Genomic DNA, 144179 nt, shown 5'->3' with positions numbered 1-144179 from the left:
ATAACATAGATTGAATTGTAGACCCAATTTACGGCTGGGACCATGCCAAGTTATACTGTGGCTCCTTCAGCCATTATTATTTGTGCATCGTGGTGTATGGCTTCCCATGTTACATGAGATCTATGGCTAGGCCACTTTATAATCTAGTCAACTGTGCACCACAGGGTTTGGTCAAGGAATCTATTCAGCCAATTTTGCATTCTGGCTGGATAATTTGACAACCTGTGTTTGTCTGCTTCTCACTTGGTTTTGACATTAGAAATGATAGCAGGCACTTGAGAAAGCTCAAGGATTCCCAAAATGTTATCCATGTTTTTCAAGGAAACTGTTCCAACAGTGCCTCGGTCACATATTGTGCTGTTCTTCTGCTCTTTCTCTACAGTAGGTCAGACAAAAAGACAGATAGACAGTGAGAAAATATGGGAAGGTTACAACTGGATAACAACATCTGGAATTGCCATAAAATTTTCCAAATCGGGCATGCTTGACAGCTCAGGGAGCAATTTTTCTCTTTCCCTTTCCAATAATTCCCTATTTTTCCTATAATTTGATTCCAGTAACACATTAAAAATCGATTATATAAATATATAGTTAAAAAGTGAGGCTTCTAATAGCAATCTGCATGCAGATACTTAACCATGTGATCTAGTTTCCTTTCCCCCAGTTGGAAACCAGTCTGTCTTCTTTAGACAGAAAGAAGCAATCTTCTGCAAGGAACCATTGGCCATTCTTGAAGAGCTGTTAGAAATATCATAGCTTCACCACTGTCTGGATATATACTGTTCTGTCACGGGAACAGATCTGACTCGAGACCAGTGTGAATTCAGCTCTTTATTTGCTCTCAGTAACTTCAACAAAACCAGAGCCACGGCAGCCTCTTTTATAGCAGCTGCTCGCGGCTCGCAGCCAATGACGGTTCCTTAAACTTCCTGCCGTCAGGCGGACTAATTACAAACAGTATTCAAGTATTCAGGATGGACCAATCAATAGGCAGCATTGGCGGACCAATCATAATGCAGTATTACAAGTGTGCAAATATATAACTATACCACCTCAGTTTCCTTTAGGCCTCTTATTCAGTGGATTTATAGAAGAAATCTGTTTAGTTTCCTACAACACATTGCTTTGATATACTTGGTGAAGAACTACTGTGTTAACTAAAGGTTATTTTCCCCCAAATTTAATTGCTACACTAAACCATAACAGGGCATCTAAAAAAAATACAAGAAAAGATTTGTGGACCAAAATATAATGATTAAGCATTCTGTCAGCCTTCAAGATTTTGTCCCTTTGCTTTGCATCTTTCAGCTGTCATAAGTAATGGGGGAAGGAGAGGGGATATGGTTATGGAAAGTGAGCTGGAGGTGTTACAAAACAGAACTGTATAAGTTGTGGGGGGGAAGGTTCTTGCTTAGGCTTCTAGCCTATGCTATGCGCAGCTGCAACTCTGTATCAAAATATGTCAAGGTCAACGGACAGAGGCCTCATCACCACCTGGATGATATACACAACTTTTAATGATGATATACACAACTTTTAATTGGATGAGCCAATTGAACTATTGGGGGCGGGAACATTGCCATCTCTTTGTATATGTGATTTACACGCCCATTTTCTCAGATTCAGAATTCTTTTGTTGCTACCACTTGATTTCCAGTAAAAGATATTTTTTTCTCTAACTAATGGAGTCTAAGTATTTCTATCTTGGATTTTGAATGGAGCACCAGCTGACACATTCTGTCTTTTCTGCAGAAATGAAAGCCTGCCATCCTTTGGTTGTTCTAGCCCATAAAGTTTATTTTAGAGAGTTTCTGAAAAACAAACACACACAGAAAAGATCCTGCCCAAAAACAATGCATTAGTTCTATTTCTGTTGGGATTGCTCACATTATGCCAAGGACAACTCCAGTACAGTTGTCTTTCTTTAAGTGATGCTTTGGCAGACTGTATCTTTTCTATCCTGGGAGAAATAGAAATGTGGATCCATCAAAAAAAAGCCTCATCGTCTCCACTTATAGTAATGGAGTGTTGATTGCCAAAAAAATCACATCATACCTTACGAACATTGAGCTTTGGTCAACCCCTCTTGCATTTACAGCTATGAAATTAAGTGAAATGAATGGACCAAGTCTCAGAATGGTTTTGGGTTATGATACCTCAGCACAGCAACATTGTGTTATGTAAAGTGGTTTGTTATCAGCAGTGTTTGCTTTTCTGTTTACATATGATAATATTGTAAGCTGCTCTGCCAGACAATGGTTAGAATGATATGTAAGTTTAGTTTATAGTAAAAATACAGGGTATGTGTGTTTCTTTTAATGTGAAAAGAATAGTGTGAGACAAAAACTTTTGCCTAGTGCTGATTGACTGGCATCTATGACAGGTGAAACTGGATGCTCTACTATTTTTTAAATAGATTTGCATCTTTAGAAAAAGAAGGGGGAGGAAATTTCAAGTGTGAATGATGAGGAACAAGTTATGAGGAGGAACTTAAAACACTTTTTTAGACAATGTACCAGAATCATGGTGGAAAGAAAGTGAAGCCACTATTTATAGTCCAAAAGCTGACAGTCCCATACATTGAACAAGCACAGCATGGAGACAGACATTATCCTGTAGAAGCAAAAACAATTTCAGCCAGAGTTCATTTTAAATTTGTAAACATGTAGGAGAAATGCTAAGCCAGGAAGCTTCAAGAATGGTTGTAAGGATCAATGTGATCCTGCTACTGGGTTTAGAATAATAAGAGTATTATATTTGCACAAGGATGAAATGGCCTACATTAATCCCAGGAATTAATTTTTTCCAAAGACAAGAAAATCTTTCTAATCTGTCGTCTCTCCTCTTCACCACTGCCAAACAAATCCATAAAATTTCTCCATCAGCTTTCTTGCTGCTTAAGAAGAGTCTGGCAAGGGAAATCACACAGAGTCATGTGGCAGGAAATGGTCCCTTAGTCCCTTAGTCCAGATATTTACTGCATATGCATTTATTGATCTTCTTAATGTTGAAATGGTTGACTATATCGATTCTCCAAATACAAGCACTGAAAGAAGTGTATGCACTTGGAGATTAGAACCCTGTTGGCCTTTCACAACTTGGCAGTGTACCCAGGCCTGGGGCTTCAAATTCACTAAGGGGCCTGTTTCTTGGTTTTCCTATTAATTGCTTAATTGGTTTATTATCTCAGTTGCTGTATGCATTTATTTTTGAATGCTTTTATTGTTTTAATCATTTTAACTGTTTTATAGTTTTAGAACTGTAAGCTTCCCAGAGTCACTTGACCAAGATGGGCAGCTATATAAATTGAATAAAAAAATATACTCCACATTATTAGGGAGGGGATATTATTCAAATTGTTGCCCATAGTGTTACAAGATTATGGGCAACTGTAATCTAGATAGGGATTATCTTTCTCAGGAGCCATGGAGAATTCTGCCTCTTCTTCCAGAAATTAGACATGTGGTTTGAAATAGACCACATTCTTTGAGATTGGAACTATGTCTGGTGTTGGACATAGTCGGTCTTATGACTCCTATATCAAATTGTACTGTTAACTACTTCTGGAAGCCATGCTGGGGGTTGGAAAAAGGAATGAAGGGGAAAATATAAAGAATCAGGCTCTCTTTTCCCCCCACCTCTTTAAACATTTAGAGTTTGTTGAACGTTTAAATATGGAAAAAGAGCATAGAAAAGGGCAATGAGATGCGGCATTTCAACTCCATCTCTTCAGCATTTCTGCTCCATCTATATTTGCTCTGCTCTTTTGGTCTGCAGCGAGGAGAGGTTTAGGGACTTAAAGAGCTCCTTTAAGAACTGCAAAACAAAACAAAAACAAAAACAAAATTCATGGGATAGTCTTATCAGTTTTCTGCACTCTTCCTGGCAATGATACATTATGAAACCTGTGCACAAAATGCATTGTTTTAAAATGTAGGATTGGTAAAAATGTCTCATTTGAAAGTTCCTTGTAATTAATGTCAATCCATTCAGAAGCCAGGATACATTTTCTGATTATGGTATGCCAGATACTTCATAATTGACTTAACCTGTATCTCCATATTTCACTAAGTAGTGGGGTTTTTCTTAGCTTTTTTATCCTAGTTCTCCAAAAACATTCCCATCATTTGCTAAGAACTATAATCAGTGAGTGTTTTTGTATGACAGCCACCTCACTGACCTTGGCTGATCTTGTAAAAATTAAGGAGACTCTGCTTTTGTTAACACTTGGATGGAAAAACCACCAGAAATCCCATAGCGGTAGGCTAGACTGAAACATTAAATAAATAATGGGAAGCACATCAAGCAACTGGTTGTTACAATTTTTAATGACTGTGTTTATTTGTTGGATACATAATTTTCCCTTTCCTTCTGTAGTTTGTAATGGAATGTATGTGGATGAGCCTGGGAAAAGAGATGCTTCCCCAAAAAATGATCAGACAGGAGTGGCAGGAATTCCCAAATGGTTTAACAGTCAAAGAAAGAAACTTAGGAAGGACCCACCCTAATGGATCAAGGATTTAAAAGTGGCAGTGGGAGATTTAAACTTTTAGTCTTGCAAGAGTCTGTTAATGTAACTGGACAATAAAGTATACTTCATTAATCTAGTAGTCCTATTAATGGTGCGAGATGGGTTCTAGGCAGTATCCATAGCTCCCCTTTCTCTTCTTTTTCTTCACTACAACACAACCCTGCTGTCAGCGTTCCAGCAAAACCAGATCCCAAACAGCAACTCCACGGCAGGCATTTTCTCAAAGTTTCTTTTTATTGGAAAAGTCATACTGGCACATCTGGGAAAATGCCAATCTGAGAATTCCAGGTTTTCTCTCAGTAAATCAAAATCCAAAATCCAACCCCTGCATCCATCAGTCCGTCACATGGCCCAATCGCCATCTGCCCCAACAAGAGACATCCCTTCAACCACTCCTCCTCCAGGTGCAGCAGGAATAACATTCATTACCTTGACTGAATAGAACAATGCTATTATGTCTAATTAGTAACACTCTAAAAATCCCCCCTCCCAATTTCCCAAGCACAGGAATATGGTATCTTGGAAGTTTTTGGTATTAATATGGTAGGTTAGATAGAGAGGATGTCTGGTCCAAAATCACCCAATGAGTTTCCATGTTTGAAGGTGGACTCGCACTTACATCTTTTGTTCCAGTTTAGCACCTGAAACAATAATAGTGAAGTACATGTAATGATGGAGCCCAAAATTTAGGTTGCTAATTGAAAAAATTGTTAAGTGAGTTTTGCCCCATTTTATGACTTTCCTTGCCACATTTGTTAAATGAATCACTGCATTTGTCAAGTTAGTAAACTGGTTGTTAAGTGGATCTGGCTTCCCTGTTGACTTTGCTTGTCAGAAGGTCGCAAAAGGGGATTGCGTGACTCTGGGACACTGCAACCGTCATAAATGTGAGTCAGTTGTCAAACATCTGAATGTAAATCATGTGACCATGGAGATGCTGCATCAGTCATAAGTGTGATAAACAGTCATGTCAGTGTTTTTCCAGTGCCATTGCAACTTTGAACAGTCACGAACTGTTGTAACTTGAGGACTATCTCTATGTCCATTAAAAAAAACAAGTAAAGCCTGAAGTAGCCACCTGACAAATTAATCACATGGAAGAGATTTCAGTGGTGCAGTGGTTAGAGTGCAGTACTGCAAACTACTTCTGCTGATAGCCATTGCAATTTGGCAGATCGAATCCCACCAGGCTCAAGGTTGACTCAGCCTTCCATCCTTCTGAGATGGGTAAAATGAGGACCCAAACTGTTGGGGGCAATATGCTCTAAAACTGCTTAGAGAGGGCTCTAAAGCACTATAAAGTGGTATATAAGTCTAAATGCTATTGCTATTGCTATCTCTTTGCAGCACTGAAGATGCCATTGTTGGATACCTCCTGACAAGAGGAAGCATCTTTGAAAGAAGCCAGTGCAGTGATTAGAATATTAAAACTTAAGACAAAAGATTTGGGTTCAACCCATCCTTAGCAATGAAGGTGGGGTAACCCAACCTCAAAGGACTTTTGTGAGGATAAAATTGGAGTGAGACTATGGAGTGCATCACCTTACCTTCTGGAAGATATAAATGCAACAAACATAGTTTCAGGTTCAGAAGTCAGGCAACAATCTTGTAGTAAAAAGACATTCAATCTGAATCTTTGCCTGGACAACCTATTTGGGCTATTCAGCCTTCTTTCTTTTTTTTTCAATTCTGATCAGGGAAATACAAAATAAGCTGAACATGGAGCATTTCTGCACAGGAAACAGACTAGCAGCTGCTGGACTTGGAGGAAATAGAAAAGTATGATGGAACTAAGAAACTATGTGGAAGATCCCCTTCAGAGTAAATAGGTTGTAAGTACAGACAATTCCCATTCCTTAGTCCGTACTCTCCAAGGAACCTGTGAGTTTCATATTTCAGCAATGAAAGTGATAGGGTAAGCAAGCAAATTTAGTTAAGATTGAAAAAGTTAGGGGTCCGGGGATGTCATTTTTGTATACCCTCTAAAGTCCTGTACACCCACATTGGACTGTTCCTATTCTGAGTACAATTAGTCTCACAACTTTACACTTTTGTTCAAAATGAGCAAGAGTCATATTGGTAGGATTAGTGTATAATTTGGTTAAATTACAGGTCAGGAAGTCTCAGTACAGACAGATCATTGTAAAACAGCCTGGCTCCAGGTTGGCAAAGGGATACAAGAAGGTTGGGCACTCTTCCCTTATTTATTCACCCAATATGCTGAATTTATATTGAGAGAAGTTAGACAGGAAGAATATGAGCATAGTTTTGAAACTGCAGGAAGAAACATCAGTAACCTGTACTAAGCTGGTGACATTATTTTTACAGCAAGAAATGCAAAGGATCAGCAAGTTCAAGTAATAAAAATTAAACAAATGAAATGGGACTAAAATTAAATATAAATACAACTAAACTAATGACTACAGGGAGAACAACCAACCTTAGAATTGCAGTTTGAGGTGCCCCAGAATTCCACTAGTAACACCACCGCCATGCAAGCTGCATTGCCAGTTGGCTTCCAAGTGCGATTCCAAGTCGGGTATCCCCTTTAAAGCCTTCATGATGAGGGACCAGCTGAACCTGAGGAACCATCTTGGCCTAACTATTTCAACCTATCTTACCTAGGCAGTCAGGAAACATTGCAGATCCCATCAGTTAAAGTAATTTGACTGATGGGATCTTGGAAAAGAGCCTTATCCCTGTACTTTGGAACATCTTAACCCTAGAGAGGAGGTGGCCCTTTTGGACTTCTGGAAGATGTCAAGACTTGGCTCTGCCAATTGATAGTTGATATTCAACTCTAAGGATGCTTGGTAGCTTTGGGGAATTTCTTCCACCTCTTAACTTTCTAACATTTTAATTTCAAACTTTGTTCTTAATTCTTCTTTTAGCTCTGTTTTTAATTATGTTTCTTAAACCCCTATACATTTGTTCTTGTAAAGCACTCAGTCACTGAGATGAGATGGGTGGTATGGAAATTTGATAAATAAATAATGAAGATATCAAAATGGGGGATAGTTTCTGCTTTTTAGGATCAACTATTGACAGTAAAGGAACTAGTAGTCAACAAATACACTGCAGACTAGCACTTGGAAGAGTATGCATGAAGGCCTTGAAAAAGATATTCAAATGCTATGATATGTCTGCAACTACAAAGACCAGAATAGTACCAGCTATGATAGTCCCTTGACACTCTATGGAAGGGAAAGGTGGATTTTATAAAAAAGAGAAAAGGAAATCCTTTGAATTTTGATGTTGGCGAAAACTCCTGAGAATACTGTGGGCACTCAAAGAAAACAAAACAATCCAATGAATTATAAAATAAACCAAACCCAAGTTCTCACTCAATGTACAACTGACCAGACTCAACTGCTCTTAGTTCAGATCCATTATGTGAAGATTCAGCTCTCCAGAAAAGGCTCTAATGCTGGGAAAGGTGGAAGGAAAGAGGAGTGCAACTAGCAGCAAAGTGAGTGGATTCAGTGGCAATAAATGCACCACTTGATCTGAAAGAGCAGATTAAGATTAGATAAATCTAAGAATCTCCATGTGTCCGGAGATTTTAATTGTTGGTTTTAATTTATTTATGTTTTAATGTATATGTATGGATACATTTTTACAGCTGCAAGCTTTCCAGAGTTACCCTATGGTAAGATGGGTGGCTAATAAATTTTATATATAAATAAATAAATAGTAGGTAGGTAGGTAGATGGAGGGAGGGAAGGAGAGAGAGAGAGAGAAAGAAAGACAGAGACTGAGTCAGACAGATGGTTTGTCATGAAGAAAACCTGTCTAAGGGGTTATTGGTGGAAACAACTTGATGGCATATAATCAATCAATTAATCAAATGCATATTCATTACATGTAGATAAAGTAAAATAAAATCAAATTTAGTTTTATTCCTAGACCATTTCAAGGCTTTTTTAGAAGTATATTTCTTAGCAAGTGTTCTAAGAGGGAAAGTTATTCCTCAATTTGAAAAAGGTGGTATACTTTTCTTCTAGCTCCTACAAAGTATACTTGATGGGCAGAATATATAAGCCGCCATGTTGTTCTTTATAAGTGATAGATAGATCTCTGATTTTAATCCAAGACCAGGAATGTGAAAAGAAAGCAGCAAAATACATCAAAGCAAGCCAGAGAATAATTCACCTTCACTAGGTCATGGGATCATTTGTAAGCTTTCAGGAAAACTGAAAAACAAATCTTTTTCACTCTATTAGCTTACCAGTTTGATCATGATTAATATTCTACACTGCATTTAACAAAGATAATGTTGAATACACGTCAACACTTCAGTTGGCTGTCAGTTAAAACTTGCGGTGAGGTTTTCATGAAATCAGATTGATGGAGAAAATGTCTATAGTCCCTCCTAGGGCTGACTAACATTCAGTTTCTTTTTTAGAACTTCCTTTCTGATAAATTCCTCATTAAGCAGTGCTAGTTAAAAACAGCTGCCTACTTTTGACATGCGGTTATTTCTTTCCTGCCCTGTGGAGCTTTAGTATTTAGTATTTAAGAATTGGACTGGCAGTCTGAAAGAAATCTTCCACCATAAATTGATCTGAAATCTGCAGGTGACATAAAACCTATTTCCCCAACTCCTGTTCCTTGACTTTTTGTAGCCAATAGAATGAGAAGAAAAATTGTAAAAAAAAAAGTGATTCTTGTTTTTCCTATCACATGTGAGATTAGAAATCCCCTAAGAAAAATACTAAATGACATGTGATTCCATTCAGGAAAATGAGTTAAAGGAAGTATCGCATCAGCAGAAAGAAAGAAAGAAAAAAATCAAGAAAATGTTTGTATTGATGCATTCTTAGAAATAAATTAATGCAATGTATAGTATATAATTTTAATTTGTAGTGAATCCCACTCAGCAAAGTTGGTTAGCTTACAAGGACTAAGTACAAGAATGAAACATTAAACCATTAGTAAAGTACAATAAAAAAAATAAGTTCAGTAAGTTCATAAATACCAGGAGATGGGGGGAAAAAAAATCTCTTGACCAGTTGCATAGCATAGTACACACCACAATGGATACACACCAATCCTATTCTTAATGCCTAAAATAAAAGGCAGGCTTTTCTTCAAGGCTGTTTTGAAGGACAGCAGGATCCTTCCATGCATTCAGTAATACGACAATGATAATATCCTTCTGGTTTTCACAAGATAGCATTGCTAATAGATGGGACCCAAAGCCTATCTATCAAATCTCATAGGATGAGCAGAGACAGTTGGAGAATAGACAGGTCCTTAAATAATTAAGTTCCATGAAAGAACCAGCACCTTACACTGCACCCAGAAGCCTATTGGCCAGCAGTGTTTCTTGGGTAATAGTGGTATTTATTTATTTTTTAAATTTATCTATCATCAATATCCTCAATAGGCAACTCTGGGCATTGCCCAGGCATACCAAGGTATTCCCATTACTAAAAGCCCTGGTTGGTGGTTAGAATGCAGTATTGCAGGCAAACTCTGCCCAGAGTCTGGGGTTCGATCCTCACAGGGCTTGAGATTGACTCAGCATTCCACCCTTCGGAGATTGGTAAAATGAGATTGTTGGGGATAATATGCTGACATTGTAAAGAGTGCTATAAAATCTATGGAGCAGTATCTAAGTGCTATTGCTATTGCTACTATATGTGTGCCACTGTATTCTGAGCAGTTACAGCTTCCAAGTGTTTTCAAGGGCAGCTTCATGTACAGTGCCTGAAGTGGCATAAAAGCACTTGCTCTACACACACACACACACACACACACACACACACACACACACACCATAGTAGCAATAGCACCATTACATTTCCTGCTGTAATGTATTTGATATTTGAATAATGGCTGAATAATATTAACTTGCACAAGCAAATTAATTCTTTTGATAGGTAAAGTAGAGAACTAATGCTAAATTTTCTATTTTGTGGAGTCCTCCATAACATCAAGATATATATCCATTTTATGTTTCCCAATTATTTCAATGACTCGTCACTCACCAGAAAGAAGTATAGATAGAATTTCAACAATAGGTAGCTTGGGTAGGAGGTGGGTAACTGGATATACCAGAAAAAGAATTAAGTTACTTCCAGCTACTTTTTTTAATTATTCAAGGTGTGTCATCTGATGTTTTGTGAAAGGAAGAAAGTCCTTCCTTTTGATCTTTTCTCTTTATGCCCAAAATGTTCTTCGAAGGCAAACACACACAGCTTCTGAACTATAATATAGAAAAAAGAATGCGTTTGATTCCAATTCCTCTCTCATATTTTATCCAGTCAAGGTTTGTGATCCTCCATTTCTATTATCGGCCAGGCATATTGTATAATGACTTCTTCCATCAGTGCAGACTTCATTTATGGCTTTGCGCATTGGTTTTGAGGAACTTTTGTCAAAAAGACTGTTTCTCCTAATCATAATATTATGGTTTTGCTTTGCTGATGGCACTTCATACAAAGAGCATACAAGGGTCCCAAATGGATGCTGAACCAGAAATGTAATCCCTGGACACACCTATATGTTCATTACGCTTCAGCAGAATGGAACTTAATATTCTGCATTCAGCAGTAGCTGCTGCACGGAGAGGGGCTTATTTTGTTGAGTCAGTGCAAGATTGTACAAGTTTTGGTGAAAGACAAACCTCAACATAAATGGAGGTGTGTTGTTCCACAAGTGCTTACTTAGATACTTTATGTCTAACTCAAGGTTGATCAGTCAATCAAATCTTTATTGGGTCATAGACCAGCATGACAAATTCAAGATGTTTTTAAAAAAACACCAGGAAGATTGTAATTTCTTGAGAAATATTTGTTTTAATTTCATGGTCTGCCAGTACAAATTCTATTAGAGAACAAACAACAATATCACAAAGAGTCCACCAGCTTTCCTAGCATCCTTCAAAATTTTCATTTAGAGTAGCCTCTATGGATGTTAAAGGAGCCACTAAGGAAGTAAGTGGCATATTAATACTTTCTAAACAAACAAGCAAACATATTAGGACAAATGATATTTACAAAATCTAAATAAATTAGAGAAAATAACCAGAACAAGTTCAAGTTGGGAAATAGTGACCCAAGTTGTTTACATTAAGAACAGCAGAATTTCTTGTAAGAAACATTGCTTTATTTTAGCAATTGGTAAAGCAGAATAACTAGGATGTTGTTCACCATAATAATTTGAAATACTTTATTCAATCAAAACAAAACCTTAAGCTATGTTGTTTCAGTGTTTGGAGATGTGGGGCAGGGGTACTGCCTTGAAGCTTGCCTTGGAGGGCTGCTTTTACATTTTGTTGCCTAGATCCAGCCATGTTCCTACTTCTCTCAGCTTAGGCTACCAAGGATGATTGGGAGTTTGTGTGGAGCAACAAGCTTCCCACCAGCCCATAGTATAATGAAGAGTGAATCTGCATCTCAGACTCTTCTGTGGAGCAAAAAAACTAAGGCAGGACCTGTGTCTAAATCATTACAGGAGGATAAAGAATGGCTTCAATCAGTGTTTCTCAACCTTAACAACTTTAAGATGTGAAGACTTCAACTCCCCAGAATTCCCCCCTGCATGCACATCTTAAAACTGCCAATGTTAAGAAACATTAACCTCACTATATGACTACTGCTGGGAAGAATTTGGTTTGTGGTTGCTTGTCTTTGTGATGTAGCTCCCACCCCACATTAGTGATAGTATGTTAGGTCTTCATTTTAATTTAAGTTTTGTAACAGTCTAGTGGATGAGAAAAGCGAAAAGTGATAGAGGAATTGCCTCTGTTTTTTCCTTCAGATGCCCCCCCTCCTTTAAAATAAATGTCCCTGCTTATTTCGGACAACTAAGTCCTCCAGTTTGTAGAGTTTGTGTTCTAAGAATGAAAGCATAGCTAGGCTGCTGCTGGGCTATGTACATATTCAAGAAAACATTACCCATTCATTTAAAAAGAGCTTCATGTCTACCCCATATTTAAAAAGCACATTTTCTAACCAAGTCTCAAATGGCCAAGTCAAAAAGAAAACTGGAATAGTTTTCAACTAGTCAAAGGAACGTGGCTTGAGGATGGCTTCAAAGTAGGGGTGGGATTCTGGTGGTCCTGGTGGTCCTGGTCATAGAAAGGACACTAATTCACATTCAGGCCCTCAAATGGGTACTTCATGTTCAGAACCATCGACACTAGAATTCCAGGTGCATCATGAAGATGGCTTCATGTATACCTGCTCATCTTGGGACAGCTTTGGCAAGGAGAAGTCATCTTCATATTATTCTGCTTTAATATCTAACTTGTACTCCTACTGTGAACCAACGAGAAGAGGGAGGTAGCAGAAGGTTTGTGGGAAAGCTAAGATTTGCAGAAATACAAGAATGATAATGAAAAAAATATTAAAAGGGAAGGAAGCCAATACACTCCAATAATGATGGAGGATATTCAGTAGCTGTAATGTTCTATAGAGAATATGGAGGATGACTGTGACAGAAATATGCAGGAATTATTACCTAGGCAAAAGGGGCTGAATTTTTTTTTTAAGTCTGGATCAATCAGATAACATTTGGAAATGCCTCAGGTAACTGCTCCCCTAATTCCCTGTAGTATAAGAAGGAGGAGGAGGTACAGGACAATCAAATTTGCAAGATTCTGTTATTTCAGCCAGTCTCAATAACAATAGTGTTAGCCTTCCTGCTGAATTAATTTCCTGCTCTTGTCTACCCTAGTGGAACTGACAGATGCTGACCAATTTTGGAGGGAGGCTGAAAAACTGGGTGAGACAAGATGGAATCAGAGTTTCTTGGAAAGAACATGGCTGGCTGGCATTCTAAATATTAGAAGGACACTATTTCTACTTTGTTAATAACATAATTGGTGGGTTATGCCCAATTAATAAACAGTGATATAAGTTCAGCAGTGCAATGACCTGAAATAAATACTTTGCCTTTCATGCAAGAGAGACAGTCAGCAGGGTCCTGGGTAGACCGCTAGCAAATATCTGCCTACCCCCATGTCAGCAGCTGTCTGCTTGCATGGCACTAACCCAGATGCTATGTTATGCCTGCTGGCAACACTGAACACTGTATTCTAGCCATTTGAGTAAACACCACACTCCTGGGTAGGCAAGACACAGGCCAAATCATCTTTCTTAACATTTTGATTCATTTGTCTTTTTAAAGAACAGCAACAATTTTGCACTGCTAAAAACATATACATATGCATTAATTTAGCAATGCTTGCATATGGACAACTTGTACAGCACTAGATTAAATGGGATTTATTTCATTCAGAAGCAGATCGGTGTTAGGGTGGGAGAGTTTTGCACTTTTCTTTGAAGCAGAGGAGAAGCTGAGGGCAGCATTAACATCACAATATTGCGGTGACATCACTGGACAGGCCCACAAACAAAAGAAATTGGAAAGAAGCTAGGTTTGGGCTAACTCTAAACAAACCAGGAGTCTGTGGGACTGCGCACACCAAGCCTTGTTCCCTTTTCCCATTTCATGCATGTGTGACATGTGGGGAAAAAAAGACAGGACTATAATCACGCAATAATACCCATCATCTTGACCTTTTGACACTCTACCATGCTTTTGCCTTCAGTCATGATTTCCTCGTTTCAAACAAAAATCAAGATTTTTTTTAAAATACTTTTTTTTTTTAGTCATTCTTCAACCTTCCGGAGAGTCTTCCTTCCTGCTTTTGAGACATCTGTTTTCTACATCAAACTGCTCACTCTATAGTATGCACTTTAGACAGATACTTTTTTTTTTCCACTCATCATTCGCTCATCATTTTTCATGTGTATGTGTGTGTACAGTATCTATACATAACCCTCATGCAGACACCCACATTTCAAAAAACGGAACTACTATATCATCTAAATCAAGACAAAATTTTAAATTACTCTGAAATAAGGAGTGAAAGGTTCCCAATAGAACCAGCATTAGAACAATGATTCTTTCCCATGATGACTGGATTTTATGAGGTCCGGAAAAAAAAACCCAGAAGAAACATGGAGCATCAAACAGAAGGACACTAATATGATGATAGATCCATAAATGATAAAAACACAGGGTTGGAAGATCTTCTAGTCTACCCTTCTGCTCAGTACAGATCCCCCACCATCTATCAGCATCTCTGGTAGATGACCATTGAGCCTCTGTTCAAAATCTCTAGCAGAGGTAGTGGCTGAATAAACAAAGATAGGAAATCCACAGAAAATACCAAAGATGGAATAGTTGTGGGTGGCAACCACTAAGGCACTCCTTCAGCCTCTGAGTTGGCTGAACTAAACACAGAAATTAAACAATAATCCAGACTGCCAATCTGACAGTTCTCTAAAGATTGCATGCAAGTATACAAGTGAGCTGCAAGGATTGATTGTTTTTATTTCCATTAGAAGTTAAATTTTGAATCCAAGTCTGCCCTTAAACATATCTGTGGATTCAGTTTGTAATAACAAGGAAGGTTTAAAAAGACTTAAGCAAAGTCTCTGATTTCCTCCACTTCTTTAGGATTACAAAGACTAGGAGAATGTTGGGTGGTTCTCCTTTAATTGTTCTTTGGAGGATAACAATAGTCAAGATTTCAGCTAAGCACCTCCTTTTTTCTCCAGGTCTGCAAAGAACATTTCCCATAATCAGATGTTTCCGCCTAATGTAGCTTCCCTTTTCACCACCTGGTCACTGATGCATTCATGTGCATGTTGAAAAGTATGCAACAAGAGATCTAAGAAAGAGGTAGACCACAGATAATATGGCAAAAACTCCCTAGCCTGTTAGCCCTCCTTCCGCCATTTTTTAAACTATCACTTTTTTAGAGTATTATTTCTCCGTAGAACATATTTTCCTTTTGTTATTTATTTATTCAGTTTCTACAGCTGTCCATTTGTATTCTGTCCCTGTCTGGAATAGAAAGGTATATCTTAGGAAAGAAAAGTTAATTGAGAGTAGTTAAATCCCTATGGATAAAGAGATGGATGGATTGATGTATAATTTTCCTAGCAGGGTTCTTGTGTGTTAAAAGCTACATGACATGCAAAAATGCTGCAGAAGAAGTTGTTCTGGAGGGCAGGGCATGGAACTTTCCTGCTCAAAGGCAGCAGTGGTGAGACAGGTATATTGGGAATGGACTCCATAAAGTGTACAATAACTTCCCAAGACTTTGTCAACACACTAACACAGACATTGATGGACATATCTTGTTCATCTGTTGTATAGAGTTCTGCAGGTGGTCTTCACATGTTATGAAAGCATTTCAATAAAATATATAAATGCACTACATAAAATATAATAATTCAACATTTAATCTATTAACACAGTCCACTTTATATTGATCTACATAATAGCTACATAAAAAAATAATAAAACCCTCTCCTAATAGCAAGAGAAGTTTGCAGCATCACAGTCTAACAATAGGCAATCCTTGACTTATGACTACAATTGAGTCCAAAATTTCTATTGCTAAGTGAAATGGTTGTTAAGTGAATTTTGCCCCATTTATAACTTTCTTGCCATGGTCATTAAGCAAATCACTGCAATTATTAGTAGCCATGTTACCAACTTAAGAATTGCAGTGATTCGCTTAACCTGAAGTGAATCTGGCTTCTCCATTGACTTTGCTTGTCAGAAGGCTGCAAAAGGGGATCATGTGACCCAGGGGTGGGATTCAATTTTTTAACAACCGATTCTGTGGGCACGGCTTAGTTGATGGGCATGGCTTGGTGGTCATGTTATTGGCTGGATATGGCCAACTCAATATCACTCACATTGAGGCACACATTTTCTCGCCTGGCCTCTCATGATTGTGGGGATGCTGCAACAATGTAAGTGTGAAAAAGGGTCATAAGTCACTTTTTTCAGTGCCATTGTAACTTTGAATGGTCACTCCACACAAGCAAAGTACCAGCAAAGGAGGGGGAAAAAACTCCAGAGAAGTTCCAGAGACAGGAAGTCTAGTCCTGCCAAGAACATAATAAGGGTTATCGGAAAGGCAGTTTCTGTAAGCAACACCAGAATGTTTCCTTCCTGCTTTCCTTACAGGATTAGGCCAGTAATTTCTTCTAACAACCGGTTCTCCAAACTGCTTAGAATGTTAACAACCGGTTCTAGCGAATAGGTGCGAACCTGTAGAATCCCACCCCTGATGTGACCCCAGGACATTGCAACCATCATAAATATGAGTCAATTGTCAAGCATTTGAAATTTGATCATGTGACCATGGGGATACTTCAATGGTCAAAAGTGTGAAAAATGGTCATAAATCACTTTTTTCAGTGCCACTGTAAGTTGAAAAGAAATGAACTGTTGTAAATCGAGGATTTCCTGTTATCCCATGTTGAGTAAAAACTTTATTACCATTTATTAATCATTTATTATTACATTTACACCCACTGCACACTCACTGCCTTCCATCATCAACTATTTCTGGGAGGCAGAGAATTTCGGAGCCAATGGCATTTCCTGTATCAGGCCATTTCCAGAAGGTTAGGGTCACATCATGAGAACACAGCTCCAAAGTCTCCAATAAAATTGGCCAAGATGAACATTTCCTTTGTTTAAAGGGGAACCATTAAAAAATTTAAATGTGCGACCATCCAAAGTTAGATGGAAAACAAAGTAATTCCAGTTATCACCTTATGTCTTTAGCTGTATTACTAGCCAATAGTATTTAGCCAATACTATTTACTCTCCTTTTTATTATTTCCTCCACTTTACTGAAGTGTATAGCTAGCCAGTATTCTAAACTGCCAGTTGTTAAATTTTAGCCAAACCATATTGTTGCTTTACTCTTAGTAGTTGTTACAGAAATCAGATGTTTGCTTTTTCTGCCAAAATATCTGAATATGGATTGAATTAATCTATCCATTCTCCAATTATGAAAAAGGCAGTCAAATACTTTCATATTTCTTTAAGAGGATTGAGAAGGCCAAATGAGTGAGCTGAAAAAAGCAGAAGAATCCTAAAATCATGAAATGTAAGGCATTGTTCAGGAAGACTGAGTGCTTAGCATACATATAATGGTGGCAAATTCTAGTTCTACATCAGGAGTGTCAAACTCCCAGCCTGCAAGCTGGATGTGTCACACACTAGCCACACCCACGGCCAGTTTAACGAAGGGGGCGGGAAGTCACGATACATCACGTGACGACTCCGTGACGCAGCGAGTATGATACTCCTGATCTAAATGGATTAAGCAGCCAATTCTCATTTACATACAGTACTATTGATTTCTGGAGCTGAGGTGTTCTAGTCTTTTTCTTTCCTTGTTTTCTCACTGTCTCTTTTGAATGTGATGTATAAATGTTGTTTACTTCTATGTCCCTTTTGCTCATTTGTCTGAGTACCAAGCTTACAGCAGTTCCCTAATAATTTTGGGATTCAGCTTGGTCAAGGACTGTGATGGCGAACCTATGGCACACATGCCAGAAGTGGCATGCAGAGCCACTTCTGCCAGCACATGAGAGGTCACCTGGAAGAGCCCCACTGCGCATGCATGCATGTACCTCTGCCCAACAGCTGATTGTCGGGTATCTGGCACGCATGCGCAGGGGGTGGGGGTGAGCTGGAGACGTATGCATATGCACAGAGATACACAGCACACAGGGGTCTCGCGCACCTGTGCAAAGATGCACAGCACGTGTGGGGGTCACATTCACAGGGGGCATGAGGACCAGCATGCATTGCCTTCTGGGTGCTGGCACGACAGCACGCGCCCACAAGTGTGCGTGCACACAATTTTTGGCATGAAAGCCAAAAAAGGTTACCCACCACTGGTCTAGGATACTCACAGTTCCCTAGTTGAAACTATAGTTTTAAGTCTGTCCAATTAAGGAGTTTTCATCATATATTCTGACTGGCAATTGATATTCATGGATGCGCTCTGCTAGACTTCTGCCTGTCTGTCCTACGTAGTGGCTGTTACTGTTCTTACACTGTATGTTGTAGATGACTTGTGGTTTTTTTTCTATTCTTGAGCGGGGGACTAGGTTTTTTTGTTTACTTAAGGAAACAAAAAAACCAAAACACCTCTTTGTCTGCTATCAACATCCAGTTAAGCAGTGATTAACACCAGGATTAATGCCAAACCAATAATCAAGCAGTTAATAATCAAAGAACTACCTACTCAGCTAATCTATCAATAGCCCAATCAAGAAACTACTAAATCTAAATCTAATCTAAACAACAGTCCAATCAAGAAACTACTAAAAAGAAAACAACTTTCCCACCAACACTGACAAGACAAGCCACGGTATATAAACAGAGACCAAATCCCACTCCCGCCAGCACTGAAGATGTTACGTAGTTGGGTAATAAAATGTCTACAAGAAAACAACCAAGCTCAGAGAGCACTAAGGATTCCATAGTTCAACCGTAAACTACAAATATTCACCTCTATTGCAAACACTAAATCCCAGAGCCAAGAAATTCTACAAATGCATATTTTGTAACGTATGTGCTTGTGACACTACCAGAGAAATCATATTGGATATTACATTTAGGATGACCAATGCAAGTTATTCTTTGCCCCAGTCCAAGGAAGCTATAGTAAAAAAAAAATGATAATTGAAATAATAACAGCTAATTTATTTTCCAGGAAAAGCCATGAAAAGGGCTCATTCTCTCTCTACTAAGTCTTGGGAAAGTTCATTTCTTTCCATAAAGGGAACTAGTTCTGCATCAAAGAACCTATGAAATGTGAAAGGGCAAAGAGCTTATTTGAGAGAATTCAACACACTAGAGAATTCCCCTTGCTCAACAGATATAGCTTCAGCCTAAGTATGAAGAAGTATTTCAGTGAAACTGTTTATTATCATCCTTACACAAGCATATGCTATATTTGGCGTCAGTAACCACAGCTGTGAATCCTCTTGACCCACTGAAACTTGTAAAGTCTCATCATTGTTATCACCATTGTTACAGCCTCAACCCCTCACAGCTTAACCTCAAACTGTCTACCATGGACTTCACCCCATTTCTAAGAGGTCTTTAAAGGGGGCGTGCATAAACACACCAGCGTGCCTACAACCCCAGTCTTACTGTCCCCATTTGTCTGTATTTATTTCCTTTGTTCATGTTTATGTTCATATCTATACATGTTTCACAAACAAATAAATAAAATAAAGCAACTACCAGATCCTTGGCTGTCAACATCTCACTCTCTCATGCTGTCTTCTCCATAACTCTCACATGATGCAGCTGCTAAATAAAGTACTTCTTTTCTGCTTCTAACATGGCTGTAAAAGACATAAGAAATTGATCAGCAAAACAAGTTAGGACATAATCATTTGTATATCATGTCACAGCATTATCCTAAAAAAGAAAACCAAGTCACAAGTTACTAATTTTTTTAATCAAAATAAAACAAAATTACATAAAACATAATTACTTTCCCTCACCCTGCCCCATTGCTCTAGCAGTTTGCATGAAAACAGTGATGGTTTGTTAAAGATTGTAAAAATCAGAATGTCACCCTTTAATGAAATTGATTTTTTTGTTCTTTCTTGTAGAAAACATGTTTCAAAAGGTGTGAAAGCCCTTAGAACAGTGTAGGAGCTGTAAAGAAGTTGGGAAGATTTTGGGCTACTCCTGTTATGGTGGTCTCAACACTACCTAGAACTACAAGTATTGGGGATTTCTACAATTAGACCCAAACTCATTTGGCTAACTTCTATAGGAAACTGTTGGGCAGATGGATGGGTCATTTTCTAAGCAGTATTTCCATTCTGTCTTGGTCTGTGATCCTCAAGAACAAGCATCAGAACTAGCAGAAGTAGCAAAATGAAAGCAAAGTCTTTAAATTAATGGGGGGCTCATTGTAGAATACCTTATGCTACCAGACTTGAAATTCTAGAACTAGAAAACCTTGAATTATGCCGTCTTCAGTCTGATCTAAGTACAGTAAAATCATACATTGCAATGTCCTACCTATCAATGAATACTTCAGCTTCAACCATAACAACACAAGAGCACACAATAGATACAAACTCAAGGTTAACTGCACCAAACTTGATTGCAGGAAATACGACTTCAGCAACAGAGTGGTCAATGTCTGGAATACTCTACCTGACTCTGTAGTTTCTTCCCCAAACCCCAAAAACTTTAACCTTAGACTGTCTACTATTGACCTCACCCCTTTCCTAAGAGGTCTGTAGGGGGCGTGCATAAGCACACCAACGTGCCTACCGTCCCTGTCCTATTGTTTCTTTTATTTTTCTTATATGTACCCATTTCATGTATTCATAACTATATATATACTTATACTTATTATCTTGTAAACAATTGTTAAACCAAATAAATAAATAAATGCCTCGTTCTCTTTCATATGCCTCCCTCAGTCTTTGTCCAGGCAAATCACTACAAAGCATGCCGTATCAGCTTTCTCCTCCAGACCTCAGTTCTAGACAGCCATGAAATTTCTATTCACCAATTTATCTTTCAGGAATGCCATGTTTAAAGAATGTGTGTGCATATGTGGAGGCATGGTCCAAATCCTTGGAAGGTAGGTAGTCATCCTTCCCACCCTCTTCCTATAAAAGCTAGTTTACTTGTTGCCATTGTTCTTCCACCAGTCAGTCTCTCCCAGGCTGATAGATCAGTGATGGCTAACCTTTTCGGCACTGAGTGCCCAAAGTGCACGCATGCACCCCCCCCCCAAAATGCAATGTGCGTGTGTTTCCTGCGCATGCGCCCCCATGCATGTGCCCCACCCCTGTGCATGTGTAGCAGAGATCTGAAGACCAGCTGGCTGTCGGAAGGTGCACATATGCATGCATGGCAGAGCTAAACTGGGGCAACAGCTTGCACGCCCACAGAGAGGGCTCTGCGTGTCACCTCTGGCATGTGTGCCATAGGTTCACCATCACGGTGAAAGACCCTTCCCCATCAAAGTGATGCACATAGTAGTAAGCATTTTACTTATTCCATAGGTAAATAAGTTTTCCTGAGCTTATTCTTCAGCACGCCTCTGACTGAAATTGTAACTCAGATTTCAGATAAATGAGGGTAAACTCAAAAGTAAAAAAATATATGCTCTCAAATCAACTCCAACAGTTTACCTTCTTTTTTGGATAATAGCCAACCTAATTCACAGAATTTGAATAGACATGGAAAAAAACACAGAGGGAGGTTAACAGATTCTGTCAACCTCTACGATGTTTTATGGGTTCGCCGTCACAAATGCCTGTTATCACCCAAGTGACAGTATCCTTACTAGCATTTTACCTTGGCAGCACATATAGGATTCTACCACTTCTGTTCATGAGATAGCCCATGGACAACTCTTGTCATGTTATACAGACAAACAAATTAATTCATCACACTTTGCGATACTCATGGTTTCCTTCCGTTTCCCTAGTCCCTGAGAAAATAAGCTCTTTCTTGCAAAACTGCTCCCATAAATTATATTGGTGTTATAGCTCAAGCATTGCTGCTGTTGCTGCTGCTGCCAGTCCTAGAAAAGTGCTTGATCTCATTTAACATGGTTCAAATATTTTAAGAAAGATCAAAAAGCTCAGGATCTTCCACTTCCCAGTCATGTGTAAAAAGGCGTCTTACACAATTTACAGATCATGGTTTACAAAATGTTAATCCTTTCTTATTATGAAACATTTTTAAGGTCTCATGATGCACAGTTCTGTTCTTTATTTGTAAATATTAAGAAACAAGCCTACACTTTTATTTTTTTAAAAAAGTATATGACGCAAATCTCTACATTTGGAAATAATTTACGCATCAAGAACAACTATTATTTTAACATATGTATTTACTATACAAGAGTTGTAAATTTCTCCATTCCAAAGGTTTCTAAGCAGTGAAAAATACAGGAATGACGAGGGAAAATACATCAATGCATTAATAGCTTTTTTGTAGATTTACACAAAGGTCATTAATTCCCTTCTGTTATTTCATGTCTGCTTGAAGGCACTGGGTGAGATCATCCAGCAGTTTAGCCTTCAGTATCATCACCCAGCTTTTCACCATTATTCCAGGTCTCACTGGAGATGCTGTCAAAGTCTTGGCTCAGTACCTGGAAGGTCTGGGTGAGTAAGAAGTCAACACTGAACCTTAACAAGATTGACTGCTTATACCTTGGAGTTCCCTTACCTTACTTAAAAGAGTCTATGACTTGGGGATACTCCTGGATTACTGGTTTCTACTGGATCAGTAAATGGAAACTATACCCAAGATGGCTTTTGTCCATTTCTGCCTGGTGTAGTAGTTGCAGTACCTGGATATGAGGAACTTGCCTTTGTTGTTCATGCCACTATCATTTTTCACTTAAATTACTGCCTTGCACTCTACCTGGAGCTACATTTAAAGACCGTCAGGAACCTTCAAGTGATATCAAAGCCCAAATGTGTATTGATAGTCAGAAAGATCCATATTATACCAATGCTACTGGCCAGGGGTGTCAAGCTGGTGGCCCGTAGGCTGGATGCACGACGGCATGCCCACCCCAGCTCCATGAAGAGAAAAAACATTGTGAAACGTCAAGTGATGTCAACTTTGGAAGCCATATTCCACGCTGCCACATAGCCACATAGTCGGAGGGGGTGATTTCAATTGAGTAGTTCTAAGTAGACAAAATAAAATTCTTTTCTTAGTTCAAGGTTATTAAGTGTGGTGCAGCAGAGAAAAAGTATCTTACACTGGGACAGATCATGATTGGTCCATGTTGGTGATGGGGGAAAAGGGGGTGGATTGTAGTTGGGACATTGTGGGAAATCCAGGAAACTTTTAGTTTTGAGATTCCACAGATGTGCCAGGTGCTTTTCTAAAAAGGGTACTTTTGAGATTATGCTTGTCTCGGAGTTACTGATTGGAATGGAGGTTTGCTGGAATGCTGAAACATGATGGCAATGTGACACTGCAAGTTTGACACCTGTGCTATAGGCCTTGCATTGACTCATTCATTCAGAAGTACAACTGAAATTCCTGGATTTACTCTATCCAGCTACTATTTTTCAGCCTCAAGTTACATACAGAGCTGCAAGTCTCCCAACCAACTCCCAAGTGTTCTTGGAGAAACAGAGGTTTATAACCCATTCTCAGAAGGCCATTGTCTTTGCTTCAAGTGTTAGTTTTCAGTTATGTTCCTCATCTGTAGCATTTGTTCTACCCATGATATTTAAACAGAAGTCTATCCTAGAAATTTTAGTCAAGACAAGGAAAGGCAGTCAGTCTACCGTTAGAAGAACAGGGCTGCCAAAACTCTACCAATATCAACCTAAGGAAACAATTGTTAGGATAATGATCTCTTTCATGTACGTTTCTGGATAAGTTGTATATTTTCTGTATTTCTTTTTGCCAGGCTACATTGATATCTAGATACTGTGTGCGCGCATAGATGTGAAAAGCACATGTGAAAATCACAGCAGTTTCTCTACCAGCACATTGGCAAACAAGCTTGCTTGCCAAGTTTCAATAATGCCTTAACTTCAAGCAATCACAGTCCCAAGCCTACACCTGGAAAAGAAGGTGGGTTGTTGTTTTTTAATTTCCAGCATTGGCTAATTGTAAAAAGTGAAAAGAAACATGTTGGGAGACTAATGAGCCTCCATTTAGATTAAATGAGAGCCAAAGGATGTTGATGCCCATAGAAAAGATGCTGCTCTAGCAAAGCAGTAATGTCTGTGGGAGAACAATCAAATGCAGACTCAGGCTAGGAGAAACCTCCAGAACTAATCAGCGAGTGAGCAATGACAGTCAAGCGTGAACTGCCATCATCTGCTAGGGCTCATTTGAATAGCACAGATCAGCAGTGGAGCTCAAGTTCAGAAGACAGCTGCCTGCCATTTGCAATTAGTATTAGCAGCATGGGAGGCAAGCTGGCTGGCTACTGAAGAAGTATTTTCTGGTGACTTGAAATCAAACTTGCTTGCTACTTTCCCTAACTACCGTTTCTTTGTCGTAACCCTTTTGCAAAGAGATGTTCCACACAAAATAAACTTTTTATGCAAAAAGGCAAGGTTTTGTTTCTTGAATTTAAACAAACAGGAAGGAAGCAATCGTTTTTAATTTTACACCTGCGATTGATTTGGGAACAAAATATCTCAAGGAAAAGGTATGCCTATAGACTGATGTTTGCACAATCCACTGTAGGCAGTAGTTAAACTCATCAGGATATATACTAGAGTATCAGTGGTGGGATTCAAAAAATTTTTACAACTGGTTCTGTGGGTGTGGCTTGGTGGGCGTGGTGTGGCTTGATGGGCATGGCAGAGGAAGGTTGCTGCAAAATCCCATTCCCTTCCCACTCCACTAATCTGCTTTCCACCTCCATTGTCTTGTGCAACAATAGAAGACCCTGCCAGCCAGCTGGGACTCAGAAGGCAGAGAATAGAGGGGGGTGGGGCCAGTCAGAGGCGGTATTCCCAAGGCGCAGCACAGATAGATGATAGAGGGTACCTACCCCTTTGGAAAATTACTGCTGTTGGTCTACAGTGCATAGGTGTCAACATAATGGGTGAAAGAAGCAAAGGATGAAAATGCATCAGAACACAACCTCCCTGAATTACATACTTGTGTTTGATGTTGGAAGTAACAAAATAACAAGTAACAAAGTAACAAGTAACAAAGGCTGGTGGTTGCATTGTGACCTCACATCACACCCCACATGGTTCTTTTCATCATCTTAGTTTGCTGTACTAGAGAGGCCAGACCAGTGGTGGGATTCAAAAAACTTTTAGTACCAGTTCTGTGGGCATGGCTTGGTGGGCATGGCAGGGGAAGGATATTGTAAAATATCCAGTCAGAGGTGAAATTTGCCAGTTCTCTGAACTACTCAAAATTTCTGCTACCATTTTTCCAGAACAGGTCAGAACCTGTTGAATACCACCTCTGTAGAGTATGAAGATAGCTTTGAAGAAAGAATGCAAGAACGGCTAAGTAATTGTCAGTTTAGGCCTGGGGATGAGAAAGAATCTCAGGGTAACCCCACTTTGATTCTGCTTGGTATAAGAGAGGGCAAAGAGATACTCTGTCAATGCTTTCAAGGTTCTGTTATTCCACCCGAAGATAACAGCCCATTGGGTATAAAGGCCCTTTAGCTTTATTGGCTTTAATCTTTTGGAGCCTTCTCAGATAAAATTCCATATAGTACATATTAGGGTATTATATACTCAGTTGAAGTGAGAGGGAAATCTGTTCTTCCTCCACCCCACCATCCTCATTCATCCCTTTTGCTACTCACCTTCTTCCTCTAGTCTTCTGGTTACTTCAAGTTTGCCTGCAGATTTTCAGATAGTTGCCATAACTCCACATCCTAAATTACCAATTGCAAATGCAGGTGCAAATCAAAGAGGTTGACTTCAACTATAAATCTCATCACAGAGCAGGAATGCAAGAGCTCAGGAAAAACAAACCAATCACCAAGATTCCATCTGGACAAATCTAGGAATTCGAGCTGAGTGTCAAATTGTCAAAATTCAATCAGGGAATCGGAAGCCACACACATTCAGGAAGTAAAGTATGATTTTGGAAAATAGTTTGCCAACAGAAGTCTGGTTCCCAGGCTCTTCCTTTTATAACACTGGCCAATTAAGTGAGGGTTATGGGTTTTTTTTTTTAGTTTAATTGAACATCTAATCAGAGGAACACCCACAGGAATCACCATTCTTAAGATTCAGAGCAAAGCCTGTAACACAGTGTCTAGATAGCACTCCCACATATACATCCAAAAGTATGGATCCAATATGTAGATGACACCTTTGCCATAATAAAAAAAAAAAAAAAACTAGAGAAGACACATGAAATTGTCAACAACATGTTCAAAGAAATAAAATTTACAAGGGAAGAAAAAAATAATAACACACTAACTTCAGGGGTAGGATTCTACAGGTTTGCACCTATTTACTAGAACTGGTTGTTAACATTCTAAGCAGCTCAGAGAACCAGGTGTTAGAAGAAATTACTGGCCTAATCCTGTAAGGAAAGCAGGAAGGAAACATTCTGGTGTTGCTTACAGAAACTGCCTTTCCGCTAACCCTTATTATGTTCTTGGCAGGAATAGACTTCCTGTCTTAGGAACTTCTCTGGAGTTTTTTTCCCCTCCTTTGCTGGTACTTTGCTTGTGTGGAGTAACCATTCAAAGTTACAATGGCACTGAAAAAAGTGACTTATGACCCTTTTTCACACTTACGACTGTTGCAGCATCCCCATAGTCATGAGAGGCCAGGCGATGAGATGCATGCCTCGATGTGAGTGATGTTGAGTTGGCCACACACAGCCAGTCACATGACCACCAAGCCCTGCCCACCAACTAAGCCATGTCCACAGACCTGGTTGTTAAAAAAAATTGAATCCCACCTCTGACTATCTTCTTGGATATCCTCATCAGCACAGAAAATGACAGCAAATTGGAAACACATAAGCCTATTGAAAAGCTATCCACACTAACCAAATGCTCTACTACCCAAGGAAGAACCGAATCTCCCACAAGAAGAGCTATGCAAGAACATTATTCAGAATAGAACAAATGCACTGCAGCAAGTCAGAACATCAGAAAAAGGAAACAATCTCCAACAAAATGGATACCCATGCAACTTTATCAAAAAGTGCCTGACCACTTAACCCACAACAGCACAACCAGCACAGGCCATGAAAGGGATAACATTGCCATACATTAAAAAAGACCTGATAAAAAACCAACGGACTATTATAACCACCCAACATCATAGCATACATACCAACTAAAACCTTCCAGAATATTTTTTTATTAAACCAAAAGATCCAGTAAACCAAGAAAAAACAAAAACGGGAGTCATCTTCAGCATACAGTTTATGGCCTGTAATAGCCACCATGTAAGGACAGATAGGCAGAAGTCTAGTAGAGGACATTCATGAACACAAATGGCAATCAGAAGGCAGACACTTAACCATGGTTTTAATTAGGACATTGTGAGTATCTTAGACCAAGCTAAATTCAAAACTGCTGGAGATTTCCTGGAAGATTGGCACTCAGATCAATCAGTCATCAATAGGCACATAGAGACAAACAACATTTACACACCACTAGAAAGAGACTTTACAAAAAATGGGGGGGGGGGTCTAGAACACCTTTCTAGTAATCATCACCCAGATAAGCAGGGATTGCTACCAGCTTAACACAAGACAATCGAGCAATAAACAATATCCTAATCAAGGAACTACCAACTCAGGCAAACAATCAAGCAGGAAAGCACTGCTTATTCAAGGAATTATTAAGAAGGAAACAACTCCTCTAACAGCAAGCTACTGTATAAGAATAGAGATCATGCCCCACTTCCTTCTAATGCTGAATATGTTATCTGATAAATCCCAGTGTGCAAGTCTGACAATATCCTTCTATAGCTTGAGCCTATCTTCTGGGGTGTTAGCTATTCCTGCTAGGTTGGCATCATCTGAAAATTTGATGGGTTCCCTTTCTATTCCCTCATCTAAATCATTGATTTAGTGAAAGACAGTCATGATTGACTTAAAAATCCTTTTAATGATCAAGCTGAGGGTGTTTGCTCTTGTATGTACCCTTTTTTCCCCAACAATAGAATTTTCATTAGTCTTCTAGGGCTACTAACATGGCATAAAACTGCCATGAATATCCCAGGGAATAGAAGTGGGAAGATAGTTTATTAACTCTCAATCAAGTTGGACATAACAAAAGATAAAAAAGAAACTACATTCCAGAAATGCCCAAATCCCTCTATAATGAGAAGGTCACAGGACAGCTTTATGCAGTTACTCTGTTACTTCCTGTGATGGGGAACCACCCTCATTACAACATTTTGTAACCCTGCAAAACTTGCTGAATCCACCAAAATTGCTACCCAGAGAAAAAGGAGAGGAAATAGTCAGCACTTTCCAGCAGCTCTTTGAAAACAAAGTTTCAAGGAACAGAAAGACATTACAATCTTTGAGAGAAGATGGCTCTTGTAATTGTGTGACTAGTGAATCTAGTGATTCACTCTTCTTTGGCCTTTACCACACTATTAGATTCATAACCTTGGATATCATTAACTTTAGTAATATTAAGATTTCTTAATTGTTCACTTAATGTTTATATTTTATCTCGCAGCTAATAGGCAAAGAGCAGAAGAAGACTGGTGAAGCTAGGTGTCGGTAAAAGTGCATCATTCAGCAGTAGGCTTATCATTGACCCTGTGATCTAGCTTGTTCCTCTTTTCTGTTACTGCCTGTTTCACTACCGCTTTGAGGGGATCCATGTTGTGACAGGAGAAAAGAGAAGGAAAACTTGCTGTTCCATGTCTTTTCCTATGGCTGACTCCTGTGATTAAGCAGGCACTGGACAGGAAACATACACATGTAGATATTGCAGTTTTTCTCTGATTCTGATGTGACTAACTATGACAGACATATCTCAAAGGTGCATTTTCAAAAGGCAAACAAACAAACCCAGTCCAGTTGCATTTTGAAAAAGCACATTTGAGACAACTATGACCTGGTTGATTGAAAATCTTCAAGATATTTATAAATAGACATAGACAGTCTTCTGACATGTCCCTGCAGTTCTGTGTGTGTTTGTGTGTATGTTTGTCTTTCATATGGCTGCCACAAAAAGTAAAAAGAGCAACAACTGTGTCAGTGGTAATTTCTGAATTAAATTACTGGTTCACTGTGTTTAAAACAAATGATAATCTATTCATATCCATAGGATAAAATAATCACACATAACATGAACAAGCATTGTTTTATATCAATGTTTTTATTTATTTTTGTTTATTCAAATTTATTATAGCTGCCCAATCTCAATGGATTCTGGGCAGCCTAAAAAAAAAACCCCAATCCAATCCCTCCATACAAAATAAAACAAAAGAAACCACAAGACAGACCAGACTAAAATGATCATAAAATCAATATAAATCAAAATAGCCCCTTCCCCAATACATTAATATATTAATCTCTGGAACCAAAGCTTCAGTCATAACTGCTTTAGAAAAACAAGGCAGGGAAAGCATGTAAAACACACTAAGCTTGTAGAAAATTTAGCTTACCGTAGCTCAGTTCTAGATCACATGTCTTGGAAAGAAAAAGAAGTGGGGCCGAGAATGCAGGAATTGGCCACATTAAAAGTCAAAGTCCAATAGGATGCATTATTTTGTGTGTTTGTGTCCTCGGTTTTTCATAATTAAAAGCTTTTTGTCTTTTTCTGTTTTCATGTGTTGTGCTGCTTTTTCCTTTGGTCTTTTTTTTTTTTTTCAAAAATATATTTGTGGAAAAAAAGACACGGGATGTAAGAATTTTAGTATTTATTATCTAAATGAATGTTTTTTTCTTCAAACTTGGTTAACTTTAAGATGTGTGGACTTCATCTCCCACAATTCCTCAGCCAGCATAGTTGAAATCCACACATCTTTAAATAGTCAGGTTTGAAAACCATTGATCTAAATTGACTTAGGCATTGCTTGACTCCAAAATGATTCTGATCAGCTAATACCCAAAGAGAGCAAGACTTGGAGCTTTTGAAGGAGAACCAGCATTCTGAAAGTAGCAGGTCCTATTAACAAGGCATATTGTGTGAAGACTAGGGATTCTCTTCCAGCATTGCAATAAGGCAGATTGAGGACCCACAAAAATAACTGGGTTTGAGCCAAAGTAGAGAATCTGAGGAAATACAAGTTGGGAAGATTATAAGATCACAACCATCTGAGGCTTCTCAGAGGTTGCTGAAAGACAGTCTTAAGAAACTCAGTCCAATAGAAAAGGGATATTTTTTTTCACTCAAAGGTGAAAATTCCCAATTCTAATCCATACACTATCCCTCCAGTTGTCCCAAGAATGCTTTTTCTTTCTTTCTTTCTTTTTAACATAATACCATCTTCCATTTTATATACATACAGTGTGTCAGTTGGTTACATATCTTTTGTGCTATCCTTTCGCAGTCATTTACTCACAATTTATATCAGTCTTGACATTGTTGAACTAACATATGCTTATATATTTATCAGTTATTAATCATCCATGACTAAACTATTTATTCCATCATTTTATGAGACATTCCAAATTTTATCTTAAAATTTGTGTTATACTTTCAACCAGTGGTTATATATATCTATATTATGTTTTATATCAGTCTATTAAATTTCTATCACAAAATTAGTCTATTACATTACCATGTCTTTTTATCTAAACATTGATAAAACAAATCCCATATCAGGTAAAATTGCTTGTCTTCTTGTTCTCTAATTTCAAATGTCAGTTTACTCATTTCAGCACAGTCCATAATTTTTTTGATAACTTCCTCCTGCATAGGTATTTTGTCATTTTTCCAGTTCTTCGCAAATACAATTCTAGCCGCTTTTAAAATATTTACAATCAAATATTTCAGTTTTTTATTGTATATGTCCGGTATGACTCCCAATAAAAAGATATCTGGTTTAAAGTCTATATGTTGTTTTATCATTTTTTCCAACGATGTGTGGATTTTAGTCCAATATTTCTTCGCGTCCGAACATGTCCACCCCATATGGTAATATGAACCAGGTATCTGATGACATTTCCAGCATTTATCCAATTTATTCTTAAACATTCTCGCAAGTCTTGTCGGGGGTAAGTGCCACCTGTAAAACATCTTATACAATTTTTCTTTATATGCAGTTGACACTGTCATTTTATAATTTTGAGACCACAATTTTTGCCATTTTTCTAAATCAATCCCATATCCAAAAATTTTCCCCCAAGCAATCATCGTTTCTTTGACTTGTTCCTCCTCCAATTTAAATTCTAATAGATGTCCATAAAGTTTTTTAATTACTTTTCATCAGTACTCATCAAAATCATAGTGTAATTGGTAACTACAGGGAAAAATTTGCTTAATAAAAAAAGATAATGTGAAATTGTAACAGGACAGACAAAAGTATAAATATAATTATTTGAATTGAGATAATTAAAACAAAGTTTGAGAAAATTAGAAGAGGGGAAAAACTATGTAGAAAATATAAAATGGTAATAAGATATGGAATAGAATATAAAAATGAGCATGAAATTGAGTTTTGTGTCTGTATGAAAAAGTGATAACCTGGGACCATGCTATTTTCAAAAAAGATGTTTTATTTGTATTTTGTTTTTGTGAAAACCCAAATAAAATTTTCAAAAAAAAAAGCTTTATAAGAGGGTTTTATTGCTCCAGTAGATCTCAATTCTCATTGTTCCCTGAGTTTACTACCTACTGCACCTTCTTCTTTTTCTTTTTCAATTACTGCTATACACTCCTCTTGGAAGTCAATTAGTGACTCTTCCTTTCTTTTTTCTTCCTTCTTTTCTCTAAAGTATTCTAAATAGAATAACTCAGCTTTTCCAACTGTGTCAATTCTGTGTCTTTGTTCCTCTCAAGTGAATAAGAGGCCTTCTAGCATCAGCCATCTGTAGTTTACTCCTTTTTAAAGTAACTCTTTAGTCAAGAATAAATATTCTCTTCTCATCTCTCTTCTTGGTATCTGTTTCAGCACCACAATTTCTTTATCTTTATATTTTTGTGTTTTCTCTCTCGCCACCTGGAGTATCTGTGTCTTAATAATCTTCTTAGTAAATCTAATGTGAACTTCTCTTGGTAATCTATTCCTCATTGCATATCTTGTGTAGACATGAAACACTTTGTCCTTCCCATCCATCATCTTTTCTTTGGTTATTTCCAATGCTTCTGCCAATATTTCTGCCATTATTTCACCAAGATTTTCACCTTTTCCTTCTTCTATATTTTGAAATCTTAGGTAAAATTCTGATTTGTCTATTTCCCATCCTAATGGTTCACATCTGCCCTTCTCGATATTGCACAAACTAATATCAGTATCTCCAATTTTCTTATCTCTTTGTATATCTTCATCAATGTTTTTGAATCTGTCTTCATATTTCATCATCATCTGTTGAATATTTTCCACTTTTTCATCTGTCTTTTCAATTTTTTGCTCAATTTTCTGAGTTTCTTGCATAATCATCTGTAATGTCACTTCCTTCTCTTTCTCTTTTTCCTGTTGTAATATTGTATAGATCATTGTCCTCCAGATGGTGAGGGAGTTGGTATTGAAGAAGCTGGGCCTGTTGTCTTTTTACTCATTTTGTAATGCTTATCTGTAAAGAAAGAGAGAGAGAAAAGAGAAGAAGAAAAAGTGGAAAAAAGGAAAAAGAAAATCTTCAGGTACTTGTATACCGTAATCCAATTAGTTGCAATGGTAGATGTAAAAAGTAAAAAAGAAAAAAAGAAAAAGGAAAAAAGAAAAATATTCTATATGTTCCTCTTAATAAACAAAAAGAAAACCAAAATAAAAGGTTTACATTCTAGTTCCTGGTTTAAAAAGTTAAAATCCAATTAAAGAGAAAAAAGGAGCCCCACTAGTGGGGGGAGGGGGTAGAAAGGGAGGCAAAAGGTAAAAAGCAATTCTAATATAAAACAAGCCTCTGCCGCCAAATATCCAAGGCTCTTTGATAAATCAGCTCAGAATTTTTCAAGGTCACTCCAATCTTCTTTCTTTCAACTTCAACTCCAGATTCCAGCTATCTGTATAAATGAGTACCTGAATAAACAAACTGCCATCTCTATCTATTCCAATACAAAGCTCGGAGTCCTTGACTGTAACACAAGCTAGTGAGAGGAAAAACAAAAAAAAAGAAACAATGTCTCCAAGCCTCTGGGCGGCAGTGCTACTTATTTTCCTTCACTTTCACTTCCGCCTCCTCAATCTACAACCAGGAACTAAAAAAAAAGTAGTCTTTTCCCTTTCTTTAAAAAAAGAAGGAGAAAAATAAATCTTAAGTCAAGCAGAAGAATCTTAGTCAAAAAGGGATTTTCAAAAGGGTTGTTTAAAAAAAAGGAAGAGAGAAATACAAACAAAAATAGAAAGATTTAAAAGTACCAGTCCAGCTTAAAGTTAAACAGCTTTGCCAAATTCAAAGTTGCAATAAAAAAGGGAAAAAAGGGAAAAAAAACTTTTACTTTGACAATTAATCACGCCGCTTCAATTCTTTTCTCTTCACTTTTAGTCCACTTTAATTTTTTCAGAGTGTTCTCTCCAAGAAATAATAAATAAAAGTTCATCTCACCAAACTGACACACTTTCTTTCCAATCTCTTCTGTTCCGGAGCTGTCCCAGCTTCAGCAGCTTGGAAAGCTGCCTCTCTGCTGCCAGCAAAAAAGGCTTTTCCTGGATCAACCAGGGACTTTGCGATGTCCCTGGGATCGACAGGATGTGCCCTCCTCAATCACCATCTCTACGGGACGGTTTAGGTCCGGAGAGACCATCCTGCAATGGAGATATCAGTGGTGATCTTGGAGCTTCAAGATCGCATGCTGTACCATTGAGACGCCAGCTCTGCTCCCCACCAAGAATGCTTTTTCAAAAGGCAACTGGACTTTCTTTGTTTTTCTTTCTTCAGAACTGAAGAAGCTTCTTGGATGAGAAGCAAAAAGTCTTCAAGGACTTTGGACAACCATGACCTGATGGCTGACAACCTCCTGCTCATAGACAACAGTAAAAACCACTGCCTATCACTTAACATCTGCACTGTCATTTGCAATGATTAGCAATAGCACTTAGACTTATATAGCACTTCACAGTGCTTTAAAGCGCTCTGTAATCTGTTTACAGAATCAGCATATCACCCCCAGTTATCTGGGTCCTCATTTTATCAACCTCAGAAGGATGGAAGGCTGAGTTAATCTGAACTCTGCCATACTACATTCTAACCACTGTGCCACCAAGGCTCAACTATTCTTATTCTTCTCTTAGTAGTCTTTTGGTTTAAACCTGGATTACACTGAGATATGGTGCTCTTTTGACGAGTTAGTTTTCTCAGCTTCTATGAGCAAATCATTCATTGTAGCAAGTCATGATTTTTACCTTGACAATTGTGATTGTCAAGCACCAATTAAGTTCCTTCATCCTCTCTGCCTACTCCTGAATATCATCAGCTTAAGTTTTAAGGCAAGGAGTATATTTAAAACAAAAACAAAAAAGAAAAGACCTCCCCAGAAAGTAATTCCAAAATAATTTTAGCATTTAAAAAATAGAACATCTGGGAAAATCAACCCAAAATTCAGTGTTGGAAGAATTATCCTTCTGGGTTCAGTTCCAAGTGGGGAAAAAGACACTGGAAACATGGAGGCTGTTTGGAAGGTTTAATGGTGGACAGGACCACATGGCCTGGAGCTCCAGAGTGAAAAGGAAGGAGGATCACATGCTTCAAGGTGAAGGAAGAGATCAAGAAAGAAAAAGACTGAAGTGCTGAGAATGCCTGGGTTTTATAACCTTTGTTGGGATTTGAATTGAAGCTTGTTTCTAATTGGTTGTCAGACTCCCATGGGGCCATGCAGGAGCAACTCTGTAGGCTGTCCTGATTTCCAGACTTGGTTGAGCCTTGCTGGATGATGCACTGAAAGGGCTCTTTGGCAATTGCTGTAGCTTTACCTGGAGATCTTTGTAAAGTATTCTGGCCCAGGCCTTCATGGCCCACCCATTAACAAAGGTAGGGGTGACTTCTGCTTCTGAGGTGAGTTTCTGGTTCTTGAGTGTCCATTCTTTTTAGAGGAAATAGTCTGCCTTTTTAATATTTCCCAGGATATTTCATTTTTCTAGAAGCGGGGTGGGTACTAACTTCCTACACCAAATTGCACATTTGCTTTCATTGCTATACCCATTGCAGCTTTTTTCCCAAAATCATTAAATTTGACTTTCAGGGACTCAATTATTGTCCTTACCTACACCCCACAGAACAGGCAGATCAGTGGTGGGGTTCACATTTTTTTTACTGCCGGTTCTATGGACATGGCTTGGTGGGCATGGCAGGAGAAGGATACTGTAAAATCTCCAGTCAGAAGTGGTATTTGCTGGTTCTCTGAACTATTTGAAATTTCCACTACTGGTTCTCCAGAACTTGTCAGAACTTGCTGAATACCACCTCTGAGGCAGATGATGAAATGCTGTTAACACTGGAAACAGCTTAGATCTTTCCAGCATCTGCAGTTTATGGGACTTGCACACAATATTTCTTTTCTTTCCATTTCAAAAGAAAGAATGACTAAAGTCCCAAATAGTATATTTAGTAGTATCGTTTTCCAACTTTCATTGTGAGGCTTGCCAGTTCTCACATTGCATTTTCCCCTGAAAAGAATGGGGAATCCTGTACAGCATCTGCTCAAAAAGATAAGCCTGAATTTGAGATGAACGTCCCTGCCACAGGAAGGAGAGGAAAGAAAAACTAATCTGCTTCTTTCAGTATACCGTTGCAAAATCTATGAAGACCCCGTCTTATTTTCAAAGTTAATCTTCAGACAAAATGGTCTTCCTTTCTGATAAAATCCAGATTCATTCAGAGAAGTTCTTCAGTTATAGAGTCTGGGGATGACCCCTGCTGGCAAAAAGTGAAAAGTGCAATGGATAAACAGGAAGAGGAGATGAAAAAAAATGAGGGGTGAATGGTGCCAAGTAATGAAGCCCTTGACTTGAAGGCCAACGTTGTTTGCTGTGGTCCTCAGCATTTGTCCTTTTCCTGTTTTGTCTGTTCTCTGGCCTTTAAAACATCTGCTATTTCCTTCCCCAGGATGCATATGGGTTCCTAAAAGAGAATACTAGAGAGGTGTTCCAGGATATAACCTCATTCAAATGCAGCCATTGCCAAAAGCCTAGACATTGGAGGTAGCATTCTTCTTCATACCTTCATATTTCCTATCTGAAGTTGCCCTGATTGGGTTAATGGGAATTATTCGAGAGAGTTGTGAGCATGTTTTTTTAAAAAACCCTTTTTCATCCTGTTGTCTCACACAGGTTACCATTGTGGGAATAGAACAGTTATTGATAGTATTTCGAACCTGCTGATATCACTGGAGGAATTTATATCTTATTATTTTGAACCCACAAGTAGGCCAAGATAACTTTACTTCTTCTGTGAAAATTGATACACATTAAACAGTTAGGAGTTCTGCCAAATATTGTTTTGTTACTGTTTACACTACAGCTATATTATTTTTCTGTATTGTGCTTGATTTATTTGATGTACCAGCTGGAGCCATTGGAAGGAGGTAGTTTATAAATCTTACAAATAGGGAATGAATGCCTTCTAAGACATGCTGGATCAGTAACAAAGAGGTTTAATTTTCTTTCTTGTGTTTCAGTAGCCATGATCAATCATTCAAAGTGATGGATTCTATTCAATCACTTCTTAAATAAATAATACAGTCTTGAGCTGAGCTGATACCCTACTTTTCTTTTATTTCAAATCCAACTTCCAGCAGTTCCAACTGCTGACATCTTTGAGTCTTAATTGCTTAAAGGGCCTGTAGTCAATTAAAATATAATATTTTTTCCTTATTTTTTTCCTACTCAGTCTCTATGAGGGACTTCAGAACATACAAGCACTCTCAGTACTCCCATTTGTAGCATCTGAAAGCAACTGTGCCTTCTTTCCTGAGATCATGTAAGTGTTGTACATGTAAGTACAGGGTCTTCTGCTCAAGCAACGGGTTGGTCTAGATGACCTCCAAGACCCTTCCAACACTATTATTCTATATTTTATGATCCCAGGAAAGGCAGCAACTGCATATGGATGTTAAAGTAAGTTTGTGTACACCAAAGCACATTCTGGAGAGCAAAATAACAAACAACAGGAGAAAGAGGAATTAACTAAGTAAACCAAAACCTTAATCAAAACATTATTTAGCATTGGTCTCTGGACCACTACTTATCTGATCACATAACCATCCTCCATGCACATGGACATGTACACAAAAGTTATTTCCCCTGATCAAGCTCCCAATATTAGCGCTTGGATTGTTGGTGGGGAGGCAGACCCAAGCACCCTACATTTGCAAATGAGGCACTAGTTGGCTTTACCTCACTCCTTCCACCCAACATTAAGCAGCAAAGCAGAACAATCCTACTTTACAGAATTACTGGCCAACAGCAATTTAACTAAGCCCTTTACCAAATCTCAGGCCATGTTTTTTGTTCATAGTTTAGTGTCTCATGTGAACAAAGAAAATTGAGATGAGAAAACTATGATGATAAATTAGGAACATACTGTAATATTGTGTCAACATGCTCTCTTAATTGTATGAGAAGACAACTAGGAAAAGCAACTATGAGGCAAGTAGATCCAATTTGGAAGTTTTAAAGAGAAGACAATGTAATGCCAGATATTTGGCTAAATTACTGTCTTCCTTCTCCCACTGTAAAAATGAAAAAATTATTTCCATTGCTTTCTCAATGCTGTAGTTTTATGGAAATTTTCAATATATTCACCTTGTTTATTGCTGAGTGGGTGAAAGTTAGTAATTTTTTTCTTTCTGTTTCTTCCTGCTCAAGCTCATGTTTAAGGAATTTAAGCTTATAATTAGAGCTGAAGGAGAAATCATTGCAAAGCCCACCAAAAACTAGACTGATAAAATAGAACCTATTCCTCAGCCAATATGAAACAGAAAGAAAGCTCAGTTTCTTACTGCTAACTGTGCAAGACATCAGTTGGATATAATGCAGCCAAAACCTATGTGGTATGTGGTTTTAGTGGCATTTTCATGTAATTAGAGGATTCTTATGAAGGATGAGAAAATGAAACACCCCATTTTGGGGGTGGGTGGGGATAAAGTGACATCCAGTTGTTCCTACAGCTAAATTGAAAAGCTTTTATTCTACATGAAAATGCAAAATCCAGCTCAAAAAGGGATTAGAGATAGCTGGGGTTGTGAAATCAAAATACTTTCTCTTGGGAACCAAGGATGTTCTCACACCTGGACAGAGGAGTGATGTCAACAGATATATGGGCCATGTGACTGATCATTTGGGATTGGGGAGAAAACTTTTCTTTTAATTAGGTGAAAACCAAGGGACTCTTCAGAGTCTGTTTTCACCAGATATATGCCAATATATTTCCAATAAAGCTATTATTTGAAGCTATCTGCCTCTTGAGTTTTTGCTTGCAATGGATCTATTGCTTGCAACCCTGACATGCTACATAGAAGATAAGCATCCTGAGTCCTGAAATATGGCATGCATCTTCTGCCAGATTATACAACAGAAACCATAGGAGACCGGCAGTCATTCAAATAACCTGCCATAAAGGGCTTTATAGGTAATAACCAGCATGTTAAATTGCTCCCCAGAACACATTAACCAATGGATCTTGTGGAAGCGAGACGTCACATAGGCACAGTGAGATAAGCCCATCGTTGCTTCTGTTGCTCTGCATTCTAGACCAGCTGAAGCTTCTTAGTAGTCTTCAAAGGAACCCCACATACAGTTCATGTATTAATTTTCTACATAAGGCAGTGAGTAGACAAGGATGTGAATGGTTGTCTTGAGAATTGACCAAGTCCTATACTATTTGCTTTTGCTTCTATAAATCGTGTCGAGCAGTGTTCACCTTGCCTCACCAACTGAAATCCGAAGCAATTTTTACTTTATATCTATCCTTGACACCCAGACAGCTCCACTCACTCTCACAAAGTTGCATGTTGAATCCAGGCCTTGAGAGTAACCTTAATCCAGTCCTGTCCTCTATGTAGGGTCTATTACTGCAGCAGCTCCAAACAAAGGTAATTAAAATTCTCCTTAAACACCTCAGTTCTTTCAATTTTGGTGATATGTACCTTTATGTATTATTAAACTTTCATAATTTATATGTAAATTTAAATTCTATATTTTTACTTATTCTATATTTTTACTCATTTTTATTTAAGAGATGATTCATTGTGGCACTTAAAACAGAAAGTCTGTAAAAAGTTTTTTTTTAAATGAAGAATTCTAAGTATTCTCCAGACAATACATAAAACTGTCCAAAACATTACATACATACATTTTATTCTACAGCTTTTATTCTCTCTCTCTCTCTCTCTCTCTCTCTCTCTCTTTTCTCTCACCAGCACCCTCTAGTGGACTACAGTTTTAGAAGGTTGGCAAAAAGTAATAAAAGAAAATATTAGCTAAATGTCTATGGAGATTCTGAATCATCCAGGTCATGGCTGTTCCAAAGGTGATTTTATAAGAGGTAACTGGACTTTCTGATTTCTTTGAAGATGTTTCACTTCTTTGGGAAGTCTTCTGAACTTATCTAGACTATCTTCTTATTTAGCATAAGTAGGCTAGGATTAGAGTAGGGAGGTCCTACACGTAAAAGAACATTGGGGAAAAGTCATTGTTTGAAACAAGCTGCTAAATCTTATTGTGGCCAATCCAGTTCTATTGCCCAACTAATGCTGATCAATGCAGGTACTCCTGCTGAGGGGGCAGGAGGTCCCCATTTGCATCATTGGCCTCCTAAACAAAGATAGGTTGACACTACAACAAGAATGAAAGTAGAAACATTTTGGTATTTTTTTAAGCAAATGTTTTATTATTGAAATACCCACCCGTTATTTGTTAAATCTGTACATGCATTTGTTTCATTTGGAAGTGGTTTCTAAAAACAAAAACAAAAAAATCCAAAATGACTCCAGCATTCTTCTGTTCAGAGCTGAATCCAAGAGAACAAGAACCATCACAAAAACACTTTATCAGTGAAGTTTATCAAATGAAGCATGAAGTGATACCTATACAGCCTTTCATTCAAAAATGAAACAGTGACTGATGGATGATGGCAGTAGGACAAGAGTCAACCTGGACCATTATTTCAAATAAAATGACCAATGTTTGCTACACTGTTAATGTGAAATGATTCAAATGATGGGACTCTGAATCATCCAAGTGTCTTACTGCGCAAAATCTAGCAAAATCACTCCTTGTTATAGTTATATAAGAAATTATAATATTTGAAAGGTAGGAAAGCATGGGAATGCAGGTACTCTTAACTAGATTTGGTCTCTAAATTATGTCAAACCCATTTCATTCTCCCTCAGTAGACAAAGATCAAGTTTCCTATTTGCAAAAAGTATCTTCTGTGCTGTGAGATGATGGAACGTAGCATTCATGCTTTCATCTATATATTAATAATTGTTAATGTAAGGGACTTGTAGTTCTGGACATGTTAAGTTTTCCTGGTTGCCTTTTTTGGCACACCTCAAATGGAAGCTCTCCATGCAGAACCAGAGCCATGGTATCAGGAGAGAATGCTAATCATACTGTGACCACAATCTTGACTTTCATTTTCACAGTTTTATGTACTAGCAGCCTTTCCTTAATATGGAAGGAGAGATTTCCCTTGTGAAACTGGGCTGTTTCCTTGCATCACCTTAGAAGAGAGTCCCAAACTTGGCAACTTTAAGACTTGTGGACTTCAACTCCCAGAATTCTGGCAGTTGAAGTCCATAAGTCTTAAAGTTGCCAAGTTTGGAGGCCTCTGCCTTAGAATATAGATGTTCACATGGCTTTTGAATAGAGAAGCATCTCCCAGTAAAAATATCAACAGTAAGTTCTTCACAGTGACTCCTGCAACATGGGTTCTGGTGGCAACTACAGTGACCCCAAGGTCACACGATCCCCAACCAGGGAGGCAAGAAGAGCTATGTACTTTCCTTGGTACATATAAACTAAAGGGCAGAAAAAGTGTTCCCTGCCACTATTGGCATGAACAATAATCAATTCTGTATAAGTTTACCATTGAACAAAGAGAAGACAGAATTACAGAAGATTCATACTAACGTGACTGGAAATATGTATAGAGTCTCCGTCACCACCTCATATAAAGTTGGCAAACCAGGAGTAGATGTCAGAGAGCCAGGACAGACTCATCCTTGGAGAAGCGATCACTAAAATGTCTCCAATGTAATGGATTCCCAAAGGGAGGAGTATGGTAGAAAGGAGAAAAATGATATCACATTTTCCATATCATACATCCCTGTCCAAAAGGTAAACGGTGGTATTTTAAGCTTACAGTCCAATTCTTGATCTGGCTGGTATCAATTCAATAGATCAGAGGAACTGAAGCTAAAAAAAGATACAGGCATCCGATTATTTAGAGGAGAGACGTTCCTCTCTACAGCGTGTATTTCTAAAAGCATGTGATTAAAAAAAATAAACCACAGAAGCTAAAGCCCCCTCCCTCCAAACCTTCCTCAATGAACAGTATAAGGATTATGTACATAGAGCAAACAGCTGCAACAACCGGAATATGGGAATACTCTAAGCTTAGTCACAATCAACAAATGTGGATAAAAGGAAGGGAGGGAGAGGTGCTGGCAATAAAGGTGCAGGGTATCTCACAAGGAGAAGAAGATTTAAATGGCCTGTTTCATAAAAGAAGAGTCAAGAGATAAAAGGAGGCTGCCCAAGTCCCTCAAATAATTCATCAATACCACACAACCTAATCGAACTGCAGCAACACTGCAGAGTTGTCACCAGAGGGATGAAGATAGCCTGGGTTTAAGAAAAGGGCATTCCATGTGTTCTGGGGCAGCTCTCAAGACCAGCAGTCTCTCAGTACTTGGGCACTTTGGTGTAATCTTCAGTGTGAATGTTCTTGCAGAGGCAGATAGACAGCACCATTCCCAGCAACTGCAAGAGAAAAAGGAAGGAAGGATGAAAAGGCTGGTTCTTTGCACTTATAAAGAAATGGAGAATCCCTGGCCAGAATTTAGCTGTTCAGCGATTATTCAGATTTAGACCAAACAGATTCTTATAATGGAACCTAAGACTAAGCCAAAGTGCATTTTCTGGTTTTAGAACTTAGACTTATATACCGCTTCACAGTGCTTTTACAGTCCACTCTAAGCAGTTTACAGAGTCAGCATACTGACCCCAACAATAGGCCCTCATTTTAGCAACCTTGGAAGACTGAGTCAACCTTGAACCAATAAGAATCGAACTGCTGAACTGCAGGCAGCTGGCAATCAGCAGAAGAATCCTGCAATACTGCATTCTAACCACTGCACCACCACATGTTTTATCTCAACTTCCTTCATCTTCTCAGTCTTCTTGGTTCTCCTCCGATTGTCAAAGCTGCAATTATAAGCTCCTCCAGAGAGGGAGCTATATTTTGCTAAAATTACTGTGAAAAGCACTTTCATAGTATGAGTTTTACTACAGTTAGTTCTTACTTACTGATGATCATTGGGAGTAGGGATTCCATTGCTAAGCAATGCAATCATAATGTAGGGCATCACATGACTGCACCAAATTATGATGATAGTTCCAGTAGTCCAGTAGTCCCCATTGCTGTTGTTAAGTGAATCCTATGAGATTGCAGCATTCCACAGTCACATAATTCCCTACTGACTTTGCTTGTTGGAAGCTGGAACAAATTCTGATCACTTGACCACAGGATATTGCAACATTGCAATTGCGTGCAGGCTGCTGAGCACACAAATAATTACCACATAATCATCGGATGCTGCAATGAACACAACTATAAGGACCCCTCCTAAGTACCTCCTTTGTTCAGTATCATTGTAACTTTGAACAGTCGCTGAATGAGTGGACTGCTGCATTTAGTTTCATATGTTTAATAAAATGTTCCAAATAAAAATGTGAGAAGCAGCTAATGAACCATATTCAGCCTGCCATGACCAATATAGTTGATCTGTCATCATATTGAAACATGTCGGGACAAAAAAAGCAGCATCAGCAGATAGGAACTCATACATAATAAAAATGGAAATCAGAAACCTGCTGAGGTGAAATAAATCTCCATTAGCCATGAGAGATAGAATGATCATTCTAATTGAGAAACGACAATGGAAGAGATGTAGATGGAGCAAATAACCAGATCTCCTCGGATATTTGAGTCTTCAGGTTTGGATCTATTTATATCTGGTTCATAGTATCTCCCTCAGACATATTCTCTCTCATTTCCCTTTTTGCTACTTTGTTTTCAATCATAAACAATATTGCTAGTGTGAATAAATTGAAGCTGACAGGAAAACATTTAATCAAAGCTATCTTCTTTAAAAGGCTCCAATCATCAGATGTAGATTTTTTTTTAAATGTACTTTTAGCCAAGACATAATTTAAAAAAAATAAGGAATAGAAAGAACAATTCATACTTTTTGGAAAATTGATTATAGAGAATATATTTAAGTACATTTTTCACTTGGATATCGCTTCTGGATTGTGTGCCTGTGATGAAAAAAAAATGAAGTGCTGACTTTGGTTTCGTCAATCAGAAAGATTTGTTATTCTAGAAATAGCTAGTGATATGCAAATGTGAAAAAGCAAAAAGTTGAGGCTGGAGTGTTTTTATCTTGTACTGTGCTAAAAAAAGTTGGAAGTCAGTGTCTTTTTTCTTCTTTTTTCTCCCTTGTACCTCAGACTTTCTTTTCTCCTCTCTTTTTCCTTTCCCTAATTTCCTATTTATATTTTTCTCTGTGTTTTATATATTAAATAAATACATAAAAGGAAAATTGATTAACTTCCACCAAGTACCAAATATTCATAGGCCAAAGAGCCGATGTACTGTACATACAGATAATATTTTGCTTTGCTTGTAATTACAAGCAAAGCCACTAACAAAAAAGCTTTATTCAAAATGCAGGAAAATGAACACCTACCTCAATGACTGCAACCCCCGTGCACACCCCAAGGATGATGCCAAGGTTGTCTTGTAACCAATTCTGCACACCTTTCATACATCCCTGGAAGATACGTACCACATCTGATTTAGCAAGATTATAAGATTATGGATAATAACTACCAAAAGCAGGACAGTGTTCTTGAGCTAGAGCACAAGTACTTTTGAAATATTTTCTATTTATAATGACTATTCTGGATAAGGCCAAAAGAAATTAGAAAGCTATTATTTTCTCTTTAGTCTAGGATTCTCTTATCTCTGACAAGCAGGGATTTTTTTCCAGGATATCTTATTTCCTTACTGCTGGCTTGTGACCCAATTAGATTCCAAAGGGTTGTTGGACACTGAATTTGAACCATACCCATCAGAAATATTCCTGCACTAGAGCAGGGGTCGCCAACCTTTTGGAACTCAGGGATCACCAAACTCATAATTTTAGATCCCAGGGACTACTAACTGGTTTTGTGGGCGTGGTCTAATTTGTGGGTATGGCTTGGTGGTCATGGGACTGCCTGGGCATGGCTTGTATGTAAATATTATAAATATTTATATAAATATTGATTTTTTTTATAAAAAAGAGCAACTTTTACCCAAAATCAGGCAAAGCAGGCAGGCAGATTGAGTTGCTCACAGAATTACAGATTCATTCAGAAATCTATCTATCTGCCATTGGATAGCTCAGTCTGTCACATAAAATTTGCTTGTGAGCAAACTCACAAAATTAACTCACAACACACCATGCATGTAAATATTGAATCTTTTATTTTTAAAAAAGCAACTTTTACCCCAAAGCAGGCAAAGCAGGCAGGCAGATTGAGTTGCTCACAGAATCACAGATTCATTCAGAAATTTATCTGCCATTGGCTAGCTCAGTCTGTCACATAAAATTTGCTTGCAAGCAAACTCACAAAATTAACTCACAACACACCATGTATGTAAATATTGATTTTTTTTAAATAGAAAAGCAACTTTTATCCAAAATCAGGCAAAGCAGGCAGATTTGAGTTGCTCACAGAATCATTCAGTGATCTATCTATCTGCCATCGGCTAGCTCAGTCTCTCAAATTTGCTTGCTGTGAGTCTGCACTGAATTTGCTTGCAGGAAAACCTTCAATCCTAAGGGAGGTTTGGCTGTGCTTAGCTAGAAAGCAAGAAATCCAACCATTTCCTGCTCCCTAGCTAATCTAAATCTCCTGGAACAGCAGATGATGGTCGGAAAAAGGAAAAATAGCAACTTAGCAGACAAGTTTGCTGGGTAAGGAGTGAGTGGGCGGGGAGGGTTCCAGCGGGCCATGTGGACTGAACAGCTTTGTGTTTCTAGCAGCCCGGATTAATTGCTTTGAGGGGGGGTTGCTCTGGGGCTGAGATTTCTCTGCGGCCCACCAAAATTTTCTCAGGACCTATGGGTGGTCCGCGGCCCACTGGTTGGCGACCGCTGCACTAGAGGAAAAAGCAGCACTTATATATTCCAAGCAAAAAACTAAATTTTGGAGCCAATAAAGTAAACTTAAGAACTGCATAGTATAAAAATCTTTTCCAGGATTTTGTCACTAAAATGCCATTATCGGAATGCGTCTTGGAAACTCATAAAGTATACTGCTACGCCAAACAGCAAACGCCAAAACTTTTGTTTTTGGAGTATATACTATGTCTATGAACATTAGCATTTGTTCTAATGGATGCATTTGTTGAAATCAAAATTGTGTATGAATATGTAGCAGGCTACATAAATGACCGATAAGATAGGAGAGATTGAGGCAAATAAAATGGGCTTCAAAAGTGCCTCTAAGAATTAAAATGAAAGATAAAAAGGCAAAATGGATTCTCAGAATGACAGGGTGAATGGGCAGTCTGTAATCATGTCAAGGAGATGTCCATGGTTACATCCACTTTCAACACTTTCCCTTCAACCAGGAAGATCAACTAAGATCAACTCAAAAGTCATTAAAAAGAATGAAAAGAAATATTTTATATTGTCCTCCCAAAAATCTTTCAGACCAAACGCCAAACAAAATGAGATGAAGGGAGGAAGAGAAAGAAAGCAGGTAAACAAAAGCTGGTAGCATTTTTTTTCTCTGTTCTTTTAAAATCAAGAGATCTCTGGACAGAACTTCCCCAAATGAGACACTCACCTGCTTTTTAACTGGCCAGTCATCCGTTGTTGTAGAGTTGGAAATAATATCCAGGAGGCAGAAACCCACTTCCGCCTGCGAGTTAGAGGAGTCATTGGAGCAAGAGCAAGGATAGAATGTCTGGTTTTTTCCCTGAAGAGCTGTGTTGTTTTTCCAAGTTTCTGGCCCAGTCCAACCACAGCATTGTAGCTATGTTTAAAGGAAAACAGCACCTTGTTACTTCCTGTTCAGTGTCACGGGGCCATTTTGTCAACTATCGAAAGGACTCTAACTGAAGCCATAAAAATTCCTTATTTCCTTTCTCAGTTGCCATGCTAAAGGGGGAGGGAGATTTGTGGAACGTAGAATGTTTCCTTTTAGAGTGCCAGACATAACACTGATAAGGCTCTTGAGAGCTAAAGCTGACCCAGCGTATCCTAGCAACGGCAGGAGGGGAGTACCAAGACCTGTTTGGTTGGTTAACGTGATCTGGGACACAAAGTGGGGTGGCCAGTATCTATATTTTAATTATGCCAAAGTGCGGGAACTATTCAGAGTTGGCTTGACTTTTGAACCTACCGGTATGATATGCCCAATAAGCAGGATCTTTGAAACAGCAACAGCCTCAGAGTTTTGAACTAATTCATTGAGAGCATTACTCAGAACTATGACACGTTTTGCTTGAGAAGATTTTTCTGCTTCTCTTTTCATCACTATTACATTTTTTTAGTGGTACTATCTCGCTCAATAAAATTCTATGTGTAGCATACAATTATTTAAAAAAGAAAACACCAGCAAAAATTGCATGGACTTGTCCATGTACTTGCCAGGAGTCAAAACAGACAAACAAAACAAACCACACCTTCACCATAATATAGCAAAATTCACTTCTCCTTTACAATCTAAGGTAATAAAATCAAGCAGAAAATACGTTAATTGATTCAATAAATAAGATAAATAAGATGAAGTTACCTATTTTGTGAGTTTGGAATGAATTTTAAGGAGGAAAAAAAATAGTAGCAAGTCTCATAAAAGCAGAATCATTCTCTTCACCTTAGTCATATTGAAGGCAAAATATATCAAAGGTTAATACCTGTAGGATCCTTACCTTTACACCACCGTGTAAAATGTACCTCTGTTAATTCTACAGAATTCATTTCAACCTCTACAATTAACAAAATGTCATCAAAACGTCCCTCTTTTAGACATTTAAAATGATTTCTTTTGCCACACTAGAAAAATAAGCAGGAGTGGGTTGATTTTTTTTCCTTTGGATAACTTTGGGAGTAATTTTATGTGGGTTGGGCAGCTGTATAAATTTATTTAACAAATAGATGGGATCAATAAATAAAGATGGGATCCTGTTAGGTGTGAGATAGCATATTTTGTAGCCATTGTTACAATTGTTATTATTAAAAATGAGTAGGTCTTTCATATGAAAGCACATCCCAACATATGAAACTACTTCACCTGTCTGGAAATGTGAGAAGTCCATTGTGATAGGACTGTGTCTGACTAGCTTCAAAAATGGTGCTATTAATAAGAACTACAGGGATACCTCAAGGGCTTCTACAGAAATGGCTTACAAATCAACTGGCAAGGCTGCTGACTGTGAAGCTGCCTCCCTATAAGATCTATTAAGAATTCTATAACCAAAATGGCATTATATACAATGAAACTGGATGCAACTTTTCCAGCACACCATTTGCTTATGAGTTTCCTATCCAGTTTCAAATGGAGGGTAACAATTGTAAAACTCAATGTAGCCATCAAAAAAAAAGAAGATGCTTTCATAATGTTGTATATTCTTCCACTTTGAAGAATATACAACATTGTTAATTCTCACTCAATGGTATTCTGGAACAGCAGGCAATTAGATTTCATTCTGCTTGAAGATCCAATGTAATGCCCTGAATTGCTAGTTCTTTGAAAGTGATTGAAGAAGTATGTTATAGAGGCACTTCCCAGCCTCACTCATAAACACCAGCTTGAGAGTTATTTCCTTAGCATGAAAAAAGCCAATTGTTAAGAATAGCCAGTCACCAAAAGATGGAGCTCTCCTACTATTCTTTCCTCTTAGCTTGTGGTTAAAAAAGGATTTTATAAAAAGTTGGCAAGACTTTTCATTTGTGAAGAAAGACCAAGTAGGCCTTAATTATATAATATACTGTACTGTATGTAAATAAGAGTCAATTCGCTGTTGGGAATAGAATATATATTTAGAAACCTGCTGAAAATGGTAATAGTAATCTATGCAATAGCTACAAAACTGTGAGAAAAAATTGTAACTGAGAGTTTACTTAGCCCTAACTAGCTAAAATGAATTTCATTATTTCATTTCTGGTTTACAAAGACCATAACTCCATGTTCTGTTCTGACTTGGAGACAATCTACAGGTTTTTGTTTTATGGTAAAACACACATTAGTCTGTGAACTAATAGCTCCAATTAAAATATCCCCAATTGATTTAGGAAGAAACCAAACTCAAATTTCTCTCATATTGAATGAATGCAATATAATCTCTAAGACAGAGTGATGAGAGTATGAGTGGATAAAGAACGTATTAAACACCGATGTCCAATTAATCTGACTGTATTGGTATAAAAGTGATTTTAAGCTACAGATTTTAAGCCTGATACATGCTCTCTCTACCCCTACCCCCTGCCATGTCTATTAGAAGAGACAGTTGGCCTAGAAAAGACTACAAATTTGCAGAACATCAAATCATACTCGGCAAAGAATAATACTATCAATTTGGAGGCTGCTTCTGATGTAGGGTAAGCAGCTTCCCTTATCCAAGGAAAACCACTGACTACATTTAACAGAAGTCTTCAGCTATACTTAGGTTTGTTAAGAAGCCCAAACAAGTTCTGCACCACATTTTAATACAGCCTTATTTGACTAAAGAAAAATTATATATGTGCTTTTTAATTCTCAGATGAAGAAATGGAACAGCATTTACCCAGATGTACAAAACAGTTTTCCTATTAGAAGACATTCTGATCAACAGAAGAACTTTGGTTTTGGAGATGACTCCTGAGAATACTATAGCAAAGAAGAAGGGAAAATAACCCCAAAACAAATGCATCATAGAATAAATCAATCCAGAACTCTTTTTCAGAGCTCAAGTGACCTGGGTCAAATTATCATGTTGAGTATTTTATGCAAAATGAAAAACTTAACAGTATAATGCTAGAAAAGGAAGGATAGAAAAAAAGAGAATGGCCAGGAACAAGGTGGATGGACTCAGTTACAACAATAATGGGTGCACCATTGGAAAACCTGAAGGACCAGATTAGGAACAGATCATGTATGATTATTAAAAGACAACACCAACTCGATGACACATAATCCAGCTCTTTATTTGTATCCTACAAATATCTGGACCAAGTCAATATAACTGGTAGCTTCTTAGAGCTAAGTAGTCCCAGTCTTATTTTTGTTGGCTTCTTACCAACCAGATGCTGTGATAATCTGAAACTATATTAGATGGCACTATAGGCTACATACAGAAGAATTGGTGTTTAGGCCCTTGGGTAAGAATGACAGGAGTACAGGGATGGTTGCTGTCAAGAGCCATCAGTAGTAAGCATATTATGGTGGCCACCAGTATAAACCTTAACAATGTATACAAACTGTGTCATTGAATGATTCAGGAGTCCTGGTTTATGTGAAGCCTACAATTAAAAATATGAAATAAACTGTGTCTGATTTTATAAGAAAACTGTCTGTGGACCTTGAATGGCAACAAGTTTTCACATATGGAACTCGCTAGTAAATGCGGTCACAGTGTTGAAAATGTATATATAAATACACTGCCACGATGCAGCTTTGCACCCTGTAGTAATTGAACACGTGGACAATTCAGGCATGCTTCGTTTTTCTGTGGTAACACCCGAAGTAGATCTCATGCACAGGACATGCCAAACTTTACATCTGGCAAATTAGATATTGCATAATTATTCACACATGTCAATGGATCCATATTCTCCACACATGTTCAATTTGAATTGGACTAGGATTTGGGAAATTCAGGTTCAAGTCTCTGCTCAAGTAAGAAACTCAGTGATCTCGTATTTCCATCTAATCTAAGTCACCAAATTAAAAAATAAAATACAAAGAGGAAATTATGTATACTGCCTTGAGCTTCTAAAGCAGCATTTTTCAAACTTGACTGCCTTAAGATGTATAGATTTCAATTTTTAAATTCCCCAAGTTGAAGCCCATTTTCTGGGAGTTAAGGTCCATATATCTTAAAGAGGCCAAGTCTGAAAAACACTGCTCTAGAGAAAAGATAGGTTGAGATTGCAGTGATTGATTGAATAAGTTCCTTGGATATACAGTAGAACTCTGTATCATGAGCATTGTTTGGTGAAAAGAGATTTTAACAAATGAGTACCTCAACAGTATCTCCTGCTTGTACCTCTGTATTGTGCATCTTGAGAACAATACCAGAGGAAAACAAAAAGACCGTATATTGATGATATGACCCACTCTATGAAAGCAACTTGTTTCTCATATTTAGAACTTGTGTTTGATTCATAAGGTTCTCTACCCACTTACTTCTGCCTGAAGCCAATCTTCAAATATCAATATTAGTTTATGATTAAATTAGATGAAAATGAATGTTACTATTCTCATTCAAGAAAAACCTTACCGTATGTATTATTGACAATACCACTAACTATCTCATTAACTCTTGCATGGCAACTTACTTGTAACTGGACATAGTCCCAAGCATTTTCAAGGGTCTTATTATTGTCGTCAGAAGGATTGTAATTCTGGACAAGTTCACTAACGATCCCAGACATTTCTGCTTCAAGCTAGTAAAAATAATACAAAAACATAATTAAGCACTGGTCTTGTGATTATTGATCCCATCTTACATTTGAAGATACATAAATTATTTGAACTTTATTCCATAATAAGGGAATCTTTTCCTTTTTCCCCTAGATGTGTCTTCCAGAATGTCCTGCAAGTAAAAACTGGAGGGAGGGAAAGAGAAGAAACAATAACAACTTTTTTCTCTATCAACAAAAAGAAAGTAAGGGACAAGTCAAAGCATTTCACTCAACACTACAAACCATGTCTAAGATGTGATGAAATAATTGTTAGCTATTCTATTAGTATCTTAAGAACAAGTATGAATATCAGTCAGTTGGTGCTGAGCACTAAACTCACAGGATTCATATTCTGGCAATTAGACTATATGGCAATCACAGAATAAAGAAAGAAACACAAGCAACAAAAACAAGTTCTTGCAAAACAGAGTTGCTGTAAAATATTGCCAACTGCTACAGATTTGGAAAGAAGGCAGCCATCTGTCTTTTTGTTTTTAGGACACATGTCTGAGCAAACGGCAAAAATCTCCTGCGGCGTGAACCCTAGCAAGTGTCAAGTCAGCAAAATGCAAGCTCATCTCTTGAGCTATGAATGGCACAAGTGTCTGGATTACTATCTGCCGGCTGAGAAGATGATGTCAGACAAGAACAGTAAAATGTTTCACAATTTCCTCTTGGTGAAACTGGAAATTACCACAAAGGTCAAAAGTTTCTATTAAGAATTAACTTTCAAGTCAAACTGCAGTCCACGCTTTCAATTTTTACTTAGTCTACTAGTGTCAAAAACTAAGGTATGCCTGATTCCACACAGAAAAATGTAAAAGGAATGAAATTTATAGTTACTTAAGTATCATGCAAGGTTGCTTTTTAAAAATTATATCACACCATGTTAAACATAGAGGGTCTTATTGTAATTGATCAGGGTAAAATTTGACCTTTTTCAATTTGCTATAATATGGACTTGATAAGAAATGTAAATGTTCCTGTCCAGTAAAGACATATTATGATCAGGAAAATTTACATTAGCATGAGCTCAGGACTATTTGCTTTTTGAAAATGCATTAATGTTAGACACTATGGGCACTAAATGGGAGAATTTTTTTTTCTTTTTCATTTACTGCAGTGCTTATATTTTCCTTTCATGATGAAGTATTGGGCAGTTTACAATTCTCATTTTCAGGATGACTGACAAATGTTGGTTTTCTACTGTCATATGACAATGCTAAGGCAACCTATGAAAATCTTACATAAATTAAACCTGAAAAATATTTTCTGAGGAACATGGAGAAACCCAGAAACCTTTTCCTCTAATGCTGGCCTATCAGAGCAGGAGCATAGAGATGAATATGCAGGAAGCACTGCAATATCAGTTTGTGATATTTTCAACCTACATTAAATTAATTTTCCATCAGCTATTTTAACAAACGTAAATAATTTGCACAAATTGAGTACTGGCTAGTGAACTCTATGACTGAATCTAGGTTTGAAGAGCAGCCTAACAATATATATTTCTGAATGGTATAATTACATGAATGGGTCTTTAAGTAACTTGGAGAAAACTTAATTCAAAGATAGTTTAAAGATTAATAGGGATCCACCAATGAATCTTATAATTCATTCAGCTTAATTCATAAATAAGCTCTAAGCAGACTCATGAAGTTTTAAAGCAAGCATTATTGGGGGGCGGGGGGGGGAATGCCTCTATGTTTCTGAATGAAAATGAAGAAACAATATATGGAATTTAGCAAATTCTTCCAGCCTAAATGCTGAAATATGGAATATGAGTCAACCCAGTGTAAGACAGGACAGCTGGCTGCTTTCACACCCAGCTATCACATTATAGTAGAAACTTAGTCAACTTTCATAATCTAGAATACTGGGAAGGAGAACACAGTCTGGTATTCTAAACCTCTCCTGCCAACAGAATCTACATTTAGTTTCCTCAGAGGTTTCCCCACAATAAGCAAAAGAAGAAGAAAAACAAGGCTTCATCAATTCCTGTTATTAAAGGAAGCCTGAAGAAACATATGTAGCCTTCCATCTTTACTACACATATACTAAAACCAAAACCTTGATGGAAGGGGGGAAAAAGGGAGGGGGGAGAAATGAGTGACAGAAGCACTTACAATCTATTGCCAGGAACAAATTTGTGCAAAACCTCCCAGATTCCACAAGTAGAATTTCCCAACTATCGCTCACTTTTTCCAATATTACGCATTATTAAAAGTTCTCCTGACTAGACTACACACATAAATTCACTACTCTGCACTGCCACATTGTTCTCTTCTGTAAGTCAAGATATTGAGGGGAAGGGGATCTAAAAATATACGATTGTCTTTAATTTAAACTAAATTTAAATTTAATTTAAACTAACTTCAGCTTGACTACTCTTAGGTTCTGTTATTATCTCCATAACACAACTTGCAAAAAAGGTTGGAGAAAAATTAGTACATTTTTAAACAAAAATTGATATGTAATTTGGCATCAGAGCAGTTTTTACTCAGATTTTAGTATGCTTTACAGATTAATATTTTAATTTCTTTTTTTATTAGAGGTTGCAGCACAACATTCAAAGAAGTATAACTATTGAAATATACTGTTATTTCCTCTCATGGTTTGCAAAGTGCAAATTAAGTTTACATTAAAATGTAAACTCAACATTCAAGAATCTGATAGTTTTGCAGATGAGTAAATGACTAAAATTGGGTTGCCATTTTAACTGGTTTTTTGTTGTCTCTGGACATTAAAGGCAAAATTGATTTCTTTTCTTGTTTGAACATTGAAATTCTACACAAGCCATATGTAACATCTCAAAATAGCAAATATGGGTACAGAGATTACTAAGATTATAAACCAAAAATTAGAGGTTCTTTCTAAGAAGTGGGATAGTGGAAAGAAGCATATTACAAGAGAGAAAAGTACTCTGAATGCTTTATACACATATTTCAAGCCTTCAGATTCTATTTTTTATTTATTCATTCCTGTAGTGGATTTTGTCCACTTTTACTTCTTCTAGAAACCTACTTTTTTGGGCAAGTTAAACTTTTGTTGTTGCTTCATTTCTTACCCAAAATTCTCAGGATATATTTACTGTAGTGGTTTTCTGAACCAATACTGAACTGTTTTGAATTTTAAATTTGAATTTTGTATAATTTCACAGTCTTGTTCAATTGAACTTGCATTACTTTTAATGGAAAACCATGTAATAAATAGTAAAAGTAGGCCGAGTATTTCTATTCACATTTATCCAGATTTTTTGTCCAGTGCAACTGTATATAACAAGCAAGAAACTAGTTATTCATTGTTTCCCAGTTTATTAATATATCTTTTAAGCAAAGAAGGCTTTGAGCAATTAATCATTGTTAAATTCTAGGTGATTAACAAAAATTAGCTATTGAAAAAACTCTCCTTAAATTCTATAAAATATTTACAGTTAGTTGGTGTCTACACTGCTTTTTCTTTCTTTTTTCTTTCTATTATTTGCTGCTTAATTTTTGGTCTTAGTTCCTGGTTTTAAGAATGACAGTAAGCTGTTTTGAAAACAGGAATTCAAAATCCCCTAAATAAAGTTACATGCTTTTTTTTTCTTAAATATTTTCCTAAGTACATATTAAGAAATTCAAAAATGTAAAAAAAAAACCAACCAAAAAAATTAGTTTTAGTTAACTCACACCTAATATTTATAGTTCTGTGATTCTTGCTGTTGTAAATTTTGTAACAGAAAGTACCAGATTATCAAGTCACATATATCATTTTTCTATCTAATCAGGAACACACAAACACCAGTTTTATTTTTATCACTTCATGCAAATACAACGAACAGTAATAACTCCAACCCAAATGAAGAATGTCAGATTGGAAGAGTTAAAGAGTGCTTTTTAAAAAAACAATGACTTTATAGTGATATTTGCTGAAAAACTGCATGTCTAAATCTTGTTTTTAAGACATTACTTGGAAATGCAGAAGAATCAGAACAACACAACTTCAGCAAGGAAAGAAATTGGGAAACAAAATTGTCACTTACTGCATTCCTCTGGAAATAGATCAGCAGGCCGGCAGCTATTTGGGCTATGAGAATCAGCAATAGGCAAGTAAAATACTGCAAAACAAATGAAAAGTTTTTCTCACATTTGTGACATTAGTACTTGGTATATAGATAGTCCTCAACTTACAACAGTTAGTTTAGTGACCGTTCAAAGTTACAACTGCATTGAAAAAAAGTGACTTATGACCGTTTTCCACCCTTGCGGTGTGGAGACGATAACTTGGTCCTCAACACCAATAAGACCAAGGAGCTTATAGTGGACTATAAAAGGAACAGATCAGACATCCAGCCCTTGCTTATCAATGGAGACCGAGTGGAGCAAGTGGCCAGTTTTAAGTTTCTGGGTGTTACCCTAAAAGAGGACCTGAACTGGGGTGCCCACATTGCAGCACTGGTCAAAAGGGCCCAGTAGAGATTATACTATCTGAGACTTCTCAGAAAACAACAACTGAATGAAAAATTGCTGGTGACCTTCTACTGCTGCACCATAGAGAGTATTCTAACGTACTGCATCTCTGTATGCTTTGCCAATTGCAGAGTGGCAGATAGGAAAGCACTCCAGAGGGTTAACGTCATTGGCCAGAAGAGCACTGGTTGCCCTCTCCCCTCTTTGGAAGAGCTTTATAGCTCCCGCTGCCTTAAGAAAGTTCAAAACATTCTCAAAGATCCATCTCATCCTGGGAACCCTTTTTTTGAATGATTACCATCTGGCAGACGGTACAGAATAATAAAAACAAGCACAAATAGGCTGAAAAACAGCTTCTATCCCAGAGCAGTAGCTCTTTTGAATTCTACTGTATAGTAGTGTTGGTGTGGTGTTGCGGGTTTTCGGTTCAATGTGTGGAGTGTAAAGGATGTGTGATTGTGTTTATTTTCATGGTCATGATGTGCCCAGAAGATGGTGTTTGATTTCGTTGTACGAGGTGCAATGACTAAACTAAACTAAACTTACAACCATTTAACTTACCTACAGTTACCTGAATAAAATTCAGATGCTTGGCAACCGACTCAAATTTATGACAGCTGCAGTGTCCTGGGGTCATGTGATCACCTTTTGTGACCTTCTCACAAGCAAAATAAATGTGGAAGCCAGATTCATTTATCAGTTGTGTTACTAACATAACAACTGCAGTGACAACGGTGACAAGAAAGGCTGTAAAATGGAGCAAAACTCCCTTAATCACTATTTTGCTTAGCAACAGAAATGATGGGCTTAATTGTGGTCGTAAGTCAAGGACTATCTGTACTACTTCACAGGTGGAGTTCTTCAAGGGGACGGGAGGAGGGGGGGGGGGTCCTATGGAAGACAGTACAACCAGATGTAATAGGAAGCTTCAGCTACGAAGCCAGAATGCTTTCTTGCCAGGAGCCCAGTGAGTATCTGCTGATGTATCAGAAAGAGATTTATTTCCATTTTCTGCCTGTCAGAGCACAATAAGCTAACAGAATTTGCTAAGCTTGCTTCCATGAGGTGCTTTAATGGAAACCTGGCACAGGTTTAGACAAGGTATCTGAACAGGTCTGAAATAGTGCCAGAGTCTCTATGGATCTTTTCCATCCTCCCTGAAGACTTTCAGTCTTTCTCCCGAGGAAGAGAAGTTGCTGGTAGAGAGAAGACATTCTGGGGTGGGATTGCAGCCTTCTGCCTCTACTGTAAGATCCCTCCTTACAGGGCAATACTGGCAATTTTGGAAAGAATGTGGGAAACATACTGTTTTATCACCTTCTTTAAAACTAAAGATGGTAATTACAAATATGCAAAACCTAATGAATCTATAAGAATTCATTAAAAAACAAAACAGCAACATCAAAATCAGCCAGTTTGCAAATTGGACCTCCAAAGGACTGTAAGTGTAGTATTCCACAATCAGGTTGCAACCACAGAATGGGCTCCTTCTGTAACAACTTCCAAAGATATACTGTATACCGAGATGCCACAGATATGGCAATTTTTTGCATATATTCTGTGCTTTCTAGATGCTTCTCTATCACTTGTGACTTGTAGCTCAAAGCCAGAAAGACTTTACCGGCATCTACATGTACTGCTTACCAGTCCCAAGAGGCAGCGAATCTCATTGACCGCTCCAACACAGCCCAGGAACCCCATTAACATGGTGAGAGCTCCTACTGCAGTAAGAATGTATGCTCCAACTTTTGAAGTTGATGATGAGGTCTCTGTGGAAACCCAAGGGGGAAAAAACTACATATAACAGATGCACATTTATTATGTTCCAGCAAAGCAAGATAATTGTTCAAGAGAGATAAAGCACTCTGCTTTAAGTTCTCTAGCCAAGAAATCAAAACACTGGACAACGAACAGCTAAATCCTATTACATGCATTGCACTGGAAACTGAGCACTCACTTATTGGTCATGTGATTGTGAGGAAATGAACACATAGCTGTATTTTAAAAGAATGGTCCAGAGGAAGGGGAAGGAATTGACCCAGAAGGATGTGAAGAAATTGAAAATGCATTCTAGTGTTCAGGGAAGTGAAAATGTAAGTCCTAATTGGTAGGTTTGCTTATACTAGCTGACTTAGGAATACTGGTTAGTGCTTCTGAGATGTTAATAAAACAGGAAAGGATTATTAGCCATGGTTGGAAGTTAGCATGTCTTTTCCAGATTTCACATAATGATCAATTCTTATTGACTTACGTTTGGATGACCACTTTTGTATCCCCTAGCACTAATCATGCTAGCTGGGGTTGATATAATATCCAGTTCAAAAATTGGTAGGAATACCACATAATCCACCTTTGACTTAAAGCACATGTGAAATATTCAGCAATGTTCTGTTTTTAAGATGTTCAACTTCAGAGCAGTACCCAGTTGGAAATTCTACATACTTTGACAAGCCTGTCCCATCAAATGGTGCTGTCTTTTTAACAAAGTGGCCTAAGCAGAGCTTTTTAGACCATCCTTGCAGAAAGTCAGTGCCTCAGCTGGGCTCTTGATCTGTAGCACTTTTTGGTTTGTTGAGAAAAATTTCCCAGACTTTGCTGGCATAAGGCTACAAATTTCTATTCTCTCTTGCACAATTTTTCCTCTACTTTTTTTTTTCTGGGAAAAATTCCAGACTAGCACAAGAGGGAGGCCTTTTTGGCAATAGAATGGAATGCCCTGCTGTGTCAAGTTCCTTCCCAAACTCTCTGTTAAGGTTACCAGGGAAAAGGGGGAGGAGGAAACAAGAGAATTGAAAAAAAGAGTCCATCTGGAAATCTCTGGGAAGGAAACAGGAATCTCTGCATGCACAATGTGATTACAAGATAGAAGAAGAAAACTTTTTTTAAAGGGTGCTTGCATATTAAAGGCTCCAAGAACACAGTAGCAATAACTGAATTACTTTGATTCACCTAGCCTATAGTATTATAAACATTTGGTTTACAGATCATAAGACAAAACCAGAACATGTTCTAATTCTTATTTTACTGTTTAAAACTGTAGATGAGTATTAAAGGGAGATGGGAAGGAGACATGGCTTCATTCAACTTGCCATTTTTGTGTCCGGCTAATTCTTCTTTATAGATAACATTGCAGAAGTGATCCAGCTAAGAATAGTTAGAAATGTAAATACAGAAAGCAGAAATAGCACATACTGTTAACAGGAAAGTATCTTTTTTTTAAATCATTATGAAATCTGCCAACTTCTGAAAACTACCCTCACATTTCTGCTAAAAGGGGTAAAAATTATCATGAAAATAATTTTACAAGGATAATGCCCTTGGTCTGACCTGATGTAGTCTCAGCTGATTAGCTTTTTCTAAATCTACAAGGAAGCCATCCCTGCTTTGGACTAAGGTCTAAAGATGGACTGCTTTGGACTAAGGTCTTCAGATGTACAGTGTTTCCTGTTGGAATTTATTTTCAAAGGCAAGAAAACTATACATAAATCAATAGGAAAATTTAAAATTGTCTTACGTAGAACTGAAATGAAGCTTGTTGTGTCCACCAAAATCCATATTCCAAAACCTAGGATGACAGCACCCAGGATCTGGAAAAGAAAATTCAGTTACTTAAAAAGATCATATAAATCTTAAATTTTGTTTCATGAATTTGCATAACAGTTTTAATGATAAGTGCATCCAAAACAGCTCACAGAAACAAAACCTAAACTTTGAACTATGGGGAAAATGGAAATAGGGTTACAAACTACAATAAGTCATACTTTTTTTAAATTCATGCCTTTATCAAAATTATTTCTATAACGGGTCAGGGTGAAACATTTCCAGCAGTAAAAGACAGATGGTGACTATGAAAACATGATGTTTTTTTAAGGAGGGGGAAAATCTATTTAGTCTTTCCAATACATGTGACAAATATATTGAACCCAGTCATGTCTTGAGTATCAGAGAGATGACGCACAGACATAGCTAAAAATAAGAATTAGCACTGACTTGGTACTTACTCAACCAGAGAATCTCTAACTTACAGCTTTGCCAGAACTCTTCCAATTTTCTCATTAGGACAAGCATTCTCTTTAACATAACATTAAAAATTGGGGAAACAAACAATGACTGCCATTTTTCTATTTTCATATCACAGTTCTTCTCTCTTTCCACCCACCCCCACCCCATTTTGGGGCTTCTAGAATCATACAAATGTCTCTGGGCACTCAGGAAAATCCCTATTTATGATGTGCAATTCAACAAAGGTAGCTTACAGTTCCATTCAGCCTTTACAGCCAGTGAAGCTCCCTGTTTCAGTTAAAGAGTGACATACCTAAACAGAAGTATAAACTAATTGCTGAGATCATCACATTTTCTTTTCAAATGAGATCTTTTTTTTAGAATTCTTAGATTTTAAATGAATGGAGAAGTGTGCTTTAATTTTCTACATGGGTAACCAATCCACCATGCAAACCTTCCTGAACAGGTACAAACTCAAATATTCAGTGAGAACTAATTTCAAGTTTAAAAGAATTCAAATGACCAACTGCCTGCAAAGAATATAAATCCTTCCATTCCCCACCATCCAGTCAGAACTGAAGAAGCTTCTTGGATGAGAAGCAAAACGTCTTCAAAGAAAAACCAGAAAGTCCAGTTGCCTCTTGAAAAATGCACCTTTGGGATGACCATGACCTGGATGACTGAAAATCTCCATAGACATTCAAGTTTATAATTTGCTGTGCACCTCTACTTTTAAGGCAGAAGAATTAGATGACAGCTATGTGCATAGGCTTAGCAACATTCCATAAGTTCTCAAACATCCCTTCTCTTTCTAGCATGTCATTAAACTCAGACCGATTACTATACTTATAATAAAGTACACAATGAGTTACACCCTTTGTATGAATGATAAGAATACAAGGAAACAGCTAAAGGACAACTAAACATGTATAATTGTATAGAAACAGGAAGCAACTCTGCAGTCCCTTACAAAGGATATTTATGCTAAATATTTGCCTACCAAACAAATTCAATGAGGCTACAAATCATACAACAGTCATACCAGCAGTAAATCCGGTGGCACAGTGCCACATCTTGGCAAGCAGGTTGCAAACACACTGCAGTGCAGCAGTGTGCTGTAAATGGCTGCCAGCTGGCAAACTCCACCCATCATCATAAGTTGCCATCAGCACACAGTTGAGAACAGGGCAGCAATTATTATGCCGCTCTAACCCATTTTTACTCAGCTAATCGCAAAACATTCCTGGGGATGGATAAATAAATCTGGACCATTCTGTAGACTTCCATGTTAAAACAGAGTTCAGCTGCAGGACAATAAAGACCTCAACAATGGAGGAATCCCAATTCCATCACTAGAAAATAAAACTCAAGATTTCTTTGTATTACAGCTCCTCTGTATAGGGGATGAAATTGAATAATGTTAAAACTGACAACTGTTAAATTGTATTTCAGGGTTTATTTTGTGATTAAATAAAAGCATCAGGATTTTGTAAATTGTTTCCTAGGACGAACAGTAAAGAAAAAAAAAGTATATTGTGTTTAACAGAATGAATAGCACAATGTTGCATTCCACAAGACATCAGAAAGGATTCATCTTAACAGAAACCAAAAGAAAAGTGTACCCTGATCCTTTTTCCTCCCTCCAACCTCAAATTCTCAAATTCTCCTTCCTTATTCCCATGATAAGGAGATTCCACTCTGGGAAATGTAAAATTCCAAATGAGGAATTTTTCACGGTTAGAAGACTTGCCCACATAACATGATACTGCAGTTATGGTCATTTGAGTTACAATCCTGGAGCAGTAACTAAATTAACCGTTTTGAACACAAGTGAGAACCCCTGCTATATTATACCCCTAGAAGGCTGTTTGTTGCCAAGCAAGAGAAAGAAAGCCAAATGCACAATGTCCTCCTTGGTGATCCTTGACTTCATTTAGTGACCATTCAAAGTTACAAAAGTGACTTACGACCACTTTTCACACTGATGGCCATTGCAGCATCCACATGGTCACAAGAGTTACATTTGGATGCTTGACAACTAGTTCATATGTATGATGGTTGCTATGTCCCAGGGTCATGTGATCAGTGGTGGGATTCAATTTTTTTTACTACCAGTTCTGTGGGCGTGGCTTGGTGGGCATGGCAGGGGAAGGATACTGTAAAATCTCCAGTCAGAGAGGTCTCCACTTGCCGGTTCTCCGAACTACTCAAATTTCCGCTACTGGTTCTCCAGAACTGGTCAGAACCCACTGAATACCACCTCTGCATGTGACCAACTTTTGTGACCTTCTGATAAGCGAAGTCAATGGGGAAGCCAGATTCACTTAACAACCGTGTTACAAATTTAATCACTGCACTTAACAAATGTGGCAAGAAAAGTTGTAAAATGGGACAAAACTCACATTACAAATTTCTCACTTAGCAACATAAATTCTGGGCTCCGTTGTGGTCGTAAGTTGAAGACTACCTGTATAAATTGGACCATCAACACAATGTTGTGGTCTGCAATCTTAAAAGCTACCAGCTTCTCTCTTTTGGTCCATCCAGATTTTCTATTTACCTCTCCTAGCCCTCATACTGTCCACCCACCCTCATTTTTCCCATAAAGAATGTTAATGCAAAATTTGAGGTGCCTCTATCCTGTGCCTTCATCATACAATTTTGACCACATCATGGCAATTATTCAGGATTTGAGAAAAATACATGACTAATGCATTTTACAAAGGAAAATAGGTGACTAATTAAATTATAGCAGAGGGTTGTTGTTTTTTTAACAGCTGGGTAGGAATGTTTCCTCTCTGGAAAGAACAACAAATTTCTGAGCAAAAAAGAGTAGCATAAAAAAAGATGTACCAGAATTTAAATATGTAAATATGCCTGCAATGATATATGTAGTGGGACAATTTCATGACTTAAGAAAAACCTTTAAAAAAACCCCTCATACCTACTCATAATGAATTGAGAGAAATAGAACAGCTTTAATTTTGCAATGGGCAGAACAATTACAAGAAGTGTTGTTCCTTTAATGAAACACAGTATCGTGTTCAGCAAAAGCTTATGAACTAGAACACTAACAGCAATAGAGAGAAAAAGAAAACACAAGGGCAGTTGAATACACTGATTCACTGTGTGGCAAAGTAGAGCTATTATATTTGGATTACAAAAATCTAGATGACTATTACATGACAGCAAAGAGACATTTCTTTATCTTGTTCGTAGGATTTACTGACTGTAAAAATTTTTGCAGCCTAGGTATAGTTATCCAAGAAACACTATGTGAAATATGAACAGCAATCTTCTTTTAATATTGCAATGTGCCAACAACACTTTAAAATGCAGAGACTAAGATCTTTCCAGCTGTGGTTCTGAAATGACTTGGATGCTGTTATTGCTTTGGTTGCCAAGGTTGTGTTTGTACACTACTTGCAATACTGTTGAGTGAAATAAGTTACACATTCATAAATAACATTCTGGCAAGTCCCCCAGAGTCTGTTCCCTGTGCCCATATGCTACTCCAGATAATATAAACTGTACTTTGGGACATGTGCAGAATGCTTCATGTGTACAGCTGAGACTGCTAGCCAGCCCTGCAGCTTTCAGTTTAAAAGCTAAACGGTCAAGAGGCTTTTTATAAACGTAATTGCTCATGACTCATATCTCCAGAATTACGGATAGATAATATCCATTATACCAGATTATGTGAAACAAGTTTTTGATTATAACTATGTCTTGGGTAGCCTTGAGGACACACTAACTCAAAAAGCAATAGGCTGAGTAAATGATCATAGCTTAGCTGCAACATAATGACCAGTAGACAAGGTGTGGTTTCCAAAACCCAACACTGAAACTCACTAGTGATGAATCCATCTGATCTAGTAGATTTCCTCTTAACCCTTCTGCAATGGATAGCAGTTATGTGTATAATGCATCAGGAGGGGCTTCTTACACCATAAGCATTACAAATTCCAAGATAGGGCTATCATCTCAAATTGTTTGTACCAGCAGTAATAAAGAGTAGTTCACATAGATACCTCTTTGATCATCATCGGATGAAAAAATAAATCCTCTGCACACTTGCCTGTGAACTCAATAAAATCTCATCACTGAGAAAATAAAACATTGTCCTATTAAGGTGTCACACAAATAAAAGTCTAGCTTGTTTATTAATTCATCATTCATTACCCACAAGATTCTGATTCAGATTCCTCTAGGCTGCCATGCCTTAAAATGGGATGAAAGCCCAGATTTCCAAATCTTAAGGCAAATGGTAGAGCCATGATAGGAGCCAAAGAGAAGAACCCCGGAAACCAGCTTCTTCCTATAGTCTAACCAGTGGAATGTCTTAATGGAAAGAATTCCAGTCGTCTATTCTCCTTGGGCTTCTTCCTCTCTGCTACTTGTTTCCCTCCTCAGCCAGCCCTCAAGAGACTTCCCACTTCTTTCTGTGCGTGCTGTGGGAAAATACTTTGCTGCTCAGCTCTGGAGTTATTCAATCACACAGCTTTCATCCACCTCCTGTCAGTTCAGAGCCATCTCAACAGAGCTCCAAGAACATACTTGGCTTCACTAACTAGAGTCAAAGGGAAGGGAAAGCTGGGAGGGAGAGACTGAAAATATCTACTTCGCTGAAGTGCTGCGGTGATCCAGCCTCAAACAGGGATTATCAGAAGACAATGCTCTTCTGTAGACCATTGTAGATTGACAGCTTCTTCTTCTCAATCATTCAGTTTAAGTTCCTTGAAGTGCCTTTCACCGTTTGCTGTTTGCCATGAAAAAGTTGCCACAGAGACTGGTATCATGTGCCACCTGAAGCATCAACATTCAAAACATTTTTAAACATCAAGTAAACCTGAATTACCTGTCTTGCTGGTAATCAAAATAGGATGCTGAAAATAACTTGCTGGTTTTGTCCCACACACCCTACAAGGAAATGTATGTGCCATCCCAACCTCCATGTCCTATTTCCTACAGTAACATTTAATTTAAGGTATGTATCTTAAACACAGTATATGTCATTTCCCTGCCATACACCCTACGGATAATGATGAACTAGGGATAATGGATAATTATCCTATGGATAATGATGAACTAGGGATAATGGATAATTATCCTATGGATAATGATGAACTAGGGAGAAAGAAGCATGTTTTTCATGAGAGATGACCTAACTAAATATTATTTTACTAAATATTTATTTTCTTTTGCATCACAATTTTTATCTCCAGCTAGGTTATTCAAGGAGGCTACACCTTAACCTAACATCACCCAACTGGTCCCTGACTTAATATCCATAATATCCAGTAATTGTATAGATAATTTTCGGCTGCAGATTTGCTTTAATTCTTATATCTTCCATTGCCACAGTTTATTAGCGTTGCATTAAATTCCAACAACACTAGAAGATGTTTAAGATATAAGAACAGTATTCGTATCCTGAGCTCAGACTAGTCTACAGAAAAAAAAAGACTCAGTAATTACATACACTCTCCAAACTAAGCATTATGATCCTTTGAAAGCAAACATAAATACAATGGATACTCTGTTAAAGAGCTTCTGAACACAGGCTTGGTATATACAGGAATTAGCTGTGTCGTCCATTAGTCTGAGGACAAGTTCAAATGGGTATGCAATGAATTTTACTTCGCCTACTGATACAAATTCAGTCCTATCCCCTTGTAACAATTTCTTTTTAAAGAGCGTTTTCTTTTGTATGCTAAAACCATGTATAAATGACCTTTGGTCCTTGGCAGCCTTAAATGGAATGCTGATTGCTCAAAAGTTAAAAACAACAAAGCATACGGCAAAAAGAGGGGAGTGGGGAAATAGTGCAGAAAGCAAATTGAAAAGCAGCTCCAGATGTGTGCCAGATGCACTATCTGGGCAAGTTATATTGTAGGCAAGCTCTACACAGCCTAGAGTTAGAAAGTGGCAGAAGGAGGTTATCCACAACTTGAGAAAGCAAACCTCTCATTTTACCTAGCGATTTAGTGGCGTTGTGGGTCAGCACTAAGCCTATAAAAGGGATGTACAATTACAAGGATGAAAAGGCTCAAATCTCAAAGCAATACTGCAAGTGAAATCTCAATACCACAAACATCTTCTGCAACAAAAGTGCTCTAGCTCCAAATGGCATCTGAATCTCACTTGATTTTTCATTTTGCTATGTCCCTCTATTCATCACTGGGAATTGGGTGGTCATATAATTTTTAAAAAATGTTATGATTTCTACCATTTTACATTATTTTTTAGGCATTTCTTGTAATGTTAAGCCACTGTTAAGATCCGTTTAAGTAATAATCCTTCTTTGAAGGATGTCAAAGAATATATTTTTATTAAAAGCTTTTCTTAATATAAAATAAAAAAATAAAAATAAAAACAATGGAAAAGGGGGGAAGAGAAGAGGATAGGAGACAGAGTGAGGGAAGAAAGAAACAAAAATCAATAACTTTTTCTGATGCAGTTAGATGCATAATAAAGTATCAACATTTTAGTTATACCAAATAATATATATTAGCCATTTCTATAGTGGTAACCCATTTAATTCTCAAAACTTCCTTTCCCCTTCTTTCATGCAGAAAGCCCAGAAGTTCTTCCAAGTAACCACAAAATTATTTACATTCTTGTCCCTAATTAGTCCAGTCAAGTTCACCATCCCTACTAATAGCATTATCTTTTCAATCCACTTCACTGTAGGAGTTAAGGCTTTTTTCCATTTCTGGTCATATAAACATTTTACAGCCCTTTCAAGCTTTCCCAGTATCTGAAACTACACTGACTGCAAATAATGTTCCCCAAGCTTGGCAATTTCCAGACACATGGACTTCAACTTCTAGAATATCCCAGTTGGCATCATCATTGCTCAGGAACTCTGCGAGTTAAAATCAAAACACGTAGATGTTGCCAAACCTGAGAAATCTTTACTTAGAAGAATAAACTGCAAGAGAAAGATGAATCAGAATGTCCACGAAAGGCAACTGAATTTTTTTTTTTACTGAGAAATAGTTGTTGGAAAATAGGTCATATTGCCTAGAGTTTTGATCCTACTATCAAACATTTCATCACGTATTATTTTGAAATGGAACATATGGCTCACTAGTCATTATAAATACAATTAACTAACAAACATGGCACTTCAAAATAATGTCTTAAAGGCAACTGATGACAATTATACTGCCATTCTCGGCTTTCCAAAAATGAGAGATTAACATTTGAATATATTAGCGAATATTGAATGATCCTATTGAAATACCTAATTTTTAGGGACCTTTGAATAAGATGTTCACAAAACCTTGTTAGAAATATGAATTCTTTATTTGCTTTAATTTTGTTATGTAAAAAATTAAAGTTACTGGATTGAATTCAACAATATTTAAAGAAAAGCAAGAATCAAATGCTTAGCAAATCATACTGCAGAGAGATCAAAAGGTTATTTAGTAACTCAAATACAGCACTTGCCATGCTGTTGTGTTAACATTTATGCTGCTGGTGGGAAAACAGATAATCAGGGTAAATGATAAGTGCAGTCAAACAATTAGATCCCTTAAATAATGACTGTCAAAGGGGAAAAAAGATGAAAGGACATCTATATGTTTGAAAAAAAAAGATGTCAAGATTAGGTACTCCTTAAAGCAGGGGTGGGCAAACTACAGCCCGGGGGCCACATCCGGCCATTGGTCTTTTTAATCCGGCCCGACAAAGATTGGTACAGAATTAAGGTTTGATGTGAATGATTGAATGATTGCATTCATTTGATTTTGACTTGCAATGACAGGCATTTCGACACCAGGTGGCGGCCCGTCTGTCAAATTTTAAAAGTCAATGAGGCCCCCGAGCCAAAAAGTTTGCCCACCCCTGCCTTAAAGTGTGGGAAAAACCCAACAGACTGTTAAACTTGGGATAGCTCTTCTTTCACCTGGGATTATACTGTCTAGTAATGTTAGCACATTTTATGGCTGGATTTCAACAGATAATGGCTAGGCCTTTGAATAGATTAGTGGAGATTTATGGTATAAGGACCCTTACTTCCATCCCCCATTAATCTACAGGTGAAACTCAAAAAAATTAGAATATCGTGCAAAAGTTCATTTATTTCAATAATGCAACTTAAAAGGTGAAACTAATATATGAGATAGACTCATTACATGCAAAGCAAGATAGTTCAAGCCGTGATTTGTCATAATTGTGATGATTATGGCTTACAGCTCATGAAAACCCCAAATCCACAATCTCAGAAAATTAGAATATTACATGCAATCAATAAAACAAGGATTGTACATAGAACAATATCGGACCTCTAAAAAGTATAAGCATGCAGATGTACTCAGTACTTGGTTTGGGCCCCTTTTGCAGCAATTACTGCCTCAATGCGGCATGGCATGGAAGCTATCAGACTGTGGCACTGCTGAGATGTTATGAAAGACCAGGATGCTTCAATAGCAGCCCTCTGCTCTTCTGCATTGCTCGGTCTCATGTCTCTCATCTTTCTCTTGGCAATGCCCCATAGATTCTCTATGCGGTTCAGGTCAGGCGAGTTTTCTGGCCAATCAAGCACAGTAATCCAGGGTCATTGAACCAGATTTTGGTGCTTTTGACAGTGTGGGCAGGTGCCAAGTCCTGCTGGAAAATGAAGTCAGCATCACCATACAGCTCGTCTGTGGAAGGAAGCATGAAATGCTCCAAAATATCCTGGTAGATGGCTGCGTTGACTCTGGACTTAATGAAGCACAGTGGACCAACACCAGCAGATGACATGGCTCCCCAAATCAACAGAGACTGTGGAAACTTCACACTGGTCTTCAAGCATCTTGCAGTGTGTGACTCTCCATTCTTCCTCCAGACTCTGGGCCCTTGGTTTCCAAATGAGATGCAAAAGTTGCTCTCATCAGAAAAGAGGACTATGGACCACTGAGTAACAAACCAGTTCTGTTTTTCTTTAGCCCAGGTAAGACGCTTCTGACGTTTGTTGTTCAGGACCGGCTTGACAAGAGGAATACAACATTTGAAGCCCATGTCCAGGATCCGTCTGTGTGTGGTGGCCCTTCATGCACTGACTCCAGCCTCAGTCCACTCCTTGTGAAAGTCCCCAACACTTTTGAATGGCCTTTTCCTGACAATCCTCTCCAGGCTGCGGTCATCCCTGCTGCTTGTGCACCTTTTCCTTCCACACTTTTCCCTTCCACATAACTTTCTATTAATGTGCTTTGATACAGCACTTTGGGAACATCCAACTTCTTTTGCAATTACCTTTTGAGGCTTTCCCTCCTTATGGAGGGTGTCAATGATAGTTTTCTGTACAACTGTCAGGTCAGCAGTCTTTCCCATGATTGTGATTCCTACTGAACCAGACTGAGAAACCATTTAAAGGCTCAGGAACCCTTTGCAGGTGTTACGGCTTAATTAGCTGATTAGAGTGGGACACTTTGGGCCTAGAATAGTGAACCTTTTCACAATATTCTAATTTTCTGAGATTGTGAATTTGGGGTTTTCATGAGCTGTAAGCCATAATCATCTCAATTATGACACATCACAGCTTGAACTATCTTGCTTTGCATGTAATGAGTCTATCTCATATATTAGGTTCACCTTTTAAGTTGCATTACTGAAATAAATGAACTTTTGCATGATATTCTAATTTTTCGAGTTTCACCTGTACATAATCAAGAATAAGGTTTATAGAGCAGCACAGAGTAAGCATGTACAAGTAAGCTAAAGAATAATAATGCAGAACATGTATCTCTGCTTGAGTGTCACAGTGGATGAAGCCTATGGCAAAATAAATCATACTGGGGAAAAATCAAACAGGGCTAGAACATAGATTGTATGAAGCATGAAGCGTGGGAACCTGGATATCAGCAAGAAAGAAATGAATGGAGCATTTTGATATTAATAACATCAGGGTCTGAAAATATCTACATTCGATTAGGTAAGTTTACAATATGCTATTCTGGAAATGGCAACATCAGAAGGAATGGAATGGAACTGGCAGTACAAAAGAAAACTCAAATAAATCGAACAATTCTGAGCAGCAAAAGTTAGAACAATAACTTTTTGAATCTATATAACACTATCTATACATCACTCTCATTATGACCTTTACCTGGGCGAACAATGCAAAATATAGCTACAAGTTTTGAACCAAGCTACCTCAAATGGGCTAAATTACAGAATGTGTTCAAAATCTAGGATCCATGATTCTCGAATGAATGAAATTTGGGGAAGACATGGCTGCTTCAGTGCTATTAGTTGCTTTCACATGATATCCATTTTCAACATTCCATGGCAGTTTTCCAGGCAATCTTGCAATCCCTCCTTGACCCCAGCAGCAGGGAATTGACTCATCACATATGTCAAGCTAAGCCCAAGAATGATATAAAACAGCAGTCCCCAACCTTTATGGCTTGGCAGCCTGGTGGGAGGAGAAGGGAACCAGGCCGTGCAAGCAGCAGGCTGGCACACAGGTGCATACATACTGGCCAGCCACTCATGCAGCTGGTTCCAAACAGGTCACCGCCAGATAGTGGGCCACAGCCCAGGGATTGGGAACACCTGACACAGAACAATTCAGCCAGAATTCAGTTTGCCTACACAATAGACAGAATCTTGCCAGACTGAGCTTTGCTACTCTCACTCTAACAAATATATTGGGAAATTCTAGCAAATGTTTATCCTTCCTCTCTTTTTTCTATCCAGCATAATGATCCATGGTCCACATTGCAGCAGGAACTAAGAATGTTGAAAACATGGTATATGCAGTAAGAGGTTCCCCAAAGGATTCAATGAGCATGTAAGGTATGGTGATGATTCATATCTTCTCTGTAGCAGACAGTCATCAGAAATGGGAGGATTTGAAGGACATCAAGCAGGATGACAGGGATGACCTACCTTTCTCAGTGGGTGGACATCCCTTTTCATTTCAATGTAGAAATATGCTCATCTGTCAAATTCATAAAATATGTCATCAAGTATACCACACAGGTAGTGATCAGGCAATTTTTGCACTGAACAAAGAAGAAAAAATCATACAGTACTTGATAGGTAGATATAGTGAGCCCTCTGAAGCCATGGCAGCAATATTTGGATTTCGAATTCACAAGGGGAACTAACCATTGTTCATCTTTAAGTGCACCTTCCAAAACAGAATCAATATTCTTTCAATATGTTGCTGTGCAACAGAATAATGATATGAGGGAAGGACCACACTTTTACAAAAACACTGTATTATGTAAATACTCCAAGATTCTACACTTGGACTAATAGGAGATGGGAATGAAGGAAGACTGGGAGAATTTGGAAGAATGTTAACCATTTGCTGTTGCAATTTTCAGCAGCGTTTACCAGTTGTAAAACAAGGAAATGGTGCTGATGTGGAGAATTCAGGCATTAAAAAATAATACTTATGGAGACTTTTGTTAAGTTTCAATAGAAGGGAAACCTGTGGTAGAATCGGGGAAAAGGAAGATATTCAAGTTCTTACTGGATGTTGGAAAAGACAAAATTCAGAAAAATCAAAATGATTAAATAGGGCTACCTGAAGATATGGTGCTGTCAGCAAAAAGTATGGAAGAATGTGTAAATTTCACCTACCACATTTGACAATCCTGTAGAACTGTTTTCAGAGAACTCTACAATGGTTCCCTCAATGAAATAAGGATAAAAATAATCCACATGCATTAGCTGGAATGATTAAATATTATTGTTCCTTTAATGCGCTCAGTGAAGGAGCTAGTGCTATTCATTTTCCATAGCATGGAAGACAGAATCTCTTGCCATTTTAATAAGGAATTTTAATTAGGAATCTTCCAAGAGTTTGAAATTGGGATGATTGTGGAAGAACTCCCCAGTAATGTCATTGTAGCAAAGATAAACTTTGATGCATGCAAAAAATGACATTGTCATGATTCCAAGAATTACACTCAATTTATCAGAAGGTGAAGATGTTCCTCTTCAGTGGGCAGTTCTGAATTCATTCATGCTTTGCTGTCACTATATATAAAGAGGGAGAACAAACCATCGAGAATGATTTATCTGGTGAAACCAGTATTCCAGCATAGTCAGCTGTATGTGGCAGATCAATCACAATTGTTGTCATCAAAAGTATCCTTTGTTAAATAAGAAGCATCTATATTTGTGTCTTGTTACAGATCTTTCTTCTTTAATAAAATGATGGTTTCATTTTCTTTAATTTTAAAACCAAAACAGCACCAACTACTGTTTGTTTGTTTAAGTAAGGAAATATCTCTAAAAGGGTGACCCAATGGATCACAGGTTTTTTTGTCCAAGATATACAGCCAAATGTCACAATTTCCAACATTTATGCAGGAACAAAAGATACATTTGAAGAAGGAATAAAGCAGTTCTGTGCCGACATTCATAAAGTGCTACATCAAGTGCCAACATATATACAGTATTCATTATGGAAGAGTCCAACATCAAAATTGATGAATGTCACATGAATACATGGCATCCCAAAATGGACTGTACTACAACCAAACCGATTACATCTTATACAGCCAACAGTGGGGGGAAAAAACATATTTCTTTACTTTTGCTGCAGACTGTGGTTTGGACCACAACTATTTGTAGCCAAAGTCTGTTTCAGATTCAGATTTGAACACCCAGGAAATATGATACCAAAAAGAAAAAACAAATTATGTTCAGCTGAAATTAAGGAACAGTACCAATTTGCTTAATTAGATAAGAGAAAGGAAAAAATGAAAAACATCAATAAAGCAGTTCAATAAACCAGTTCAGAAACATGTTGCATATACACATAAAAAACCTGAAAACAAGGAAATAAATGGTGAGCAAAAGAAACTATCCAGATCGCTGAACCAAAAAGAAAGCTAAAATTATGGGCAATAGAGATGAGGCAAAACAGCTAAATGAAGAAGTTTAACATCAAACTAGAAAAAATAATAAAATTAGATTTCACAGAACATGCATGTAAATTTCAAAATTATGTATATTTATCTTTCATTGACTACGGTAAAACTGTTCATTGCACTAAATATGAAAAATTATGGAAATACCTAAAAGAAAAGGGCATTCCAAAACTTCTGATTCACTTCTACTATTCTATCAGTTTTTCTATTAAATTTATATATTGAGGCAGTTTTGAGGAACTTTAATTTAGATGACTTGAAAATTGAAATAAAAGCATTTAAGATATCGAGATGACATTGCTATACTGTAAAACTGAATAAGGTATAAAAGTGAAAGCAGAAATTAAAAAGACAAGATTGCTTCTGAACATCAAAAACAATATAGTTGTGATGATAACTGGAAGATAAAAATTAATCAGTTCAGGATTTTATTTTCCTCAGGACCAAAACTGAATAAACAAAGACCTCAAAGTTAAACAATGGGAGCGCTGCAATGACAATCATGGAAATGATTTCAAAAAGCATTATTTTGATACCAAATGCAGAATAATGAACTCTATCATTTTTTCCTATCACTACCTACAGTTGCAAAACACCGTTTGGATAATAAGAAAAGTAGAGTGGGGGGGAAAAAAACCTAGACTCCCTCAAATTATGGGTTTGGAGATGATTATCTACATACCTTGGACGGCAAAAATGATGAACAAGAAGATCACATTGAATCAGAAATATCACTGGAAGCTAAGATTACCAAGCTAAGGCTGTCTTATTTTGATCATGTCATACATTAGAATTCCTTTGAAAAATCAATTATACTAGGAACAGTTGAAGAAACAAAACAGGATCAGCAAATAACATTCTTGAGAGTTTCTATCAAGCAAAATACTGCTTTAAACCTAGAAATATTAAATAAAGTTGTAAATTATTAGAAAGAATTTAGAATAATCTATGAAGTCTCTGAAAGTTGGATGTGATTGAACTGATGAAAAGAAACAAGCAGAGTAACCACTTCAATATGATGGTGCTTTCTGAAACATGAGGTATGCATTTCATCTCAATAAAAATAGTTTGATGGTGGTGTTTTCTAATATGGTGTACAATGAGAAAAACAATGAAAATATCTTATTATTCCTAACAACTAGCAGAATATTTATAGGTCTGAATTCAGCTATTAATGCAAAAACATCAACAAATCAGAAACAAAATATATTTCACATCTCATGTTTATTTCCAGTTTGTGATTCACCATATTTTATCATGATAAATGCAAAAGTGTAATCTAGGTAAAATAACTAGAGTTAGTCTTGGTGAAATAAATAAAAATAAAATAATAATAAAGCTAGAAATAAAACATACAAGTAAAATAGCTTCCTGTAATAATTTTCCCTGTAGTTGGAGGTTCTAAATAGACTTGCCAGCATCTTCGTTTATTTATTATCTTTAGCCTTTATTATCATTTAAAAGTTAATTTAACACATTTTATTCTTATAAACAGCCAGGAAAAAAAACATGGGTTATAAAATCTTCTTTAAAATATACTCAACTTTTAATTAGCTAAAATACCGTAGAAATAAGTTAGAAATCCACAGTGTGGGTAGTATTTGATTAGCAGTCTTCTGAAGCCGGAATATGGTAATAATAATAATATACGTAAACTGATTATAAAATAACAACACATAACACAGTCATCAAAATGATTCCCTGGAACATCTGTAAAAAAATTTAATTAATTGAAAATTTAATTAATAATTTTTTAATTGTGCCAGCAATTAAAAACTGAACACAAGAGTTGAAAACAGTAGTAGAAAACAAATATTGTACTATTTCTGAATACAGATCGATAATCTTGGTTCATAGTGCATCAGATATAACTGTGGCTGAAAAAAAAAAACTATGGATAATTGATGTGGCAATACCAGAGGATAGTACAATAGAAGGCAAAGAATTGGAGATCACAAAGTATTAAGATCTAAAAACTGAAAGATTATGGCATAAGCCTGCCATAATGATCCCAGTGGTTTTGGCATGATAGGTGCCATACCAAAAATTCCTGGATGGCACTTAGAAAACCTGCATATTGACAAAAATTGTATCCATCAATTGCAAATAGCCACTCTGCTTGAACTGCATATATTATGCAATATGACATTCCAGGTTCTTGAGAAGAATTTTGAAGACCAACACCAGCTAAAGAAGTGGCAACTATGGATTCACATTCTTGTGAACAGATAATAATATAACAATTCCTCCAAACTTTTCATACCAAGCCCATATTGGTGCTGGCTGCATAGGGCCATAATTTAGCAACTTCTGGAGACCTCCTATGTGGCAACCTTTGCATAAATTTATGTATTAATTAAAAAATCAAGGTAATAGTACTTTGTCAAAGGAACTCATCTAGAAAGAGAGTGAAAGGGGAAATTGTCGATATCTGTGATTAGATCACTGCAAGAGCAGCAGAAATATATCAGTTAACTATACTATGGCCCTCTACAACTAAATAGTGACATAAAGAGCTTTGACACAGACATCATCTTTAAGAAGAGTTGGCCTTTATGTCTAGTCTTTTTTTTTCCCTGATTTTTTTGTCCTAGAAATAGATTTACTGCTTAACTTGACTACTGCAATGAACATTGTTTTGAAATGGGCTTGATTAACATGCATTGGCCATCGATTTGGCTGTGTGTCAAAGAGAGCGTACAACACACAAAACACTTAAGCCAAAACTTTTATAGATAATACACAATCAATACCATGTCTTTTTTTCCTTTGAGAATTATTTTATATGAGAAAAATTATTCATTATTCCAGCTAATTAACAAGTTACTGAGTTGTGAAATAAGACCATTAACATAATATTTTGATGATTTCAATAATACCAAAATGCTCAATAAGTCTGAAATCCTTAATGAACTTTAATCACCCAGTCCACATTGCTGTAATCCAATTCAATATATCTTTGTAGAGTTGATTAGCTTAGATTGCATAAAATATTATTTTATTATTCATTTGCAATGTGCCCTTTATATTGGTCATCATAAAACAAATATCCTACAGGTAAGATGGTATCTCTGATTACAGTTAACAATATCTCTGAATACAATAGCATTTTAATACCCTACCAAATGTTTGGGGGCCCAGAAGTCATTAACTATTCGTCCCAGTGGCCAGGGCCATGGTTACTGAGGCTATTTCCTAAACATTTGGAGACCATCATGTTGCCCAATTCTTCTTTTGAGTAATGTTTTTAGGGGGGAAACCCTTAATGCTCAGATTGTTACCCAGCCCTCCATATCGTCAATCTTGCTAAATATTCCTCCATTCAACTGAATATAAACATATTTATTTTTCCCCATATAATAATTAAACATCCCATTCAGTTTATGCCTTGTGCTGGTGCCCTATAGCAATGATTTTGTGATAGCTGGAACCCTTGTTTCTAATAAGTCTTATAATTTACTTGTGCTATTAGGCTAGGAAAGAGAAGAGAAACTTACGGCCCACCAAACAGTGCTGAACTGTGACTCTCAGAATACTCAGTATGTGTCATCAATGGTGAGGAACAAGCTAGGAGTATTTCAGCAACATCTGGAGGGCCACAGATTCACTTCTGGCATAAATCCTCTCTGTGCTAATTTAAAAAAACGTGTATTGAGATTGTATCTGCAAATACTTACAAAGAAAAGAAGGTTGAACAGGAAAAGAAAATATTTTGTGACTTTCAGGCAGCCTGACGCCATCTTTCTTCTTATTATTATTCAGACCTAGGAAGTAGAAAAAACTAAATGAATAGCCATCCTTGATATTATTCTGCTCTTCTCACCCACCCCGACTGCATATAAGATATGCCAGATAACCCAACATAGGATTCACATTGTCTTTCCTTTTTGGTATTTGTTTTCCAATAGACGGTTTGATCTGTTAAAAGGAAACATTCTTAGATTTCCCCCTATTCAAAATTTGCTCGGAACTCAAAAAAAAGAAAGAAACCTCTTCCAACCATACCCAAACAGAAATGAAACAGCTGTGCAATGTGCCTTAGCTTGTGTTGATATTTCAAAGTTGAAGACCAATGCTGAATAGAGACAATGTGTATTTGTTTTACCTAGTCAATCATCAGAGACTTTCACTTTCTATGACTCACCAAAAACTTACCTTTTCCGTAGCTGTTAAAATAGGAAATCAGCTGGCAATTCTCATGACCCGTATTGAGCAACTAGAATCTGACAACATCCTTAATGACCTTCCATAACAATGCAACAGGAAATAAAACATGACAGTCTTAAGAGCAACTAGCCCTTCAACCACCAGCAGATCAGATCAGAGCTTCCTTGTGTGAAATAACAATTCAGCAAAGGATGGTGGAATAAAGCCAGATATTATGCTCCAGTCTAAAACCTGCTTCTAATCCTGTTAGGTTATTTAGGTCAATACCAAGATCAGAATGAAATTAGAACATCTTTCTCCCCCAGGCACTAGCACATTATATTATCTTACACATTATCTTATATACTACATTACATACTATGTATTATGTCCCATATTAAGGATGAAAATATTTAAACAGGATAAACAAATGGAAACACATTACTGAGAGTAGCTGAGTGAAACCTGAATGCAGATAAGATGCTGTAGGATATGGTCAGCCTGTTTTCTAAAATTGGCATTTTCTATCTTAAGCATTTCAGAAACAGCTCTTCTTCTTTCCAAGATAAATAAGGGGAGGGGGAGGAAGACAACTTAGGAAACATTTTCTTAAGTTTAAATTATATGCACATTGCAAAAAAAGAGTAATTGCTCCATGTATTTTAGTAGTGTAAGTATAGCTGCTATTTATACAAACAGAATTCCGTTGGGAGCTGGGCATCCACTGAAGATACTGCTTGAGTAAAACTCAAGTGAAATTTGCAAATGCCACATTGGAGAATGATCTTCCAAATGGATAATCCTCAGCAAAACCCATAAGCTCCCAGAGTTTCTAGCCAGCAGGAACAACAGCTTGGAATTCTGAGAACTGAAGTTCTAACACATCTGGGATATAATGTTGGGCATCAAAATGGTTTCTCAAGGCTGATGGTATAATAGGATATTTTGTTTAGGACAATGCTAAATGCAGGATTTCTGGATATATTTAACTCGAAGTTCACACTATCATGCATATCTTGTTTATTTGGGCTTTATCGGAAAAGATGCTTTTTCTGTAGGTTGCAAGATGAAATGGATACATATAAGAAAATGAATGAATGAATGAACGAATGAATAAATCAATCAATAAATAAATGCAAATTCACAATCTATTCATTCTCATTTTGTAATATAAACCCAGCCAGCCTTTTTAGAAATGCATACATCAATAAGACCAAACACATAGCATGTTTTGCTGCTCCACTTCTTTATTCCTCCACTGCCTCAGCTTCCAAACAGCCTACTGAAAGAAGTGTAAAAGATACTGTGGGAAAGGGAAAGAAGGGTATGACGAAATGTCCAGGTTTTTTTCAATTAAAAAAAAAAGAATTTCAAAAGCTTTTTCTGAATAGCTCTTCATGAACCCCAGGGAAATCCATCAGACAAAGCTACAGAAAACCGAATTAGCGCTGCATTATTAGTTCAAATTCCTGTTTCTCATGTTAATGCCCAGCTATCTTGTCCTGCAACATGCACAATATTACGAATACAAAAGGCCAACTTTGGACTTCATTCACAAAAATTGGTATAAGCATTTGCCCATAAATCAAACTCAACCTAGCTATAATCTGAAACGTTCCTAAACAGTATTAACTCCTCATGTTTCTTTAACAAACTATATTATCTTTAGCTCTAAAAAAACCATCACAAATCCGTATCACCAGAATGTCACAGGTTCTTTTAACTATATTCAACTATATTCAAAGAGCCAATAACAACACAGGTCCCTAAACAACACAAACAAGCATTCACAGCTATATTCACGACTTACTCCTACTCCACTCTTGCACACTACTCCTACTGCTACTTCTCAGGAGTCCTATTAGTCTTACTCCTTGAGAGTTTTACTAGAGAAAATTATCTCTTTCTAGCTGCTTCAGGCATACTTCCACATACAAATACCTCTTGCCTCTCCTCTCTTTCACATACCACGTTCTTTCAGCACAGCACATTATCCTGCTAATTGGGGAAAGGCTTAAAGCAGGCATGTCAAACTCAAGGCTCGGGGACTGCATCTTAGGGGGTGTGCATAAGCGCACCAATGTGCCTACCATCCCTATCCTATTGTTTATTTTTTTTATTTTTCTTATATGTATCCATTTCATGTATTCATAACTATGTTTATACTTATACCTGTTAACTTATGAATGAACATGAATGAATGAATGAATGAATGAATGAATGAATGAATGAATAAATAAATAAATAAATAAATCTGGCCCATGGGGTACTTAGATCTGATCCACAGGACTGCGCTGGAGACAGCAAAGGACCGGCCCGCAGTGTCTCTGCCTATGGAACGGTGCTTGCAAAGGTTGTGCACAGACCTCCCAAATTCTGTTTTCGCTGGCAGAATGCTCAGGCCACCACAGTCACCCCTCCCTCCCAACGTGAGTGATATCATGCTGACCATGTTTATCCTGACCATGCCCCCCCAAGATCCCTGCGGTCAAACACAACCCTAATGCGGCCCTCAATGAAATCGAGTTTGACAGGACAAGAGAAGCATAGGTGCTGGCTATTTTCTGGGTAGCTTGTTCTTTCTCACCCAGAATCAGTGGTATTATCAATCCACCAATGAACAATATCATGATATATATTACTGGGGTAGAACCTATAACACAACTACTCTTCTATACACAGACTATTGTTGGGCCTCCCATATGAGAGGTACAGTATACTTCCGGATCCAATCTGGGTTGGTCCCTGGGACCAAAGGTTTAGTCTTCCATGCTTTCGAACTCATGATGGAGCCCATTCTCAGATAACTTCTATCAGAATGTATTCCACAACATTCCTGCAACTTATCCTGGGATGTATATATTTGCCTTCATTCAGTATATGCTTACGTGCAGAAATAAGGCATTTACAAAAGCTATAGTTGGAAAAAAAAACCTAAATAGAGAAACCACTGCACAAAGGCATTACCTTTCTCAAAGTAATTATTTTTATGATAGGAGCATCACATTTCTTATAATTACATCCTTTACTGTGAAAACTGGATTCCAATCAAGAGGGGAAATATTATCTCTTGCCAACTAAATTTTTGGAAACCTTTGATTGCTTGTATGTGTGCGCACACATAATATACACACATTCATTTTCCATTCAGAAAGATTGTTCCCCTGTGCTAATCAAAACTCATTTTTGTTGTTCTAATTTTCAAGTCTGTAAACAAGTTATCTGCTTTTCTCAGTAATCCTTTGGGAATGTTATTCAGCTGGGCCAGTGGGAAAATGAAACAGCTATCCGAAACTCCACAAGCGCACAACGTTTCCTACATTATGTGCATATATTAGGTACACTGAAGAAGAAATTACTACATAAAAGGATTATCTGAGCTTGTGCTGTCCTTACCCCTTTGTGCTTATGGCATTTCTCTTGTTTCTATATTACATATACAGTAAGTCAATCCTCCTGGCCTTCAGTAAGAGCCTAAAGTCCTGACTGCCAGATATCTTGAGGGTCCAAAGACAAGATTTATAAACATAGCCTTATCTCCCAGCTCTTTAATCAAGCTATTTTTTTAAAGACAACTAAATGAGTAAGTATGATGATCTTTTGAATAAGTGTTCTATATACTTTCCTTTTACCTGCAGCAAACTAATAAGCAGTGGCAGAATTAATTGTTTACTAATAGAAATCAACCCATCCCTGGGGGCAATCAGCCAGGAAGTTTGTAGCTACCGATCAGATTAAACTTGTCAAATACAGTCAAAATGAAATATCAGAAGACAATGTGTATACACAGTTCCAGTACATCACTGTTCTGTAATTAACAGTATACCACATCACAACTGTTTCATCATCTACCAATGAAACCTAGCTGTTAAATCAGCTGCAAAAATGAATTGTGCCAAAAATTCAGGAATTTTGAAGCTGAATAGATGTTTAGTTTGAATTAACTGAATTTTATATTTATAAGTTGGATTCTAAATGCAGAAGGTGTAATGCCTGCCACAACATGGCACCTGGAGTAACATACAGAGATCATAACTGCTATTCTAAACCCCAGTTCTTTTGTGAAGGAAAAAGAATTTTGCAGAATTGTATACAAAAAGTTGGGCACCTGGTCAAATTGTACTTATCAGTGAATCGCTAAAAGAATAGAAGCTGACACAATCTATATAAGCAGGGGTCCCCAACCACCGGTCCGGGGACCAGTACCAGTCCGTGGAACAATTTCTACCGGGCCGCCAGTTTGCTGGGCGCTGCCATCTTGTTTTGATGAAAAAGTGCTTCCGGTGAGCTTTTCTGGGTAGAAAGTGGCGTTTGGGTGCTGAAAGAATCCTCGCGCCTTAGTTTCATCGGGGGCGGCTTCGAACAAAACTAAGGTGCGAGGATTCTTTCAGCATGCATGGCAAGGCGAGCTGAGCGACCATCCTGAAGCCGTCCCAAAGCCCATCGACACAGGTACAAAGGAGGAGTTGAAGGTGGCGGGGAGAAGCAGGGGACGACTGGCTGGCCGGTCGCTCGGCTCGCCTTGCCATGCGTGCTGATGCCGGTACCGGGCCGTGGATGATTTTGTGATGCCGGTACCGGGCCGTGGCACAAAAAAGGTTGGGGACCACTGATATAAGGGACAGAGTTAAACATCACAAATTTGAATGTATACTTAAGTTCAGCTGTTTACAAGCAGAAATAAGAATATAGCAGGTGTTGAATTTAGACACTCTTTCAGTTAATATTCTGCAACAACTCTTTTACAGAAGGAACAATTTCCAATGTCCCAAAGGTGCCTCTTCAAGAGTCAAAAGCACCTTTGGGACAACCATGACCTGGATGACCAAGAATCTCCACAGACATTTAAAAATTTACAATCTATTTCTTAAACAAACCAGATACTTTCTATTCCTTTTTTTATTTTATTTTTTTCAGCCTTTCATTTGCAGTACTGTTCTTAGAACACTTGCATGCACTGTGTTGAGATTTCTCCCAAGATTATAACTTTATTTATACTTAACTGTAGCCCTATACAATTCCCTATGTCTGGATTATTCCTCCTGCTATTTCTTGGCAATGACTTCTCCATTTGTTCTTCAGGTAGCACCTGAAGTGTGTAAGCTTGAGAATGTTCAACTGCTTATAGAATATCTTTTATAAAGTCGTAAATAGAGTGTGGAAGGGGCTTCACATAAATGCCTTTGTACAATTAATGTCCTCTTACTGGGTTCTCCCCTAATTAGGGTCAATAGTGCCCCGCCAAAAGCACATGAATACATTAAAAAAAGTTACGAGATTTATCATAGCATAAGGACTTTCCCCCAACCTACAGATATAACAGCTTCAGCGAGAAGCATAATCTTCATTTACAATAAATAAGAAATTTAAAAGCAAACTTCCAGTTTGCCGGCTTCGGTGACAGCAGGGATTCGCGTTTCTCCACGATCCCTGCTGTGCTAGCTGTCTTGGTGCCTCCGATCCTGATGCATCTGGAGGATAAGGCTGCCCTGCTGGGGTAGCTGAAGAGAGGGGGGATCCGGACAGGGGTTGAGGAGTATCGCAGACCCCCTCCCCAGCCGGCAATAACCCCCTTTTCTCAAGGCGGTGGAGCGGCGGTCTTAATGGCCGCCATGAAGAAGCCGGCAACCGGATTAAGAATGTGCAGGAGGAAGAAGGGAGAAGCCCTTTGTGTTCTAGATATGGCCCTTGCTATGTGTCAGCAAATTAAACAACAGCTGGAAGAAGCGGAGGAAGAAGAAGCCATTTTTAATGAATTAAATAGCGTGATTAAGAAAGAAAGGAGAAAGAGAGGAGGGAAAAGGAAGGACTTAAGACATAAAAAAATATCTATGAAAGAGAAAAATAATATGCAAAAACAATATAATGCCAGAAAGCAAAAGGAAAGAAGAATGCAACAGAAAGGGGAAGCCAAGAAGGCAGAGGTTTGGAGAGGAGTGGGTAAAAAGTCTAGGTCGGCCAAGCAAGAAAGGGAAAGGGGGGGAAAAAGTTATAAAGGTATAAAACAAGATGGGAAAAAGATATATTTTTTTAGGGATAAAGGGTAATGTATGCTTCTTTTAATAAAAAAGGGGATTCTGCATAGTACACATGATAGTATTGTAGCAGTTGTATTTGTATTAAAAATAGAAAATTAGAATTTTATAAGATTTAATAAAAGATTAAAATATTAAGGTACAATGTTAAAATGTTTAATAATGAATGATTTTAAGTTTTAATTAAACATTAAAGGAAATGTTTAAAATATTAGTTTAATTATAGAGTTTAATAGGCTAATGTGTTGATTATTATAGATTTATTACTGTAGTATTTGTTTTTGAAATAGTAGAATGTACTAAGCAGAATCAGATTGGGACTTAGGTGTTATTTCAAATTTCAATTTAGGGGAATGATAGAAAGGCATCATACTCTGATTAGTGAGTTCAGGAGAAATTATTCTTTTTTTTATATTGGGAATGAGATAGATGTAAATGGAAAAATGGACAAAAGATATAAAAATATTGTCTTAAAGCAAGATGAAATATATAAGTGGGGAGGAGTTATATAGAAGATATAGAATGGTAAACAAGATAGGTAATGCTATATAAGAAGAGCATGAATTTAATTGAAGTCCATACAAAAAGAGGTAATCTGAGGCTGTTACTTTCTAAAAGGAAGTTTTATGTTTTATGTGTTTTATGTGTGTATGTTTAATTAAGAATTAATAAAATCTCGGAGGAAGGCCAGATGAGAACAATTGTAAACAAGCCAGAGGAAAATATAAATGTGATGATTGAATAGCAGATAAATTAGAAAAGAAATGTGATTGAATAAGAGTAAAGAGAGATAATGTGAAATTTGTTAAAGGGAATTTATGTGTCTACATGGAAATGGGATAAATTAGAAGAATGTGATATAAAATAATGTGTTACCTGCCTTGTAAAGATTTATAATGGAAAGAGATTTTATGTTTTTAATGTCTAATGATGTTCTGTTTTGTTTGTTTGTTGTTAAAATTAATAAAATTTGCTTTAAAAAAAAGAAATTTAAAAGTTCCATTGGCACCAAATAGAATAGAATAGAATTCTTTATTGGCTAAATGTGATTGGACACACAGGGAATTTGTCTTGGTGCAAATGCTCTCAGTATGCATAAAAGAAAATATACATTCGTCAAGAGTCAAGAATCATAAGGTACAACACTTCATAATAGTCATAGGGTACAATAAGCAATCAAATCATACTAGGAAACAGTCCATATAAATTGTAAGGATACAAGTGACAAAGTTACAGTCATACAGGCACAAGTGGGAGGGGATGGGTGATAAGGAATGATGAGAAGATAACAGATAATCAGACTTGGAAGAGACCTTGTGGGTCATCTAGTCCAACCCCCCACCCAAGCGGGAGACCCTACACCATTTCTGACAAATGGCAGTCCAATCTCTTCTTGAAAGTCTCAAGTGATGGCGCTCCCACAATTTCCAAGGGCAAGCTATTCCATTGGTTGATTGTTCTCACTGTCAGAAAGTTTATCCTTATTTCCAGGTTAAATCTCTCCCTGTTCAGTTTCCATCCATTATTCCTTGTCTGGCCTACAGGAGCTTTAGAAAATAGCTTAACCCCTTCCTCTCTGTGGCAACCCCTCAAATATTGGAAGACTGCTATCATGTCTCTCCTGGTCCTTCTCTTTACTAGCCTAGCCAAGCCCAGTTCCTGTACCCATTCTTTGTATGTTTTAGCCTCCAGTCTCCTAATCATCCTAGTTGCTCTTCTCTGTACTTTTTCTAGAGTCTCAACATCTTTTTTATAATGTGGTGAACAAAACTGGATACAGTACTCTAGGTCTAGTCTTACTAAGGCTTTATAGAGTGGTATTAGTACCTCCCTTGATCTTGACTGTATCCCTCTGTTAATACAATTTAGGATTGCATTAGCTTTTTTGGCTGCTGCTGCATACTGCTGGCTCATATTTCACTGGTTGTCCACTAAGACTCCAAGATCCCTCTCACAGTTACTGCTATTGAGCCTGGTTTCACCCAGTCTATATGTGTACTTTTGGTTTTTCTTGCCTAAGTGTAGGACTTTACTTTTCTCTACGTTGAATTTCATTTTGTTAGATACGGCCCAGTGTTCTAGCAAAATGAAATTCAAAAGATTAATAGTAATAGTAAAGGTATTAATAGTAAAAGTAATTGTAAAATAGTAATAGTAAAGTGTTCACAGCACTCCAGAAACATATTTCAATTCTTAATAATCTTTAGCAGAGGTTCCCAGCCCCTGGGCCACGGACCACTGCTAGGTCATGGTCTGGTGTGAATAAAGCCATCAAAGTGGTGGGTGAGCATGCAAAACTTTATTTGGGCATGCACGGGATTTAGGTTTCATGCATGAAACCATTCCTACCCCCACCGCTGAAATTGCCAAAGCTGCTGTTGCCACCAGACCACAGAACCAAAAAGATTGGGGACCCCTGATCTATAGCATAAATCTGATAATATTTTTAAGATACAGAATAAATCCAAAAGGAAGGATTCATTTTTATGCCAAAGTAAATCCCCCAGTCTAAATTGTACAAAGCAAGCTGAACAGAGAATCAAGAGGAAGAACCAGTTTTAGGTATGGGAAGTAGATATGAAGAACTAGATTCTTTTGCATGAAGTTGTTCAGGCAAGAGTCATTAAACTAAAACAAAAAATAGCTGACAAAGAAAGATTGGAAAAGAACAATACTTATTCTTCGTAATTAATTTTATTCCCATGGATAATGTGTCACAAATGGAAAAGTTTGATGTATAATGTTATACTATAGGTTTATATAATTGTTTTTCCTCTAGAAAATTTTAATTCTTAAGTCCCATTCACACGGAAAGATCTTTCACACTCTCTCACTCTAGTGAGCTGCTAAGTTAACTGTGAATCTGGACTGCACTGAAGGAAAGGATGATAGCAGACTTTTCTCTTTGAAAGCAGAACTATTTCTTGACCAAGGAAGCATTGTAAAAATGCAAACTTGAGTTATATTGTTCCTGCCTTGAACTGGAATCTTTCCGCACCCAGAATACATATTTCCACCCATTCCTAGATATGTAACCTCTTGAAAACTCCCTCATGCCAATTATTAGAGAGAGACAGGCAGGCAGGCAGGCAGGCAAAGCCTTGAATCCACAGCATATTCTCTTTAAGACAGGAAAACTAAAATAGGGTTCTTGCCCAGGGTATATTTAAAGTGCTATGCACCAATCTTATAATTATATTGGCAGACAATTTGCTGCCCTCTCCCCCTACTGATTCTAATCTTGCAACAGGAAGAACCAAATTGTGCTGTTTGGATAAATCGATAAAAGAGACTAGTGGATTTTTCCTGGCTTCCACATTTCAATAAAACAGTACCAGCTGTTACAAAAACAACCAAGTTAAGAAATAGGAAAAACAAACAAACACATTCCCAATCACTCTTCTTAGCTGGTTTGAGACTGAAGCAATCTTAGAAAGCTGAATAGGGCAGCAGATTTAATTAAGCAGAAAAACTTGCTTCTCACAGCTGCTCAGGCCAAAGAAGAAAAAAGGGGGAAAGGGGGCAGCTTTTTCAAAGCTCCAAGATTGCTAATCTTGAGGTTCCAAGTAAATTTTTACCACCTTTCCCAGTCCCATCAGCTAATCCCCAAACTGAGACAGATGGGAAGAAGAGGAGACAGGAATCTGAAGGAACAAATAGAAGGAACATGGGACAGAATATTAAAGAGTTTTCCACTGCAGTACAATACCAAACCTGGTGATGCAGCAAAAAACAAAAAAAAAAGTTTTTCCCATCGCATTGTGCAACCTCTCTGCCCTATGACAGTTAGCTGAACAACGGTATTTGTTGCACTGAGCAGCTGCTGAAAAGCAAGGGGGAACAGTGAATGATTCTTCCGGAAAGAGTCATCAACTACATTACACAACCCGTGGGAAGCCTATCAGTCTATTTTTAAACATGGGTTGAGCACATTTAACCTACCAGCTGATACGGTAACTTCGATTGCACTATGAACTGAGATTGCCCCAACATACAGTCCTTCTCCTAGGTCTGTCATCTGTTAAGTGAGCTACTTCCTCAACAGCACTAAATTGGGGTAGGAAAGTTTCCCTCTTGTGACATTGCACAATTGTGCAGAAAATCCAATTTGAAAGAACTAATTTTCCTGCTCTGCAAAACAAAATAGCCCTAGAGGACAGGGCTCAGAATGGAAAGGGTATGCCACCACCAGAATAAGTAGTTAATAGAATCTGGGCCAATCCTACCTATTGGTGGTTCAACTTACTATGCCAATGATCAGGCAAAGAATGCCAGGTTGCAACCACTGTAAAAAATGTGTGAGAAGGAAAATCATTACTTTAACACTTCATACAGTGGTTTGATGCAAGTAAGGAAGGGCTCTGACAAAGATCTTGAAGCTGTTTGAACTGGTTCCCTATCAAATCTCAATAATGAAATGGCTTTATCACAGGTAAAAAGAGAAAGGGTTTTTTCTATGGGTTAAACTAGGTAGGCTACATAGAAATAGTCAATCTGAAAAATCTTACAGGGATAAGAACATCATTTTTCAGTTTGTCAACCCAGTATAATTGCCTACTGAATTATAACAAGGTAATGCTGACATAATTACAGTATACAAAGCTGGGGAATGGTAGAAGTTATCCAGATCAAGGCACGGTCAGGGGAAGTCAGACACACAGTTACAAAACATAGGAAAATGTTTTGTAGTTCCTTGGGAATGAACAGCTGAATCCCTAAATTAAAATAGAAAGGTATGCTTCACAGATTCTTCAGATTATTCTAATTAATAGGGAGGAGGATTTTTGAATAAGAATTTGTATTGAAAAGTCTTCAAAGAACATAAAAACTAACATAAACTAAGAAAAAGTAAAGTAAGAAAAAAGTAAATAAAAGAGTAAGAAAAGGAAGAAGGGAGAAACAAAAAAAGCAAAAGTGCAGAAAGAATAAAAAGAAATAGAAGCAGCTTCCAATTTCATTTCCAGCAAATATATATAGAATTATAGTTATCTTTTACTGTGTGGTTACAAAAGAAAAGTCACTTTTCCCCCTACTTTCCAGTTTTTTCTTATCATCAAACCACAAATCATAAGTACATTTTTTCCATTTCATGCAAAAGGTTTCCAATCAAGTATAAATGTAGATATCAATTCTTCTCTAATCATATTCACCAACAATTCCTTCATTGTGGGTTGAACTTTTTCATTTTTGAGCATATAATAATCTCACTACAGTTATAAAAATTATTTTTTTAAATAGTTGCTTACCCATTAGCTTCAAAAGAATAGTTTCTGGTTTCAATTGTACTTTAACCTTTAAAATCTTCTAATTTAATATTCACAATTCATAAATTCTTCATTAAATTTTCCAGAATTAATATTCTCTAGAGTTTAATTGTTTCACCGAAAAAAGGCACATAAGCCACACAGAACCCAGTCAGAAGGCTGTATTTTCACTTCCTACTATAGAATGTTCTACAGAGTTTATAACCATTATGTTGACTATGTGAGCCGATTTAATCCCATGAACAAAAGCTTAAACCCAAGAGGTGATTTGTTTGCCCCATTTCCTTAACTACGATTGTAACATTAAAAGGCTTATTTCACACCCTTGAAATTACCCATAGCACATTGAATCCTCCAATTTACTGTTATCAGTGCAATGGAAAATCCCAACATGACTTGTCCACTGTCAAATTTCAAGTTGATTAATTTTTATTAAAAAGATGGGTTTTTTTTCAAAGTAAAAACAATACATATTTAAACAAAAAAGAAAGGAAAAGTGGTGTGGAAATAGAAAAGAAATGAAAGAAAAAAGACCAAGAAAGAAAAAGAAAAAAGAAAAAGATATTCCTTACATCAGAATTACTAAATAATAAGAGTTGGAGGGGACTTTGGTAGTCTTCTTGTTCGAGCAGGAGAACCTATACAATTCCAGACAAGTGGCTGTTCAGTCTCTTCTTAATTTAAATCCATTTAAATGCATTTATATTTCATCCTCCCTAAGATTACAACATGGGTCCATTTTTTCCACATTCTACTCTAATTGTCAAATCATAACTTCATTTTTTAACGTTTTCATCAAAGAAGTCCATAAAGGGACTGGATTCTTCCATGTCACTTCTTTTCACTAACCAACCTGCAATAATGGCCTCCATCCTCATTTCTCCCCATCTCCCTGCACTTACTCAAACAACCCAACTTCTGACATTAGTATTCAGTTTTGTCTAAAGCAGCACAAGCTATGTCACGTAGTTATGTTGAGCAGAAGTTGTTGTTCAGGTTACATCAAGCTAAATGGGAAATTTCAGATTCTTTTTTAACAAAGTAAACAAGGAAAAAACTTAGTAGCAGCAGCATGTTGATGAACAGATTTTTATACTCACTGGATAGGGAATAAGAACAGAATGGAGCCTATTATGGAATAGTTGGGTGATCCTAATGCACTAAGTGGAAAAGCATGAATACATTAGCTTTTTAAAAAAACTGATGAGTTTCCTAACCAAGTCCCGACACTGATTTTTCGCCATTATCCTATGTCTCCTCTACCATTTGTTGCACCATGGTCGAAAAGCCACGAGAGCATTTATCACTTTGACCGGAAGAATCCAAGGAGATGGAGTTCTGGATAAGTGAGTGGCTGGGGAAGAACATACATGTGGTGTCAAGTATCCACAGGAATTTGGCAACCAAAGAAGAGGCTGGATTTATACAAGGAAGTACATATGGAGAACCAGGGTGGGTGGGGTGGGGTGGGATTCCAAGGGCTCCAGACAGGCATATGTGATGCTGCGTTTCAGTCCAGATCGTCTGGAGATGGGCTAACCAAGAACAAAAGCAGGCTGGGTGGCCTCTTCCAAACTGCACACAGCATTATGCTTTAAATTTGTAATGTGGAGATCACGTGGCCGCCAAGCCTGAACAGAATCAGATTTGTGCAACTCCAACTTGAAACTGGGCTTTTTAAGAGGTGTGAGAAATCTCAAAAGTTATGGCTCCCTTTATTATCCCTACATTCATATCAGCTCGTAAATCAAGTCGGCAGAGAACTATAAGGAGTAGCCAGGATACTCAGGTTCTTCATAATGAGCTAACAGGAATACATTTGTTTCTTGTAGCTGAAGAATGGAATAAGACCCATGATCCAATGAAGGGTGGCTTGGAATGCCTGCAAAAAAACTTCTACAACTGAATATACAAAAATAAAATATAAAAAAATATATTTTAGCCATTTTACATAACTTTCCAGCCCAAAAGGTTCCCAGAGGAGTCTTTTTAGACTTCATGACACTTTCTTGCTCTCAAGCTTACAGTGTAATTGACCCAACATAAAAAGAAAAGAGATTTGGGGGGGGGGTGGAGAAGAAATAAGCATGTTCAAGCATTTGTTCCCAATTTAGCCTTTTGGCAATTCACACTGAGGAAATTGATGCCATCAAGATTGCCAGAGAGTAGAGAGCTCTAAGGATGAGGCGATAAGAGAACAAAGAACACGTCTAGTACAAACTTCTCTGATGCATGTATCCAAATCAAGAGTCGTAACTACTATCTCTAGTCAATAAATAGCTGGAAACATCCGCATTTTCCCCACACCTGAATTCTGCATTCACAGGATTTCAGCACCAACAACCAAGATGCACTGCACACCTATTCCAGTTTCCCTTTGACAGGTTGGAGGGTTTTTTGGAAATAAAAAAGATACATACGGTAGTTGGATACTTAGATGATTTTGGCAAACTAAAAAGTTTGGATCTCAGGAACAGCAGCCCATCAGAACTTTCTAGCGCTGTAGGCTAGACTAGGAATCAGAAAATTATCCCCAGAATAGATTAATGGCAAATTACTTCCCTATTATTGCCAAGAAAAAAATGAATGCATCCATGAAATCCACAGGAATTCAGCTTGAACTTGGAGGAGACTCATAAAAAGTAGAAGAGCTGGAAGGATTACACATGGAAAGCAGCCTCATTTGGATCCTCTATAACATTCTGTGGTTGCCTAACAAAAGCCTAGTCTAAAAGCATGCAGAAGTTTTTATAAAAGCCTTCCTGTGTATGTTCAAAACCAATTCTCCAAACTATTGTCTATCTGTTGGCAAAAGTACTGTATCACTTGAAATTATGCTACCCATCAACGTGGTGCATGTTCTCCTCTACTGAGAGCATTAAATGCTTAAAAGCACCACAAGAAACCATGGCAAGAACTCCAGGACCTTTTATTCTCCACAGTTAATGTATCCCAAGCACCTAGTGATGCTAGAACTAAGTAAGATTTGTGTATGCCTAACATGCTCTAAGCAAGGTTGCCTTCAAAACTAATTAAAAGCATTCTTTAGTACAGAATGAGATTTGGATATTTTTAGGGTTAGACCACATTATACCAATTTAATGCCAGCTAGACCACGGATGAGGATGTGGTGGCTCAGCGGCTAGGACACTGAGATCGTTGATCAGAAAGGTTGGCAGTTCAGCGGTTCGAATCCATGTAAGGGAGTTACTTGTCCCAGCTTCTGCCAAACTAGCAGTTCGAACGCATGTAAAAATGCAAGTAGAAAAATAGAGACCACTTTGGTGGGAAGGTAACAGCATTCAGTGTGCCTTCGGCATTTAGTCATGCCAGCTACATGACCACAGAGATGTCTTCAAACAGTGCTGTCTCTTCGGCTTTGTAACAGAGATGAATACTGGCTCATAGAGCCGGAAATGATTAGCACGTATGTGCAAGGGGAACCTTTATCTTTAGGCCACGGGTGTCAAAACCCATGGCACCATGTTGCTGTCACATAATGTATCATGATGTTTTTTTCCCTTCATGGAGCTGGGGTGGGAGTGGCCTCAGCGTGATGCATCTGGCCTGCAGGCCACCACTTTGACACCCCTGAGCTAGGCCAACACCAGTTTGATTCTACCATAGGTTTCAATTTAAATTGCTGATATTGGAAACCATAAATGGCTATGAAACTATTCATTGAAAGATCATCAATGTCTAATTGAATCCACCTAGAAGTTAAGTATGGATGTCTGCATCTACACCATGGACGCCTGCATCTACACCTGTTACTTCTGTCAGAGGTTTTTCAGTGGTTGACTGATATTTGAAGCATTCTTTCTATGGTAGGCTGTCAGCTACTTTGTTTTTAAATTATTATTTTTTTGTTGTTGAAACAATGAGATCGAATTTTTGAACCATCAATTATAATACGGATATAAGTTGCCACATTCATAATGATTTTATGCAACAATTTAAAATTTTACTATTTTAAATGAAAAAAGAGAACCAAAAAGATTTTGCTTTGGAAGGCAATATCTGTACAAGTTATGTACTTTCAGTCATTCATTCCCCATAATCAACAACCTCAAAATTTATGATGTGTTTCAAAACCACTGGATAAAACAAGAACCAGTTACAGGGCAGGGCAGCTGAGAGATCTAGGAAGGCCCACTTATGTTACCTCTTCATCACAAGAAGAAAAAAGAGAGCAAAAATATGTGAAACATTTATTTCCCTGTACCTATGTATGAATTTCCAGATCAAACACAATTTACTGAAACCAATTACATTGATTGAGTCACCAAATTCTTTTCCACAATGGAGCATGCTTATTAGGTTAGAATGAAGCTGCAGCAATAAGCAAGAGGCTTAGAGAAGAACTTCTAGCCCCAGAATTAGCTATATATAGCTTGGAAGAGAAAGGCAAGTTCACTAAGGTGTACAAATGACTGTAATAGTAGATAGGAACTGTAATCCCAGGGATACTTATTTGTTTAAAGCTGCATTCATCAAACATGGAGAAATTCTACCATGGTGCAAGAATGAACGTATTTATTTGGCCTATAAGATTAGATGCTGCATGAAATGAATCTGGGGAGATAATTACTAAACAGGGAAAAATGCCAAGAAAAGGTAAAGCCTCTGAATTGATTTTACAACGTAAATGAACATTGAAAGGATATTCAATCTTTATTAGGATTTTACAAGAGCAAGCTTGATAGGACTTCTCTTCAGTCTGGATCTTACACTATCGGAGGCTTATTGCCATTGTAGGTCACAATGTAATTTCGGAAATATAAAATATACAATACCAAATTAAAATAGAAAGGCTATCTTTAAAGGTAGTCTGTTCAGGATACAGGCTTTCATAGGAGGGACTGCCTACTTCAAATAGCTTCTTACTTGTCCTGAAAGATCAAGTAGAGTGAATGTGTTCCAGGTCCTTTTGCTCAAATGCCACCTATCAGCTCAGTGCACCCTTTCTATTTCAGTATTTGTTCATTGGAATAGCACCCAATCTTACCCCCACTGCCACCCTGACATCTAGATGGCTCTCAAGTCTGAGGATGTTTGGAGAGGCTCGAAGACATGGCAGTTCTCTTAAGACTTTGAGGTAGGCTGGTGTTGAGTCCTTGTGGAATATTATTACATTACTTATCTTCTCTCTTCCAGCAACACATGAACTTCAATCCCATTGTTTTCCTGCTTTTAATGTTATAAGCTGCCCAGAGTCTGGTGGAAATGGATCGCTTCTGAATTCAAGGAAATGTATAAATAAATAAATAAGAGATATGAAGAATACATACATTTCCAATTTACCACAGGTGCCCATGGAGTGTTAGCAAAGTTGGTAGCTGCAATGGCCTGATAAACTTCAGCCTCTTTTTTACATGTATTCCATACCACAAAATAAAAATTGGAGCTTCCAATTGTGCAGCTGCATCAAAGCCACTAACAACCTGCAAATATTCTGTATTCAGAGAAGTGGGTATTACAGTTATTATAGCAATAGCACTTAGACTTATATACTGTTTCACAGTGCTTCACAGCCCTCTCTAAGTGGTTTACAGCATCAGCATATTTTCCCCAACAATCTGGGTCTTCATTTTACCAACCTTGGAAGGATGGTAGGCTTTATCAACCTTGAGCTGATCAGGATCAAACGGTTGGCAGTCGGCAGAATTAGCCTGCGATACTGCATTCTAATAATAGCTCTTATATATGTAGTCCTGCTATAATATAAAGAAAACAGATTAGTGCATGCCCACACAAGCTAAGATTCACTTGCATAAGTTTTATTCAATAGGTAGGTAACACAAAACAAGAAAAGAGAAGCCTGGGATTTTGTAAACAAAAATTCTTTCATAGGAAGACTCTTCTCACTGATTTGCTATTCATGACAACTTCAAAAAACCCATCATACCAGTCAGTGTTTCTTCTGCTTTAGCGAAAAATGCAAAGAAACTTACAACATGAATACCAATGCCAACATCAGAAAATCCACTGAATTAGCTTAAATCTCCCCAAAGCTATTCAAAGATACCTAATTCAATTCAATGCTTCAAATCAAATCATCAATCGAACCCTGAGAGTGAATCTCTTTTAAATCATTGCTTCAAAATGAGTCTCCACACAGTTCTAATGCCTAGGCTCCAAGTATACAATTTCCTAATACTATTGTAATAAGATAAATATAGATTCCTAAATAACATTAAATATAACATTCACCTGAAAAAATTTCAAAAATTGCAGAATATCTTCTACTGACTTCAGAAATTGCTTTGATTGGGTTATACTCGAGAGACTCAATGATGCACGAAACTTGCGGTGTGCAAGCCAAAAAGGAAAGAATATTTGACATAGGAGGTTCCACAAAAGTACTAAAAACTGTAGTTACTGCAGTAATATTCCATAAAGTTCAGAATAATTAATATAACTATCTTATGAATGAGGGCAGCACTATTTTTCAGAATCTGTGTATAAAACCTAAACGATAAATATTACATTACTAACCCTGACTATTCTTTAGTTTCTATCAGCAAAAGGTAATCCTAGTTAACAGAGTTTTGGGCAGAGAAGAAACTAATTATAATGTTGCTGAGTTCTTTCCATTCCAAAAAGAACACATGTTTTGTAAGGTTTAATTACATTACACTTTATGTGGCATAACATGTAATTTTGCATTTGCCCTAGAGTGACTAAGAACTTCTGGGCATCTTGTTTCTGATGCTATGATGCAATTGGGAAATAAAGCTACATGTTTAATCCCCACAGTACAATCTTAAAGATAGATCAGCTTATCAATATTATGTACGTGTGTTGCATCTTTCTAGTTCAGAAGAGCACAACACAACCCTAAGACACCATGCTGTTTCTCAAATCACTGGAAGAAATTCTTAACTTGCAATTAAATTATAATTTTTAAAGTGGCAGAAGGGGAAAATAATAAAAGAATAATTATATTCACTAGATTCATTTAATTGCATTTAAATTTAGATATATGCCCTGTCCTAGCCTTCTTTTCAGAGAATGACCCCCAGCATATTACTCAAAGAATAAATGTGGCCCTTTAATCTAAAAAAAAAGTTATGCTTATAGCCTTAATTATAATTTTATTTATTTATTAAATTTATATAGCCATCCAAAGGCAATTCCGGGTGACACAATTCTTAGTCACTGGAGGGAGAATAACTAAGGGAACTATTTTGAAAGTTTTTTAAAAAATAAATTCCATCTAAAAATACAGTACATTCCATGGGTACTCATACTTGGTGAGTTCCTTGTTGTGAGCCTAAGAGAAATCACTACAAGAGATGAAAGAAACCTGAATTATTTTAAATAAAGCTGCAATTCCAATTCTTCTGCCACAGAAGTGCTGGTTGTTATGGGACTAGATTGACCATCAAGGGCACAATTTTCTCAGTACTCAAGAAAATACTCTGGCTTGTGGGAATCTCTTCGTTCTCAGTTGAAATTATGAATAGAAGGGAGAGACCTGCACATTTAATCTGATGAACACTGTCTTTCCAGAAGCTCTATTGAAATAACAGATCTCAGGTCAGGGCCAGCTCCTACATATCTGATGATAAAGCTGTCTCCTATAGTATTAACAATGCAACAGTGTAGGCGGTAAGAAGAGTGAAGAAGTAGAACCACTTTCTCAAATCAAACAGGTAATTGTTGGCATTCTTTCAAGAACTGTTACCCAAGGAGTTGGCATTAAAATGGTGGGAGGATCACAATTCAATTCTGCTTTTAACGACAAGAAGATATGTAACATTTCATGGGGGAGGGATATAATTATAAAAGAGGAGCCTTATTAATTTACTGCAGAAATCTTAATGTTACTTACAGTTGAATGGTTTTATTTAGAAAGACGATTATTCATGAATCAGTCATCTAATCCAACCCTGAAGACTGTCAACCCAACTTCTTCTAGAAGACAGTCATCAAAATAAGCTAAGAAAAATAGAGATAAAAACTGGCACTAACAGTAAATCTGCACCATCAAGCTTTTGTTTTTGCTTTAAATACAGTATTTAAGTTTCATAAAATTTAATAATTTTTCAATCATTTTGAGATGTTAAAGTGAAACACAATATTTAAACCTAGAAACAGTCTAAACGAAAAATAATAATATTGCTTATATTTTCTTAAAATAGTTTATTTTACTATTTTAGATTAGATGACAAAAACAAAATAAACTAGCTTCCTCATCAGCACAGGATATAGGGTTACACTGGTTAATTTAAAAAAAGTTATATTATCAATTAGCCTAAATCTGTACCGAACAAGTTAAAGGAGATTGTTCAAAATACGGGATATGACATCTAAAGCTATTCTATTTTCTTCTGGAAATCTAATTTATTTTAGAAATAATACTAAATTCAAAAAGCCTTCTCCCTGTTTGTATGGCCTACTTTTCTTGACCACATAGTAACAAATCGTTTTGCACCACTCAGAAACACCATTTAGAATTCCTTGCAATTTAGACAAGATAACTTCATAAACTACAGTTAACACTGACCTTTTTTAAAAAAAAAATGTGTAACATATATTACACAAAATATTTTGTCTGAACAATAAGAAACTGTATTTCATGGCTAAAGGATTGGAAGAAGACTGACCACATAATGATAAAACATAGTTTAACAAGTTATGTATAAGTTAGGCACAAGATATCTTCAATGCTGTGACAATGAGCAAAAGCAGATTATAGTTTCTCTTCATATTTTGATTCTCAAAGATAGCTTGCTGGCCATAAGTAAAAACAGCATGCTTATCTCTATAGATCACTAACATAAATCAGCAGAAGTCCACTAAGGAGACTCCCTAGGAAGCTTAATGTGCATATACAGATACATACATACATACATACATACATACATACATACATACATACATACATACACATGCAGATATAAACACTACACGGATAAGAAATAATCCAATTTACTTTTGACACAATTAATCTATGAAAACCTTTTCCTGCCAAGACCGCCCAATCCGGTTGCACTTTCTTGTCATTCTTTGGATTTCACCCAAACTAAAAATGCAACCCATACTCTCCCTAGATCAGACAGAGAAAGAAATGGAACTGAAGTTCCACATTGCTTGAACAATGGATTCACTGAAAGATATAGCATTTATGGTGCCTTAATTCCCAGGCAGTCTTTACCACTGTCATATATCCAGAAAATAGTTCTATTTAACTCTCCAGAGGCCCAAATCACAATATTCATATACATTAAATAATGTCAAAATCTTTAAGTTAACACGTGAAGAGAATGAGAACATTCTTAACAAGATTCAAAAGACACCATTATTTTACTTTTTGAAATATTTGGTTAACAGTATGCATTACAATTCTAAAAAAAGAGAAGAGGCCGATGAAAATGCACTAAAGTATAAGCATTGATGGAGATTGGTAAAGGCAAAATAAAATCAATCTTTTTGCTTAATACACTGGCATCTTTCAGGCAAATTGTGTTTCTGTTCAATACAGAGCACAAACAATCTAGTTACCACAAAGGTACTTAATCTGTTTTGGTACAAGGCAATTACTTGATTTTTTCCTTCATATTAAGTTGGAGTAAAAAAAATTGTAAAAATTTGCCCCTCCTCCATAGAATAAGTCTAAGTTATTCTTCATTTATCCTATTTCTCAAATTGCAGCTCTTTTCCCCTCCAAAAATATGTTTGATTAGCTGAGATCAATTGTTTAATAAATATGCAGGCCATCACTCTCTTTCTAGGCTAAACTGTACACTGTATCACCATTGCGAAGCAGAAGCTGATATTTTGGTTGGCCTGTGAACACAAACAGAAACTTGTATTCATAAGGCTTTATTTTGCGCCTACCAGGCCTTACTATTTGCTTTTTCTTAAAGTTTCTTTTTCCTTATTCACTCCGCAAGATGAATTCTGGTGTGGGGCCAGGCCATTGGCTGACTCCCATTATTATCCCCTGCTAATCATTCAAGTTCTATTCTCAGCATCTGAGGGCAACAGCAAAATCAGAAAACCAGGAGGAGGAGGAGAAGCTGCAGACCACCACACATGCTGCATATTAAATGAAGGATTTTTTTTGTAGTGCCAAGAAATATATGCAAGCAATGTTCCCAGGAACTTCACAGGATATTGGGGGGGAGAGAGAGAGAGAGAGAGAGAAAGAGAGAGAGAAAGAGAGAAATAAGTGAATAGACTGGCCCCAATCTACATGACAACCACCACTGATCTGGTACCTTTATCCGATGCTCCTAGCACAAAAGAGTGCTGATCAGAAGGATCTGAATAATGTGAAAGAATTAGTATAAAATTTCAGAAATGGAAATGACCTTAAGGGAGACTTTTACGTCATTAAGCTGTGTCTATTTACTGTCCCTTTAGATAGCTTCCTCTTAATCTTGCATCTTTTGAGTGTTTCATACGTTCTTATATCTTAGAAGATTTCTGACATACATCTTCTTCACATGAAAGAAAGATAATTTAGACCAACAAAAGAGAATATTTCTAGCTCAGGACTGAAATGAGGGCTAGCACCGATGATGTTAACTATTTTGGGTAATCTGCAAGAAAACATCCAAGCTCAAGGACCCCTCAGATAACTTGGAATGTGCCACTTTTTCATCATCTGGCTGTGGAATTAGACCGTAAGAAAAATGAGGGTTCAGTTATTAAGCTAGTTTCCTTAAATTTAAAAAAGTATATTATTATTATTATAAGACAAGCTTCACACCTTGAAGAAACCAATACTAGATATCACAAATGATCCTGGGGTATTTGTAAATGCATGCAGGACTGTTATGTTATATTTTATATTCTCATTCAATTAGCTCAAATTAAATCCCCTCAAATTAGCAGCCCAGCCTGACTTTTTTTCCTACACTGACAAGAGTCTTTTCTTATAGAGAAGGGGTCTTCAAACTTGACAGCTTTAAGACTTGTGGACTTCAATTCCTAGAATTCCTCCTCCAGTCATGTTAGGTCAGGAATTCTGGGAGTTGAAGTCTACAAGTCTTAAACTTGCCAAGTTTGAAGAGCCTTGTTGTAGAGGATCTCTTAAAGAGCCCACCAAGGTGGACATTTCATCTAACATACCTCAGCACTTTGTACAGAAACCTGTAGCAAACAGTGAGGAGAGGGAAAGAAACATCCTATTTCATGAATATTTGGAAAATATTTGGAAATATCTACCAGTCCAAAGGAATTTTCAAAGTAAACTACTTTCAAAGTAAACTAGCAAATAGCAGGGACTGTCAAAGTAATATTTTCAAAGTAAACTAGCAAATAGCAGTCAAACTGGCAAAACTTGGTGCTGACCATATAATTGGAGAGCTGAGTGATTCCAACCAAGCAAGTTTGGTCTAGAATTTGAGGAGTGTATTCTTCTGCTAGAGGTGTGAGTCAGTATTTAATGCAGTAAATATCAGATTTCTATATAATTTAATATTTTTGATTGCATGCGCACTATTTTAGTTCCAGGCCTTTCGATACAGAGGACTGTCTTGCAATGAAACTACTATCCCAAATTCAAGAGGTTCAACAGGTTTCCAAAACATATATGTGAAGAGAGATGAAGTAAGCTTTTGGCAGCTTCTGCAGGGAAGGTTGGGAGGGTAGCCTAGTGCCAGAAGTTTTGCCCATTTTATGACTGCATTAATATATCATATGCTCATTCCAAAGGGGCAGAATCTGAGGTTCAACAAGATTTTCATCATGTCAACAATAGCAGGAAGTTTCTGTAAATCCCAAGAAAGCTATTCTAACAAATATGGAGCAAATAAAATAAAAAAATCTGCCACTCATAACATGATCCTAAGGCAAGTTATTGTTTAACAGCAAAGAATTAGCTGAAGAATTCATATTTGTCTTGTTTACGCATCATGCAATGCCATGATGTATGGAAAAGTAAATTATGCCACAGCCAAAACAAATGGTTTTACTGCTAATCATTATGTGGAAAGCAGGTCACTCAGTGTGTGCAAAACATCTGGTTTGGGCAATAGGGAGCAAACTTCAAAATAGTGCTAAGAAACATCTAAGTAAGCCCTTGAGTCAGTATTGACTCTTGGGCACTGCCTGGACAAGTCACTCAGTGTTTACTTTCAAAATAAAAAATGTAAAATTGGGTGATTTTCTTAAGGTAATGATTTTACATTTAGCTCTAGTCTTTAAAGACATCTAAAATGTCAAAAAGAGTACAATCCTATCATCCCAGACTATATTTCAGTAGTCTCAGTCTTGGTCTATACCAAGATCTCCTTAGTGCCACAATTCGTTGTTAACTCACTGCTCCTTCATCAGTTCTTCATTTGGAAAATATTTATAAGCTAGCTAAAAAATCTGGAAATCATGAAATAATTAGCAGAAACTAAAATTGTTTCATACTGTTCCTTTGTATGGAAAGAGGGAAATTTTGCTCAGCCAATTGTCTTTTCCACATGCATCTTTTAACAACTGCCACATGAAGTTCATTTTCTTTTACTACATGCTTTTTCAGCATCTTTCAAGAATATTATTTCTTTTTTACTGTTGGTCCCTACTGTCCAATTGATGGTAGTTGGATGCAAAGTAACATTGCAAACTTTCTCTCATCTACAGAATTTGTTATTCCACTCATTTCTCACATTAAAACTTGCTGGATACATGCTTAGAAATTTACAATCCTGGACTACAAAGCAATACTCTTCCTCAAATGAAATGACAGCTGTTTAGAGGCTTTATGTGCTCCAGTTGGAAAACTCCAAATTTTACAATTGGAAAACAGCAAAATCATAGCAATTATGCATTATTAAAAAGAAACTGGGAAGACACAGATGACTCTTTCTCCAAATACAAACACCCATGAAGATTCACACAAAGAGGCTAGGATAAAGAAATAAAGTATGAACATCAGAGTATAGCCGCTCAAATAGTGGACTCCAATATATCCCCCCCCTCTCCAAGATTCAAAATCTGCTGTTAGATCTACCTATCGTCAGAATATTTGTGAATATCTTTTTTACTCTTTCTCAATAGCTCCACATATTTTTAAAATATGTCCTAGCTATCCCTCTTTTCAAGTTGTGCTATTACCGGGCCCCTTTTAGATGTGAGCACTACAAATCAATTGCAAATTAATATAGTAAATGAGCAAATGTATCTGAGATAACTTCTCAAATCATGTCAGCTTCTCCCTCAGTTCTGGAGGCCCCATGTTAGCAATGTCATCAGCACCATATTGCCAATCCTTAGTTTGTTTCAATGAGCCTATATCTCATCTCTTGAGAAAGCTAAGAGAGCATTCGTGCATTTATGAATATGAGCCATGGTGGCGCAGTGGTTAGAATGCAGTACTGCTGGTTACTTCTGTGACTGACTGCCCTTCGGAAGTTCGATTCTCATCAGCTGAGGTTGACTCAGCCTTCCATCCTTCCAAGGTCGATAAAATGAGGTTCCGGGGGAAATATGCTGACTCTGTCAACTGCTCAGAGGGCTGTAAAGCATGGTGAAGCAGTATATAAGACTAAGTGCTAGTGCTATTTACAAGGGCTTGCTGTCTGCATGGTGTATCAACCAGAAGTTGTGTTTTTCTGATGCTATGCTACTCTAGGAATGCTGCATAGATACATAAAACATTATGACACATTGGCAATCAGGCTGAACCTTTGGTGACTCGAGTTTAAAAAGGAATAGAAGTGGATGAGATTCTGGAAAATGCTGCCAGTGTGGGGAAGCACACTGCATTTAGGCTCAATGTCTGTGTGACAGAAGGGCACCCTCATCCTTAGCCTCTAAGTGGCCGGAGAGGTTTTTGTCATAAGCAGGTTGAAGTCATGTGGAATAACAAGTTTCTCCAGACTGTTACCTTTTTCTAAGATTCACTATATCTGATTCAATGTTTACTGCAGTTGAACTGAGCTATCCTCAAGGCCTCAAACAAAACCTTAGAAGGTTTAAAAGCAAAGATGAAACATTTCCAGAAGTGACAGATTGGATTTTGTTGACCCTTCCCGATGAGGTGGGGAAAAATCTATTGAAAAAGCTGAAGTTTATGCAAGCGCGCATTTGTAACCATGTTTTTTAAAAAACTTTTTTTAAAAAATGAATCATCTGTAACTTGGCAGAAAACACTGCCATTTGGACTTTTCAACAGCATGAATTTTTCCTTAAAACATTATTCTTTCTTCTCTATCTAAACTTTCATATCTGTACACACTACAGCAGGAACAATTTCTTCTACTAGAGTCACCAAAGCAACTTTCACACATTGCGTAAAACCATCATTTGCTGATGGCAAAGTCCAACATACCACACTAAGCCATGTTTTACAACCCAAAATGACTAGGTTCAAACTGCCACTAAGCCTAAATCAAACAATCTCTAATTATACAACTACAAAACCAAACTGAAGGGTGTTTATAACAGAGTACAGAGGTGTGTCATTAGGAGCAAATGCTACCAAGTTTACCATTTTGTTTACCGGGCTGTCTTTTCCATAACACTTGCACAAAGTGTTTAACCAGGGATGGGCTTCAAAAAATGTAGCAACTGGTTCTCTGCCCGGTTGCTGGGTGGGCATGGACATGGTGGGCGTGGCCTAGTCAGCCTCCTGCATCACCCTGGCCTGGAAGTGAAAACGGGCTGCAATGGGGCAGTTTTCTCCCTCCCCGGGCTCCAGAGGTTTCTGCAAGCTTCTAGGAGGGTGAAAATGGCCTCTCTGGGCTCTGGATGCTCTCCGGAAGCCAGAAACAAGCATGTTTCTGATTTTCCAGAACTTCTGGGAGGCTTTTTGGCCCACTTTTTGGCCTCCTGGGCTCTGGAGGCTTTCCTCAAGCCTCTGGGAGGGCAAAAACGGCCTCCCAGGACTTCCAGAACCTACGGGAGGGCCCATTTTTTGGCCTCCCTGAGCATCCGCACTTACCTGAGTTCGAAAACAGGCCACATGGGAGCTCCTGGGAGGGGCAGGGGAACCAGCCAGGGGTGGCATTTGCCAGTTCACTAAACTGGCCATAAAATTAGCTACCGGTTCACCTGAACCGGTGAGAACCAGTAGCAGCCCCCCCTGCGTTTAACATAGGAATGCAAGCCAGATGTAGTCTGTACAAAAAGGAAATGACAATCAATATTTTGAAGACAGTTCGGAACATATGAAGAGAAAGGGGATACGAATAGCACAAATGCATTACATTTTGAATTTTAACACCATTTTAACGCATAGGTCCATCTATCTCCATCTACTTCCAAGAATTTCTGACTATCCTGTACAATAGAGACGGACTTGGCATGCTCCAAGGGGGTCTATGACAATTCTCCATGGCCAACTCGCCACGGCCAATTCCCACATGGCCAACTCACCACAGCTGACTTGCCATGGCCAACTTATGTTCTAACAGTCCTTAAAAGCATAGTTTTTTTTCCCTAAAGACATGGATGGGTGGTAGGATTCTTATGGGAATATTTATGTTAGGTTTTATTCTTTATTGTTCTGTCTGGATGTTATTTCACTTTCTTCTTTATATTATTTTTGCATTTTTTAAAGTTTTATATGCTACTCAGAATCACTGTGGAATCCAGCTTTGTTATACTGTACATAGCTGGGTCAATATACAAACCAGATGTTTAAATGGATGAATATATGTCATTGCTTAAAATGTATACCTTTACCCCAATGGTCTCAGCTGCTGACTGAAGTCAGAGAACTGCATGCACAGGAAATGTTTGTGAATGTTTCTAGGCATAGCTTTGGCTGATCTTCAGAGGACACAGTACACAATAGTCACAGAAGCAGCCAAAGTCAGCTTAAGGACTGACCCTAAAGAGCTGAAATTATCTCTCCTTTTGTAGCTCAGCTGGCTTTTCCATGTAGTGGAAGTTAGACACACACCAACCCTAAAAACATAGTAATAACAAAGGCAGGGGGAAAAAAAACAGTTGGCAGAAATCCTAAATTTTGTGAAATACTATTTACACCATAGGCCAACTATACCCAGACCTTGAGACAACAATTGTGCTGAAACAACGAATTCCCAGAGTAATCAAAGTCGTTTCAGTCAGCATGAGAACTTTAGTCTCAATGTATCTGGAGGGCACTGCATTGGCTTAAGAGCAGAGACCTCTTCAGAGTACACAGTACAGAGCTTGACCTACCGTAGTCTACTATCTGTACTAGAAAAACAAGTGGAACATAAAAAATTAAGGTAAATTACTTGAGACCAAAATAGAAACCTGTGGCTGAAGATTTTATGCAACGCTGACTTCCCCCACTCACACTGGCAAGCAGCCAAAATCTTCAAACTTGGGATGTCTTAACTTCAACAAATCTCACCATGCAGGTGAGGAAAATTTTGATGTAATTTCAGGTGGGAGAAGAAGCAGTATTCATGATTTTGCATAACCATGGTTTGTTGAACAGGCCATAGGTGTCTGGATTCACACTTTACATTAAGTCACAACATTTACAACCACAGCAGCTGAGTTCACCCATCAGAGTATGCTGAAACCAAATAAATGCTGTTTGAACCTTGCCAGTCTTTTAATCTAAACTAGCACTATTTTCAGGTAACCAAGATCATATATTTGGCGTCCTCGCATGTCCAGTACCCAGAACACTGGTCTGTCAAGCTCCTGCCTACTCCTCAATCCTTGATTGCAATTCAAGAAAAGTCAGTAATGCAATATTACAATTCCCAAAGTATCACTGTATCTAGAAAGGTATTTCTAACCAGCAAAATCATTTTCTGTGGGATAATGGAACAAAGACTGAAGAATAGCAAGGAGAGGCAACATGAAAGTTTACAATGAAAAGAGAATAAAATTCCATAACTCACTTCTCTGTGCTGGAAGGAACAGAGAGGATTGGCTGCAATCCTCCACTCATCTGAATTGAAATATCACTCAGTTCTCATAGGCAGATACAGCAGCCTTGGCAACAGGATGCCAGGATCTTAATAGTATGAATGCTGTCTATGATTAAGATACCTGCCAAATTCATCTGTGGCTTGTTCTTTTGGATTTCAGATTTTAATTCACAATGATGAATTAAAAGAAAACAAACACCCCTTATGAATAATGAAGACTACATAGGCCTTGTTACAACTGAATGTAAAGTGTAAGATGCATATGCAGGAACAGGAGGCATTGACATACATTGTTTCTTATGTGCTATATAGATGGTCTTGTTACAGATGTACAAAAGATAAGAGTATTACAGCAAATTTGTCCAGGTGTATGACTTCATTCTATTGTAATGTTCAAGTTGGAAAGATTAATTTAATAGAATGGCAATCCTGCCCACCTAGCAGTTTGAAAGCATGCAAATGCAAGTAGATTAATAGGTACCACTTTGGTGGGAAAGTAACAACATTCAGTGAGCCTTTGGCATATAACTATGCTGGCCACATGACTATGGAAATTGTCTTTGGACAACGTTGTGTCCCTTGGCCAAAAAAAGAAGATGAGCACCAAGTTCTAGAGTTGGTCATGACTGACAGGATACCTTTACCTTTTAATAGCATCAGCCCTGTGGAAGGTGAATTTTGTTTTGTTTCTTGGCACTTTCAAGCCAGTGTTGACTGCAAGCAATTGCCTGAATTAGTCCCTGCAGTTCTTGGCAAGGTCATTGGGAAATGGTTTGCCCTTGCCTCCTTTCTTAGGGCTGAGAATGCACAACTGGCCCAAGATCATCCAGCTGGCTTTGTGTCCAAGGCAAGACTAGAACTCAAGATGCTCTGGTTTGTAGTTTGATGCCTTAACCTACCAAACTAGTTCGTGCAAAGATTAGGGACTTTTTTTTTTCTATTTTGACATAAGTCATTAAACAAACTTTAACTCAAGTCACTCTTAGGAAGATTCTAGCTTTGGGATAAAAATCAACTTAAGCCTACATTTAACATAACTGCAGTGTTATTTGTCATCCTTATGCTATTTTGTTTAAAATGCAGCTGCTGTGGCATAGACTGCTGCAATGTGTAGATCCACTTCTTCCACCAGGATTTATATTTTACACCAAGCTGAGAGGCTCATCTTAGATGGGATATTATTTGCAGTTTGGTTCAGTCACAATATCAAAAACTAATGTCTGGAGTCTCTCACTATGGCTGCTTTACTGTTTACTGCACAAAATAAACATTTTCTTACTAACTTGAAATATTCAGACTGCTGGAGAGAACAGTACATGCATATGCAATAATCAAGTATCTGCTTGTAACACAAACTTGTCCAACATGTCTGTTAACATTAAAATTATTCATATATCTTTTGGCAAGATGATGCTACTACAGAAGTTGTAGCCCCAACGTAACTGTTGCCCTGTGGAAGGACCCACAGAGTAACAATTGCCCTATGGTATATCTGAAATGCTCAAGAAAAACAAAAAATGTTTCCCTTTCTGATGAAGCAGACATGATTCTATATCAATTGGTTTTCATGCAAGAACTGCCTCTAACTCACCACTTTATATCATCTGTAGATAATTTGAAGGATTACAAACCAACTTCTCTGGAATGGGTCAGCTGAGATATTTTTATGAGGTTTTGCAGAAAGCTAGTTTCTGCCTTGCATGTTAATGAGCCCTTTGCATGTACAGTTTCAGAAAATTACTTGTTTTCTTTTGAACCTTCCAAGCTTGGCCTAAATCCATCCATAAAATTGCAAGCCATTAGTTTCTGAAGTTTCCATTTCAGTGTTATGCCTATTTGGCATATCAGTATGCCCAGCCAAGAATCATCCAAGACTACAATAGCAACAAAACAAAAGGCAAAAAGTTCGAGCCAACCTTACAGCATAAAATTTAGTTCTTGCCACTATAATCCAAGACAGCAAGGTAGAAGTTTTTTGATCAGAAAATGTAAATACACCCACAAATGAAAGCCATTGTAAAAGATTAAATGGAAGAGACAGTTTAGTTAGTACATTCAAGAGTTACCAAACGAAAGCATTTAATTTGCATGTGGTGATCCAAATCTACAGGGAAAAATATTTCTCCTGAAGCATATAAAATTCTAGTCAAGAATGATTTAGTTCTTCAAGCCACAATTCTCCACATTAAAGTATTTTGAAAGCATCCATACCTATCATCTAGGTTGCTATGATTTACTAGATTTATATCCCATGTTTCTCCAGGATTTCAAGGCAGCCTACAAAAGCCTTTCATTTCATTTTATCCCAGCAACAATCCTGTGAGGTAAGTTGGTCTGAGAAACAATGTCAAGGCCAAAAATCATCCAATCAGCTTCCATACATGAGAGCAAATTTGAACTAGAGTTCAATACAGAGTTCAATACAGAATCCAATACCTTAACCACTATATACCTCATTGCTGACTTGTATTCCACAGGATGAGAACAAGTGGGTAAGTAACAGCTAAGAAGAGAACAGTTATATTTTAGGAAGTAAATCCTAATTTCTTAATAGCATCTGCCACTTCTTCTCATTCCTTGCAGATCCATTTATTTATATATTTAAAGTATTCCTAGCCTATTTTTCTATTAGCAAAAACTTCAATTTTATTCCAAATTTTAAACATAACAAGATACTCTGAGCAGCCTGAAAAAGTTCCCCAGCTACACCGACATGATAACCTTTTCTGAGCTATAGTTACATAGGACTACAGTCCATTAAACAACTAATCATGAACATTTTGATCAAGATGGATCTGGAAAATTCTAGGTGACTCAAATTGGATCAGGAAAACAATCATATTTGGCTACAAAATGTACCAACTCATACAATTATTTACCCAAATTAACTTAATTGGTTTATCAGTCTGAACAAGTGAAACTTCACTTGAAAAAGCTGTCTTTATTGGGACTTTATAAATCACTCCTTCAGTTGTTGTGATAATGACCACAACACAGTTCTGTCCTAGAGACCAATCAGAATAGTGTTGCTGTTGCATTCCAGTTGCCTTTAGAAGCCCCTAACAAATCTCTCTCTATATTTTTGGAGAGCCTCAACTTCTTCATATCTCCAAATTACAAATGGCACACAAACCTAGGCTAGATACTACTATTATTTCAGAGGCTCATGCACATTAGGTCACTTCGTTAGCAAAATATGACTGTCAAACAAATTCAATGTATCATCAGGAGACACCACTAGCTGAGACAAGCTTGGATGATAGGGCAGGTGGAGATATACAGGGATGTGCTTCAACATACATCTTGTGTCACACCTAAGTTTCTTTTACTAATATAGTTTCAAGGCCAGGCCCCTTTGTTCATCTTTCCTGTTCAACTGATTACATACAATCCTCCAACCTTGCCTCTACATCTAAAATGATTTCAAGGATTATTTTTCACCCCTCTCCAAATATCCTCAGACTCCCAATAGCCAGCTATTATGGCAATTATGTCTTATGAACTTTCAGCCTGGTACCAGTGCAATCAGCCTACAATTTGAAGATTGACTGGATTTACCAACTCTGCAGCAAAATAACCCACTAACTCTCTCCACATACTCCTGAGGGCCCAACCATACAGGACAGCAAATCAAATGCTAAATCGAATGGATATGCTTCTCAGTTTTATCCTGAAAGAAAGAGAGGCAACACAGGAAATGACATATTGTAATGATATATTGTCACTCTCCTACCACCACCTCACACAACACACACACACACACACACAATGGAGGTTGAAAAAGAAAGCAAGAGCAAGACCTTTCATAGAACCTTGGAATTTCCCTGCCCAGCCAGTTTTCCAAGATCCTAGTTTTCTGAAGATAAAAAATGAAGTGATTCAACAAACAAAGCAAAAATGTGGAAGATCGCTAGATGGCAACAAATAGTTTCCAGCATCAGTAGAATCAAAGTTGTTCAGAACTTTGCAAGTCCAATATGGCAGGTCTGGTGTAGAGCCAAGAGGCAAACAACCTCTATTGTACACTTGATTTGCTTTATTCTGGGCAGTGTAGCATGTAGATTTGGCCCTCCAAATTCACTTTCTCATTTATTTACCTCTTACTCCAAATACTTAGAACTTCCTGCCACATGGCAGCTGTTTTACATATTAAACCATCCTATTTTAACCATAATGTGTTGAACATAAGATAATAATTTCATTTATACACAATGATTTACCAATTATCCTGATTAGGTTACATCACACTACCAAAAATCAAACAACATTCAGGTGCCCATCAGAAAAAAAAAACAAATAAACTTAATCTTAGAATATGGGAATCCTATCTCACAGTGTACACATATTGTGTGAAACTGTAAGGAGATTGTTTTGATTTAATTTTATCAACTACAGTATCATGGTTTTGAAATCTTGATCTCTGGTTTATAAATTGGAAACTTCAGGTGAATCAAGCAATCCTGATTTAGCTTCTGTGAACCCAGCAAGCAATAAAACATGGAAGGTTGGCCGCTAAAGAAATATTTTCTCACTAATAGAAGATATCTCGGGTCCCTTCCAACCTTATTATCTTGTGTTCTAAGATACAAGAGCTTCTACCCAGAGGTCCAAATCTTTCCTACTGTATTATTCAAAGTGGTAGGATAGTGAGCAACAGAAAACAGCTGCTCTTTCAAAAAGAGAACTGCCACATCTATACATTTGCTCAGTTCATGTGAAATTCTCTGACCTTCTCAGCAGGACTTGAGGAAGCAACAGTATTGTTGTTCAGCAATTGCTTACATCACTTTCCTTCTCCCCTCTGCTATTACCACAACTTCCCCCAATGCAGTGCTTTCCAGGTATGCTGCACTAAAACTCCCATCATCCTTATTAAATGGGTAATTAGTATGACATAACACCAGGTTAACAAGTTGGAAAAACTGGAATATCTGCATGCTCAGTTCTTCTCTTTAGACAAGGAAGTAAAAAGGAGCTTAATAGAAAATGACGGGAAAGAAGTAATAGGTTGCTTAGTTGCTCACTCTCCCTGAATGTTAAACTGAGTATTCTACCTGATGGCTCACCTTTTCAATTGATAGTAAGGACTGGACAATTTGAGCTTAGCACACAGTTCCAAGAGGCCAGATGGCTATTTCTGTGATGACCTAGCCTCTAAAATGCCCTACCCAGAGAGGATATAAGCAGGATGAGGTGGCTACAGAATGCAGAAGTCATTCTCTATACTGAGATGCTCCAGTGAGCAAGCAAACACAACTATCTATTGTTTGCTTCCCTCCATGCTCACTCAGTCAAGAGTAGAGACAGAAACCTTGGAAACCTTGGGCAAAGGGAAGCTCCCTGCCCTTCTCAGCTGGCAGTAAAAAGGAACACCTTGTTCTTTATTAGTGGTTTGCCTCTCACTCCCAATCAGCTGTTTTACCTTCGGAAGGAGGGTGTGAAGCTCAAAAGTCTATTTAACATATTATGGCCTCAAAACTGACTTGCTTTTCATTCACAGCTGGAGAAAGCAAGAAGCCAACACTTTGACTTCCGCAAGTAGCTGGCTGGTAATTTGATGGACTTCAGCCTTCATGCTCAAATAGCAAAGAGTGTGTGGGTGCTTGTTTATCTGGGAGAGCTTTTCTGACAGTCACTGAACCCACTCCCTTCTTGACACCCTGAACAACAGCCAGACAGCTTCCAAAGGCTATTGCTAGTCAGGGAAGAGGATTAGTGTAAAAGGAATCCACCAGTTGCCCTTAGGAAGGAGGGAGGGACTTCCCACCAGCCCTTCTTCACACCAGTGCTGTTTAGCTGGAAAATCCCTTCCTTTCTCAAGTGGAACCATTTCCTAGCAATGCCCCTAATGCCAGGAACAGTCTTCGCCTACTGAACTTCTGCTTGTCTGCCCACTATTGTCCAGAGAAGCAGGAGGAGCAGAGCCAAAACAACAGGGTGGGGGCTTTTCCTCCTACCCCCTTCCCTTCTTCCCTGAAGAAACAGTCCACTGCCCTACCCAATCAATCAATCTATAATCGAGCTTCGGATCCTGGGGAATAAGAAAAAGGACCAAGAAAGACCCGAGAAAAGGCCTCCGGATTTTTTTTTTATTTTTTTAAATCAGTTGTCAAGCTGGCTCTCCTAAGTGGAGACGTGGCCCCTCTCCCCCTCCTCTCTCATCCCCAGTCCCTTCCAAACATAAATCATTGCCCTACTACACAATCCTTGCATGCCTTCAGCGCGTAGTAGCAAAAAAAAAAACGGGGGGGGGGACTCTGCTGGGGGGGAAAGACCCACCGTCATGTGAGAATGCTCAGGCACGAAATCTATCCGCCCGAAAATGTCTGTGTGTGTGTGTGTGTGTGTGTGTGTGTGTGTGTGTGTGTGCGTGTGTGTGATTTTAACAGAGGGAAGACGTAGGGAGAAGGCAAAAGCGACGGAAGATCCTTCAGGGGAAACTGTGGGGGGAGACTCACCCTTGGTCCAGATGAGCCCCTTCCCCGCCCCTAAGGAAGCAGAGGCAGCCAGCAAGGGCAGGCAAGCCCCACTTCGCGGACCCCGTCCGTCCTCGCTCCCACCCACCCAAAGCCACGAAGTCCCGCAATCGCTCAGCCCAGAATTGCCCTCCCCTCAGGGGGCAGCAACGACGCCCGGCGTTACCTGAGACAAGAAGCTCCGCCGTGCAATGAAAGCGCCCTGGCTCTAGGCTCGCGGGCTCAGAAAAACAACGCGAGCCGAGGTGGCTTCGGCTCCGCTTGGCTTCGTTTCTCAGCCCCAGCTGCTTTCAGTCCGCTCGGGAGGAGGAGGAGGAGGTGGTGGTGGCGGCAAGGGCCAACCTCTGGGGCAGCTCAGAGACGCCTTCCACGTTTTAACCCTTGCTTGCCCGAAAGCAAGGACAGCCCAGTAACTCCGCTTGTAACCTGGAGGCCAGAGGAGGGAGGTGGAACGACACGCCTTATTTTCCACGTTGACTTTAAGCGCTGCCGACCGAGTGTTTCACAAATACCAGTGAGACCTCCGTCCACCACCACCCCTCCCTCTTTTGCCTCCTTTCTTCTGATCAATCAGGTTTTCCCAGTATTTGCTGACAGCTGCGCTTTCTCTTCTGCCGTGCTAGGCGTTGAACGCGGGGATTTCTGATCCCCTTACAACGCGCGTGGTGGATATGCCGCGGGGCGTTTTCTTCCAAACGCCCCACGGGCCCCGTGTTCGCGCCTTGCGTTGAACTACGCGCGTGCGGAGTAAACCGTGGTTAGCTTGATGACACCCTGCGCTCATGGATTTTCCAGGCTTAGGATCCAGCCCATGAGCCAAACCGAGTTTAGCGAAACCAGGGGGAAAAAACCCTCAAAAAAATCGCCTTTCGGTTAACCAGGATTCGGGGGAATTCCGATCATCTAGAATTATACAAATTTCTCGATCACGTGGCAGCCTCTCTGCAGGTGCACTGTAGCGGTTTAGACGGACGGCCCAACGCTCTGAGATCTGGGCATTTATTTCATATTTTCAGCAATGGGACAGAATCGTATGCATAGATTCCAGAATTTCTGATTAACAGATCAAGGCGTCATTCAGAAGGAGCTCAATGCATTGCGATCCTGGCGTCCTCCTGTCCCTCGATTTATATATGTACCTTTGGTTAATAGCCTGAATGTTCCCTTCAGGCACAGACGGAAACTATTCAGAAATGCCCTTTGCATCGAGAGTTAGACATGCCTGCATGCCATCCAGAGTGTAGGTAGGTGGATGGGCACCAGAATGCCTGAAAGGGTCAGCATAAAACAAAAAAAAAAGACACGAGTTGCTCCAACGGGGACAAGCGGCAACCTGTAGTTGTCAGTGGCCATGCCAAAGGAGAATTCTGGGAATTGTAGTACTGGCTCCCCCACTGTGGAACACATAACCGGGGAAGGTGGTGATTGGGAGAGTTACATGTTTAACGGGATGGGAATATCTAACTTTCTGAAATGCTAAACATTTTATGAAAGTAACCTTGCTTATTTTTATGAGGAGGGGAGGGGGGAATAAACTTTCATGGCCGCTTCATAATCTTGTCGTTATAAAGTAGAAATTGTCAGATGCACCCGAGGATTTTAAAATGCATGAGTAGGGCGTGTTCTGCAGCCAGTTGGAGGTCTTGGCAGCTGCAGCCTTGTTTTCTTTCAGCCTGTGCATAATATTTCATGAATATCGGTTTGAGTCACAAATATGCCAGCAGCTGCCACCAAAGAAGATGTGTGGCAAATAAAAATAAAAATGCTATTCTGGGTCAAGTGGATATTTGATTGCCAACTGTGCCCAACAGCTGGGCAAGTGCTATGATTCCTAGAAACAACCACTTGTTGCTTGTCCTATTTTCTTCCCAGCTGGTTGGTTTCACACCTGCAAGTGGTGGGGGTGTGCCACTTTAGAGAATTCCAAGTATTAATTCTCCCTATAAGTTTCAATTTGGGGGTCTTCCTTGGTCCAAATAACTAGAGAAAACCAGGAAGAGAAGATTCATCACTGCTACATTTTGGGGATTCTCTTTGACTGGCCTGCCTTTCCCCAAATAGGTGAACCTGGCCTTTCCTAAATTATATTTTAAAAACCCTTCTTTTCAGGATGGAATGTGTGATATAATTGTTGATGAACTGGTTTTCACTATTCCGTTACTGTCCAATATACAATTTTTACTGTTGTGAACTACATCTTCAATCTATTTAGGCAGCCCTTTAGAAACCTCTGAACTCCAATCCTTGTTGGGAAGTAAAATGATAGCCTCCAATAAACAGACATTCAGAGAAATACAGCCAAAAGGAACCGTCATGTCCCCAAACTGGTAAATTATCAAACATTATGTCTTCTACAGTGATTTCAGTGCATTGTTGCTGTGTATTTCTTATTACCCTCTTAAATGGGTTTGTCTAAATGGCTTTATTCCCTTACATAATGGTATATAAAATGTATAGACAGAGAGAAGATAGCCCTCTATCAGCATAGCCTTCATTTAAATGTATGCCCCAAATGGAGATTGAACATAGGGACCTAAATGGCCTCTTCCAACTTTAAAATTCCCAAAATTAATATAAATTTTGAATCAGCTGAAAAGGCAATCAGACTGAAAAAGCCATATTAATGTTTTGATGTCTTTCTTGACATCAGAAGGAATTGCATTCTATAGTTTAGACTGTGGTCCCCAACCTTTTGGGCACCAGGGACTGGTTCCATGCAGAGAGGTTTTTCCATGGACTGGAAAGATGGGGCTTTACTTGTTTGCACGGCCTGATTTCTGGCATGCCATGGCCCAGTGCCAGTCCATGAATCAGGGGTCGGGGGTCCCCTGAACTAGGAGCAATACAAGAGAAGGCATCTTCTGTGTTTCCAAAAATGGATCTGAGCAAGTCCTGGCAAGAGAGGTGAGATAGACAGACAGGCAGGCAGACGGACATTCCAGAAAGCATTTTACCACCAGTTCTCTCCAAAGCTATCTATCAAGATTATGGGCCTCAAGGGCAACCTATTTAGATTTCAGTCTCAATTACTTCAAGTCTGCAGCTGTTTTACACCAAAGCAGCCTTCTGCCACTTAGTACTGATCCAGTGATAGGATGCTGCCAGTTTAACAACCGGTTCGGTGAGCACGCGCTTTGCCTGAGGCGCTTGCACGCAGCGCTGAAAATGGAGCGCTTGCATGCAGCGCAGAAAATGGAAGGTAAGCAGCCATTAGGTGCTTACCTTCCAAGTCAGCAACAGTAAGTAGAACAGCAGGGGGTGGGGGGAAATCAGCTGTGCCGCGCAATTGAGATGAGCTACAAAGCAGGAAATAAAGGACAGGATAGGTGCAGGTGGGCGGAGCCAACTGATCCTCGGAACTACCAGTTCATTTGAACCGGTCTGAACTGGCGACATTCCACCACTGTACTGATCAGATGGTTTGGTCTTCCATCTCCAGAATCCATAGACAGTGTGAAGTCCAGGTTCTAGAAGCATCTGATTGTGAAAGGCTGCTGTGGAGCATATGGTGAAGCAGGCCTCTGGTATTAGTTCAAGCGTAGTTAAGCTTGTAATTGGGAATAATCTCTGCAATATGCCTTCTACAAATAACACAAAATAGCCAAGGGGCTGAAGGGTTGGACTGGCATTGTGGAGAGGTAAGTTCATGTTCTAGCCCATCTTCAGCTATGGAAATGCATTAGATGTTTGGAAGCCACACTTCCTCTTTTAATCCAGGAATATGCTTGTCTATGGACAGGTCATAGTTGTCCCAAAGGTGCTTTTCCAAAAGGCAACTGGACTTCCTTGGTTTTTTTCCTTGAAGATGTTTTGCTTCTCATACAAGAAGCTTCTTTTGTTGAAGCTTCTTGGATGGGAAGCGAAACGTCTTCAAGGAACAACAAGGAAGGTCCAGTCGCCTTTTTGGAAAAGCATGTTTGGGACAGGGCTATGCTTACAGCTATGAGGTCCTGAATATAACTCAAACAGGTATGGCAACCATTTTGAGAGTTCAAATTCCAAATAAGCCCCAGATCTGAGAGAAGTTATTCTCTCCTTAGGGGGCTTTCATTGAAATAAAATGCAAAATGCAAAGATTTAAACTAAACAAAGTTTCTTCATTAATATACTGTATCCCTACTTAGGGTATTTCAGAGTTCGTTCTCTTTTTGTGCTTTTTGAGAGTCTGGTGAAACCTGTGAATCCTTTCTTTGAAAAATGTTTTTAATTGCTTTACAAAGGAAATTAATGTTCAAATTTATAATAGAATAGAATGCATAATAATAACATAAATTCAGTTTATTAAAATTAACAGTTTTGGCATCTGGGGGGATACATTAGGTCGTTTATCTAGGTTCAGTTGAATGAAAAGCAAAATCTCAATAATAGGTTAGAAAAAATAAAGTAACTCCCCCTCCAAGTTCACAGACTTCTAGAAAGCTATTCGGACTCCAAAGGAGTCTGCAAACCCCAGGCTAAAATGCCCTTTTCTATTTTAAGTATAAAAACACTTAATCTTTGCTTGTCAGTCCAGCAGTTGTGATTCATCCAGAGGCTAGCAACTTCACATTATCTTTTGATGACAAATCTGCCTTCTAACTCCTAGCAACAGGACAATAATAGTAATTGTCAATTTATCACCTCCAGCTTGGAGGACTTAACTTTGCAACTAAAGTGCAAATTCAAAAGACCCAAAAGAGATATAGAAACTGATAGCTTGAGGTTTTTTTTTTTTTTTTTTTCAGTTTACTTCATCCAAGGGATAAGGACTATTGTCATAGGGCAATCAGCTTGCTGGTAACCATCTTGTCTTACAAAATTTAGAAGGAGTCAGGTATTTTTCAGAGTAAAATTTGTTTAAAAGGTGTTTGTTTACTCATTTCATCAGATCAATGGTGGTATTCAACGGTTCAGCACAGTTCACCTGAACGGTAGTTTTAAAAAAGCCTCCAATGATCAGCTGAGAGGATAAAAAGAGAAAAGTGCAGGATTGGCCCTCCCACCTGCCCTGCGCTTTTTTCTCCCTTATCCTCTCAGCTGATTGGCGCTGCAGGCCTCAGCTGGTGTGTGGAAAGAAGTACGCACACGTTAGGTACGCAAGCTCACCAACTGGTAGTGGAAGAGGTAGGTTCCCACTGCTGCATCAGATGCCTTTTTAAGAAAAAGCTGATGTTTTTTTAAGAAAAACATTGTAATGAAACAAAATGTTTGCCTGAAGAGGTGCTACTAGACTCCTGAACCTTGTTTACAATAGACTAACACAGGTCTCCTCCTATGTTTCTCTACAAGGCTTCCACTCCAGATCATCACTTAAAGGATGATTCCACCTTTTGGCGACAAAACCAAGCTGTTCAGTTGTTACCCAAACAGGCAAATGCCTGGCTGATTGTGCTACCATCAAGTGCGTGTTTAAACTAGAATTGCCAGCTGTCATCTGGCAGTCTTCCCATGCTTTCAACAGCTGCACAATCAGGAGGCACTCAACATGCAATGTTTTCTTTAAATCAGAACAGACTGCCTGATAAATTTCTACTTTTTGAAAACTGAAAAGAAAAAAATGTTTCAATTTCATCTGTAAATGGTTGCTGAAAAATTATCCCCAAACATTTTGCTAATGCCAAACAATCGAGAGCACTAGTAGGTAATATCAAATAACTTGCTCTAAATCTTTGCTACCATCTAATGGGCATCTAGATATCTACTACATTGCAAATGTAACCTAGCTAGGTAATGAAACAGTCTGCAAGAAAGCAACTAAGATCAGAGAAAACTAAGGACCCCACATCTAGATATATGAAGTCCAGATCAGGCTAAAACAATTATACTATTTCTTTTAACAAGCTATATGTTTATATACAGTCTGAAACTATAATACCCAGAAAAAGGTTTACATCGGGGATGACACTCCAAATGTGTGCTGCATTTCAGCCTGCACTCTTAACATGCTTCACTATTAAACAGGCTACAAAATGAAATGTAAATCAGGCAATCCCATTCCTTTTTATTCCTTTGCATCTTGAAAGACTTTATATCTAATCCTTGGTTGCTCCTCTTGCCATGCAAACCTAAATATATCTTACTGCCATTGCCTAAATGGTATATCAGTTGTCAAAATGAACATTCTTTCAAAGAAAAACTGTATTCAAGAGAATAGATTTATTTTTATCCCATCTTAACATGTGTTTCTTAATTTCATTCCATGTCTTGACATAATTATTTTGATATAATATGCAATTAATATTTGCCATGGTAATACCCAAATGTTTTACTTTTTTTGACTTAAAATGAGGGGGATTTTGTATTAGTTTCATTTTAGGGTTTTTCATGTGTTTTGTTAAACTCTTTGTCTTTTGGTTATTAATTATAAAGCCAGCTAATACGCAAAAATCCTTTAGTTTTTCCATTAATATTTCTATTATTTCCAAAGGAACTTCAGAAATTATGACTAAATCTTTAGCAAACACCCATAATTTATATATTTCTTTTTAATTCTCATTTCAACAATTCTTTCATCTTATGTTTTATGTCTCTTTTCAATGCTTCCAAAATACTTCCAATTCTTCCATTAATATGAACAACAGTGTTGATGGGACAGCTTGTCTTGTTCCTTTCACAAAATTTGTTGGTTTATTTACAATTCTCTGTCCACTTTGTACGGTGTAAATTGATTTTACTCATGTAATAAAACCCTTATCAATGTCCATATCTTCCAAAAATGTATACAAGAGTGTCCAGTTCAAATTGTCAATGGCCTTTTTTGCATCAAAATAAAAAATCAATGCAGCTTGCAATACATTGTGTTGTTCTAGATATTTCAAACTATCCAATGCATTTCTACTATTGTCTCTCAATTATTTTTGAGTAAAAACCCACACTAATTCCACCAATAAAATCCTGTAGTACTATTTTCACCCTCTCAGTTAAAATCATCATAAATAATTTATTGCCATTATTTGCTGTAGCTTTTTGGTGAAATAAGATATTGACTAACTTAAGTATTAATAGTGTATTAGTTTATATTCAACTGTTGTCTTTCCAGTCTGTAAAATAAAATTCATATTTTTTTTACAGCAGATGTAATAATTTAAAACATATATAACAAGGCTGATATGTAATCTGGTCCAGCCATTTCCCCTATTTTTACCTCTATTATGGTTTCACAAACTTAGGGATCCATTCCTAATTTGTTTCTGTTTTACTGTGATCTCAGCTGTTAAAAGAAGGAAAACTTTCCATCAATTAGAGAAATTAAAATTTGATATAATCTGCCTACAAGAAGTACATATTAAAAAGCAACAAAATTAGGGAAAATATTTATCTCTTTGACACAATGCAAGAAAAGAGGAGTGGTTTTATACCTTAAAGATATTATCCCAGCGAAATTGATCTATACTGATGACGATGGAAGATTACTAATGGTGGAAATAAAGGACAATAATATGAAAACACTCCTGATTGCAATCTATGCCCCGAATGTCAATCAAGAAGAATTTTATAGAAAATTACGTATGAAAATAATTGAACTGGACTATGCTAATATAGTTATGATGGGAGACTTTAATGGAATTGTAGATAATAAATTGGACTATACAGCACAGAAAACAACAAAGCGAAACAGAAAGACTCTCCCTAAATCCTTTTTTAAAATGATAGATGAAACAAGATACATGGAGAGAAAGAAATGCTAAGACTAAACAATACACCTTCTATTCAAACAGACATTTATCATGGTCCAGAATAGATACGATTATGGGAAACTATACACACAAGAGAATATTGATCAGGAAAATATGGATGAGGAAAGAGTTAAACAGTACTTACAGAATGCTAATCTACCCCAGATACCTACAGTATCTACAGAGATTGAAACAATGTTAGAAAGCAGTGTAACGATGATGGAGTTAACTGAAGCACTTAAGAAGCAAAACAATGGAAAGGCACCAGGCCAGATGGACTTCTTGCAGAATTTTATAAAGCTCTACAAAAATCGTTGAACCTCCCATTGCTAGAAGTTATGAATAAAGTTATGTTAAAGAAGAAGATACCTAAATCATGGTCAGAAGCTTATATTACACTTGTCCCAAAAGAGGAGGCCGATCCATTACAAATCAAGAACTATAGAACTATTTCCTTACTAAACACAGATTATTTGCTTCAATGTTGGCAGAAAGACTTAAAAAATACTTAAACAATTTTATCCACCCTGATCAAAATGAATTTCTGCCAAAGAGACAAATTAAAGACAATATGAGAGTAATCTTGGACACTTTGGAATACTACAAGGCACACCCTGAAAAGCAAATGGTTTTGATATTTTTAGATGCATAGAAGGCATTTGACAATGTGAATTGGCGATTCATGTTATTACAGCTGGAACAGATGGGCTTTGGTAAAAAATTTATTCAAGCAATAGAAGCTATATATCATAACCAAACAGCAAAGGTAATGATAGAGGGAGAACTGACAGACTCTATTGACATAAGAAAAGGAACAAGACAAGGGTGCCCACTATCACCTTTGTTGTTTGTATTAACCTTGGAAGTGTTAAACAGAAATATTAGAGAAGAAGAGGATATAAAAGGGATGAAAATTAAAAAGGAAGAATTCAAGTTGCAAGCATTTGCAGATGATCTGGTTTTCATTTTAGAAGACCCACTAGAAACAGCATCAAAATTGATAGAAAAGATAGAGGTATGTGGAAAGATGGCTGGTTTAAAAATAAATAAAGATAAAACAAAGATCTTGACAAAGAATATGCGGTCAAGACAAAAGGAAGAACTGGTGGATGTACTGAAAATTCAGGTCACAAATAAGATCAAGTACTTGGGGATACATTTCACAGCAAGAGATAGTACATTAAAAGAATAATTTTATCAAACTTAAGCAGCAGATAGCGCTAGATTTGGCGAAATAGGAAAATTTACAACTGTCATTAATAGGGAGAATATCAACAATCAAGATGAATATACTACTAAGAATTTTATATTTGTTCCAAACAATTCCAGTTACGCTTGGAAAAGATTATTTTGAAGATTTAAATAAAATTGTGTTGAAATATATATGGCAAGGTAAGAAAGCGAGAATAAAGTTAAAACTTTTGCAAGATGCCAGAATAAGAGGAGGATTTGGTTTGCCTAATTGGGAGTTGTATTATCAAGCTACAAATTTGATGTGGGTTAAGGAATGGATAGCATTAAGAAATACTAGATTGTTGACGTTAGAAGGTCATGATCTGTTGTTGGGGTGGCATGCTTTTCTATGGTATAAAGGAACTAAAACACAGGGGTATTTTAGAAGACATTATATATGGGAGTCTCTATTGTTAAATTAGGAGAAGATTAAAAGGCAATGTTATTTGAAAATTCCAGTCTGGCTATCGACTATTGAAGCATTTTCTTATCTGATAATATGTAAAAAGGAACAAACAGTTAGATATGGTGAAGTATTGAATGAAATGGGTGAACCTAAATCCATGAAAAAATTAGAGGAACAAGGTATAAAGATGAATTGGTTTTCATATGCGCAAATACATTCAAGGTATGACAAAGATTCTAAAACAGAAGGTTTCTATGATAAACTCATTGATTTAGATAAGATTTTGACAGGTACTGATGAAAAGGTGATTAAAAAGTTACATGGATATTTATTAGAAATTAAACTAGAAGAAGAACAAGTTAAAGAAACTACGATTGCTTGGGGGAAGAATTTTGGATATGGGATTGATTTAGAAAAATGGCAAAAATTGTGGTCTCAAAATTATAAAATGACAATGTCAACAGCATATAAAGAAAATTTCTATAAGATGTTTTACAGGTGGCATTTTTCCCCGACAAGAATAGCAAGAATGTTCAAGAATAAATCCGAAAAATGTTGGAATGTCATCAGATACCAGGCTCATATTACCATATGTGGTGGACTTGTGCGAATGCCAAAAAATATTGGACTAAAATGCACACGTGGTTGGAAAAAATGACAAAAAAGCATATAGATTTGAAACCAGAGATATTTTTATTGGGAATTTTGCCTGAAATATATAGTAAAGAATTGAAATACTTGATTGTAAATGTAATATCAGCGGCTAGGATTGTATTTGCCAAAACCTGGAAAAATTAGAAAAGGACGACGAAATCATTAAGAAAATATTGGAATGTGCTGAAATGAGTAGATTGAATTTGAAATCAGAGAACAAGATGATATACAATTTTATAAAATTTGGGATCTATTCTATCAATGGTTAGACAATAAAACATGGTAATGAAATATGTAGATTCTTAGAAAATAATAAATATATAAAGATGTATTCTTTTCTTATTATATCTACAAAATGATTGTAGGATAGATTTGATATGATAATATGAACTGTCATAAAACAAATTAAGTAAAGTGTGGATTATTTCATAAAACATGAGTGAATAAAAGTATAGTCAAATGATTGATTAACAATGATATTGATGTACTTAATATTTGATTGAAAATATGAGTATATATACAATGTATCATTGAAGACTATGAAATGGGAACTTCTGGTTTGAGCTTCTTCGTGGGCAGACCGTAACCGCAATTGTGCATGATTTTGATCCGTGCTCGCTGCTGGAGCACCCTGAGCCAGCTGCTTTCGGGGCTAAGCCACCCAGTAGAGGTGGTGAAGAAGGGGGAGACTGCCAGTAGGGTTGAGGAGAGCTGTATCTCTCCTCCTCAGCTGGCCATTACTCCCTTTCCCGAAGGTGGTTGCAGCGGTAGAGAAATGGCCACCTCAAAGAAAAACTCTACTGGAAAAGAATGTGCAGGAGGAAGATAAGAAGAAAAAGTCTTGGTTAACTGGGTTAAACTGCAAAAGGAACAACTAAGGTACCCTGGAATTTAAACTACCAAAAAAAAGTAACATTCCCAAAGAAGATTTTGAAGCCGCAAAAGAGAGAGAAGGGAAAGGATTTGGATTTTTTCTCTCTTTCTCCCTTTCCCTATATTGACAGCTAAGAGATTTAAGCAAGAAATTGGAAAAAAAATCAATTTTGACATAAATAGGCATTGAAGCTGAAAATAAAATGTCAAAGGGATAATAAAGATTTCTGGATACTTAAAAGCTTTTAAAAGCGGGAAAGGAGAGAAAAAGAATAAAAGGGAAAAAAGGGAGGAGACTGCCTGGAATTAAAAGGAATCTACAGTAAAACTTTAACAAGACTTCTAAAAGATACATTTTAACTGAAACTTGGCAACAAAATAGTAGAACCCCAAGAAGAGAATGTGGAAAAAAGAAGCAAAAAGAAACAGCTTGGGAGTATTTGGATTGCTTGGTGATCTCTGGATTTTTGGTTATTGCATTTGAATGACTAAAATCAATCAGGTGGTTGTTTAAAAGTTTTTAAAATGGCACCACTTTTAGAAGAATTGAAGATGGAACTTAAAAAGTATAAAGAAGATGCACAAGAAGGAAGAAGTTCTTTTGGCTTTGTATTTCAATTTTTAGAAGAGATTTGGAACTATGAGAAACAACAAGAAACTCCTGCAGAACAAGAAGATTGGGACAAAGAAGAAGCCATCTTTAATGAACAAGTAATTTTATGTGGGGAAGAAAAAGGAAAGGGGAAAAAGAGAATGAAAAGTTTAAGATTTAAAAAAACAACCAAAGAAAAGAAAAATAGTTTGAAAAACAAGTATAATATTGGAAAGCAACAGAAGAGGGGAATACAGAAGGGAGAAATAGAAGTAGAGAGACAAAGAGGTAAACAGGGGAGGGAGAAGAAGAGAGGAAGAAGGAAAGGAAAAGAAAGTTACAAAGGACAGAAACAAGATATAGAGAAACAGGGCCTATTTAGAGATAATGGGTGAAAATTTAATTGAAAAATTCTGTAAATGTACATAAGATTGTATTGTTATATTAGAAATAGAAATAATTTTAGAAAATTTGAAATAATGTATGATTAAAATGATGGATTAAATAGTTATTGTAACCCAGTGAAATGTTCGTTAATAAATAAATGAAATAAAACGAATGAGAGAATTGAATTAGGAAAGGATGAGAACATTTTAATTATTTAATGTTTTATAAAATATAAGTGAAGAGGAATAGGGGGAAAAAATTAATTATGGAAAGCTTATAACTGTTCCCAAAGAAGTATGATGTTTAATTGAAAAGTAATGTTAAAGAAGTTAAGATTTTAATGAACATTAATATTAATGATAGAACTGAATTGGAATGGAATGAGTGTTTTATTTACATATATTTATAATCTTTTTTTAAGAATATAGTGTGTATTTTAAGAATGTACCAAGCAGAATTCGAATGGAAGTTATGTATTATATTGAATGTTATAACTTTAAGGTATATATTGAAACTTAAATAAGGGTTAAATGGTGTCATACTCCAATTAGTAATTACAGGAGAAAATTTGTTTAATGAGAAAAGATAATATGAAATTGAAACAGGACAAACAAAAAGTATAAATATAATGGTTTGAATTGAGACGAGATAATTAAAGTAAAATTGAGAAAATTAAAAGAGGGGAAAAGCTATGTAGAAAATGTAAAATAGCAATAAGATATGGAACAGAACATAAAAATGAGCATGAAATTGAATTTGTGTCTGTATGAAGAAGTGTAACCCGGGACCATGCTACTTTCAAAAAAGATGTTTTATTTATATTATGGGTTGTTTTTTTTTGTGAAAATTCAAATAAAATTTAAAAAAAGAAGACTACGAAAGGGAAGCACAAAACAATCTGTAAACCAACCGACACACTGTATGTATATATATGGCAGATGGCTTGATGTTTTTAATGTTTTGTCTGTCTATGTTTGTCTTAAAAAACCAATAAATTTATCATCAAAATGATATATTTTTCTGTTTGAATTTCTCAGTAATGTTACTATTTTTGTCTGCCCAGTGTTCTAGTCAAGATTTGTTTAAGTACAATTACATTTGTATCATTAATGTTCAATCTGATAGCAAAATGTTGCTGCAAAATCTGATCTGTGGTTTTCTTTCTGGCAAAGTACAAGAATATTCCTTGATACATTTCTTAATTTTGCAAATCATTTATTGATTCATAAATTTCATTAATTTCTGCCTCCATAAGGCAGAAATTCATCTCATTCATCTTCATCTCATTCCAAATTTTTGTAAAAGACTGTACCACTTTTTCACTGGTATCTTATTCAGGATCCTGTAGAACTGCTCTGAGTCAGAAGTTGAGGCTGAGGCTGTTCCAGTATTCCTAATAAATTTATTTATGACCTGAAATAAATGAAGCACCTAGAAACCAACAGATTATGCCAGACAAACCTTATTGCCTTCTTTGTTGAAATATCTAAAATTAATGGATCAGAGAAATGCTGTGGACATAGTTTATTTAGATTTCAGTAAGGCATTTGACAAAGTAGACCACTTCTTGGTAAGATAGGGGGATAGACAGCATCACCACCAGATGGATTCACAATTGGCTGACCAACAACACTTAGTAACTCAACTGAACTACCTCTACATGGACGGAAGAATCCTGTGCTGTCCCAGCCAGTCTATGGGATTTGAATAGTTACTTAGGAATTATGAGCTCTCCCCTTAAGGGAATGCATCTTGGTAAATGTAGTTAAAGGTATCCTGGGAAATGTAGTCCATGTCACATGACCACATCTGTAATCCTGATTGGTAACTGGTTTGACCCTCGATGGGTTGGAGGAGTTTTCCTCATTCTTTGTTTGAACTCTCTTACTCATGGCAGCTTCTTTCTATCGCTACGAGATGGATTAGGAGATAACCATCTTTTACTACAAGGCAGATATAGAAAGGATTGGTCATAAAAGAAGAACTTCATCACAAATGTGAGTTATGAGGATACTTGATGAACCAATAAATGTTCTTTGTTATGGACGTCTTGTTGTGTTATCTCTCTGCATTTGTACAGTTTATAAATCCACCTCTGTACAGGATACAGAAAAGTAAAAGATGAAGTCCTAACCTATCTCTATAAAACTGTTAATTTAGATTGGTGATAAAGCAAAGTGATATTGAAGTCAGGAGTGAATATGCAATGTTAATCTAAACCTGCATTCCCATCGTCTCTCTCTGTGAGCATCAGAACTCTTTATATGCTGTGGATGGTGGGAGGGGTTGGAATTCCCTCACATGTTATAAACAAAGAGAACTACCACCCCCGCCCCTCTTCTCTGCTCAATTTGTCTTCCTGCTATCTCAGAGACTCCATTTGCCAAACCTCTGCCTTTAAATCTTCTACAAATGCAGTTGGAAAGTTTGGGAAATCTTGTTTATAGTCTTAAATGGAAATGAAAGCTGTGGGAGACAAAGCCATAAAAGAGACCCTTTCCAGCCAATTTACAACTGATAAAGACACAACGTACTTCCAGGAAAAGTGCTGTGTCTCAAATTACAACTCCTAACTGGGAAGAGTCCATTTGTAAAACAAAGGGAGGACCCAGGTTTTACCCATCTGCCCTGCTTCTTCCCAGTTACTACCTACAATTTTTTTTTCAAACGCATATGAAGCTACAATTCTCAGCAACTGAAGAGAATTTATTCCTTTTTTCTTCCTTCTGAGACAAGGACTGCATCTCACTGGCCATTCCAACCAAAAGCTTCCACGGGAAGTCAGTAATTAAAATACCTCGTCACCATAGAAATGGGCTGCCCACGAGATAGAAGCTCTTTACAAATGCTGATTTCTCTGCCTCCCTGTACAACTTTAAAAAGCCTGCTTGGCTGCTAGGAGAAAGTCCCCCCACCCATCGCTCTTTTTCTATCCAACCACAGAGGCAATAAGAGATGCCTCCAGCTATTTTCACAACTTGTCTGGCCGGTTTATTGGGGCTATAAATTAAAGCTCCAGTAAGTAAGCTATGTGAACAGAGAGCAATTCTCTTTCCCTCATGAAGCATAGAGTTAATCCATCTTATTTCTATGCTAGAAAAATTTAAGCATAACAAGGGCACACTGCAAATAACTCTTTGAACTGTTGTACTTGTTTGATGAATTTCTCTTCCATCATGTAAAGAATAAATACCTTTGGGACCCAACCACCCCTTTCCTAAAGGGCAACATCACATCTTGATAAAACAGCCTACATCCCCATCTGGTGGTCAAGAAAAATTTACAGTGAAGTTAAAGAATTCTTACCATTTCCTTCCTTTTTTCAAGAGTAGGCAGGAAATTCTCCTCCCTCTTTTTTTCTTCCACAAAGAAGTGAGAGCTAAGCAATGCTGCCCACAGCTACAGTTGGAGCTCAAGGAGAATTTTCCCAATCTTTCATTATTATTTTTTTTTACACAGTTTCTCAAATATTGACCAGAGTGTTTCTCCATTGATAATCCTTTTTTGAAACCATTGTGGACAATTTAATCAATTTAATTCAAACGTCCGAAGAGTGACTGCAACCTAACATGGGCGTAGCAACATGTACACCCTAAAAGGCCACCAGAGGTGACCAGAAGACTTGCACCAAGAGGCTGAACTTGAAGATTGAACCTCAAGCTTTGCATGCTTTGCTTTGTTTGATGCTTTATTAATGTTTACTGTTTTGTCTTAGTTATATAGTTATATGCTATTCATATTATATGCTAGTATTACTGTCTACTGCTTATCTTAGTTTATAGTTAATTTTTTTTCTCTTCTTTTAATAGTGGAATTTACAATTCCAGGTGGGGAGTGTGCTATCCCAGCCAGTCTATGGGAATTGGATAGTTACTTAGGAATTATGAGCTGTCCCCTTAAGGGAATGCATCTTGGTAAATGTAGTTAAAGGTATCCTGGAAAATGTAGTCCATGTCACATAATCACATCTGTAATCCTGATTGGTAACTAGTTTGACCCTCGATGGGTTGGGGGAATTTTCCTCACTTTTGCCTGAACTCACTAACTCATGGTAGCTGCTTTTTATCGCTACAAGATGGGTTAGGAGATAACCATCTTTTACTATAAGGCAGATATACAAAGGATTGGTCATAAAAGAAGAACTTCATCACAAATGTGAGTTATGAGGATACCTGATGAACCAATAAATGTTCTTTGTTATGGACGTCTTGTTGAGTTGTCTCTCTGCATCTGTACAGTTTATAAATCCACCTCTGTACAGGATACAGAAAACATCCACTGAGGCATCACAAGGTTCTGTCTTAAGCCCAGTACTCTTCAACATTTTCATAAATGACCTAAATGCAGAGCTAGAAGGAGAACTCATCAGGTTTGCAACTGACACCAAGCTGGGAAGAATTGCTAACACTTTGGAAAATAGATTCAAGATTCAGAACAATTGCCACAGACTTGAACATTGGGCCTTATCCAATAAGATGCAGTTCAGTAATGAGAAAAGTAAGGTTTTGCACTTAGTTAGGAAAAACCAAATGCCCAGATGCAGAAATAGATGGTACCTGGCTGAACAGTAGTAACTATGAGAGAGATCTAAGCATCCTAAGTGTATTTAAGTATGAGCCAGCAATATGCTGCAGCTGCCAAAAAAGCCAATGCAGTTCTCGGCTGCATCAACAGAGGGATAACATCAAGATCGTGAGAAGTGATAATGCTGTTTTATGCTGCCCAAGTGAGGTCACAGTTGGAATACTGAATATAGTTTAGGTCACCATAATACAAAAAAGATATTGAGATCCTAGGAATGTGCATCAAAATATGATAAAGGATCTGGAGGCTAAATCATATGAGGAATGGTTGAGGAAGCTAAGTATGTCTAGTCTATCAAAGAGATGAAGGTGGGACATAATAATGGTCTTCCAGTGCTTGAGGAGTTGCCACAGAGAAAGTGGGTTGATTTATTCTCCAAAGCATCAAAGGGCATGACATGAAGTAATGGGTGGAAGCTTGTTAAAGAGTGATCCAACCTAGAAATAAGGAAAAATTTTCCAATAGTGAGAAATATTAATCAGTGGAATAGTTTGCCTCCTGGAGTGTGGATGTTCCATCACTGGAGTTTTCAAAAATAGACTGGAAAACCATTTGACCAGCATAGTAGGAGCAAGGGATTGGACTTGAAGGCCTCCAAGGTCCATTCCAAATCTGTTATTCTATCTTCTATGAAGGAATGAGACTTCAGTGGATGGAAAACGATAGCTTATACACATAAATCCCTGTCAATGAATAGCAGTAATAAAAGTGTTAATATTTATTGCACTGTGTAATTGGGTTTTTTGTTGGATAATGGAAGAAAATACTGTATATTTTCAACTTTAGTGCTGGATTTCCCCTCTCTGCATTCATAACCATGAACTATATACTCAGTAAAAATCTGCAGATGATTTATTACATTAATATTTCTGACAGATTTGAAAAGCCACAGGGCTTCCTTTTCTTGTATTTTTTAGTTATTTACTGCTGGGTTTTTCCCCAGGAAGATCCTGGTAGAGATACTTGAATATCATAAATTCTGTTACAGTCTCTAAAGAGTTAGTCTCCTACAGATGGATCTGACAGAAAATCATTACAAAACTTTCATGAGCATTATGAAAAAAAAAAATCTCATTTTTTTCTGTAATCATTACTGCAGACTTTATCTGCTTTTCTGTGTTTATCCAAAAAGACTTGGAACTGAAGCAGGGCTCTTGAAAGCTATAGATGTCTTTAGTATTTCATAGCATGGGGTGGGTGGGTAGAGTTAGATCAATAAGTACTTTGGTTCATTTATTCTTGTTTACCTAAAGGCTTTTGTTCGCATCCATTTGTCAGTTGTGATCATTTGCGTTTACTATTCACAAAGCAAAAAGGGACTGAAATGGGAAGACTTTGATATAACTCATCTGCTGGTTCTTGTTTTCCCATCCTAAGCCTTATCCTGCCTCTAGGAATTTGTTCTTACTCCCTACCAATACCTGTGTTGCAGATATCTTTATGTGCTGCACATGCTAACTAAAGCATTTGGCTGATTCCTCTGGTTTTGCTATTTACCCCATGGACAACTAGAATATTTTAAAGTTGGTCAGTACTATAATACAATTGTTTTCCAGACAGCAATGTATGCCACCTTCTGGTCAAATTTAACTTGTGCATGTTAATATATTTATAATCATATCAACGGAAGAAAAAAAATAGAGAAAAATATGCTTTATTCTTCAGTGAGGAGCATTTATTTAATTGCAAAAGAGAGGTTACTGGAATTCTGCTCAGAAACATTTTCTGCTCTCAGTTTATCTCATTCTCTTTTGGTCTTAATGTTTTCCCAGTTAATGATTAAAATATTTCAATAGTATAAATATATCACTATAAGCTATTCCTTCGAGTCTAAAGTCTGCCTTTTCCACATCTGTTCTTATCTCTTGGTATGTTGTTTTGGGTGGATTGAAAAGCTTTACGTTTATGTACTGTATAGCTGATATTCTTTTTTTAAAAAAAATAGCAAATGATTACAAGTAGCTGCAATTTTCTCAAGTTTCACTGGGTGTCACTCTGTAATCTCAAATGTTATCTTAAACAACTAGGTTCCCCCTTTAAGAAAGTAAGGCAATTGGGTAGATACTGTTTACACTGTCCACATGTTACTATATTAGAAAACACTAGAATAGCTTTTACAATAATTTATACAGGTCTGTTTCTAATCAGTTGCAATATACATGCACTAAATATGTGCAAATATATACAAATTTACAATATGTGTGTGTGTGTATGTCATATATATTGAGCTTGAAAATCAATTCCAAACTGGAAGCCCATCTCAGGCTGTGATTGTTATTATTGTGAGGTAAGTTGGGTTGGGAGAGAGTGACTGGTCCAAGGTTACCCAGTCAACTTTTATGCCTTAAGGCAAGACTAGAACTTCTTACCCAGTCAACTTTTATGCCTTAAGGCAAGACTAGAACTTCCCATTTCCTGGTTTCTAGCTTGGTGATTTAATCACCAGGCCAAACTAGTTTTATCTATTTATTTATCTCTCTCGTTTTTGTCCTGCCTTTTAAGTAAGTGTTTTTGCAACGTACAATTAAGACAGTGTATTCTGTCAAAAAAACTATGTAATCATAAGCATACCTTGCATTCATTTTGAGATCTTATTCTAGTGATGAGCAGAAACAGAATGATATAACTTATGGTTATAAATCCTTTTTGTAAAGTCACATAATGAATTATAACAACTGATTGGTATTTATAGTAGAATGGTGTGACTAAAATGTTGGCCTTGCAAATGGGACTTTCGGGTTCACTGAGTTCAGTCAGCAAATGACTTTTGGCATACGTTTTCTGTTGGTCTAACCCACTAGGTTTAGAATTCCTATAACATATTACAATCAGACAGAACACACCCTCTGCTCACTGGCAGAATCCAGATTCCTACGGAGAATAGAATATTTTAAATTTTCCCTTTAAGAGTTCAGAAAGTGTCTATAGAGGATGGCAGCAGACCACATGATGAAAATTCTATATGCAAAAGGTGGTAAGGCATCAATCATGCAGTTGTTTTGACAATATCTCAATACCAGAATATCTATAAGAATGCTTCTAAAATAGGGGTGTCCAATCTTGGCAACTTTTAAGACTTATGAAGTTCAACTCCCAGAATTCCCCAGCTGTTCAAGAGTTGAAGTCCACAAGACTTAATGTTGTAAAAGTTGGACACCCATGTTCTAAAGCAACATTTTCCCTATTCCGAGACCTTCAAATAGATACAAGTACTAATCAGGTTTCAAATGAATAACATTTGGAGTCACATCTATGAAAGACATTAACCACTTTTGAAGAATGGTGTAGGCCTGTATAAAGCAAGAGCAATTTACAGTGATATTGTGTTGCCAGAAATTACCTCATAGCACCAGGAGACAATTTTCCATTATTAGAAATGCTGGAGGAGACAATCACTCAATGTGAAGTAAATTAGGGGTGAAAAAGGTTTTATTCCATTCTGGAAACTGGAAGACATGTTGCTTCATGATGCAGCTTCTAAAAGGTTCAAAAGCATTATTGAAATAATAAGTTTGACCCTGACCTAGAATGCTGAATATTTCCATGATTTACAAGCAAACATATATTGCAATTTCATATATTAATAAATTATCTTAAGAGAATGACCTGAATATAAAGAGTCTCACTCAAGCACTTTTGAAGTATATTTTAACAAGCCATCAGGAATTTATCATGAAGATGACCTATAGGGGGTGTGAAAGTCCACATTAAAAATGTACCACATTAATTTTGATCCTTCTAGGTTCTATTGATGCAGTTGTAGGCAAGATATGATATATATATTTTGTGGGGATGCACAATTTCTCATTTTGATTTAACATCTTTGAAAAAAATAACAAACTTTCATAATATATTCTACTATATTAGATATTGGTTCACTTCTTGGTGTTATATGCCAAACATTATACTATTATGAGATTCCTAGAATTTCAACATGTAGGAAATCACTTTTTCTATAAAAAAAAACCCATTAATATAACAAGGGATTTTGAAAAATCTTATGCTGAAGGAAATTGCTCTCATCATTTAATGTCTATACTGACAATGTAACAGATTAAACTGAAATATCATCCTGAATATTCTCATTAAGAAATATGATTAATATATTTATATTTTTATGTAAATGACTCATTATATGTTTGTATCTGTATTTATGTATAAATATATATTATAAACATAAATATATATATTCTTTACTAAGTTTTTTTTATTTTATTATAGTTTTATAGCATTTTGAATTCTGCATCTTTTTAGCTTGTGCCTTTTTAATTTTAAAATATAAAAATGAAGAAAAAGTTTGATCTCTATTTTCTTCTCTTTCACTGACTTCATAATATTGAGAATGAGGGACAGGATAGCTGCCCCAGATTGTGTGTCAATTAAAAAATGCCACACCTTCTACCTCACTTCATGCCGAAGGAAAAATAAATGGTTTGTAATCTTCTCTCAGTGCCTTCCATCTATATTCTCTGGTTCCGGTTCTATGCAAAGGTATTTGAGAAGCCACCTTGCCCATTGGAAACCTGCTATGGCTGCTGAAAACTGGGAGATTCAGTAAGGCAAGAAGACATCCAATAAAAGAGAGGAATGAACTAGATTTATTTGCTTCAATATTCTCACTTTTCATTCAACCATGTGCATTTGTTCAATATTTAGCCATTCACAGAAGACCAAAGTAAATGCTAAAAGTGCATTTACTAAAACAAGGAATTTGCATCATGACATGTTGAAATATTTCAAGCTTAGCTTCAAAGAAAGGTTGCCTTAAACATCTGAAAATTGTCCTGGTTTCAGGCTCTAGTAAAACCAAATAGTAGCAGACAGGGAAATTTTAAATGTGTTCAAACATTTAAACACAAACATTTCTCATTTCTGCTACTCGTTTTATCTTTTCAGGCAGGTAACCAGACATGGGTTGAGTGATAGATCTTTGGAGCAAATGTAACAGAAGAAATGTTAAGGGAGAATTGTGCCAATTAAGTAATGGTCCTGTTTTTCACCATGTGCTTATCTATGCTCTCAACTGATGTTGTCATATTCTGAAGTCAGATTTTTACTTGCTCAGTTTGAAACCCTTATGTTCTGACCTCCTAAGCCATTTATAATCAAGCAAGGACTTAATTGTCTAGAATTTCTGAGAATTGCCATTTCATTCAATCCATATGGAGCTATTTCTGACTCAGTGATATCAGGAATTTTATTTATTTGTTTCTTCGTTTGATTTTTCTAGCTGCCTATTCCATAACTCTGAGCAGCATACAATCATAAAAACATAAAACAAGTAAAACAAGTCAAAACAAGTAAAACTACTGCCATAGATCTTAATTTAGCAAGAAACAGAGCCCTTCATAGCCTTGGTCTCTCCAGGCTTGGGCACATAACCAAGTAGTTGCAGTCTTATGAAAAGACAACAGGGCCAGAGTCATCTACTCCCAGTTAGAGCCCTCTAAATACGTGGCTGTCAAAAGCTATACTCCAATGCAGAGTTAAAGGCATGGATCTATTAAAATCAAGGGACTTAAGTGGTCTAGCACAGGGGTGTCAAACTCAAGGTCCATGGGCTGGATCTGGCATGCAGGGTGCTTAGATGGGGCTGCCTTGGAACAGTGAACAACTGGCCTGCAGTGCCTCTGCCAGCTGGGGAAGAGCGTGCTCCAGTGGTGGGATTCAAAAAAAATTACTACTGGTTCTGTGGGCATGACTTGGTGGGCATAGCGTGGCTTGGTGTGCATGGCAGGGGAAGGATATCGCCATTCCCTCCCCACTCCAAGGGAAGGATACAGTAAAATTCCCATTCTCTCCCCACTGCACTAACCTGCTTTCCAGCTCCATTCTCCTGTGCAGGGCAAGAAAAGAAAACCCAGCCAATCATCTGGAACCCGCTACCAGTTTTCAACATTTCCGCTACCAGTTCTCTGAACTGCTCAAAATTTCTGCTACCAATTCTCCAGAACTAGTCAGAACCTGCTGAATAACACTCTGCTGTACACAGCCCGCCCAAGTTCCATTTCTGCTGGGAGAGTGCTCAGGCTGTCACAGGCACCCCCAACACAAGTGATGTCGAACTGGCCATGCCCCCCCACACATACCCCCAAGGTCAAACACAACCCTGATGCGGCCCTCAATGAAATCGAGTTTGACACCCCTGGTCTAGAGGGTGAGTTTCATTGTATTCCAGAATCCTTCCGCGAGATGGGCAGCATGCAAGTTTTATAAACAAACAAACAAACCTTCAAGGGGAGAGAGGTCAATTTTTTTCAGGAGAAACAAATAGCATTAGTACAATTACAATTACTCTTTTACTACTGTTACTACTATCTTGGCAATTGAAGGGTGCAGTGAATGTTACTATGGCATTACTATGAGGGAGGGAGATAATTTTGGGGATAGTATCTGAATCTATTGTAGACAGATGCATGTATTTCCTATTGAATACTGTTGAGAACGCATATTACCCTTGTTCAATGGCTTGCGTCAAATTTCAATCAATAATTTTAAGAAATTCACAGAACTGCAAAACAGCATAACCCACAGATTGCAAATTGCCAATCTTTGCTCTAGAATCAATAGATTCAACTGGATGTTTTCTAGCTATGTGGAATGGCAGCTTAGTGATCATCAGGGAATATGTTGACATGCCGTATTGGTATAGGTGGGATTTGAGCTAAACCCAGGTGAGAGAAACAGGTTCCAAGAAATTATTTATGGACTTTATCAACCAAAGTGAATGAAATTAATACTGGACTAATAATTATCTTAGAAGTTGATGCAGGGCATAAATACAGGTGCTTCTGTGTTGCTACTGTCATGCTCCTGTTGGAGTCTGAATCCGAGGAGGAAGACGAACAGCTGACAGGGAGCGGGAGTGTGACTCCATTGGATGTGGAGGAAACTGGGGAAGGGTCAGGCTGGGCAGAGCAGGGAAGAGGTAGAACAAGGGAGAGGGAGTTCAGAGGAAGACCCAGGCTCACCCCCTCTTCATCCTAGGGCATGCAGGGAAGAACGGAAAAGAGATCAATCTGGGTTGTGTGGCTTACGGGGGAGGAAAGGCCCTGATTCCCTTCACTAGGCACAGCTGAGAAGAGAGTTTAAAGGAGAGGCAGCTGAGAGCTGCGTTTGCTGGGAACAAATGTGAGTTTTTCTTGTACTGACTGTGGTTATCTGCGTTCCTGGCATCCTCCCAACTGGGTTGATTCACTGCCATGCTATTTCCCTTCTGGAACTCCTTATCTTGCCTTGCTGGATTAATTACCTCATCTTTCCTTGACTGGACTTATAGTTAAAGTTTTCTGTTGACAATGTTTTGTACTTGAATCTCTGCAACCAAAGGCTATTCCTGGGAGAGTTTTTCTCCAGCCCAAAAAGGTAATCAAGACCTTGGGAGAAAAGTTTGGAGCTCCTGAAGGGATTCCTACTTACTATCAGGCTGTGTTGCCTTTCTGCTACACCCTGGGTCATCACAGCTACAAGTCCCACTTGTTTATAAAAGCATTGAGATGAACTAAATTTGATGCTATAAGAAGGAAGTAGGAGTTCCAGAGGTAACTGTGATTGTCACCCTCCTGTACAGAATTTCTTCCCTCAATCCAGTCTCCAGACCTGCTTTTTTCCCCTTACACCACCTTGGTTTCGGTCATTTGGATCACCCTAAGGTTTTCTTTCCACCTCTCCTTCTTTTGCACTTCTATACCTCAAATATATCAAACAATTACAAACTGCTGTTAACCTTTTTGTTAACTCATTGTTCCAAGGCTGCTAAGGGATAGGTCTTTAGATGTGGTGAAACAGTTAGCAGCTCCCCACCCTCACACCATCCTCTTTGCCACCAGCAGAGGCCCCTGAGCAGATCAGCATTTATTGCATTTCACCCTGTTTCTACAAACCTTCTGCTCAGCTGGATCAGAACATTCCCATGTATCAATTCAAGAAGGATGAGAACCACCAGGAAGGCTCTCCCTCATCTTGCAAAATTCTGAGGCATTGACTCACTTGGGAACTATCACAATCTGGAGTCCAGGGATGGGTGATTCTTTAAAGTGGGGTGTTTAAAAATATAAATATAAAGGGACACTAAATTGTGGTCAGGAATTCTGGGAGTTGTTCTCCCATCTGGAGAGCACAAGGTTAGGGAAAATGCTGTAAATATTTATGGGTTGAATCGGGGAGGAGAAAAAAAAAACCCATATAAAACTTATCCCAGTCTGTGCAAAAAGAAAAGGAAAGGCTATTTTATTTCTCAGGATTCAGGCAGAGAAGTGAGTTCTTCCCATGTCATTTTTTTTTCTGATGAATTCTGCCCAAGATGTGTCTGGATGATTCTTGTCCTACAGCCTGCTCTCCATCTGTGATTCTTTAGGAAACTGTCACATGTTCGGCTGCCTTCATCCATCTCCCTAATTCCTTGGTTACAGTCAAAATAGTTTGAAAGGCTCAGTTCCCACAATGGAAAAGGAACTGGGATGATGCCTGGCAAGCACAACTCTGGTTAAAGAGCAACTGATGCTTGTGGAAACTTTGAAATGCAAGGCTTTCTCCCCCAGCTGAATCAGTTGTGCTGATGTAGCTCATGGTTTTGGATTTCCTTTCGTCTCCCATTACAGGCATAGTTACAGGGAAAGCCATCTTTAATCCTTCCATAAGATTTCGAAAGGAACAGCTAAAAGTGAGAGAACTTGCCCTTAGCTCTAATCACAGTAGTCTAAGGTCCCAGCAAATCCATCCATCATTGGTTCATCTTCCGAGTCCCAATCGTTCGATAGCATCACCAAGGTTTGTATTTAGCAAGGATCTTCAATTATTACTGAGCTGGATGTAAACAAATTGTGCAATTGTGTGGCTTCTGTAAAAACATCTAAAGGACCATAGGAAACACTGGATCCAAAAGTTGAGAGAGAATTTTTCCTTCAGGGAACCCAGTGTTAATTTCCACTGCCTGCCACCCCTGCTACACTGAAATGCCAGCTGCTGGGGCTACAGGAACCACATGAATATACTCTTTTAACAGTTTTGCCATAGTTTTGAACCAATGTTGAATATTGGCCTATTATACAAACATGATGTTGCCACAGCAGAGGCACTCCTGTACAGAAAATCTTAATCGTAGGAAAGAAAGTGAAGAAGGAAGCAACTTAGTGGGGAAGGCAGGAAAGAAGAATATTGGATTCGGGATGAATAAGCAATATTTCAGGCAAACTCTGCTCACTACCAGGAGTTCGATCCTGACTGGCTGAAGGTTGACTCAGTCTTCCATCCTTCCGAGGTCGGTAAAACTGTTGGGGACAATATGCTGATTCTGTAAACCATTTAGAGAAAGCTATAAAGCACTATGAGGGGGTGTATAAATCTAAGTGCTATTGCTAATAAGGATGCCACATAATCCAAATGCCACTTATGACTGGATGCCCCAGTTGTAATTGAGTGGATGATAACATCAGAAAATGGAAGGAGAACTAAGTCTATATTCGGTGCATCTCACATTGATGTCTTCCTAGGCTCTGTGTGTGTGTATGTGTGTGTGCACCTGATGGACACACACATGATTTTTGATTCCCCTTCAGTGTACTTCTTTATCCAACTTTCCATTCTTCTTTCTTCTGTTTTTCTTCTCTCTCTCTCTCTCTCTCTCTCTCTCTCTCTCTCCCTCCCTCCCTCCCTTTCTCTCTCTCTCAATATATATTCTGTCCCACAATTTGGGCAGGGGAGGAGGTGGAGACAGTATTTATTTGTTGTTTATTTAGAGGCCATCCAGTTCCAGATGATTCTGGACAGCTTCTAAATGAAAAGTAAGAGAGGTAAAACTGTTTTAAGAGTAAAAACTGAAAGGAACTATTACCCATACCCAGAAATAAAAGCATGCCCTATAACAAAACAGAACCAAGAGAGTCTCGTGAACCCATCCTTCTGCAAGGCCTGGGAGAACGTCATTAAAGTGGGAGCCATACAGATCTTTGGGGAGAATGGTGTTTCAGAGGGCAGGGATCACAACAGAGAAGGCCGAGGTTCCAATAAGTGACACAATTTAACCAAAAGGACCTGGAGCACATCCACTGTACTTAATCTCCCTGGGGATGAGCAGAAACAGATCAGAATTGCACATGCATGAAACTTTTTTTCATGCATGACTTCCCTTGTTCATTCTCACAGATAGTTCCTTAGTTTTCTTGTTTTTTTTAATGTGTGCATGTGTGTGTAAGGCTGCCCATGCATTCATAGTGTAATTGGAGAGAGTGAGAATTGAGCATACAACTCAAATTGTGCTAGCAGAAGATCACTGATTGGTTTTTGGAATGCTGTGCAAGATGAGACTGTGGCAGCCAAAATGTCATACTGCTTGAAACCGTCGAATTCTATGAACCTTGGCATAAATCATTCCCTCCTAATGTCCTGTAATATTCTTTTTATGTTCTGGGAGAAAAGAAAAAAAGAAAAAAAGTTACGGCTACTTGAATTCAAAGGAATGTGCATCAATTTAGCATCAATTGCTATGAAATTTTATCCTCTCAGTATTTAATCATCCTAGAAAATGGTGCCCACTTTTGGTTAAAAAAAAAAAAAAAGCTAAAGCACCATTAAAGACTTAAATCTTCCCTGTGCTAGAGAGCAGAGGGAGGCACTAAATTTTTTCAGATGCAGACTCTAGGGATCAGAATGGGTTGCTGCACTTCCAGAATAACACAGACCATGCCATGTAATTGGATGAGCAGCCCAGCAACTAATGAACAGCTGTTGGTAGAACTGCTACATAAGAGAAGTTTGCAGAGCTTCGAATGACCTTTCAAAGTATATTGACAAGGTGAATGGTCTTTCTCCTCTGAAAACTGGATGTTTTAACAGAGAAAAAGACTTTTCTGTGTGCAAAGTATACACAGAGAAACTTTGTTTACTGAGGGGACCAGTCATGATGAATCAATCTCACCTTTAATCCTTGGGTAAGGCAAAGTGCCACAGGACATCAGGAGGAAGAATCTTGGCAAGCTGGAATCGTGCCATTTTGCTCAACCTTCTACCTTTCCATATAATAAAAAGAATCACCTTAAACCAGGGTGGGATCCTACCAACATAACAACCAATTTGGTGAGCGCGCACTTTGCTGAGCACACGTGCGCAGTACTTGCAAATCAACTTCTCCTGCAAGCAATAACCATCTCCTGCTGATGCATGTCTCTCAGCTGTGCCGCGCAGGAAATAAAGGACCATCTAGAGCCCTGGCAGGCAGGTGGGCCCAACCAAAGCAAAGAAGATCTTCTGAGCAAACCGGTTCAGTGTCAACTGCTCTTCAGAGCTACCAGTTCTATAGAACTGGGCCGAACCGATAGAATCCCACTCCTGAGCTTAAATAAGAAAAGGTTTTCTTTGACAGATATACAGTTAAAGACATGGAACAAGGGTTTCAAATCTGTATTTCCAATCAGTCCACATTCTTTTTAATGGGATATGTGCTCTTTTGGATGGGGATTAAAATAATTACTATTGCTATCATTCATTGCCATCTCCAGTTTGGCTTCGATAGCTTTTATTTTAAATGCATAAACCACATTTCAGACATTTTGGCACAGCTTCCCCCAATTATATATGAAGTTAAAAACTAGAGTCAGTAACAACTGGAACACAGCAGAGGAGATGAGCCACTGAAGTTATACCTCATATCCTGTTCCATTCTGTACTCTAATTTCCTGATATATTTTTGTTTGTTTAATCTTTTCTTTGTTCCTTTTGTTTGTTTTGTTTGTTTTGCTTTTGGGCTTTCTACAAAATGAATTTTCAGTTAATTATTTCCTCATTAAAATGCATATGATAAAACTGCCAATTTATCATATTGAGAGGAAGAAGACAGTGGATGGCAGAAGAAAATTTTATTTATTTTAATTATTAGACAGCCCTCGTTGTACAGTGGTTATAATGTAGTATTGCAGGCTAACTCTGCCCACAGTCAGGAGTGCGATACTGACCAGCTCAAGATTAACTCAGCCTTCCATTCTTCCAAAGGTGGTAAAATGAGGACCCAGATTGTTTGGGGCAATATGCTGACATTGTACACCTCCCATAAAGCACAATGGTGCTGAATGTAAGTCTAAGTGCTATTATTATTGCTATTACTATTATTTATTTATTAAATTTATTTGCCACCAACTTGCTGCAAAGTCACTCTAGGCAGCTTACAACATCCAAATATAACCATAAATATATTTATTTTAATTATTATATAGCTCTGGTGGTGCAATGGTTATAATGTAGTATTACAGGCTAACTCTACCCACAGCCAGGAGTTTAATCCTGACCGGCTCAAGGTTAATTCAGTCTTCCATCCTTCCAATGAGGGCCCAGATTGTTGGGGGCAATATGCTGACATTGTATACCTCCAGAAAAAAATAAAGCACTATGGGGCAGCATGTAAGTCTAAGTGCTATTGCTTGTGCATTTGTTTGTATATATATGGATGGTGTAAGCTGCTAAAATCACAATAATATATATATATATATATATATATATATATATATATATATGTATGTATGTATGTATGTATGTATGTATGTATGTATGTGTATATATATATATACAGAAGCCTGATGATGGCAGATGAGATTCTGCTGAAACGTCGCTACAACTTTAAAAGCACAACTACTATGACGTGGGAAAATACCCGAGCAAAGCCGAATGCCATACATGTAAGTACCCGCGAAAACTTAAGAATATATATGTGTGTGTGTGTGTGTGTGTGTGTGTGTGTGTGTTTTGTGGCTCCGAGTCCTGAGTCTGCATTGTTAGAGGAAGAGGACTCAGAAGATGAGGAGGTGGAATTGGGAATGCCTTCCTCCCCAGGACCTTCCTCTTCGGCAATGCCTTCCTCCCTGATTATGCCTTAGGTTTCGGCAGATAACCGAGAGGGACAGCCTGAGGCTAATCAGGAGGAGGAGGGCATATCGGAGCAGCCTCTGACAGAGAATCAAGCAGACGAATGCTGGCTTGATGCTAGGCAGCGTCATAGGAAAAAGTGTGAGCTGCAGCATAGGAAGCATGGACAAATGAGAGAGTGAGCTGAGTCATGGAGACACACCCCACAGGGGATAAAAGTGGGTGTGTTTTCTCTGAGAACTCTGTACGGGACAAAGTGTGAATTTTCTGTCGATCTTCGGTGTATCTTGTTTCTTGAAAGCTTTCGTGATTGATGTTTCTGGTTATCTTGTCAGACTTGGCAGGCAGTGTGTGTGATACTGCCAAGAACATTGCCTGCTTAAAGGAATTAACTCTGTAAATACTGAATCTTCTTGCCTGCCTGTATTTGGTTGGAGTTTGGGACTTCTCATCTTCCTTGGAAAGGTGAGACATAATATAATATAATATATATATATATATATACATACATACACACACACACACAAATATAGTTACATATGTGCACACGCGCACATGCAACACACACACACACACACTCACACACAATGTGTACAATCAAAATAAAATTATAAAAATACAAATTATAACAAAAGCTAAAAGTTGGGGAGGAAAGGAGTAGAATGTGATGGGAGAAGGAGGTGAGAGCTGCTTTTGGACAATCAACCACCTCCAGTGTGGTACTCCCACATTGAGGCCCCAAGCAACAGGACAAGTAACAGTTGAAATTTCTTGTAAAACACCTGAAAAATAACCAAGAATGAGGAGATCAGAGACCACAATAGATATTATTCGTGCCAATGCTTCCTAAAGGCCACCCACATGAAATATTCTATTCATTTCAGCTGGCAAATTTATGTTAAACTTTGCATGGAGTATAAAGAGCTCATAAAAATGGTTTTCATTAAAAAAAAGTTATTTTCCTTAATTGAAGCTAATAATATTCTTACGTACAATCCTTACTGTCTTTGCCATAAATCATGGATATCTTTCATACAATGACATCCTCATTTATCAATTTCCCTACATTCCCGTCCTTATTGTCATGGTCCAAGCAACATTTTGTTTAGTTGACTGAATTCTTTTGCCAGCTGAAAAAGACTAATTGAAGCAAAGTCTGCATTTTTCCTCTTTTCCTTTAAAATATGATGGAGGGAGATTGAAAGAAATGCTTCATATTCTGCCAAAAAAGAAAAAGAAAGAATAGCTTGATTAGGAACATTTTCAGAAAGCTGAAATGGGAGGTTCATTTTGAAGCAGAAAAAGCAATTCATCTAAGAAAAAGAAAGAATAAATATGTGACCTAAAGAAGAAGAAACATGTGAAACATTTGATAAGTAAACCAAGAGACTAAAACAATTGCAGGGAATCTTATAAGAAAATAAGGTTCATAAAAAAGAAAACTGCAGAGCATTGTAGTATCTTATGTCTAAGAAATATTGATGGCACAAATTTTTATGGCCTAGATTGACAAATACCTATGCAGAAGGGTAGAGTATGGTTAGGGACTCTGAAATGCCAAACTTCATATACTGATAATTTTATGACAAATATATTTAAAGCTGAAATGCCTTGAAAATAAACTACAGTAGTCTTTGACTTACAATCAATTGTTTAGTGACCATTCAAAGTTACAACAGCACATGAAAAAGTAACTTGTAACTGTTTTTCACATTTACAACCATTGTAGGAGTCACATCCCATAGTCACATAATCAAAATTTGGGCATCTAGCGACTGTCATGTATTTATGACTCTTGCAGTGATCAACTTTTGTGACCTTCTGACAAGCAAAATCAATGGGAAAAGCCAGATTCGTTTAACGATGAAATGATTTACTTAATAACTGCAGTGATTCACTTTATATCTGTGGCAAGAAAGGTCATAAAATGGTAGAAAACAGACTTAGCAACTTTTTTGCTTAGCAGTTGAAAGTTTGGACTCAATTGTGGCTGTCCTCAACTACTTGTATTCAGCCGCTGACTCGTACATTGACAAATTTGGCTTTTGCAGTAACCTGCTTTTTCTGGAGTAGATCCAGCCCAGAGAGACAGATCTAGAAAGCCTGTACTCCAATGTTGCACTGCTTGAGAATGTTGCTCTTTTACATAGGCAACTTAATATGAAAATGACCATACAAAAATCAGCTTGTTGATAATAAGCATTATTTGAAAGAAGCTCAAATTGAGAAGGATAATCATTGTGTCGGCAATTTCCTTGGCACGTAGAAAACTGTTGCAACACCTCAAGGCCAAAGGTTTAACAAGTGTTTCCTTTCATGGGCATGCTGCCAGAAGATCTATGGGTGCCAAGGCAGGGCAATGCAAAAGAACCACAGAAATATGGAATCAACTATGTAGGAAATTTCAGCAGAAAATTAGCAGAGCACATCCATGAACATCAACAAACAGTCAACAGAGATAAAGAAAACTCCTTCAATCTCACAACACATTGTTAAGAATTGATAGTCACCTAACAGTTGGGTTGGAAATATATAAACCAGGACAGATGTTTAATACTGTATCTTTAAGGGAATGCCAAAAATGGTAATTGGGTGTGGTTCCTCAAATGGCCATAAGATGGAGCCAGAAACCTGGGTTGTTATGTTCTGTTGTTGGTAGTTGCTTGTTGGATGTTTTTGGTTCCTGCATTTTTCCCTATTGACTGTTGCTGATTGTCGTTCTTCTTGGATTTGATGTGAGTCTATTTACTGAACTGTTTATGATACTGGACTTTGATTTTGGATTATCCTTGGACTGAATGCTGACTGCTTTAACCGTGTATGACTTGGACTGCTTGTTGGACTTTACTTAACCTTTTACTGGAAGTAAAACCTACATTTTACTATTCAGTGTATCTGTGTGCTGGTTGTGTGTTATTCCTCACCACTCTCATTATGTCTCCCTGTGTGCACTCATTCTCCTAACAGGGAATTACCTCAACACACATGGACAGACTCAATCAAAGTTTCAACTGGGAAACCGAGCATCCTAGGCATTCAGAACAATCAGCCATCAACAGGCACATAACATTTACATACCATTAGAAAATACAATAGAAAATCTAAAAAGGAAACAAGAAAACCAAAATACCTCCTTACCAGCAATCAAGATAAGCAGGGATTAATACCAGGCAAACAAGCAGAAAAAAATATCCCAATCAAAGAATGATCAAGGAAAAAATTATGCCCATATGATATTACCTAGTCAGGTAATGAAATGTCTGCAAGTAAATAACAGCAAAATGAATTAACTGGAATTAACAGCAAAATGAATTAATAGGACAGCATCAAACAACGAAGTGCTTTTTGAACACCCAACATGTTGCATCTGACATAATGTGAAGTATGAGAAGCTGAAACTCACTGCTATAAAACCAATAACTAGTGGCCAAAATCTGAAATATACAAAGAATAGCTGTTAACAGTTGGATATCTATGCCTTAATCCAGAAAATATTGATGGTTTGGAAATATTTCCTTGCTTTCTTTTTCATGTAATATTAATCAGCTGAACTCTATATCAATATGTTTCAGTCAGCTTCTGGAGAAATGGAGAAATTAACATGAAGAAGCAGACAATTTCCCTGTATGGTTGATGGATCCCAGATAGGATTGCTCAGTCCAATTGCTAAAAGTTGGAAGTCAAAACAGTAGGGCACAGAGCTGACACTTCTATCTCTACTCACTGTACAATTAACTGTCTAGGAGGGGCAGTTTGCAAGTACTCTGGTCAACAGAAGTACTTCAAGCTGTTGGTGCAGAGTGCCAATTGAAGCATTCATATTTCTGCTCCCAGAAGGGATTTATGGTTTGGCTAGGATCTGCAATGAAGTGTTAAATATGCAGATAATGGTACAAACCGAAAGGAGTCGAGGCTCAGTGCCAGCATTTTGGGTGTAACACACTGGAGGTCTCCCTAAATTATGGTGTGTGTGGTAAATTGATGGCTGGAGATTCGTTGCC

At 37.7% G+C, this 144179-nt stretch overlaps 1 protein-coding gene and 1 long non-coding RNA gene across 5 annotated transcripts; one reads left to right on the top strand and one right to left on the bottom strand.

Moving 5' to 3' along the window:
* Window positions 1-40902: 40902 nt before the first annotated feature.
* Window positions 40903-112304, bottom strand: CD82 (CD82 molecule). 4 transcript variants are annotated; one of them, XM_087921398.1, is made up of 9 exons: window positions 112082-112304; window positions 75873-75959; window positions 58827-58899; window positions 56957-57081; window positions 54886-54960; window positions 50736-50843; window positions 46042-46230; window positions 43890-43973; window positions 40903-41898 (listed from the first exon to the last, which is right to left on the bottom strand). In XM_087921398.1, the coding sequence occupies exons 2-9, from the start codon at window positions 75933-75935 to the stop codon at window positions 41821-41823; spliced, it is 795 nt and encodes a 264-aa protein (XP_087777524.1). In that variant the 5' UTR covers window positions 75936-75959; window positions 112082-112304; the 3' UTR covers window positions 40903-41820. The 4 variants fall into 4 exon arrangements, with proteins under 4 accessions (XP_087777524.1, XP_026563218.1, XP_087777523.1 ...); XM_026707433.2 differs by lacking the exon at window positions 112082-112304 and adding an exon at window positions 111109-111234; XM_087921397.1 differs by lacking the exon at window positions 112082-112304 and adding an exon at window positions 109196-109343.
* LOC148128172 (uncharacterized) lies at window positions 111415-117711 on the top strand. Its single transcript, XR_015740950.1, has 3 exons — window positions 111415-112186; window positions 113159-113269; window positions 116211-117711. It is a non-coding gene; the product is annotated as an uncharacterized LOC148128172 (long non-coding RNA).
* Window positions 117712-144179: the final 26468 nt, after the last annotated feature.

Source organism: Pseudonaja textilis, chromosome 1 (assembly GCF_049901715.1).
Source record: "Pseudonaja textilis isolate UNSWEBS1 chromosome 1, rPseTex1.2, whole genome shotgun sequence".
In the NCBI taxonomy this organism is placed as follows: Eukaryota; Metazoa; Chordata; class Lepidosauria; order Squamata; family Elapidae; genus Pseudonaja; species Pseudonaja textilis.
The sequence above is the reverse complement of the archived record's forward strand: the minus strand, read 5'-3'. Positions and strand labels throughout refer to the sequence as shown.

Excerpts from the sequence above, each read along its gene's own strand:
- CD82 (XM_087921398.1), bottom strand. The coding sequence starts at position 75,935 with ATGGCGTCAGGCTGCCTGAAAGTCACAAAATATTTTCTTTTCCTGTTC. Across the intron at positions 57,082-58,826 it reads AAGCTTCATTTCAGTTCTAC|AGACCTCATCATCAACTTCA; the intron begins GTAAGACAATTT and ends GGGTTTCCACAG. Across the intron at positions 43,974-46,041 it reads ACTGGCCAGTTAAAAAGCAG|GGATGTATGAAAGGTGTGCA; the intron begins GTGAGTGTCTCA and ends CGTATCTTCCAG.